The following is a 128,630-nucleotide window of genomic DNA, read 5'->3' as shown; positions in this document are numbered from 1 at the left end:
AACCCTAACCCTAACCCTAACCCTAACCCTAACCCTAACCCTAACCCTAACCCTAACCCTAACCCTAACCCTAACCCTAACCCTAACCCTAACCCTAACCCTAACCCTAACCCTAACCCTAACCCTAACCCTAACCCTAACCCTAACCCTAACCCTAACCCTAACCCTAACCCTAACCCTAACCCTAACCCCTAACCCTAACCCTAACCCTAACCCTAACCCTAACCCTAACCCTAACCCTAACCCTAACCCTAACCCTAACCCTAACCCTAACCCTAACCCTAACCCTAACCCTAACCCTAACCCTAACCCTAACCCTAACCCTAACCCTAACCCTAACCCTAACCCTAACCCTAACCCTAACAACCCTGACCCTGACCCTGACCCTGACCCCTAACCCCGAGCCCGAGCCCGAGCCCGAGCCCGAACCCGAACCCGAACCCCGAACCCGAACCCGAACCCCGAACCCGAACCCGAACCCGAACCCCCCTTCCCCCCTGCTACCATCACTTCCATTTACCTCAGTACCTCCCTACTTGTAATTGCTTTCTTTTCTCTCTCTCTAGTGAGATTTAGTTCCTCATTTGTACCTTCAGCTGTGGAGCTTGCCTATTTTTTATTTGTAAATAAAAAACCCTTTCCAATGTTCTTTTATCAGGAAATAGACATAAAACAGATTCAAACTAAAGTCACTTCAGCTTTTAGTTGATGCTGATCACATGTAATTCACAAATTTATCAGCAGATGGCAGACATGAACACGTGTTGTAGAGTTTAGCTTTAGCCTAATACAGTAATAGGCAAAATTCATGGTAATTTTTCATTTATGGCTTGGTTTTGCATATAATCATTCCTAAAAAGCAATTTAAGATTTGTAGCAATTTAGGACAAGATTATGTGTTACTCAGCAGACTTTTTTCTGAGGGAACAAAGCTTGATTCTCTGGGGCTAGCACTCTCTGGGCCAGAAAGAAACTCTCTGAGGTTTGAGAAGATTAGTGGAAAATCTTATTCTCTCTTCTCTCTCTCTCTGTGAGAGAGAGAGGAGAGAGAGGGAGAGGGAGAGGGAGAGGGAGAGGGAGAGGGAGAGGGAGAGAGAGAGAGAGAGAGAGAGAGAGAGAGAGAGAGAGAGAGAGAGGTGAAACAAGCTCCAATGAACTTTAACAACTTTACACACACACACACACACACACACACACTCACACACACACACACACACACATATACACACACACACACATAAACAAATTTGGTGGATGAAGCAAAACTCAAATACCCTCTCCAAGCTTATATATACATCAGCAAATCTTTCAAGTACTATATAATTTCAATTTGATTAGGTTCTATTTTTCTAATGAATGATTACAAATAAGCAGTATGTTACCCAATACTTTTATGTATTGTAGGTGAAAAAATTATTTCCAAGAACCCATGTACATTCGTAACTAAGAGCCTTGTTATAGATTAACAAAGTGTGAGCAAGCAAGGTACTTTTCTCAGCCAACTTCTTTTACTGGCAGGCTGAAATTTGGGATACAAAGAATGGATCAATTATTTCATTATTTATCTCAAAAAGTAATCTCTTTAAAAATCTTAAAAGAATTACAAATCTAAATTTTATATAAAAACAGTCATTTCTACTTTAAATCCTCAGGGTGCAGATATATTCATTAACAATTTTTTATTAAAACATGTCAGCAAGCTGAGTGTAAAATGAGTTAAAGAAATTAATAACTATCTTGGTCACCAGCCCAGCCTTAACAAGAAAGGCTCCTTAGCTAGTTCCAGTCAGGCTGTCACTGTTCTTTCTAAGTTGTTCCCCAAGATTTTCTTTAGCAGAACCACTAACAAAAATGTCTTGACCTAACTTTACTAACAACCTACAACTCTAAGTTCTTTTCAAGGGTGATGATTGAATTATTAATCTGCTCCAGCAGCAAGGCTTGGAAAGGATCAGTCATTATTGCTGTAAGTGTCAATGACACTGCCTAATGAGGGCTTGGGAAATGGCTTAGAGTTTTCATACACCTCATAGATTAGGAGGGACATGAAGACTGCAAGGGCAACAAGCAGAACAATGCTTCACAACAGCATTAAGTCCTCAGGACACACCTATTGTGATTGTGCTAAAGCCTTTCGCTGTTCCTCTTGCATGGACCCCAACATATGTCTATGTGACCATTTTATCCTAAATGCTACTTTACCCTAAATTTCCTTTTATTATTATCTTTATTGTATGTCTGTGTGTGGATATGTAAACACAAGTGCAGATTTCTGAGGAGGTCAGATATAGAATCCTGCAGGAAACAAATTTACAGGAGGTTATGAACTCCACATGTAGGTGCTGAAGTCAGGTCCTTTGCTTCATAGTACATGATCTTAGCCTCTGAACAATCTACATCATGCTCCACATTTCTGAATGTCTCATCTTTATACTGTGTCCTTGACTATAACAAATAAATGTAATTTAAAGCATTTCTTAAAATGAACTCATGAATCATATTAGGCCCTTAGGAAAGAGAATAATATGTCTAATAAGAACACAAATAGGGACAGAGGGAGAGGAAGAGGGAGGGAGGGAAGGAGAGAAAGAGAGAGAGAGGGGGAGAGAGAGAGAGCGAGAGAGTTTAAAGTGACATTAGATTGAAAAGCCATGACAACATGGAAATTCAAGTACCTGCATGATTTTGTGAGTCATTATGAGGAAGGCTAGTAATATAATAGAGAATAGAAATAGAACAACTTGTGTAAACTAAGTGTGCGTGCAAGTAACTGTGGCCATTTTTCTTTTCTTTTTTTTTCTTTTCTTTTTTTTTTTCTTTCTTTAAGTTTGGGAAGCATTAGAGAAGATGCATCAAAGGGGTGTGGCTACACTGACAGATCGATGTATCTTGTTAGAATTTGCTGTCTTTTAATGAGACTTATGCTCATTTGATATGCCTTCTAAGGCCTTATTTCATTTATAATCTACCCTTACTAGAAGTAAGTTTCAAATCTTTGTTCAGCTTCTTAAAGTCTGAGTGATATGTCTATAAAACTGCCCTTAGCACTTAAACAGGTGCTTGTGGAAGTCTCATTTACTTCCATCTGTCTTCAGCTCCCTGAAGAACAAAAATAGGATATAATTTTTACATTTTTGAAGATAGCTTTGTGGCTGCAGTTTAATGAGCTATTTGCTGACTGCAGATTCTGTGTGGCCTTTGACATTAAATATTCCAAAGAACATGAACTGGAAAGTTTTAAGAGGAAAGTAGATAAAAGTGGAATTAAACAGGATATATTTTATATACAGCTTTCTCTGATATTACCAGAAACGTTCCATACTAACAATTTAAAACATCCTTTATATAGGCACAAGATGCTTTTACTCCAGTTGCTCAGTAGCCAAAAAGGTGGCATGCTGAAATTCAAAAGACAGCAAATAACCTAAAGATCACATTTGTTAATACCAAATCTTGAATGCCATGATTCATGAAAAATGGCCTCTTTTGAGTTAGGTAGACCAATGACTGAATGAAAGTAACCGTGCCCCTTTGTATCACTTTCTTTTCCTATTTCTTGTGATTCCTCACACCTTGGAACATATCGACTCTTGCACTATACTGACACTATTAGTTCCAGTTTGAAGAAAACCTTTCTCCTGATACTCTTTTAGCAGTTAAATAGGCTAAACTAGGACTTTAAAAGGAGCACAGAAATGAATATATCTGTTATGTAAATGAATAATTTTATCATAAAAATGTGTTATCAGTTATTATCAATGAAACCTGGAAAGATGATCATACTTGAGTTTCAAACCCACAGCTCCAACCTGTCTCCAAAATCCTCCTATGTTTCCTGTCTACTCTGCATGTAATAGATAGAACTGTTTCCTTTCAGTTGTTTGAAGACCATCTTTTACATTCTTATTTCTAGTTTAAACAAATGTCTGTTGTCAAGGTAACTGACATTGTTGAAGCTACTTCTGTAGCTAGCTGATGCTGGTTCCCTGACTACACCCAGATTTCACTGCCTGACTCTGGAGTATGGTGTTCTTTTTTTTTTTTTCCGGTATAACAAGTACATTTTTAAAAATATTTTTTATTACATATTTTCCTCAATTACATTTCCAATGCTATCCCAAAAGTCCCCCATACCCTCCCCCCCACTTCCCTACCCACCCATCCCCATTTTTTTGGCCCTGGCGTTCCCCTGTACTGGGGCATATACAGTTTGCGCGTCCAATGGGCCTCTCTTTCCAGTGCTGGCTGACTAGGCCATCTTTTGATACATATGCAGCTAGAGTCAAGAGCTCCAGGGTACTGGTTAGTTCATAATGTTGTTCCACCTATAGGGTTGCAGATCCCTTTAGCTCCTTGGGTACTTTCTCTAGCTCCTCCATTGGGAGCCCTGTGATCCATCTAATAGCTGACTGTGAGCATCCACTTCTGTGTTTGCTAGGCCCCGGCATAGTCTCACAAGAGACAGCTACATCTGGGTCCTTTCGATAAAATCTTGCTAGTGTATGCAATGGTGTCAGCGTTTGGAAGCTGATTATGGGGTGGATCCCTGGATATGGCAGTCTCTAGATGGTCCATCCTTTCGTCTCAGCTCCAAACTTTGTCTCTGTAACTCCTTCCATGGGTGTTTTGTTCCCAATTCTAAGGAGGGGCATAGTGTCCATACTTCAGTCTTCATTATTCTTGAGTTTCATGTGTTTAGCAAATTGTATCTTATATCTTGGGTATCTTAGGTTTTGGGCTAATATCCACTTATCAGTGAGTACATATTGTGTGAGTTCCTTTGTGATTGTGTTACCTCACTCAGGATGATGCCCTCCAGGTCCATCCATTTGGCTAGGAATTTCATAAATTCATTCTTTTTAATAGCTGAGTAGTACTCCATTGTGTAAATGTACCACATTTTCTGTATCCATTCCTCTGTTGAGGGGCATCTGGGTTCTTTCCAGCTTCTGGCTATTATAAATAAGGCTGCTATGAACATAGTGGAACATGTGTCCTTCTTACCGGTTGGGACATTTTCTGGATATATGCCCAGGAGAGGTATTGCTGGATCCTCCGGTAGTACTATGTCCAATTTTCTGAGGAACCGCCAGACTGATTTCCAGAGTGGTGGTACAAGCCTGCAATCCCACCAACAATGGAGGAGTGTTCCTCTTTCTCCACATCCTCGCCAGCATCTGCTGTCACCTGAATTTTTGACCTTAGCCATTCTGATTGGTGTGAGGTGGAATCTCAGTTTTATTTTCTAAGAGATTTATGTAAGAGGACCTATTAATATACTTCACAAACTGAAAAGACTGGTTGATGAAAACTTCCTGAATAGCAATATGGGCTCTGGACATCTAGACATCTTTCTAAACAGGGTTTAAAGGATATGTGTGTGTGTGTGTGTGTGTGTGTGTGTGTGTGTTGTATTGTATTAGTTAGGTTTCTATTGCTGTGATTAAAAACATTATGGCAAAAAAAAAAAAAAAACCATGGGGAAGACAGGGTTAATTTGACTTAAAGCAGGGGAAGTCCAAGAAGGAATTAAAGGCAGGAACCTGGAGGCAGGAACTGAAACAATGACTGCTAAAGAGTGCTTCCTCCTGGTTTGCTCCCTTTGTCTTGCTCAGCTTGCCCTTTAAAATACAGCCTAAGACCACCTGTGAAGGGTGGTACCACCCCCAGTTAGATGGATCATTTCAGATCTATCATATATCAAGAAAATGCCTTGCAGACTTCCCTGAAGGCATTCAGATGGAGGCATTTTTCTCAACTGCAGTTCCTCTTTCCAGAAAGTGTCAAGTTGACAGAATCTAACCAAGACAGGTGTTTTGTCATTCCTGGGCTTATTTATAGTCCAGAGTGAGGGCAAGTGTTTGCCAGTAAAGCTATGCATGATGGCATTGGTAGCGTTCTTTCTTGGACACAATTAAAAAACAAGCTTGAAGCCTTTCATTCAACAATTCCTGGAAGGATATGGAATGATATTTGAAAACCAGTATTCTGGTGTGTTGAAGAAAATCGAGAGCAAGGAGTAGTTGTAAGTGCTGATTTATGGTAGTTATCCAAATACTTTGATGACATTTTAGATTTTTTTGTGAAGTTCTAAAGATGTTTTGGAAATTGTCAGTAGCAAAATGTTGCTGAATTTGGGTAAAGGATGAAATACACTGGGTGAATAGTGAGTCCTTTAGCTACAAATGAAGCACAACTTTAAAAATCAATAATCTTTAATTGATGTAAAAAAAAAGGTGGCCCTTCATCTTTTAAGAATTCCAACTATACAAAGGTTTGAGGCCTAAAACAAGTGTGTCTACCTTTACTATAATAAGCATACTATTAAACTATCATAATCTTGAAGCAATTTTCATCTTTTTAACAACACAATGGAAAATAAATTTCTAGGAGGGACATGTATTCAATGTATAGTTCTGGCAAAGGGAGTGAAAGAGTCCCTCTGTATAACTTTATTAGGCATACAATCTGAGTTGGTTTCTTCTGTGATGAATAACTGACCACTTGTGGTTTATGGACTTGGAGAAATTGAATTTTTTAGAAGTCATATAATTCAAGCAAAAGATATTACATATGTTTTCAGAAAGATGATTACTTAAAGAAAAGAGTGAAGTGATGCCAAGTTCTGAATTTCTATTTGGAAACAGTGTTCTAACAGAATGAAACTCAATATAGTCTTCCCAAGTTTCTGAAATACGTTTGCTGAATAATCTTTGAAAATGTAAGGATATAGGTTTAAAATGTGCCATTTTTGAGTTAAGTTGAGGACTCAAGTGAAAAGCAGAGTAGCATTATTTTCACCTGACCAAGCACAAACATGCAGCATTCAGCATAGGAGAAAGATAGGAAAAGTTCTTCATGAATAGGAGCTCAGCAACAGCTCAGTTTACCTGTCAAGTGTTGAATATTAATGAGTTAGTGTAATCTTTATGCAAGTAGATATTTAAAAGAAAAAACCACACATCATCTAAAGGAAGCTTTACTATGGCAGGCTGACCACTACATTCATCAGCTTTTGCTTTCTTTCTAAGTCTATAAATGAGTTTGTTCCATGTAGAAGTTTTACTGACTGATTGTTGGTTGACCGAGGAAGAACCTGTAAAGAGACAGGAAGACTTTGAAGACCTGAACCATGATACTTTAGAACAGTGAGTGTGTGACCTTAACCTAGTCATCTCTGCACTTGTGGACAGCATTAAAATTGGCTGCACTAGGTTTTCAAGGATTTTCTTCATGGTTCTAAATTGGGTAGTATTACCTGGACTAGAAAAACATAAATATTTGTAAGGACATTGCTTGATTGTTAAAATAATTGATACATTTTATGCCATTTAAAACACATGCAAAGGAAACTATACTTGACTTGAAATATATAGAACAGTCTTGTCATTAGCCACCCTAAATGCTGATAGCAAATGATTTTCAAAATTCAGTTGAATATCAGAATTCTCTTAAATATTGTTTAATTTGTGAAATTTATAATCTTGATCATTGCCTTGATGATATTTACCTTATTTCCTGTGGTATCATAGGGATTTTACTTTATTATTATCATTTTTCTATATCTTTAATGTCTTCAACTTCTCTGCATTAGAATATTTTCTAGTCTTTTCTATGTCAAATAATCACTTTTCTGAGTTTCAAAATTCTCTGCCTCGGACTCTCTTCTTAAACATTAGCAGGAATCTGCTTTTTTGTCAGTGTCTGAATGACAGTTTCTTGAATATTTATTGAAAAAATTTTTTTTGTACCATAAAAAGAACAAGACTCATAGGCTTTGTAGTTTCAAAGCATATGGTTTTATTACATAAACATCAAGAGTCATCATACAATGTTCCACTTCAAAACATATGTGTGTATATAATACATATATATACATACAAATATTTTTTTTAATTTCCTAGAAGTGATAGCGTCTTCTTTTTGCATTTAAAGCATACCCCACACCACTTTCACATATATTTTCCTAATTTAATACCACATCATATTTCATCAAGGGTAGATTTATATTAAAACTATAATGTAGGCACTAATGTTTTTATTCTTTGTCAGTTTGTTGTAAAAATTAAAATTTCAGTTTCTTGAATAATGTCTTCTTAACTTCCCCTACTTATTTCAAGAATCATCTTATACCCTAAGTAAATCACTCCAATTTGAGCTGAGAAAGCACAAGGGTGAAATAATTACATTTAAAGATGTGTCTAAAATTGATTATACACATACACACACCCACACACCCACACACCCACACACACACACATACACACACACACACACACACACACACACACACACACTGTGAACTATTAAGATAAGTGCAGTGATTGAATTTCTTTTTAAAAAATCTGTGTGTCAAAGAAGTGATAGCCTTCTTTGGTTTTTTAATATGTGTTTTTATAAATAAATTCAAAAGTCACTAAACATGTTGATATATTATAATTCTGTATTTTACATGCCAACAGAGAAATGCTACCAAAATTTGAGTCGGTGGGTTTCTTCCTTAAAGATTAAGCCAACTTCAGCATAAATTTAGTATAACCATATATATTTGAGATTTCTAGGTGCTTAGAGTTTGCATTTTTAGTGGCAAATATCATGCCTATATGCAGCATGAAATGAGTAGTGATGATGATGATTCATTATTTTATATCAAATCTATGGACAGTATTTGTAATATACCAGACAAAGAAGTGTCCAAATGAGTGAGGAAGAGTTCAAAACTATACCAAAATAAGAGGCCATTTTTATCCAGAATTTTCTAAGTAGTTCATCTCAACAGGTTTACTGATGACATTGTTAAAGGCTCATGGGGCCTTAGACCAAATTATTGCTGTTTTGTTAGCACAGTGAAAACTCTTGTCTTGCTTGTGACTGTAAGGTGTTCTCATACCAAGCATGAAATATATCAATTTAGCTGTGATTGAGTAACTCAGAAAAATGAGTTGAAATTTGCTTAGTTTTGGAAATTAATAAAAATATATGGTGCAATGCTACTTATTTAAAAATATTGACTTGTATGTTGTCAGAGATTAATTTTCATAAATATCTTTAGAGTCCATGATGTTTGATCTTTTATACATATTGTTGATTATTATTTTAATATTGCATTGTGGAAGAGGAAAATTGGCTTTAACTATGTGAATGTCAGTTTATCTTTCAATTTTCTTATACTGAGAACTCCTTCAGATACTTTGAATATATACTTTCCAACATATGACCTTCATGTTAATCAGCAAAGGAGATAAAACATCTAAAGTATAGCAAAGGTAGTATTAACTTCACTAAGGTTACCATTTCCCAATTACAGAGCTTAATTTGGCTGAAAGTTATATGAAATAAACATATCAGGAATAATCTTAGATAATAATTTTTGTTTAGAAATAAGGATTTATATGATTGAAGTTACACTTATAAATCAATATTAACAATTACTTTTACATAAACATCATAATCACAGTTAAATACCAACAATTAAGTAGTTTATATTCATGCTTCAATATTCAAGTCACTCAGCTCCATATGTATCAGCCACAATGCTTGTCTACCACACAATAGATTTAAGAAAAAGAAGAAAATGCATGGATAGAGTAGAAATTAAATATGTGACATTGTGGGCTTAGAAAGCTTTGAGCAATGGCCTTCTCATAGCTAGTGGAATAACTTCATAACATTACAATTTCTTCCCTATTACCTATTTACATTCATGTAGCTATAAATATATGATGTGTGTATTTTCTGTATTTACAGTATATATACACCTATGTATACACAATACTTTATTCTTAGACTCATTCATGAACATGAAGATCAATTTGCACAGAATAATGAAAACATTTATTTTCCTTACATAGTATTCACTTGTTCAAAAGTGCAAAAATATCATACAGATTAGTATTCTTTCTCTAACTAAAAAAATCACCTTTTAAGCTTTAGTTTTTTGTAATTTATAAATAAATTATGAAATAGAATTCATTCACAAATTGAAATTAATTACAATGTTGTTGCAACAAGGAATTGCTGAGGTCTTGATTTTTAGCATACTTGAAATCATTTGTCTTTCAAAACAAAGACATCAATAAGTTATTGTTGGTTCTGTATGTGTTTACTTTTGAATGATTCATAAAATATGCAATTACAATTCTAAAGCTCATGCTAGTCAAATGGTGTCTGTGTACAGTATTAGTCACTGCTATTTCCATTTAGTTTTTTGGAGGAATCTTCTTCATAAAAATTGGTCAGTATGCTGAGATGACTAAGCTACAACATTTCTGGAAAGTTTATACCCTCTAGAAAGGGATAAAGGGTGAGTGAGGCCAAACTGAGAAGGAATAACTTTAGTCGATGCCCAGGAGAAATAAGAAATCCAAGAGCCATTTTAACTGCTACTCCCAGGTCTTCAGCTTCTCCTGCCTCATGAACAACCTGAAAAATGTTGAGTTCTTTAAAACATTGATTGTACTCTTCCATTAAACATCAGTTGCGGTGCTCCATTACTCATGTTGTCTGTCATTTCCTGTTAGCAAAATTACATGAATTAATTAAAACTCACGTTAGAGTAAAACATTGATATGCTTAATAGAAACACAAAAATTACAGGCCATTGAAAGCCATTTTTTTGGAGGGGGAGGAAGGACAAGAATAGATACTGTTGTGATTTAGGAAATGAAATTTCATGGCATCTTGTAGCACATGAAAATGCTGAAGTGACAGCCTAGGTTTATATACACAAATTAGTTCACTCTATCCACATGCCCAATCCCTGTTCCCCCCGCCCCCTTTCTTCAACCCTTTACTGGAAGGTACTAACCTAGAACAAAGATGCCTAAGTGACCAGGTTTTCCCAATACCCAAACTCTTCTGTCAAGCACAACAACAAAATACCAACACATTCTATAGGTGTTTATAGAAAACCATGGGGCCTTTAGGTTTTCAGTGAGAAGATGCTTGTTGTGTTTAGGCTTTATTTTGTTTTGAATGGGTTCTAGAGAAGTAGCCCGGACTGGAATTAAACTTGAATAGCTCAAAGTTGCTTCAAGCTTGCAAACCTTCTGCTTCAGACTCATGAGTGTTGAAACTCTCAGTGTAAACCATCATGGCTAGCCAGGAAAATTGTTTATAACGACATGGTCACTTTTACAGTAAAAAAGTAACAATGAAAACTTGGGGCATGTTTTTAAAGGACTCAGAGAAATGTGCTTGGGAGGACATGAATATACAGATACAAAAAAATGAAGTAACATAAAAAGTTTCATTTGCAACTATAGAAAATACTAGAATCTTAGATGACTTGAATTCATATAGTTTGTTTGTTTGTTCATTTGGTTGATTTTTGAGAGAAGGCTTTATGCAGCCCAGGCTTGTTAGACACATACTAAGTACCTGGAGCTGGCCTTGAATTTCTGACCCTCTTGTTTCTACCTTCTGAGTTTTAGAAACCCAGGCATGTGCCACTGTGCCTGGTCTACAAGATGCTTGAGATACTAGGCAATAACTCTACAATCTAGGTCACTTTCCCAGGTCCTGAGTTTATGATTAGGGGCCAATTCACATTTACCATAGTACATGTATTATAGATAGTATATTAGCAAATTTGTCTATTATGCAAGATTTACAATTCTGTATTTTAAGAAGCTGACTTTCAAAAGGGTGGCAAAAATATTTCAAGTGAAGCTGTTTTCTTAGTCTTCTGCTTGCTACCCATTTCTATCTTGTTTCTGTCAGGGAGACTTCTAAGGATGAGCACAGTGAAAACGGGACTAAAAATGTGGAATAATTGGGCTGGTATTAAGCTTATAATGATAAAAGGTGATTGACAGAAAAATTAGCCAAACTCAATTCCCAAAATTAATATAAAATTTAATGAAGCACATTTTATTTTATCCTGCTAGAAGAGAAAGAAAACTTCTTAGTAAGTACATAGAAATAAGAATCTCAGTTGCCTTTTCCATTCCCTAAAAAGACTTCAAATAAAAGCCTAAAGCTCACACAACTAAGGTATCAATATTTTCTGTAAGATTTTAAGAAAAATGTTTTCTAAAATCTTATAAATTTAAACAATACTCTTAACAAAATTCATTCAATCACAGACACAGTAAAATTACCATTAGAAAATAATAGCGAAAGTTAGTTTTAAATGGATGAGTCTCATCATTTCATTTGCAAATTGGCATTTACAATTTAATAAGACCATACTCCTAATCTGGGCAAGAACATACTTGGACATTTATAAATAAATATACTTCTTTTAAATGGACTGCAAATGTAACTTTCTGCATTTCCAGTTATTCTCTTTGGCCAAACTAAGAGTCTTGAATATTTATTGTTAACAACTGGAAATATGTGAAATGAATTGGAATATCAGATAATTTTACCAAAAGAAAAATTACACACAGACATTTTACTATATTAATGTTAAACTTTGGCTATTGGTTCATGCAATTTTGGCATGATAGAATTACAGTTTGTCTTTATCCAGACTCATCTATTATTAAAACAAAAGTCTCATCTGTGAATGATGGTACTGAGTCAGAATTGTGATGCAGCAGAGAATAAAGGGAATAGTGAATCATCCAAGCAGTACAGTACTTGGATGCTTAGAGGCAGGCTGAATATTTGAAATACTCAACCAACATTGAAGCTGTAAGATTTTGCCATGTAGGTTTATGTCTGTTCCTCAGAGTAACCCTTCTAAAAGTGATACTTTGAGGAGCACACAGCATCAGTCCAGACTGATCTGTGGATGCCATGGCTTTCTAATAGAGGCAGTGCTTCCTGTAGCAACATTACAACATGGTAACTCCCTAGAAGTCAGCGTACCTTGTAGGTAACTCTGGTGTCGGGGGCACCACCGGGCAGCTGGGCAAGTCGGTTATTTCAATAGCCCTCAATCTCTAATGTAAATATAACAATTATACAATAAATATTGAAGAAACATATGCAAAGAAAAGCTAAATAACACCAGCATAAAAACAGAATATAAAGGAGCTGCTATCATATGCAATAATCTTCTATTTTAATAACCCACTTAAAACTAATAAGTCCTTTTATTTTGAATGACATGTACAAATCTGACCACAATTGCTTCCTTGGGACAATCAATGAGAATCTCTTCTCTGTATGTATAGATATACAAAATAAAGACAGATGAACAACAAAATAAATATTTAACTTGAAAATAACATGATGATATGCATAACTCTTGCTACTATTTCTTTTATGCTATGACTGTATGATTTTATTTTCAAGAAATAAATCAAAATGTAATTTTCCCATTATCTTAGTGAGTTTTACAGATGTTTATCTTTTCCTGAATAGATCAAGTAATAGGAACTGAATTTAAAAATGTGTATCAAACTAAATGTGTTAATAGGAACACATTCAGATCTTTCTATAATGTTTGCTCCTTAATGCAACTAATGTAAGTTTCTGTTTGAATAGGTTTCATGAAACAATTATGCAATCAGCATTTTGTAAAATACAGGCAAAGCTATACAAATATGCATGAAGTTTAGACGAGAATTCAATGAAGCTTTATATGGATTGTAATATCTTCACTGATAGACAAGGCTTTTTGTTGCCTCACTAAAGAGCCTCTTTTATGCTTGAGGACCTAATTTACATAATCAAATGCATCTACTTATAAGCACAAAGGATGTACTGGAAAAGAGAATTCATGTGATTTCTAAAGCTGGCATTATTGAGTGGAGGCTGTATTTAGTTTATGTTTTTCCTCACTATAATACATAAAAATCCATATTTATAAGGTGCTTAATATTTTATAAAATGCCATTTTAGGAGCTATGGTTTCAAATAGACAGAGGCTACAAAATTCTGCTGAAAATGGCTGTACTTATGAATTGCAGAGAAAACTAATTAAAAACCCCTGCTCTTAATATAATAGGGTCAGAATTACAAAATGTGATTCCACAAATTGCCATGTAAGCTTGCAAATTGATCCACCTAGATTGTAGTGTTCATTGCATGGTAGCAGTGTGAGGCAAAATGAAAAAGAAAAACTCACTTTCTCAGCCATTTCATGAGAGTGATGCAGGGAATGTTCCCTTTCTGAGAACATCCTCCTTTGCTCATAGCTGGCTAGACGACAAGTGAGCCAAGAGGAGACAGTGCAGCCCCCAATGCCGATACATGCCAAAGACATGGAAGCGAGATGCAGTGGGTACAGGGAGGAGGTCTTTTTTGTGACTGCCCGAAGAAACTGAAAATTCAGGATGCCTCCAATGAGTCCACAGATACAGCACGCTGAAAAGAGGATCATCTAAGAAAAAGAAGAAAAGGGAAGTTAAAGTTGATAAGGCTGTGATGTCCAGAACATAGAGCCTGATGTTGCTGCAGGCTAAGAATGGTGAACCTTCAATGAAAAGAATACTCTTTCTTTGTTTATAAGGAGGTAGAACAGGTGTGCCTGTCAGTAACGACTTCATTCAGTCTGACATAATGTTGATAAAGTACATCATAGAACTTCCAAAATGGAACCAATAGTATATCTTATGATACTCTGAAGGAAACCAAATTTAGCTTTTGGCTAGTTTCAGATGAAAATAATAACCATGTCCTATATGCATGCTTATTGTGTGAAGAACAGATATCAGCTGCATGATTCCTAATACAATATAACTGTATTATGCACGTATGAGATATTTGTACAATATGTTGTATAATACAATAGTAATAGTATTAGTGCATTTGGAAGAATGAATAGTGATCAGGTCAGATTCTTTGACTTAAATTCAGCTTTATTTTGTTATCTTTTCTAAGCATCCAAGTATCTATAATTTTCAACCTCGGTGAACTTTGGGAATTTATCTCAATCTTCTTTTTTTCTTCATTACTTTCTTGTATATATCTTCTAATAGGTATCTTAGGGACTTTCTATAACCTGGCCCAGCACCATTCAATTATTTTTGTTGTTCTCTGGCACCACCGTGAACTGTTACAGTGTTGTTTGATTGAGTGTGGTTTTTACTGTTGATCTTACATTTGGCTTAACACGAGTATCTATTTATAAAGATAAGATGTTAACTCAACCTAAAGAGGATCCTTGGCGGCATGTGCTTTCTGTGTAGTAAATATCCTTTGAATACTTAATAAATTTAGTTGACTATTTATAGAGCTTCATAATAACTTTATGTGCTTTAAGCAACTGGTTTAAATTACCTTATAGGATTTAATAGATCTTCTATAAGGCTGTACTAACTTATTACCCAGTCATATTTTTATTTTATGGAACACGGTAGCCAATTACACTCCTCTCCCTGGTCCTTGGGACAAAACATTAGGCCTCTTACATGCTAGGCATGGACTACTTTGTACCTGTACAACTGTACTATCCCCACCCAAGCCTTTCTTGCCCATTGATACACATTTTATCTCAAGGACACTTATATTTTCCTGGAAGTAATTTTGCTTTTTCTTTGGACCGACCCCTAGCAGGAAAAATAAGTCGTAACTTTTTCAGAAGGCCTTACTGGACATTATTGATATTATCTGTTGTGTTAATTCTTTAGGGAAAACAGTTTTATAACTTACTTTAGTGTTTATTTTTACATTATAAGATATTGTTTGTTATCAGTAGTTAGTTGAGTTCAACAATTATTTTTTGAGTATCTAGTACCTACTGACCCTAAGTGAGAGCTTCTATATCATGAGTAATCTTGTGTTAATACTCTTGAGTGTAATGAAGTTTAACATATAAGCATGACATGGTCAATGGGGGTGGAGGGAGTGGAAGGGAGAATAGGCTGATTTAGGAATAGAGAGAGGAAAAAATTATTCAAATAGTATTGTAAGCAATTTCCTTGAATGAAGTTCCAGGCGAGGCAATGAATGTATGAAGCACCACTAAATAAAGTTTGACAGGCAAAGCTTTCTATTAGTACAGTTATTTGTTTCATTTTTCCAACTTAATTCTGCTTTACTTATTGTGATTATGTCAGGGTACTTATTATCAGGACTGAAGATCTTATGATGGAGGAATACAATCTTTGTATATTTGATTTAATATAGCATTGAAAATTGATTACCAAATCACCAAATCATCCCATCTAGTGGCAATATGCATTTCAAAATTTAAGTGGAATCAACCAGTTACAGCCTATTTTAAATAATACTCATTTGCCTTGCAGTTTCTTGAGTATATATTTTGGTGTTTACTAATTCACAGATAATACTAAATGGTTATACACTGTAGCATTCAACTAAGGAATGACTGTTATGATAAAAGTAGATGAAATATTTATTTTAAAATAAACATGTCTCTTGTTAATGTTATTCTTGGTATCTGCAATAGTTGATTACACTGCATTCATATGCATTGGTAGAAAAGTGTCACCTTTGAATTAAAATATTAGAATTAATATCCAGGTTCTTAATCATATACTATTTCAAATCATATTAGGTAAGAGATTATAGACTGAAGAGATATAGTAAAGAATACATGTTATAAAACATTCACTGTTCAGCATAAAATCCTTGGGGTTACCTACTATTATTGAACTTCATAAAATACAGGAAGATTATGGATTGTCTAATAGTACCATTTACATGGTAGTTTCTGATTAGAAAGACAGTGAAGACACACAGTGCCTTAAAAATTAAATCATACCCCTCCTCCTCTCATCACTTCCATTAATTTTTGTTCCCTTTTAATTTCTTCTTCAAATAAGCTGTTTCAATACAATCCTAACAAGTATTGAGAATGAAAGGTATAGAAAGAATAAAGGACATTCCTAAAGAGTTGGGGAAGAATTATAAATGCCAACTACAATTACAAGTATATTTCCTCAAGGATTCCCATTTCATTCAAAAGTTTAACAATTATATTAAACACGACTGACACAGTGGATGCTTTATCTGTCTTTCCTCAATAGATATGTTCAAAATGAAAGAAATTCGGGAAAGATGGAAGATGAGGATGTCTGGAAGATGCCCATTCACTCCAGTACCTGACTTGTCATTGCAAAACTATTTTTTTGAGATCAAAGAATGTTCTCCAGGGTCCTTGTGTTTTCCAATTTTGTAAAGATTTATGATACTTTCTATAGTACTCAGTAAAACAAACCATGTCTTTTCTATTTTTTTAATGCTCACAAAATGTCAAGAAGTCTACTTTTCAGCATGTAGTTAACAGGGAGCATGCTGCCTACCCCAGAGTCCTGTGGTGATACAATAAACATCTGAAAACGTTTAAATGTGTACTCACAGTAACAGACATGAATTAAATAAAATAAATAAAGAATTAACTGTATCCATAGGATCACATCTGTCTTGGTGCTTTACAAAATTAGCTTCTCAGTTAAAAAGTAAAAACAATCCTTAGGCCAAGATCTATATTTATCCAGCTTAATTTCTTAGAGAGTAAACTTTACCTTTATTGGCTCCTGGAAGGACCCAGGTGATTGCCTGCAAATCTCTAAGTGGAAAACTGCACACAATCCCCTATATAGCAAATATTAAAGTTTAAATATTCATATGCTAAAAGAGTATACCAGAACTTTTCAGAAACTTTGGTGTTTTTTTTCAGATCTCTTATACTATTGATAGTTTTCTTTAAAACAATAAATCTAGATTTTGTTTCCTAGCTTCCATCTAATTCCAAATTAGCAGCATTAAGTAGATAAAAGTCCTCTAAGTCATCATTTCTGTTTTGAATGCCTGAATTTCAACCCTTCAATGTACTATACAAACAATGCAAAAACTTACGACAAGTCCTGACTTTTTTTTGGCGCACAGTATTCCACATATGCCACATAGAAGAAACTGCAAAAGAAAGGAAGAATTATTGCATTATCACACAGAGGAGAAGCCTGGATTTTTAGCTTATTATAATCCATTCATGGCATTTGCTCCCAGGAACTTTACATGTTTCCGATTCCCCTCAAAACCAAAAAAAATTCTTTGTTGTAGAATATTAAAGACTAAAAAAAGGCTAAAATTTATTTATTGTTTTTAAAAAGGTAATCGCGAGACTTAAGCAAAATCATCTTCTCAACAGGAAAACATGTGAAGTAGAGAAACTAGAATTTTGCTCCTCTTGTTTAATTTTACTGTCATTTTCTTTTCTACTTTCTGAGACAAACATGCTATATAACATTCATAGTAAGCACCTAGGACCCAATAAGTTATTTTATGGATAGGGAAGATAACCAAGATAAAGTGATCAAACATCAAACAAAGAGATCATCCTCCATATAGACATTATTTGTACCTCTCATTTTGAGACAACAACTATATTATTTTGACAAAAAGATGCTTTGTGGACATTCCAAAAAGCCCAAACAGATGAAGGTGTTGATAACATATAAATAGAAAATAGGTCACAGAGCTGCTTTGCAGAGCCATCATCCACCCATGATAAAAATACTTTGTCATAAAACAGTCAAGACTTTAATCTGGAAAGAAATATTTAAAGATATTTGAGTGCAAATTTGTTGATACTTGAATTGGCCTAACCATGTAGCTAAAATAATTAATTCATCAATAAATAATAAGAAAAGTAATGGCTTTTAATTTTACTAAGACATCTGCTTCCATTTGATTTTAAATTTTTGTTGTTGTTATCTTAGGCCAGTAAGATGAAACAGTGAGTAAGGTACTTGCCACCATACTTGACAACCTGAGTTCAATTCCTGTGACTCACATAGTGGCAGGAAAGAAACAACTACTGCAGGATGTTATCTGATATTCATGTGCGCGCACACACACACACTCACACACACATACCCCTATATGAATAAATGTAATATAATTTCAAAAAATCTTAAGTTATAGCTAATAATAACTAGTTTCAATTAAGTATTTTTATCTGGATATATATTTTTAAAAATGCATACCAAAACGTCCTAAGACTTCTCTGAAATAACATGTATGTGAGGAATATATTGCAGAACAATGGGTAAGGGAAGTTGCTGTGAAGGAACTTGCCCCTAAGAAAGCAAGACAGTTATAAAACATGTAGTATATAGCATGAGAGCTTAGTGGGTTAGTTAGGATACATAAGAATTTGGTAAATATCTTAGACAACTTTTCAAATTACTGAGGAAATGATAATGATTGTTTATCTAATCAAAGAAGTTATATAATCTTTCCAAACATCAAATAGAAAAAAATAACATGGAGTACTTTGAGTGTTTGTATGTACGAATTTCTGTAAATGCCATAGAAGAAAACAACTTAGTATATTTGCATAAATTCAGAGGAGTAAGCAGTATTTTCTAAATACAGAATCAGCGTCATGGACCAAAATATACTTTAGCTTTTTGTGAAATCATTGGTACTGTTTCTACCCCCACAGGCTTCAAGGCTGAGCTCAAGCAATTCAAGTTTGGACAACTGATGTTCCTTTTACCTCCTCAAGCTTCAGATGAAAGCCTAGGTATGTCTTTCTCTTTAAGTTTTGCTAACTAATCTGTTATTCAATCTGGAAGTCAATTTACCTCAAATTTATTCTTGAAATAATTTGGTAGTAGCACAGTTTTGTGTTCCTTGGTTTGTTTAAAACAAAGATCAAAGGACCAGAATAATGTAAGCAGCATTCTCCATTCCAGCCATTTGGTTGGAACATCTAGATGTGAGGAAATTGCTTGTTCCCATTGAATCACTTCACCTAGATGGAGCAAAGGACTTTGGAGGGAGATTGTATAGTAGGAGAGATGTTAGGTAACATTTTCCTATTGACTTTTAGTCAAGCATTTAAAAATTTTTCTGTACAAGTTTCTTCTGTAAAAGAGAACCTTTTACTCATGACCAGTTGTTTATACAAGGCAGATCTTGGCTGTCACAAGAAGGAGGATACAGAATCTTGAAAAATTATCGACCCTGAGGCCATATGAATGTGCACTGTCTAAACTGAGACTGGCCTGTAACAACAAAGAACCCTTAACATTACTCACCTGCCTTACACTGTAAGCCTGGACAGTGGGAATAATGAGTAATAAAATTCTAACTTGAAGAACAATGAAATAGAAAAAGAAGCTGTATGTGGAGGAGAATAAGTTCTAAAGCTGAGGATGGCCACTGATGTTGGAGGATATTCATAGTACTGGGTTACTGTCTGAAGCACAAGTCGAGCACAGGTCATGAGGAACAGAATTTAAAGACGAGCATCTCAAAGATAATCATAAGAAGAGCAAAAAGTTATTCCTCACTAGAATGGTTCTTATCATATTGACAATTTAAATTAATATAGTAAATAAAATACAGAATTCTTAATATAAAAGTCTTGAATTTTGAGCCAAAGCATCTAGCCAAATTCATATTCAAATGTGAGATTTTGTGAATATCACATTTGGCCAGGGAATTGTAGTAGATCAAAGTATAGAGGTGATGAACAACTCTCGTCTTAAGACAGCCCATTGCAATTATTTCTCATATTACATTAACTGCATCAGACGAAATAATGTGCACCAAAGTTGAAAAGAAGATTTCCTGGCTAGAAAGCAGAAGAAGCCCTACTTTCCTCCCCAAAATTTGCTGAAATGAAAACTGAACTAAATATTTTAATAACTCACAGGATCACACAATTTTATAAGAACTGGTTAATTTAAAGAAGCATAGAAACATCACGAAAATCACAAAGGTTAAAAGTAGAAACATAGCATCTGAGTAGCACTGGACTGTTTCTTCTGTAGTTGGGTTTAAAACTGTAAATCAATCACTATTGGCTCTTCAATTTTTTTTTTACTACAGTCCAATCACTTCTTAGTTAAAAATGATCACTATGAACTTTCTTAAAACTATTACGTTGGAGGTTTACACATAAAATGCACATAAACCCTGGCTAGACCACAGAACAATGATCCTCTGCCCTAGAGCTTCCTTCTTTTGGGATTGCATTTCCTTTATGATCCCTGTAAAAACTGTGTAAAATATATATCAGTTTTAAAAACCTTTCTAAGGTCAGCAGTTCTCAAGGTGGGCTGCAGATCAATTAAAATGTTCTGGGAATTTACTATTGGAATGCTGAGTGGAATCAAGAGTCAGCACTTTTTAATCTTTTTAGGTGATTCCTGAGTACAGTATGGATCAAAGAATCACATGAACTGAAGTTCACATGCATGACTGACTGTACCTTACCAACAAATCACTCACTTCAGCTTCTACAGTAGCATTGACTCCATGATTACTCTCAGGGAGAGGTGGAGAAGCAAGAAGGCCAAATTAAGGCTGTTCACTGGAGAAATATTTTCTAAGTTCATAACAGAAGGTCAAGAAGTCAGGATTGTTTGGTCTCTAATGGCTCTTAGAAACAGGTAGTTATTTCATCCTCCTGTAATTTTAGTCCACCCTGTGCCTTTTATTATTGGTAATAGATTTTTTTCCTTTAAACCATTGATACTTCATAAACATTCTTCAAATATTTTTATGCTTAAAGTTAGCTTGATATATAATCAACCATGACATGGGATGATCTGGAAAAATCAGAGAAATTTTATAGTAAAAATTGAGAAAATGGGCACTGGGATGATACATATGCAAATAATAATTACACAAAAATATTAAAAACGAAGGAAACAATTAAGTGACTTCAATCATAAAAAAGCAACTGAATTAAAATATGGTCCAAAAGCCTGACTTTCCTTTTTAAGTTGTAGAGTACAACACCTCAGAAAGAGTCCCAAACCTAAACTCCAAAGGACAAATGGGAAAGCTGTCAGAATTGGTATAAAGTCATAACCCACTCAAGCACAGACCTCATCTTTTTGTTTGTGGGCCTTTTGTTTCATTTTGGTCATTTTCTGTTATCTTTTTGTTCATTTCTTTTGATTTTCTTCTTTATCTTCTTTCCTTTTTATTTTTGGAGAAAGAGAAAGAGAAGGAGAGGACATGAAGTTGAGTTGGTAGGGAGGTGGGGAGGATCTGGGAGGAGTTTGGAGAGGGGAAAACATGATCAACATATGTGAAAATATGTTTTTAAATAAAACAACAATAACTGCTTTAACTTTAACCAGTGCAGATGTTAGTCTGCTGATAATTTGGAGTTTCAATATTTAGAGAAAAAAATGTTGTCCTCTTCAATCTTGTGATGAGGAAGAGGAAGCCCTAAGCCAGGACTAGCTAGATGAGAGAAGAAATTTACAACATGAGAGAAAATGATGGGTCAGTGATGGTTGGGAATTATACCTTGATATGCAGATCTCTGATCCAGTATTTAAACCTTAACCACATACCATGACCCTAAAGATGGAATTGGGGTATTACTGGAACTCTTGTTCCTCTTTCAGGTATGTAATGTGGCCTACTGAACAACCCATCATGTTTCACACACACACACACACACACACACACACACACACACACACACACACACATAAATAACAGAAAGGAAAAGCAAAATATCCATGAAGATATCTCAGGGAAGAATATATGTTTGGTGAAGAAGAAGAAGAAGAAGAAGAAGAAGAAGAAGAAGAAGAAGAAGAAGAAGAAGAAGAAGAAGAAGAAGAAGAAGAAAAAGAAGAAGAAGAAGAAGAAAAGGAGGAGGAGGAGGAGGAGGAGGAGGCAGCACAGGAAAAGGTAGTCAACATGTTTTTATGCTAGAAAAATGAAACAGCAGTTAAACAGCAATTCAGGGTTATGAGATGGCTAATGTGAAACAAGAGTCAGCGACACCAAATATCAAAGCTTTTGGTGAGAGCAATTATTAGTGATCTGGAGAAACAATAATAATCTTGGGTGGCTTTTGAAAATGAAAATAGTACAGCTGTCTAGGAGAATGTTATAGTAATTTCTAACAAAGCTAAGAGCATAGTCTTCCATATGCCTTGATTGGGCTTTGGAATATTTACCTAACTAATTTGAAACCTTCTGTAGGCTTCACTAATCATTAAAAATCAAAACAAAACTGAAAACAATGACTAGGTAGGTAAACTGTGATTTGAAAAAATGAGACAGCTAATCATTCAGACACAGGCAAAATTTAAATGCACATTTCTTAATATTCATACTAATATGTTTATTACTCTAGTGCCATAAATTTCCTTTCCCTGTCAGCTTACAAAGAATCATATTTCAGCAACATGGAAATCACCGAAATTCTTTCTTTTTGATTGCTTGTTTTATGAGTCAAGATCTCACTAATCCTACTGGCCATAAAGTTGTTATATAGCCAAATCTTGATTTCTACTACAATTCTTCAATGAAAAGAATTGTGTCTTTGCATACTTCACAAAGCTATGTTTTTGTGTTTATAATATCCTTTGATCTACTCAAGAGCACTAGAGTAGGTATGCCCACACAAACACATAACCCACACACATACTCAACTAAGAAAATTAGAAAGAAAGAAAATTTATAAAACAGAAAACAGGAAAAAGAACAATAATCCCAATGTAAAACGACACATTGGGGAAATATTTGTAGTTATACATTTCTCTAAAATAGATTGAGTTAGAAATATATCAATAAAGAAGAAATGGTCCAATAGAAATAAAGGCAAAGGACATGAAGAGATAATTCCCTAAAATGCTATTGGCTTTTCAATATAGCTATGCTTAAGTTAATATAAAATGACAAATATCTCAAACTAATTCAGACATGTTTTCTACCTCTCTTATTGGTAGAAGGTATAACATTTAATAATAAGTTTTTTATCTTGTACAGTGTCTAGATAATCAGTAATATGGTTTGTAGATGATAGTTTGAGAGGCATTTGGAAACAGTAATCAACATTTCTTACATAAAGCACATGTATTCACACACATATATACATCTCTTTTGCTGCAGGATTCCTGCATTTGAGAGTTTATTCAAATCTACAAGTAAGCAAGATGTATGTGCTGATTTGTCTTACAATTACTACTAACACCATAAGAGAGACAATCCTAAATGTCATTCAGTACAGAACTAGTTAATTCAGTTAAAGTCTCTGAATCTATGATGGAATATTAGAAACAGGACCATATTGTGATTCAGAAAGATCAGGTATACTTATGTGGAAAGAAAGTGTAGGAACATATAAAATACTTTTTACACAAGAAGGAAAGAACTGTATAATACAAGTTAAAGACAACTTTGTTCACACATATGGAAACTAATCTTGGAAAACTACAAAAGAAACAAATAGTCATTGCTTGAGCTATGAGCGTGATGGCGAAATGATGAAGGGAAAGATTTTTCTTCTTTTGAGTTGATATGTCTTTGCATCATATGCAGATATTGAGTATTGTGAAGGGTTAAAAAGTGCCTCTTATCTCCACAAGGTACAAATGTAATGGAGGTAGTCCACTGAGATATTCATCTGTACTAATGAATTACTCAGTTTCATGGTCACTGTATTTTTAAAAGTCCATAAATAAGCATATTATAATTTCAATTCTCTTGCTTTGATAAAACATATTGACTAAAGGCATACTAGGGGGAGCAAATGATTTATTAGGCTTATATTTCCAGGTAACAATCTGTCATTGCAGGGAGTGAGGCTAGGAACTTGAAACAGAAACTGCTTACTGGCTCACTGATTTCCAGACTCATGCTTAACTAGCTTTCTTGTATAGATTAGAACCATATGTCCAAAGAATGGTACTACTCACAGTGGGCAGGGCCATTCTACATCAGTTAATTAATACAGTCTCCCACTGTATTACTGTAATACATGCCCCATCTGATCTAGGCTATCTCTTAATTAAGATACCCTTTTCAGCTGATGTTTAGACTGTGATAATTTAATAATTAGAGCTAACTGGGATATCTCTCAGAGAAGTCAACCCATATTCAGAGGTTTAAGGACTCTGCTAGAATGTCCTTAATTACTATCACAAGTAATTTTTTATAATAAATTGAATTGAATTCAGATAATACTAGGATTAGACTTTCCAGATCAAAAGTACCAAAGAATAACTTTTAAAAATTGAGATCAATCCTTGAAGTAAATGAAACATACCATGGAGATTCATGAAGCTCAACATGAGGTTTGTTTTCTTCTCAGTCAAATATACTAAAACTTAAACTACTTCAGATTAAAGTGAAAACAGTTACACCTTCAGAGACTGTCATAACTCATTTTGAGATAAAAAGAATTATGTAGCCTTAAAATTCATAGTAATAGCTGAAATAACATTTCTCAGAGTATTTTGATAGCTTTTGAACACTCTGAAAAATTGTGTTGGAAAAGAAATTTTGTTTCACGGGTTAGTTATAGTATCTATATTGAATTTGATATGCACACCATATAATAAATGGAATTCAATGTACTGTTCTATATTCCATTACTGCCATTGTTCAGGTGACACATCATTTGTTTGCTACCTTCCACTCTACCACAGCAGACCTTATCCTATGATTTAGGAATATAATTTCAACATGATATACTGTAACTTCAAAGTGAATGAATAAGAATATGCCAAAGTGAATCAATTTCAAACACATAGCTGGGGTACAATTTATTCTTTTACAGAATCAAATTTAGTTAACTACTACTTTTTGCCAACAATATAATTGGTCAGATGATTAATTATCTCCTTGGTGAAACAACTTGTATGATGTTGCCAGTATAAGTGCCACAGTCATATCTCTGTTGGTTTTAGCTAGCTTCTTCTGAATCTTCAGATACTTCTGAGGTAGGGCAAGCTAGATCGAAGTTGGCACAAAGGATTTTACCTCAGCCCTGAGTTATGATTGGAACAAGATCCTTATTTTGGAGGTAAAAATGGAATTTTTCAGTTTGAAAAAAGGTATGTTCTTATGTGAGACAGAAAATGGGTCAGGAAAGTTATCTATGAGTATACATTCCAGACTATAATTTATTAAACATATTTCAGAAAATGAATTACACCTTAAGAATAGACACAGAATAGCTTACCCTGCCTCGGTGAAAGTAAAAAGGCTAGGTGGTGTCCCAATATTCTTCTTTGAATGCTAATGCTACCATACTGTTAGAAATGACTGCTGTTCTTTTTATTTTAATAGTTTGCATTATTTTTATTAGTAATGTTATATAAATAAAACATTTAATGCTATGCATTATAACTTTATCCTCTCTCAGTTCTATGACATGTGGGCTTTTTATTTTATTTTATTTTAAAATTTTATTAGATATTTTCTTTATTTACATTACAAATGTTATCCCCTTTCCTGGTTTCACCTCAGAAACCCCCCTCCCCCATCCCTTTCCCTCTTCCCCTGCTCACCGACCCACCTGCTCCTGCTTCGTGGCACTGGCATTCCCCTACACTGGGGCATATCGTCTTCACAGGACTAAGGGCCCTCTTCCATTGATGACTGACTAGGCCATCCTCTGCTACATATGCAGCTGGAGCCATGAGTCCCACCATGTGTTTTCTTTGGTTGGTGGTATAGTCCTTGGGAGCTCTGAGGGTACTGGTTAGTTCATATTGTTGTTCCTGCTATGGGTCTACTGCTGTTCTACATCATTTTTATTTCATGTTCTAGCCTTGAAACCAAAACTGGGATGGCTGATCTTGTTTGTAAACTTGACACATATGAGAACTGCCTCTATCAGACTGATCTATGGGTATGTCTGTGGAACATTTTCTTCATTGATAATTGAAATAGGAGAGTCCAGATCTTTTGGGGGTGCCATCCCTGGGCAGGCAGGCCTGGAGTGTATACTCAAGGTATGTGAGTTTAAGCCTGGAAGCAACCTGATAAATATTTTTTGTGCATGGCCTCTGCTTCAGTTCCTGTCTTGAGTTCCTGCCCTGGCTCCCTGAGTGATGAACTGTCACCTGCAAGCTGAAGTAAACCCTTTTCTTTGAAAATTGCTTTTGATCACAGTGTTTTCCACAGCAACAGAAAGCAAACTAAAACACACTGTCTCAAAGTCATATTGCGATGTTTATTTTTGGAGAAAATATACTTTTCCTTCCACTTAGATGAAATAATTTTGAAACTACCAAAAGATAAGAGTAAAAATGAGGTATTAAGACATCAGAATATTTTAAAAATGGATTCACTTGCTTTGTTACTTTGTAGGTTTGTTGTTGTTGTAAGCCATCAGGTATCATTCCTGTTAAGTCTTGTCAGTTTACAAAGGAAGGTCTAGTATAGCACATTTTCTGATTAAGATCAATGACCTTTCGCTGGGCTCTTGTAATCTTTGCTGAGTTTTTATACTAGGAAAAAATTAGTTGTTACAGAGAATAAAGGGCTACTAAGGATAAGGTCACAAAACTTTAGAGATCTGTTATATTAATTATAATCTTGATATAATGTGCTCTAATTTGAAATATTGATCAACCTGATATTGATATCAACCTAACAAGATCTCTCAATTTCAGAACTAGTCTTTACACAATAATTCTGTGTATTATAGCTATCTAGTACAGGGTATATAACAGCAATTCCAAGATTTAAGTGGTGTAAAAAAAATTCTGTGCACATCCATGTCTGTTCATTCGATGCAGTGTCTGAGGATCTTCTGGCCTTCTTGACAAATCTTTCTTTTGCCCAAATGGCATGAATTATAAAGCACTAGAGCAATGCTTTCCAAGATTATCTTCTTTAGGTTATTTTAATCTTCCTCAGAATAACATAGAGAGATTCAGTAGACATACAATCTAGTTGTCCCCTCTTAATTCAAAATTTGGGAAGTAAAATCGAAAAAATTGCACCTTGGATCAACACCAAGGTAATTCTATGCTCCCTGTGGTTGAAGAACCTTGGCTGTGGACTCAAAACACTGATTTATCTGTTTTGGCTTAGATAGGCCATCTTAGTATGAATTATCCAGGTTTGGAAACTGAGTCATCCTGTAGGATAGCTAGGGAATATCCCTAAAGAACAGTGATTGGTATCAAACATCAGATCATGAAGATGACCTAGTGAATAAATGTCCTGTTTTCTGAAAGTTCGCTCTCTTTGTAAAGAATGTTTATCCCTTCTTTCCAAGGTATTAGGCTACTTTTCAAATTACTCCATCAAGAGTTATGTTTTCTCATTCTGACTTTAACCACAGTTAAAGAAAGCAGATGCTACTCTCTCTAGATGCTATTTTAGATATTTTTTGCTTTTGTGTAACAAGTGTTTAATATTTTTATTGTCTTAAATTGGGTATGTATTTTACAAACATTCCTTATGTTAGTAGTAATCATGGGGTCAAAGAGAATTGTTTTTCTCTTCAGATAGACAGGCAGAACCACTAATAGTGTGGTGGAAATTATGGTCTTTTTCAAGGTCATAGGTCTTGGGACCTGCAGATACCAGACAGTGAATCTCTCATGTTTATACACTGGTTTGCTTTGGAGTGGATTAATGAGAATAACCTCTAAGAATTTATACTTGGGGTTTTCAACAACACAGTAATAATCCACGACCCACAGAACCTTACAGTGGCATCTAGTTCTCTCTTCTGCTTTGGGCAATCTTTAGCTAGTTAGCAACATCAAAGACAGGCTTGCCATAAGTTGCACCCTTTGGAGCTGTAAGTTTGTGGCCACTAGGACACATGTGAATTCTGTATATGACATAACCTACTTCACCTTGTATTGTAGTCAGAGCACTTTATCTAAACAGGTCACATAGGAGCCTGGTAGAGTGCAGAAAGCAGGCAGTACAGCTACTAATGAAGCCTCAGAAGAAAGCACAGCATGTGGTATGGCTGCTTCTTTTTCCATAGCTGCATTTTCTTTGTGGTTTGTCTTTTACAGGATGATTTCTTACATCAAGGAACTGATGGCATTGTTGGTCTCTGAAGTTATTTTATGCTTCGTTTGCTACTAATTTCCCATGATGTTGAATCATTTTTTGAGGTTTAGGGCATTGATACTGAGGGAAAATTGAATCCTAGTGTTCAACTCAGAGCCTCAAAACAGTGAGAGGATTGCTTGAAAAGGATCATCAACAGAGGATAAAAATTTGTACACAAGTTTTTCTGTCTCTATAGTTTTCTACCCTCCTAACTTCTATGTGCCATTAGAACTTAAGAGAGGGAGGAATGGATGGAACTGAAAAGTATTATCCTGAGTGAGGTAACCCAGACCTGAAAGGACATGCATAGTATGTATTCAATGATAAGTGGATATTAGCCAAAGTACAGATTACCTACAATACATCCCACAGACCCTAAGAAGTTAAACAAGAAGGAAGGCCCAAGTGAAGATGCTTAAATCTCACTTAGAAGGGGAAGAAAATAACTATGGGAGGCAGAGGGAAGGAGGGAGGGACCTGGGTGGGAGAAGGGAGGGGGAGTGAAGGGGGCAGGGTCAGGCATGAGAGGAGATAGGATAGAGGCCCATAGGGCAGGAAAATGAATGGAAATATGCTGCTGCCAGGGGTGGAATTGGGGGAAACCTCTAGAAAGTCCCAGTGACTTGGGATGGAGGAGGCTCCCTGGACCCAATGTGGGTGACATTAGCTGAAATGTCCAACATTAGGGATATGGAACCTGAAGAGACGACCTCCAGTAGTCAGACCGGACACCCCAGAGGAGGAATGGGGATATCAATCCACCTACAAAACTTTCGACTCAAATTTGCTCCTCTCTAAAAGAAATGTAGGGACAAAAATGAAGCAGGACTGAAGGGATGGTTGACTAGTAACCGGCCCAATTTGGGATCCATCCCATGGGCAGGCCTCAATCTCTGGTACTGTTACTGATGATATGTTATGTTTGAAGAAAGGAGCCTAGAATGGCTGTCCTCTGAGAGGCTCTCCCAGAAGATACTGAGACAGATGTAGATACTCATAGCCAAGCATTGGACAGAGGTCGGGGACACTTATGAAAGAGTTAGGGGAAGGACTGAAGGAAGTGAAGGGGATGACAACCCCATAGGAAGACCAACAATGTCAACTAAACTGGACCCCTGGAAGCTCCTAGAGACTGAGCCACCAACCAAAGAGCATACACAGGCTGGTCTGAGGGCCCCAGAACATATGTAGCAGAGAACTGTCTTGTTTGGCCTCAGTGGGAGAGGATGCACCTAATCCTGTAGAGATGTGATGCCCCATCAGGATACCTGGGGGAAGCACCCTCTCAGAGACAAAGGGGAGGGGGGATGGAGGAAGAACTCTGAGAGAGAGGACTGGGAGGAAGCAATATTTGGAATGTAAATAAATAAAATAATTAATTAAAAAAGAAATAATCACATGGAAGTTTTAAGTTCTGATTCTTCAGCTTGCTTCAAGTTTTTGAGTGGAACATAAAATTGTAATCTTCTTCCTGTATATATTTATGCAGAATTCATCACCATAAGAAATAGACTAGGAAAAATTGAACATTGGACTGGAAAAATAAACATTATTGGAAAGCTACATTTCCAAATTCCGTGGAAATTCAAAGAATTGCAGAGTTAATGAAACTTGCTTGGAGATTCCTGAATAGAAAGCTCTTTTCTTTCTATATATTTATCATCTTCATAATAAATTGTTTCAAAAGACAACAAAGATAGGGAAAGATGAGCATTTCAAAGTGGGGAGGGAGCAATCCAAATGGTGTAATAGGGAATTACAAAATTGAAAAGAGATTAAAATTTTCTTCAAGAAATTTCAAGTTTCTCATTGCTATAAAAATTCTAAAATAGGAACTTACAAGAGCAGGATTCAAGCTGTTCAAGTTAGCAGATTTTAGGAAATGAATCTGGGGAGTGAGAGTTTAAGAACACGATTCTAGAAGGAATTAGTTTAACTGAGGTACAGTAAATGCAGATGATTTTTGAAGTTAAGGACTCAGCAAGGATGCTGAATTTCTGAGCTATTTCAGAATAGCTCTGAATGGTGGCTTCTGAGACTTATTGATTTATGTCATTAACATGATTGTTTTTAGATTCCTCTGGATGAAGGACAATGCAAAATCATTCTGAACCTTTCTTCTAGCCTTTCACCAGGGCCTTTCTTCATGACTCAGCAATGTTGTTGTCCAGAGAAGTTGTAGAGGACTATGCATTTGTCACTCTGCTGTTTTATAAGAGGATACTACAGTCAGTCAAAAATAGCTCACAACTGCAACAAGCCAGATAATAGGTACTGGCTCACAACCCCCAAAAAGATTTAACCTGACAGGTTTCCTATTTCCTGGAGTTGAGTTGTGCACTTACTGAAAAACCCACAAAGGTTGCAGGAAGAAATAATAATGCAGCAATCTATTTACATGAGGTTATAATAAAGCACATGATTTATGCCTTTGGAAAGAAAACCAAGCACTGCCTTCTCCATCTCTATCCTTTGCACAAAGAAAATTTACAAGATGTCTCAGAAGATGTTCTTTTACTTTCATAATCCAGTCCATAAGTCCTATGGATTTATGAATCCATAATTCATAGCAAGTCCTAATAATTCTTGTTAAAACACACTAAAAGGAAATAGTTTTTATACTCAAAATTTTGAAATAAATTCTCTAGTTTCCATAGTTTTGGATTTTCAAAAGTTTGCTACACTGAATATCCGAGTTCTCTTCCCACCAACTATAACAAAACTAAAAAGAGCATATTTTAATATTTTTATGTTGTGAGTAGAGAAATGAAAATGCCAAAAATCACATAGCAATCCAGGGTTAGAAATTTAATGGGAGCTGAAGTTTGGGATTCTAATATTATCACACACTGTGTACTTATCTCCATTTTATGCTACCTCTGAACAGAGACATGTTGCTAGAAGATTTTCTTGGTGAAGTACTTAATGTGCACTTGATTGAAAACTTGAAGGGAAGTGTGGCAAGGGGTGCCATATAAGTATGCCTATCACCTCAGTGTTAACTGGAGAATGCTTCTCCTTCCTCTTCACATTCAAAATTACATTTAGGGCCCTTCTGGTCGGTGCCAGCTCCTGGTCACCTTGGGCGTGAACTCGGCGGACAGTCCCACGGTCCCCAGAGGACTCTCCACGCGATCTTGGGATCACTGGTGAAACCAATCGTGCCAGGCCTGTGCAGCAGCAGGGAAGCAGAAAACCCGCCTGGCCAGGGGCTGAAGTCCCCTTCCTGTCACCGAGCCAGCTCTGACTCACCTTGGGCACTAACTCAGCGGAAGGCCCCAAGGTCCCCAGAGGACTCTCCTCTCCATCTTAGGATCACTGGTGAGTGGAACACAACATGGATTTCAAACCAATTGTGACAGGCCTGTGACAGCAAGAGCAAAGACACGGGAGCCCTGCCTGACCAGCGTCTCAGGTTCCTCCTGATTGGTGCTGGTATACCTTGGTTTCGAACACACCAGACAGCCCCGTGGTTCCCAGAGGATACACCACTCCCAGGCACTGTAACACGCCCAGGAATTTAGGATTCCCGGATCCCAGGATAACAGAAGCTTGGTCACACCAGGATCTCAGGGTCTCAGAGGAAGCTTGACTGCCAAGAATTCTGACACACCCAGAATCTCAGGTTCACAGGAGTCCGGAATCACAGGATCACAGAGAAAGCTGGACTCTGAGGAGTCCCGAATCAACCAGGATTATAGGAAGGACCGACTCCAATCAGTTATATTGAGGGCAGCAAGCACTTGAGATAATCAGATGGCAGGAGGCAAGTGTAAGAACAGAAGCAACAGAAACTAAAGTTACTTGGCATCATCAGAACCAAACTCTCCCACCATAGCAAGTCCTGGATACACCATCACACAAGAAAAGCAAGATATGGATCTAAAGTCACTTCTCATGATGATGATGGAGAACTTTAAGAAGAAATAAATAACCCCCTTAAAGAAATGCAGGAAAACACAGGTAAATAGTTAGAAGCCCTTAAAGAGGGAACATAAAAATCCCTTAAAAAGTTACAGGAAAACACTACCAAACAGGTGAAAGAATTGAACAAAACCATCCAGGATCTAAAAATGGAAGTAGAAACAATAAAGAAAACCCAAAGAGAGACAACTCTGGAGATAGAAACCCTAGGAAAGAAATCAGGAACCATAGATGTGAGCATCAGCAAGAGAATACAAGAAATGGAAGGGAGAATCTCAGGTGCAGAAGATTCCATAGAAAACATGGACACGACAATCAAAGAAAATTTTGCAAAATGCAAAAGGATCCTAACTCAAAACATCCAGGAAATCCAGGACACAATGAGAAGACCAAACCTAAGGATAATATGTATAGATGAGAATGAAGACTTTTCAAATTAAAGGGCCAGTAAATATTTTCAACAAATTATAGAAGAAAACTTCCCTAACCTAAAGAAAGAGATGCCCATGAACATAAAAAAAAGCCTACAGAACTCCAAATAGACTGCACCAGAAAAGAAATTCCTCCTGACACATAATAATCAGAACAACAAATGCACTAAATAAGGATAGATTATTAAAAGCAATAAGGGAAAAAGGTCAAGTAACATATAAAGGCAGACCTATCAGAATTACACCAGACTTCTCACCAGAGACTATGAAAGCCAGAAGATCCTGGACAGATGTTATAAAGACCCTAAGAAAACACAAATGCCAGCCCAGGCTACTATACCCAGCAAAACTCTCAATTACCATAGATGGAGAAACCAAAGTATTTCATGATAAAACCAAATTCACACAATATTTTTCCACGAAACCAGCCCTTCAAAGGATAATAAAGGGAAAATGCTAACACAAGGAGGAATATGACATCCTAGAAAAATCAAGAAAGTAATCCTTCAACAAACCTAGAAGAAGATAGGCGCAATAACAGAATCCCAATTCTAACAACAAAAATAACAGGAAGTAACAATTACTTTTCCTTAATATCTCTTAATATCAATGGACTCAATTCCCCAATAAAAAGACATAGGCTAACAGACTGGCTACATAAACAAAACCCATTATTTTGCTGCATACACGAAACCCACCTCAGGGACAAACCCTAACCCTAACCCTAACCCTGAGTAAAAGGCTGGAAAACAATTTACAAAGCAAATGGTCTGAAGAAACAAGTGGAGTAGCCATTCTAATATCAAATAAAATCGACTTCCAACCCAAAGTTATCAAAAAAGACAAGGAGGGGCACTTTATACTCATCAAAGGTGAAATCTTCCAAGATGAACTCTCAACTCTGAATATCTATGCTCCAAATGCAAGGGCATCGACATTCATTAAAGAAACTTTAGTAAAGCTCAAAGCACACCCTGGACTGCACACAATAATAGTGGGAGACTTCAACACCCGACTCTCATCAATGGACACAGAAACTCAACAAAACATAGTGAAACTAACAGAAGTTATGAAACAAATGGATTTAACAGATATCTACAGAACATTTTACCCTAAAACAAAAGGATATACCTTCTTCTCAGCACCTCATGGTACCTTCTCTAAAATTAACCATATAATCGATCACAAAACAGGCCTCAACAGACACAAAAATATTGAAATTATCCTATGCATCCTATCAGACCATCATGGACTAAGGCTGATCTTCAATAACAACAGAAATAATAGAAAGCCAACATTGACATGGAAGCTGAACAACACTATACTCCATGATAACTTGGTCAAGGAAGAAATAAAGAAAGAAATTAAAGACTTTAGAGTTTAATAAAAATGAAGCCACAACATACCCAAACTTATGGAACACAATGAAGGCAGTCCTAAGAGGAAAACTCTTAGCTCTGAGTGCCTCCAAAAAGAAACTAGAGAGAGCACACACTAGCAGCTTGACAGCACATCTGAAAGGTATAGAACAAAAGGAAGCAAGAGGAGTAGATGGCAAGAAATAAACTCAGGGCTGAAATCAACCAAGTGAAAACAAAAAGAAGTATATGAAGAATCAACCAAACCAGGAGCTGGCTCTTTGACAAAATCAACAAAATAGATAAACCTGTAGCCAGACTAACTAGAGGGCACAGGGACAGTATCCTAATCAATAAAATCAGAAATGAAAAGGGAGACATAACAACAGAATCTGAGGAAATCCAAAAAATCAGCAGAACCTACTATAAAAGGCTATACCCAACAAAGCTGGAAAACCTGGATGAACTGGACAATTTTCTAAACAGATACTAGGTACCAAAGTTAAATCAATATCAGATGAACGATCTAAACAGTCCCATATTCCCCAAGAAAGAGAAGCAGTCACTAATTGTCTCCCAACCTAAAAATGCCCAGGACCAAATGGGTTTAGTGCAGAGTTCTATAAGAGCTTCCAAGAAGACCTAATTCCAATTCTCCTCAAATTGTTTCACAAAATAGAAACAGATGTTACTCTACCCAATTAATTCTATGAAGCCACAATTACTCTGATACCTAAACCACACAAAGACCCAACAAAGAAAGAGAACTTCAGACCAATTTCCCTTATGAATATCGATGCAAAAATACTCAAGAAAATTCTCGCAAATCAAATCCAAGAACACATCAAAATGATCATCCATCATGACCAAGTAGGCTTCATCCCAGGGATGCAGGGATGGTTCAACATAAGGAAAACCATGAATATAATCTACTATATAAACAAATTCAAAGACAAAAACCACATGATCATCTCATTAGATGCTGAGAAAGCATTTGACAAAATCCAACATCCTTTCATGATAAAAGTCTTGGAAAGATCAAGAATTCAAGGCCCATACCTAAACATGATAAAAGCAATCTACAGCAAACCAGTAGCCAACATCAAAGTAAATGGAGAGAAGCTGGAAGCAATCCCACTAAAATCAGGGACTAGACAAGGCTGCCCACTTTCTCCCTACCTTTTCAACATAGTACTTGAAGTATTAGCCAGAGCAATTCGACAACAAAAGGAGATCAAGGGAATACAAATTGGAAAAGAGGAAGTCAAAATATCACTATTTGCAGATGATATGATAGTATATATAAGTGACCCTAAAAATTCCACCAGAGGTGGGCGGCGCCATCTTCAGCTCCAGACAGCCGGCCACCTTCCTGGTGAGAGCACGGGGGTCTGCCAGGCCTGAGAGGTTTGTGGCACAGGCGCTGGCGGGAGCCTTCTTGGCTCCGGGACTCCGCGGAGGGCAGGCTGCATGGGTGACCGTGTGGAATACAGAGTGCCAGCCGTTTCTGGGTCGGGCGAGAGTCGCAGAGCTTCTGGGCGGCGCCATCTTCAGCTCCAGACAGCCGGCCACCTTCCTGGTGAGAGCACGGGGGGTCTGCCCGGCCTGAGAGGTTTGTGGCACAGGCGCCGGCGGGAGCCTTCTTGGCTCCGGGACTCCGCGGAGGGCAGGCTGCACGGGTGACCGTGTGGAATACAGAGTGCCAGCCGTTTCTGGGACGGGCGAGAGTCGCAGAGCTTCTGGGTGGCGCCATCTTCAGCTCCAGACAACCAGCCACCTTCCCGGCAAGAGCCACAGAGCTTCTGAGGCAGCGCCATCCTCAGCTCCAGACGGCCGGCCTCCTTCCGGACAAGAGCCACAGAGCTTCTCAGGCGGCGACATCTTCGACTCCAGACAACTGGCCACCTTCCTGGCCAAAGCAACACAGCTTCTGGGAAAGATCCTGTTTTGGGCCTTCACCTTCAGCCAGGAGGAGGTCCAAACACCAGATAACTGTACACCTTCCCTGAAAGAGGAGAGCTTGCCTACAGAGACTGCTCTGACCACTGAAACTCAGAGAAGAGAGCTTGTCTCCCACGCCTGCTGATAGAGGGTAACAAAATCAACAGAGGAACAATCTCTTAACAAAGACAACTATAACAACTAACTCCAGAGATTGCCAGATGGCGAAAGGTAAACGTAAGAATCCTACTAACAGAAGCCAGGACCACTCACCATCATCAGAACCCAGAACGCCCACTTCGCCCAATCCAGGACACCCTAACACACCTGAAAAGGTAGACCTGGATTTAAAAGCATATCTCATGATGATGGTAGAGGACATAAAGAAGGAATTCAATAACTCACTTAAAGAAATACAGGAGAACACTGCTAAAGAGTTACAAGTCCTTAAAGAAAAACAGGAAAACACTGCTAAAGAGTTACAAGTCCTTAAAGAAAAACAGGAAAACACAACCAAACAGGTAGAAGTCCTTATAGAAAAACAGGAAAACACATCCAAACAGGTGATGGAAATGAACAAAACCATACTAGACCTAAAAAGGGAAGTAGACACAATAAAGAAAACCCAAAGTGAGGCGACGCTGGAGATAGAAACCCTAGGAAAGAAATCTGGAACCATAGATGCCAGCATCAGCAACAGAATACAAGAGATGGAAGAGAGAATCTAAGGTGCAGAAGACTCCATAGAGAACATCGGCACAACAATCAAAGAAAATGGAAAATGCAAAAAGATCCTAACTCAAAACATCCAGGAAATCCAGGACACAATGAGAAGACCAAACCTACGGATAATAGGAGTGGATGAGAATGAAGATTTTCAACTCAAAGGACCAGCAAACATCTTCAACAAAATTATTGAAGAAAACTTCCCAAATCTAAAGAAAGAGATGCCCATGAACATACAAGAAGCCTACAGAACTCCAAATAGACTGGATCAGAAAAGAAATTCCTCCCGACACATAATAATCAGAACACCAAATGCACTAAATAAAGATAGAATACTAAAAGCAGTAAGGGAAAAAGGTCAAGTAACATATAAAGGCAAGCCTATCAGAATTACACCAGATTTTTCACCAGAGACTATGAAAGCCAGAAGAGCCTGGACAGATGTTATACAGACACTAAGAGAACACAAATGCCAGCCCAGGCTACTATACCCAGCCAAACTCTCAATTACCATAGATGGAGAAACCAAAGTATTCCACGACAAAACTAAATTCACCCATTATCTCTCCACGAATCCAGCCCTTCAAAGGATAATAACAGAAAAAAACCAATACAAGGACGGGAACCACGCCCTAGAAAAAACAAGAAGATAATCCCTCAACAAACCTAAAAGAAGACAGCCACAAGAACAGAATGCCAACTTTAACAACAAAAATAACAGGAAGCAACAATTACCTTTCCTTAATATCTCTTAATATCAATGGACTCAATTCCCCAATAAAAAGACATAGACTAACAGACTGGCTACACAAACAGGACCCAACATTCTGCTGCTTACAGGAAACCCATCTCAGGGAAAAAGACAGACACTACCTCAGAGTGAAAGGCTGGAAAACAATTTTCCAAGCAAATGGTCTGAAGAAACAGGCTGGAGTAGCCATTCTAATATCGGATAAAATCGACTTCCAACCCAAAGTTATCAAAAAAGACAAGGAGGGACACTTCATACTCATCAAAGGTAAAATCCTCCAAGAGGAACTCTCAATTCTGAATATCTACGCTCCAAATGCAAGGGCAGCCACATTCATTAAAGACACTTTAGTAAAGCTCAAAGCACACATTGCACCTCACACAATAATAGTGGGAGACCTCAACACACCACTTTCATCAATGGACAGATCGTGGAAACAGAAACTAAACAGGGACACAGTGAAACTAACAAAAGTTATGAAACAAATGGACCTGACAGATATCTACAGAATATTTAATCCTAAAACAAAAGGATATACCTTCTTCTCAGCACCTCACGGGACCTTCTCCAAAATTGACCATATAATTGGTCACAAAATAGGCCTCAACAGATACAAAAATATTGAAATTGTCCCATGTATCCTATCAGACCACCATGGCCTAAGACTGATCTTCAATAACAACATTAAGAATGGAAAGCCAACATTCACGTGGAAACTGAACAACACTCTTCTCAATGATACCTTGGTCAAGGAAGGAATAAAGAAAGAAATTAAAGACTTTTTAGAGTTTAATGAAAATGAAGCCACAACGTACCCAAACCTTTGGGACACAATGAAAGCATTTCTAAGAGGGAAACTCATAGCTCTGAGTACCTCCAAGAAGAAACGGGAGAGAGCACATACTAGCAGCTTGACAACACATCTAAAAGCTCTAGAAAAAAAGGAAGCAAATTCACCCAAGAGGAGTAGACGGCAGGAAATAATCAAACTCAGGGGTGAAATTAACCAAGTGGAAACAAGAAGAACTATTCAAAGAATTAACCAAACGTGGAGTTGGTTCTTTGAGAAAATCAACAAGATAGATAAGCCCTTAGCTAGACTCACTAGAGGGCAAAGGGACAAAATCCTAATCAACAAAATCAGAAATGAAAAGGGAGACATAACAACAGATCCTGAAGAAATCCAAAACACCATCAGATCCTTCTACAAAAGCTTATACTCAACAAAACTGGAAAACCTGGACGAAATGGACAAATTTCTGGACAGATACCAGGTACCAAAGTTGAATCAGGATCAAGTTGACCTTCTAAACAGTCCCATATCCCCTAAAGAAATAGAAGCAGTTATTAATAGTCTCCCAGCCAAAAAAAGCCCAGGACCAGATGGGTTTAGTGCAGAGTTCTATCAGACCTTCAAAGAAGATCTAATTCCAGTTCTGCACAAACTATTTCACAAGATAGAAGTAGAAGGTACTCTACCCAACTCATTTTATGAAGCCACTATTACTCTGATACCTAAACCACAGAAAGATCCAACAAAGATAGAGAACTTCAGACCAATTTCTCTTATGAATATCGATGCAAAAATCCTTAATAAAATTCTCGCTAACCGAATCCAAGAACACATTAAAGAAATCATCCATCCTGACCAAGTAGGTTTTATTCCAGGGATGCAGGGATGGTTTAATATACGAAAATCCATCAATGTAATCCATTATATAAACAAACTCAAAGACAAAAACCACATGATCATCTCGTTAGATGCAGAAAAAGCATTTGACAAGATCCAACACCCATTCATGATAAAAGTTTTGGAAAGATCAGGAATTCAAGGCCCATACCTAAACATAATAAAAGCAATCTACAGCAAACCAGTAGCCAACATCAAAGTAAATGGAGAGAAGCTGGAAGCAATCCCACTAAAATCAGGGACTAGACAAGGTTGCCCACTTTCTCCCTACCTTTTCAACATAGTACTTGAAGTATTAGCCAGAGCAATTCGACAACAAAAGGAGATCAAGGGGATACAAATTGGAAAAGAGGAAGTCAAAATATCACTATTTGCAGATGATATGATAGTATATATAAGTGACCCTAAAAATTCCACCAGAGAACTCCTAAACCTGATAAACAGCTTTGGTGAAGTAGCTGGATATAAAATTAACTCAAACAAGTCAATGGCCTTTCTCTACACAAAGAATAAACAGGCTGAGAAAGAAATTAGGGAAACAACACCCTTCTCAATAGTCACAAATAATATAAAATATCTCGGCGTGACTCTAACTAAGGAAGTAAAAGATCTGTATGATAAAAACTTCAAGTCTCTGAAGAAAGAAATTAAAGAAGATCTCAGAAGATGGAAAGATCTCCCATGCTCATGGATTGGCAGGATCAACATTGTAAAAATGGCTATCTTGCCAAAAGCAATCTACAGATTCAATGCAATCCCCATCAAAATTCCAACTCAATTCTTCAACGAATTAGAAGGAGCAATTTGCAAATTCATCTGGAATAACAAAAAACCTAGGATAGCAAAAACTCTTCTCAAGGATAAAAGAACCTCTGGCGGAATCACCATGCCTGACCTAAAGCTTTACTACAGGGCAATTGTGATAAAAACTGCATGGTACTGATATAGAGACAGACAAGTAGACCAATGGAATAGAATTGAAGACCCAGAAATGAACCCACACACCTATGGTCACTTGATCTTCGACAAGGGAGCTAAAACCATCCAGTGGAAGAAAGACAGCATTTTCAACAATTGGTGCTGGCACAACTGGTTGTTATCATGTAGAAGAATGCGAATCGATCCATACTTATCTCCTTGTACTAAGGTCAAATCTAAGTGGATCAAGGAACTTCACATAAAACCAGAGACACTGAAACTTATAGAGGAGAAAGTGGGGAAAAGCCTTGAAGATATGGGTACAGGGGAAAAATTCCTGAACAGAACAGCAATGGCTTGCTCTGTAAGATCGAGAATTGACAAATGGGACCTAATGAAACTCCAAAGTTTCTGCAAGGCAAAAGACACCGTCAATAAGACAAAAAGACCACCAACAGATTGGGAAAGGATCTTTACCTATCCTAAATCAGATAGGGGACTAATATCCAACATATATAAAGAACTCAAGAAGGTGGACTTCAGAAAATCAAATAACCCCATTAAAAAATGGGGCTCAGAACTGAACAAAGAATTCTCACCTGAGGAATACCGAATGGCAGAGAAGCACCTGAAAAAATGTTCAACATCCTTAATCATCAGGGAAATGCAAATCAAAACAACCCTGAGATTCCACCTCACACCAGTCAGAATGGCTAAGATCAAAAATTCAGGTGACAGCAGATGCTGGCGTGGATGTGGAGAAAGAGGAACACTCCTCCATTGTTGGTGGGATTGCAGGCTTGTACAACCACTATGGAAATCAGTCTGGCGGTTCCTCAGAAAACTGGATATAGTACTACCGGAGGATCCAGCAATACCTCTCCTGGGCATATATCCAGAAGATGCCCCAACTGGTAAGAAGGACACATGCTCCACTATGTTCATAGCAGCCTTATTTATAATAGCCAGAAGCTGGAAAGAACCCAGATGCCCCTCAACAGAGGAATGGATACAGAAAATGTGGTACATCTACACAATGGAGTACTACTCAGCTATTAAAAAGAATGAATTTATGAAATTCCTAGCCAAATGGATGGACCTGGAGGGCATCATCCTGAGTGAGGTAACACATTCACAAAGGAACTCACACAATATGTACTCACTGATAAGTGGATATTAGCCCAAAACCTAAGATACCCAAGATATAAGATACAATTTCCTAAACACATGAAACTCAAGAAAAATGAAGACTGAAGTGTGAACACTATGCCCCTCCTTAGAAGTGGGAACAAAACACCCTTGGAAGGAGTTACAGAGACAAAGTTTGGAGCTGAGATAAAAGGATGGACCATGTAGACACTAGCATATCCGGGGATCCATCCCATAATCAGCTTCCAAATGCTGACACCATTGCATACACTAGCAAGATTATGCTGAAAGGACCCTGATATAGCTGTCTCTTGTCAGAGTATGCCTGGGCCTAGCAAACATAGAAGTGGATGCTCACAGTCGGCTATTGGATGGATCACATGGCCCCCAATGAAGGAGCTAGAGAAAGTACCAAAGAAGCTAAAGGGATCTGCAACCCTATAGGTGGAACAACATTATGAACTAACCAGTACCCCGGAGCTCTTGACTCTAGCTGCATATGCATCAAAAGATGGCCTAGTCGGCCATCACTCGAAAGAGAGGCCCATTGGACACGCAAACTTTATATGCCCCAGTACAGGGGAACGCCAGGGCCATAAAAGGGGAGTGGGTGGGTAGGGGAGAGGGGGTGGGTGGCTATGGGGGACTTTTGGTATAGCATTGCAAATGTAAATGAGCTAAATACCTAATAAAAAATGGAAAAAAAATTCCACCAGAGAACTCCTAAACCTGATAAACAGCTTCAGTGAAGTAGCGGGATATGAAATTAACTCAAACAAACCAGTGGCTTTTCTCTACACAAAGGATAAACATGCTGAGAAAGAAATTAGGGAAACAACTCCCTTCACAATAGTCACAAATAATATAAATTACCTTAGTGTGACTCTAACTAAGGAAGTGAAAGATCTGTATGATAAGAACTTCAAGTCTCTGAAGAAAGAAATTAAAGAAGATCTCAGAAGATGGAAAGACCTCCCATGCTCATGGATTGGCAGGGTTAATATAGTAAAAATGGCTATCTTGCTTAAAGCAACCTACAGATTAAATGCATTCCACATCAAAATTCCAATTCAATTCTTCACCAACTTAGAAAAGGCAATTTTCAAATTCATCTGGAATAACAAAAAACCTAGGATAGCAAAAATTATTCTTAAGAATAAAAGAACCTCTGGTGGAATCACAATGCCTGACCTCAAGCTGTACTACAGAGCAATTGTGATAAAAACTGCATGGTATTGGTACAGCGACAGACAGGTAGACCAATGGAATAGAAGTGAAGACCCAGAAATGAATCCACACAACTATGGCCACTTGATCTTTGACAAGGGAGCTAAAACCATCCAGTGGAAAAAAGACAGCATTTTCAACAAATGGTGCTGGCACAACTGGCGGTTATCATGTAGAAGAATGTGAATTGATCCATTCTTATCTCCTTGTACAAAGCTCAAGTCCAAGTGGATTAAAGAACCAGAGACACTGAAACTTATAGAGGAGAAAGTGGGGAAAACCCTCGAAGATATGGGCACAGGGGAAAAACTCCTGAACAGAACAGCAATAGCTTGTGCTGTAAGATCAATATTCGACAAACGGGACCTCATAAAATTGCAAAGCTTCTGTAAGGCAAAAGACACTGTCAATAAGACAAAAAGGCCACCAACAGACTGGGAAAGGATCTTTACTAATCCTAAATATGATAGGGAACGAATATCCAATATATATATATAAAACTCAAGAAGCTGGACTCCAGAAAATCAAATAACCCTATTAAAAATGGGGTACAGTGCTAAACAAAGAATTCTCAACTGAGGAATGGCTGAGAAGCATCTGAAAAAATGTTCAACATCCTTAACCATCAGGGAAGTGCAAATAAAAACAACTCTGAGATTCCACCGCACACCAGTCAGAATGGCTAAGATCAAAAATTCAGATGACAGCAGATGCTGGGGAGGAAGTGGAGATTGCTGGTGGGATTGCAAGCTGGTACAACCACTCTGGAAATCAGTTTGTTGGTTCCTTAGAAAATTGGACATAGTACTACTGGAAGATCTAGCAATACCTCGCCAGGGCATATACCCAGAAGATGTTCCAACTTGTAATAAGGACACATGTTCTACTATGTTCATAGCAGCCTTATTTGTTTTTTAAGATTTATTTATTTATTATATGTAAGTACACTGTAGCTGTCTTCAGACACTCCAGAAGAGGGAGTCAGATCTCATTATGGATGGTTGTGAGCCACCAGGTGGTTGCTGGGATTTGAACTCCAGACCTTCAGAAGAGCAGTCGGGTGCTCTTACCCATTGAGCCATCTCACCAGCCCCATAGCAGCCTTATTTATAATAGCCAGAAGCTGGAAAGAACGCAGATGTTCCTCAACTGAGGAATGGATACAGAAAAAGTGGTACATTTACACAATGGAGTACTACTACTCAGCTATTAAAAACAATGAATTTATGAAACTCTGAGGCAAATGGGTGTATCTGGAGGATATCATCCTGAGTGAGGCAACCCACTCACAAAAGAACACACATGATATGCACTCACTGATAAGTGGATATTAGCCCAGAAACTTAGAATACCCAAGATACAATTTGCAAAACACATGAAACTCAAGAAGAAGGAAGACCAAAGTGTAGATACTTTGTTCCTTCTTAGAATGGGAAACAAAATACCCATGGAAGGAGTTGCAGAGACAAAGTTCAGAGCAGAGCCTGAAGGAATGACCATTCAGAGACTGCCCCACTTGGGGATCCACCCCATAAACAACCACCAAACCCAGTCACTAGGCAGATGCCAACAAGAGCCTGCTGATAGGAACCTGATATAGCTGTCTCCTGCGAGGCTCTGCCAGTGCCTGGCAAATACAGAATTGGATGCTCACAGTCATCCACTGGACAGAGCACAAGGTCCCCAATGAAGGAGCAAGAGAAATACCCAGGGAGCTGAAGGGGACTGAAGCCCCATAGGAAGAACATCAATATGAACTAACCAGTACCTCCAGAGCTCCTTGGAACTATACTATATATTCCTTGGAATCAAAGAAAACACATGGTGGAAGTTGTGGCTCTAGGTATATATGTAGCAGAGGATGGCCTAGTTGGTCATCAATGGGAGGAGAGGCTCTTGGTCCTGTGAAGGCTTAGGCCCCAGTATAAGGGAATGCTAGGACCAGGAATGAGAGTGGGTGGGTTGGGGAACAGGGGGGAGGTAGGAGGGGTAGAGGGTAGGGGATTTTCGGAAGGGAAACTAGGAAAGGGGATAACATTTGAAATGTAAATAAAGAAAATATCTAATAAAAAACCAAAAATTACATTTAGCTTGTAGTTTCTTATTATAGCTCTTTGCTATTTATGAATTAAATAAACAAACATCTTTCCATCACTCCCTTAATAAACTACTTTAAAAGGAATGAGTAGGAAAAAAAGAAGATACAAAAGAAAAATTAAGAAAGAGGTTGAAAGATCTATTTCCTTTCTGATACACATTTATCTAAGATCCAATTCCCATTCTACATCCTGTCAGAGGGATTTAATATGGAGAATCCAAGATGTTATCAAATCTAAGGAGGCAAAGGGCTAGAAGCTGCTACTGTGCTGTATTCCATGGTTTATTTTTAACACAATGATGATTCTTTTGCAGTCTATTCTGATTTTTATACATATTTGTCTTTTGAGCAAATGAATCAGAATATCTATATTAAAACCCCCAAGTTCTGGGGAAATTAAATACTTATAAGTGGTAGTTTATGTCAAAACATACATTTTTGTGTTGTTAGGTGAAGCTAGTCCTACCCCAAATTCTATTGTTTGACCTATGTAGGAAATAGATGGAGTCTAGAATGTCACCAGTTGTTTCTGTATCTAGATGCTGAATCTGACAACAATGGAGAAGAAATGCACATAGGAAGATTTCAACTAATTTTTAATGAATTCTAAAGACTAGATTTGACCTCACAGTAGCTTGTGTTCTCTTACAGTAAATAATCTTCCTTTTATTGGAAATGTTTAAGGGAAGTACAAATGGTCACTTGTTAGGGTATAGAAGAGTATGACGGGATAATTCTGACATGAAGTTGGAATAGAATCCTATAAGATATACTGAGCTGGAGGCTCAATTTTCGAAGAATTAGAGTTCAGAGATCTACATGTGGTATTGTGCAATTTATTTTAGATGAAACAGAAGATATTTTATATTCCTGTAATAGAAAAAGTTCCTGTTCTAGGACCTTATTGTTATGATCTTAAATTAGTCAAGAATTTATCAGTGTATAGATGTATTGATGAATTGAAACTTGTTTAATGCCAGATTTAGCACAACTGAAGACTGTAACATTATTTGTACCTAAACTTATTCAGTAAGAATAATTCTTCTAGTTCATATTGCATATACTTGTATAATTTACACCTACATATAGATTTTGTACTTAGACTATATTCTATAAATATTAATTGATATCCTATATAATAATACAGTTACAGAAACGAAAAGTAGGCTTAATTGCTTTGATTGAGAACTGCTCAGGAAGAAATTTTAGTGACCTAACATAGACGTAAAACTTTTAGTTCTGTCTGTACACTGTGCATTTCTTCTTGGGACTAGAAAAACAATCAAGTATCCTTGTTGTTATGGTTTATATGAGAAATAGCACTTACAATATCAATGATTTAAATATTTTCACCCATGTTGGAGGTGCTTGTTAGAAGAGATAATAGAGCCCAATGCTAGGGTAGAGTTTCATAATTTGTATAGTCTAACTTCCATGCTTCCTGTGTATGGTTGAGATGTAAGTTTTCAGATTCTTCCTCCAGTTGCTTGCTGCCATTATGGACATTTAGCCCTTGGAACTATAAGCCAAACTAGACCATTCCTTAAGTTGCCATTGGTCACAGCATTTTATCAAAACAAAGGAAAAGTAACTAATATTTGTCATGGCTGACAGAGTTTGTGTTATCTAAATTTGCTTGAGCCTCTTTATTATTATGTTAGATTGATATATCAGCAACAATTTTAATGACAATAAGTTATTATTTGAATGCAAGAAAGAAAAATGCAGTGAAATAGGCATAAAAATAATAAAAGAGCAGGCTTTCTACTCCTGAGTACCTCCAAACAGGCTAACCCTTATACACTTATTACCTATTTTCTTCTTCAAATTTTAGCTAAGCAGTGTAATTCTCAGATGATTTTTTTATTGACATTATCAAACAAATAAGTGGCAGGGTGACATTCACACACCAGCCATTTGAAGTCTATGGCTTTGAAGTAGTTTAGAATTCAAGTAGTTTAGAACTTTATGTTTTTGTACCTTTTTCTTTTGTATTAGAGGTCCCTCCTGGGACAGACAATGACAGTCTTAAGTTTCATTTGTAGCATGATATGAAGGTGGTGTTCGTGTAGAAATTAAAGAAATGTTGGCATTTTATGAAGATCAGATCTTGGTTGTTTATGACTTAATGGGGTAGGAAGAAACACAGCTCCTTCCATTTTCCTCCAAAGCCTGTTGGGTTCCTCTCTGAAGAAGCATTTTGCTACCACTTGGTGGCAGTAGCTACCAACGAATTTACAACACTGAGTCTCAATTTATAACCAAAATACTGGCCTTTCTAACTGGGAATGTCTTTTCAAAAAGAGATTTGTTTTTATCAATGATAGACTTTTTTTTTTTTGAAAATTCAGGTTTTCCATAGACATATCTTATAATTACTACAATCTGTTATTGTCTGGAGCATCAATGTCCTCCTAGAAATCATCAGTGTTCTACCTTACTTAAAATACTTATTTTCCACTATAATAAAAACTTCACATGAAATTTCCTTTATTAGCCATTCTATATTTAGAGATGTACATCATGTGGTAGTGACCAAAGTACAATAATGATGTAGATTGTAAAGAATGAGGGCTTCTGAAGTTAGACTTGGATGGCAACTTTTAATCATCAAACATGAAACTATTACTGTGGGTTTACACTGACCAAGTAATACCAGGCAATGTTTCAGTTCATGCAGCTTATACACCGTGTAGAGGAAGAAAATTGTACAGAAAGGCTTAAGAAATTTTTGTCTGAAATAAGTTGGACAATTTGTTTAGCAACTGCATGTCAGAATAAGGATTTGAATCATGAAATATATGGCTTAGAGCATTTGTACTCTGTATCATCTCATGATACCTGTATGAAAATGATTATTACTGTACCAGAAAATGATACATCCAGAAAATAATTCTAATCTTCATGTTTAAGAGGGCTAAAATGCTAAGTATTTACTGTATGATGTAGAAATAGGTAGAATGAGTGAATTGGTGTAGAATGTGTTCATTTTAGCTTTTAAGACAGATGGATAATTGAATTTGTTAAAAGCAACTAAGAAAAATCTTTTAAAATGGAGTATAAATAATATTTATCTTAATTAGAATGATCTGATAGGAGACTAAATTACTAACAAGTACATTTTCTAATGATATTTTCAGCTACAGTGAAATGTTTATGAGACTATTTTAAAAGGCAGAATAACTTGACATATGAGTGAGATTCTATAGTGATAGTGTCTTCATATGTTTACAAACTGAAACAGCCGTTCATGTGTGCTACCTTTACAACAGAAAATGACTGAGATGAGAGTCCACAGTGTTAGTATACAAAGTTTTAGTATAATAGTGAGAAAAGATGCATTGACAAAGGCAGAAAGAAAAAGGTGCCCCATCATCCCTTCCTTATTAGACCAACCAATCTGAGTAAAAATAATTGCCATCTACTTGGCAGAGATGAAATTTAACTCATAGTTTTAGAGCCTGGTGCCAGGCTCTTCACAGCAAAATCCAGTATTAAGCAGAGCCCCAAATATCCTGCCATAGGTATGTAAAGCACCAAAACACTATAAATGCACTAGTTTGGCAGCTAAGTGAATCTATCAGGTCTTCCAGCTTCTGGGAGCAGAAGAGGGAGTGAGATTTTACTGTTTGGGAAAAGGTCACCAAAGCTAGCACAGAATTTTGGCCTAAAGTTCAGTGTCAGGCCCACTGCACTAACACTCAGCAACAGGACAAAAGTAATAAAGAAACAAAGTATTCCTATGTACAGGCCTAGTCTCATACATGGAGTCTTAGGACCATCTGCAGATCTAGGCAAACAATTGTCCTGGTAGAGTAGATTTATGGTTTTGCATCTATCATTTCTAGTTCCACCATGTGCAGTCCCTGAATGCACTGTGAGACTGCACTGGTTGTTATAACAGTTACCCTCAGATAATGCCCAACTTAGTTCAGTCTCAGTAGATAAGGAGCTTCCTTCTCCACTAAACCATCCTTAGATAACAAAAGATATAGCAAGAATCCATTTGTTGGGATTGGGCAGGGTGAAGATACAAGTGTTGATGTGGAACTCAAGAATCAGTATGCTGTTTTTAATTTTTGAACTTAGTTACTTGTCCAGCCTGTTAAAGCACTTGTTTTAAGGAGACTCAACGACCTCCATGAAAACAGAGAATATGTGTTTGAGAATGATAGGAAAACTTAGCAAAGAGGCAGAAGCTTTTAAAAGATAAAACGAAATTTTGGGTTCCATTTAGTACTTGACAGATCTAAGTAACTCCTCTTTTCAGATCAGTGTCCATGAACAATTCCTCAAGGCCTGGAGGTATGTACACCCAAGTAATTGTGCTTCTATCTTGTCGATATCATGTTTCTGGCGGTTCCAACTGTGGGCCCCAAGGCACAAGGCCCTCAATAGAGGAAGCCCATGGCAGTGTGGGCCTGCAAGCCCAAGATATGACAAAGTACTTTTTAACATTGGTTTGACTGAGTATAGTATGGAATCTGAGGATTCTCCTCGTTGGGTGACTTATCCCTGAGGAAATTTCTGGACTGTTTAAACAGAGAATGGTGTTTTGGGAGCAATCTTTGGGCTGTCCCTGCTTACAAGGACAGAATTATGAGTACAACCTGACTATTTTAAATACTCCTCCAGATCATGTTGAACAGCACAGCAATGGTACATATAGGACAGACCTGAATTTGATTTGCCTTCTAGAATTGGAATAGTAGTAGTACACCAACAAGGACCTAGTGGGAACCATGAACTGATAGTGTCATCTTGTGCTGACATATAAGTCACTTTAGGCTGAGGAAAAATCAGGAAGCTGTTTATAATTTTTGAAAAGCCAAAGTAAAAGTGGATCAAGGTAACTGGAATATTGATCTAGATATTTAATGAAGCATCAAATTGTTTATCAGCACTGTGAAGAACTTTTAGAAACATGACCTTACTTATCAGTCAAACTAACTTACCAGACACTGAAAATTAAGTAACTAATATGGGTAAATCTTAGATAAAGAATTTAAAAGTTTTAAATTAATTTTTTAGATTTATTTATTTTGTTATGTGTATTAATGTTCTGCCTGCATATATGTATGGCACCGTGTGTGTGACTCTAGCGCCCATGGAGGTTGGAAGAGAGCATCAGTTCCTCTGGGACTGGAGTTACTGTTGGTTGTGAACCAACACATTTGTACTGGGAACCCAATTTAGGTCTTTTGCAAGAGCAACATATGCTCTCAACAACTTAGCCATTTTTCCAGCCCCTTAAAGCACTTGTTTTAAGGAAACACAGTGACCTTTACGAAAAGAGAACACGAGAAAGAAAAAAAAAACCCGAATTATTCAATATGATAGGAAAATTTAGCAAAGAGACAGAAGCTATTTAAATGATAAAACAAAAATTTGAATTAAGAAAGACAGTAACTGAACTTGAAACATGATAGATGACATCCATGGATCAAATAGATGGGCTAATTAGAGAGCAAGAAGACAGGATTTGGAAAATACTCATTCAGTGGATGCATTATTACTTTGCTTGTTGACATGAAAGAAAAATCCTACAAAACCATTTGTTAGGAAGCAAAGATTTATTTTGACTAACAGTTTAAGAAGAGATACAATTCATGGTGGTGGTCAGAAGTGTGAGATAGCTGAGGTCAGGAAATAGAGGTGACTGCTGGTGTTCATTTTTGCCCCTTCCCATTTTACCCAACACGAGACCCTTGGACAGTCCCTTTCAACCAGGGTATGCTTTCCTAGATATTAAAACACTCTGATAATAAACTCACAAACACACTGAGTTTTATCTAAGAGATGATTCTAAAATCCACACATTGACAATACTAATAACCACAAAGAAGTAAACAACAAAATTGAATAGAAATAAAGCAAGCTATGAATTCTTTGAGATAGCATTAAAAACAAAAGGAAATTTTATGTTTTTAAGGTTCATGGGAAATGTGAGTTTGCTAAATGGATAGAAATGTTATTCAAATAGAACATAATAGAGCACTTTCCAAGCCTAGAGAAGGGTACAAATATGTAGGTACAGGATGGTCAAAGGCCACCATTCAGAATTAATTCAATCAAATGTAGGAACCAGAGGAAGTCCCAAACAAGTATGTATTGTGATGTAGGAAAGACAAGTTAAGGACGCCAAGACTTTGGATCCATGGAAAATTGGCAGAGCTGTTACCCATATGGGTGAGGCTCAAGTGAAATAACAAAAAATTCTGTGGGAATCAAGGTGTAAGTGTTTATTAACTATTGATCAGTGTATAAAACCCTAAAAACTGCAGCTTCCTTCTTCTGGATGGTTATAGCTTCAGACTGTTCACCTACAGAAACTTGCTACCAAGGCTAGCAGCGTCAACCCCAGCTGTACCTAATGAATACACAGATGGGGCGGGGGTGGATATAGCAAATTTCATCTTATCCTAGCTTTGATGTATGTGGTATGTGGTTTTGTCTTTTCTTTATTTTCTTGCTGCCACCCCTAGATAGGGTTCCAGGACCAAAGCTGTTCAGTTCTAGGTAACCAAACTTATCTCAAGCCATCTTCTAATCTACTTCTCCAAGGAATAAGAGACAAAAGATTATTAATGTTGAAAGCAAAAGGAAACAAATAACATGTAAAGGTGTCTGAATTTATAATACAGAAGACATCTCAGCAGAAACTTTAAATTGCAGTAGAAAATGTAACACAATTTTCATAAGAACCATAGGAGACAAGGTAAATAAATATCAACAAAAATTTATTTCAACCAAGAATATACTCAGCAAAGCTATCCTTGCAAAATGAAAAAAAAAAAGATAAAGACACAAATAGAGGCTAAGAGAATGCCTTTTTCATGTGTGTTTTATAAGAAATGATCCAGGGAGTCATTCAGCCATAGAGAAGGAGGCATGAATAAGTACAAAGAAATTATGACAAAGTGTATAACATACTGATAAGACTAATTATACAGAGAAAAATCAGAATACTCTAGTATTGCAAGTAGTGTATGTAAGCCACTAATATTGCTAAGATGAAGAAAGAATAATTATAATAATGATTAATAATAATTAATTAAGTAATGAGAGGGAGACAACATGAAATATGTAAATGGAGCATCTGAGATTCAAATTGTGAGGAGCAATAAATTCCAAGTATTAATTTTATAATTATTTATTGTTATATATTTTCTGCTCCTCCTACCTCCTTTTTTCCTTTTTCTTTTTTCCTTTTTTCTTTCTTTCTTTTTCTCTTTCTTTCTTTCTTTCTTTCTTTCTTTCTTTCTTTCTTTCTTTCTTTCTTCTCTCTCTCTCTCTCTCTCTCTCTCTCTCTCTCTCTCTCTCTCTCTCCCTCCCTCCCTCCCTCCCTCCCTCCCTCCCTTCCTTTCTTCTTTTATTCGTTTTATCTTTATTAGATATTTCCTTCATTTATATTTCAAATGCTACCCCGAAAGTCCACTATACCGTCCCTCTGCCTTGCTCCCCAACCCACACATTCCTGCTTCCTGGCCCTGGCATTTCCCTGTACTAGGGAATATTTTCTTCGCAAGACCAAGGGCCTCTCCTCCCAGTGATGGCTGACTAGGCCATCTTCTGCTACATATGCAGCTAGAGACACAAGCTCTGGGGGTGCTGGTTAGTTCATATTGTTGTTCCTTCTATAGGGCTGTAGACCCCTTCAGCTCCTTGGGTACTTTCTCTAGCTCCTCCATTGGGGGCTCTGTGTTCCATCCAATAGATGACTAAGAGCATCAACTTCTGTATTTGCCAGGCACTGGCATAGCCTCACAAGAGACAGCTATATCAGGGTCCTGTCAGCAAAATCTTGCTGGCATATGCAATAGTGTCTGGGTTTAGTGGTTGTTTATGGGATGGCTCCCCGGATGGGGTAGTCTCTGGATGGTCCTACCTTCTGTCTCAGCTCCAAACTTTGTCTCTGTAACTTCTTCCATGGGTGTTTTGTTCCCCATTCTAAGGAGGCACAAAGTATCCACATTTTGGTCTTCCTTCTTGAGTTTCATGTGTTTTGAAAATTGTATCTTGGGTATTCTAAGTTTCTGGGCTAATATCCACTTATCAGTGAGTGCATATCATGTGTGTTCTTTTGTGATTGGTTTACCTCACTCAGGAAGATATCCTCCAGATCCATCCATTTGCCTAAGAATTTTATAAATTCATTTTTTTAATAGCTGAGTAGTACTCCATTGTGTAAATGTACCACATTTTCTTTATCCATTCCTCTGTTGAGGGACATCTGGATTCTTTCCAGTTTCTGGCTATTATAAATAAGGCTGCTATGAACATAGTGGAGCATGTGTCCTTATTACATGTTGGAGCATCTTCTGGGTATATGCCCAGGAGTGGTATTGCTGGATCTTCCGGTAGTACTATGTCCTTCCTTCCTTCCTTTCTTTTCTTTTTTTTAACAACAGATTTATTTATTTTATATCTGTGAGTACAGTCTCGCTGTTTTCAGACACACCAGAAGAGGTCATTGTATCCCATTACAGATGCTTGTGAGCTACCATGTGGTTGTTGGGAATTGAACTCAGGACCTCTGGAAGAGCAGCAGTCAATGCTCTTAATAGCTGAGACATCTTTCCATCTCATTGTTTTTGTTTTTTGTTTTTGTTTTTGTTTTTGTTTTTGTTTTTGGAGACACTGTTTCATGTAGCTCAGGCTAGCCTTGAACTCACAATGCAGCTAAAGATGACCTTGAATCCCTGGATCACAGTGTTTATATTTCCTAGATCCCAGGAATGTACCATGCTATTCTGTTTTGGATTTTTGGTTGGTTTGTTTCTTACTATTATGACCATGATATGTTTTTATTATTTAAAAATTATTTCTCCTTCTTCTTCTTCTTCTTCTTCTTCTTCTTCTTCTTCTTCTTCTTCTTCTTCTTCTTCTTCTTCTTCTTCTTCTTCTTCTTCTTCTTTCTTCTTCTGGTTTTTCGAGGCAGGGTTTATCTGTATAGCCCTGGCTGTCCTGGAACTCACTCTGTAGGCTAGGCGGGCCTTGAACTCAGAAATCCACCTGACTCTGACTCCCAAGTGTAGGGATTAAAGGCATGTGCCACCACTGCCCGGATTACAAATTATTTCTTATATGAAAAGAACTTAAATCTTTATTGCAATCACACAGAAATCTTCTATGACAGAGAAACCAAAATTAATAACAAAGGAATTAAAAATATGCTAATAAATCAAACCATTTAGCAGTCTCTGACTGGTTCATCAGTCTCTATTTGATTGACATAAAGCTACAGAAAATGAAATGAGCAGATTAAAGAAACATCTGAGTCCCACTCTTTATTGCAGTATTATTCACAAAAGCAAGAGATAGAACAATCTAAGAATCAGCTGATGAATAGTAAAGGAAGTGTAGTATATACACATATGGGATGTATGTGATTTAGCCATTGTAAGAGCATGAAATCTAATCATTTGCAAAGGGATAGGTTGACCTGGAGATCATTCTGTTAAGTAAAATAGGCAGGCACAGGAAGACAAACATCATACTACCTCACCTTTATGTGTAATATAAAATAGTCTCATAGAAGTTGAAAGGTGCTAGCTATAGAACATGATCATGGATACTAAGTCATTTAAGAAATGTTTTTTAAATGTAAGAAATTATGTTACTGTACAGCAAGAGAATCTACACACGAATTGTGTACTATATATCAAACAGCTAGAGGAAATATTTTAAAATGTTTCTACATTAAGAAATGACAAATGTTTGAGGGAATAGCTATATTTGATCTAAGTTAAATATTATACAACATATATATGTGTCTATATGTCACCTGGTAACTAATTATGCTTATTTTTTTTACAGTTTTATGTATCAGCTAAAATATATTTCAAAAGACTAATTTTAATTTAACAAAATATCAGAATGTAAGAATTTATTTAGTTTTAGTCTTGCATTGCAAAAGGTTATTTTCATATTTATCAAGCTAAAATAAGCCAACGCTGTAGAAGACAATAAATTAAAACCTGACCTACAACTTGTATGCGATTTAAACACATCTATGAGGAGAAGACTTCAATATCTTACTTTATTGAGCATATCAGCAACTCTCGATGAAGGTCCAAATCTGTGCTCAACATCTAGGGGCATTCTATCTTATTATTCATTTTTATAAAGTATGTTTAATTTTTCATATTCTTATATACAAATGAAACTATAAAATACATACTATATTAGTTACTTTTTTGTTGCTGGGATAAAATACCATGACCAAAGCAACTTATGAAATAAAATGTTTAATTTGAGCCTTATGGTTTCATAGGTTTATATATAGTACATGACCATCATGGGTGGTAGTATGGCAGCAGACAGGCAGTCATGGAGCTAGAACAATAGCAGAAAAGTTTTATCAAGACATAACCAGGAGATATCTAAAGAGTCTCAGAGCTCTTTGAAAAATCAAAGTCTGCTATCAGTGATAAGCCTCTTCCAACAAGGCCATTCAAGCCCTTCCCAAACAGGGGATGACGTATTCAAATACATGCACAGTTCCCAATTGGAGATGAAGTATTCAAATATATGCCTCCATAGGAACCATATTCATTTAAACCTCTACTTCTGTGGACAATAAAATAATTACTGAAATAAAACAAATTAAGATATTCCTCTCTTCTTCCCATAGAAAGGAGGGTTAAAATTGGTTCTGTGTCAATATTCATTAACAGCTTCTCTAAATTTTGTTATTCTATCTTACCTATCTTTTCTACTGTGCTCACATGTTGTTCCGAACAAGCAACACTGACAACGAACTGTATCTATTTGAGCTAAACTTAATATGCCAGAGTGGGGCCCAGGATGTTAGTGAATGACAAAAGCATTATTAACTAAATGTCACTACCTTATTTGCATATCTTGCTTAACAAAACTTTTTCCCAGTGTAGGTTAAATCTTTTCCATGAACAAAAATTGACATTTTAATCTTTTAGTAAGTCTGATTGTCAAAGTCCTTTTTTGTGTGTGTCCTTGAAGCATTTATCTTTGTTGTATTTATTCATTTTCTACAAGTTAAGACAAACATGTGGTTAACCCTACCTATTCTTGGTGAAATCTGGCCTAGTTTCCCAGCCAGTCTCATGAGTATGTCCTCTTGGTATCCTTTATTTTTCTCCTTCTCTAATTTCAAGAATTTTGTCTTATTGATAGTATCCTTTGCTTACAGAATCTTTTCAGTTTCATGAGGTCGCATTTGTCAATTGCTGATCTTAGAGCCTGGGCCATTGGTTGATCTGTTCAGGAAGTTTTCCCCTTTGCCAATGTGTTCTTTCCCACTTTCTCTTCTGTTAGATTCAGTGTATCTGATTTTACGTGGAGGTCTTTGATCCACTTGGACATGAACTTTGTACAAAGTGATAAATATGGATCAATTTGCATTCTTCTGCATGTAGACTGCCAGTTAGACCAGCACCATTTGTTGAAGATGCTTTCTTTTTTCAACTGTATGGTTTTGGCTTCTTTGTCAAAGATGAAGTGTTCATAGTTGTGCAATTTTATTTCTGGGTCTTCAATTCTATTCCATTGATTGATCTGTCTGTCTCTGTACAAATACCATGCAGTTTTATCATGATTGCTCTGTAGTACAGCTTGAGGTAAGGGATGGATATTTCCCCAGAAGTTCTTTTATTGTTGAGAATTGTTTTCTCTATCCTTGTTTTTTTTTTTTTTTTTTTTTTGGTAATTCCATATAAAGTTGAGAATTGCTTTTTCTATTTCTGTGAAGTATTGAGTTGGAATTTTTTAAAAATTTATTTATTATATGTAAGTACACTGTAGCTGTCTTCAGACACTCCAGAAGAGGGAGTCAGATCTCATTACGGATGGTTGTGAGCCACCACGTGGTTGCTGGGGTTTGAACTCCGGACTTTCGAAAGAGCAGTTGGGTGCTCTTACCCACTGAGCCATCTCACCAGACTGAGTTGGAATTTTTATGGGTATTGCATTGATCCTGTAGAGTGCTTTTGGTAAGATGGTCATTTTACTATATAAATTCTACCATTCCATAAGCATGGAAGATAGTTTCATTTTCTGAGGTCTTCAATTTCTTTCTTCAGAGACTTAAAGTTCTTGTCATATAGATCTTTCACTTGCTTGGTTAGAGTTACACCAAGATAGTTTATATTATTTGTGGCTATTGTGAATAGTGTTGTTTTCCTAATTTTCTCAGCTTGTTTATCCTTTGATAGAGGAAGGCAACTGATTTGTATGAGTTAATTTTATATCCAGCCACATTGCTGAAGTTGTTTATCACCTGTAGGAGTTCTCTGGTACAACATTTGGGGTCGCTTGTGTATCTTATCATATCATCCACAAACTGTGATACCTTGCAAAATGGCAACCTACAGATTGGGAAAAGATCTTCATTAACCCTACGTCTGACAGAAGGTTAATATCCAAAATAAACAAGGAAATAAAGAAATCAGACTCCAGAAAACCAAATAACCCAATTAAAAAATGGACTACAGAGTTAAACAGAGAATTCTCAACTGAGGAATCTTGAATGGCTGAGAAGTAACTAAAGAAATGTTCAACATCCTTAGTCATCAGGGAAATGAAAATCAGAACAACTGAGAGATTCTACCTCACACCAGTCAGAATGGTTAAGATAAAAAACTCAGGTGACAGCAGATGCTGGTGAGGGTACGGAGAAAGAGGAACACTCTTCTATTGGTGGAACTGCAAACTGGTACAACCACTCTGGAAATCAATCTGGCATTTCCTCAGAAAACTGAAAATAGTTCTATCTGAAGAGGTAACAATACCACTCCTGGGCATATAACCAAAAGATGCTCCACCGAATTACAAGGACATGTACTCCACTATGTTTATAGCAGCCTTATTTATAATAGCCAGAGGCTGGAAACAACCCAACTGAAGAAAGGATGCAGAAAATGTGGTTCATTTACACAATGGAATGCTGCTCATCTATTGAAAGTGAGGACATCACCAATTTTCCAGGCAAATGGATGGAACTAGGAAATTAATCCTGAGTAAGGTTACCCAGACCCAAAAGGACATACATGGCATGTACTCACTGATAAGTAGATATTAAGCAAAAAGTTCAGAATATCCATGATACAAATCACAGACCATATTATGCTTAACAAGAAGGAAGTTCAATGGTTCAATCCTACTTAGAAGAGGGAACAAAATAATCTCAGGAGGCAGAGGAAGGGAGGGATCTTGGTGGGAGAGGGAAGGAGGAGGGAAAAGGGGGCAGGATCAGGTATAGGGGGGGGCAGGAGAGAAGCCCAGAGGGGCAGGAGATTGAATAGATATATGCAGCAGTGTGGGGTGGGGGTGGGGGCAAGGGGAGCCACTAGAAAGTCCCAGACACCAGAGACATGAGAGGTTCCTAGGACCCAATGGGGATGATAGTAGCTGAAATGCCCAATAGTGGAGAGACAGAACCTGAAGAGAGCACCTCCAATAGATAGTTATGGTCCCTAGATGAGGGATGGGACCACTCACCCATCTCAAAGATTTTGACCCAGAATTGCTCCTATATAAAGAAAAATGCAGGGACAAAAATTGCAGCACAGACTGAAGGAAAGGCAATTCAGAGACCACCCCAACTTGGGTTCCATTCCATGCGCAGGCACAAAACCTTGACGCTATTGCTGATGCCATGTTGTGCTTGCAGACAAGAGCCTGGCATGGCTCTCCTCTGAGAGTCTCTACCAGCAGCTGACTGAGAAAGATAGAGATACTTAACAGTCAACCATTGGACTGAGACTGGGGATCCCTATGGAAGAGTGAAGGGGATTGCAACCCCATAGGAAGAACCACAGTATCAATTAACTGGACTGCTCAGAGCTCCCAGGGAATGAGCCACCAACCAAGAAGCTTACATGGACTGGTCCATGATCTCTGATATATATGTAGCAGAGGCTTACCCTATCTGGCTTCAGTGGGAAGGGATGTGCTTGGTCCTGTGTAGACTTGATGCCCTAGAGAAGGGAGGTGCTAGAGGGGTGAGGTGAGAGTGAGTAGGTGGGTGGGAAAGCACCCCTTAGAGGCAAAGGGGAGGAAGAGAAGGTGTGGGGCTTGTGGAGGGGGACCTGGAAGGAGCACATTTGAAATGTAAATAGATAAAACAGTTACTACTACTACTACTACTACAAGTTTGACAATCTCTCTCCTTCCTCTGTAAGTGAGGATTTCAAATACTTTAATCACAAAACAAATGCTAGACAATACATTTATTTAGATTGATTTAATCATTTCTCAAATTTGAGTTTATATGAAAACATTGTATTGTATCCTATAAATATATGCAATACTGTTTGTTAGTGAAACATAATCAAATGATCAAGACTCTCAGTAATGGAATTGCCTAGAAATTACAGACTTTCTTATGTTAGTCAAGAGAGGCCTAATTTTTAGAAAATTTCTAGATAGTTGGGGTCTCCAATAATCATTTTTATGATACCCATACCTCTGTTATATATTTGTATTTTAGAACAACTTCTTAATATATGTCAGTTTTCATGTAGTAAAACATTGCTTTTCAGCTGTGGGTAGCTCAAATAGCCAGTTTCTGTGTTCTCTGCTTATTCCATACCATTTCCCACCATCAAAAAGGAAGCAGATCACAATAAATGATGTCTACAGTGCTCATAAGTCTATAAGCAGACATTGTCATATATTAAATTCTACAGTAAAATGACATCATTCTCCCAGAAACAGAGTGAGTCTTACACAATTTATGGAAAAATATAGATATTCAGAATTTCAAAAGGCAAGACAATAATTTAATGCCTTTAATTTTTTTCCTAAAACTTTCACTTTATCAGCACTCATTTGCTTCAGCTATATTAATTAAATTAAAAGAAATAGTTAAAAATAGAATACAGTTAAGCTCCTAATTTTCAGAAAAATGATACAGTATGAAGGACATCAATATCAGGAAAAATATATTAGGCTTATTTTTTTAAAGGGTTAGTATCAAACTAGAAAGAAGTAGATTGGGAGGGTTTTTTCCCTTTTTGTTCAATCATATGAAGTATGAAGAGGAAACTCAATGGCTAGAAGATGAAAGTAATCAATTTTTCAGGCATGTTAGAAGGTTTGATAGTGAGCTAGTAGCCTATTGTGCGTCAGCTAGTATTTATGATAGCCTTTCCTATTGTGATGATGTCTTGTGAACACAGAGGAGCCAAACAGATGCATGAGAACACTTGCCACTCTGAGAAAGTATAAGTTGAGGTGTGCTTTATGCCAAGGTCTGGAATAGAACCAACAGCACTCTTTATAACCAAGGGTTAGAAGAAATGGACAGGGGCTGGTGAGATGGCTCAGCGGTTAGGAGCGCCGACTGCTCTTCCAAAGGTCCTGAGTTCACATCCCAGCAACCACATGGTGGCTCACAACCATCTGTAATGAAATCTGATGCCCTCTTCTGGAGTGTCTGAAGACAGCTACAGTGTACTTACATATAATAAACAAATAAATAAATAAATATATTTTTTTAAAAAGAAGAGATGGACAGAGTATAGCACAACAAATACATTCTTCAACCCAGGCAGGCATGGACATTAACTTTGTTTCACATGTGAGTGGGACTAATAACAGCTACTTCAGCTCTATGAATCTCACCTTTCACATCTTTAATAAATAAACGACTATGATGTTAATATTATCAAACAATTCTGCTAAAAGATGAAATAACATGTTTTGGTTAAATTTCTAATATCTAATAAGGCACAAATAAATGGAGATGTTCAATAATAACTATTAAAATTATATGACATTTTGAATATTATGGGTCCAGAACAGTATCTGAATTCTTGATAAAATTATAGAAAATATTTGGTCCATTTTTGGCTTCCCTTTCTCATTTATAAAATTTGCCTATGCCAAAACTAAGTGTATCTTTTCTTCTCTACTGTTCCTTCATGGAGTTCGTTTTTCTGAGCTGAACCAGTATCTATCTGGGATTTGGACACCATTATGATCTTCAGCCTATGACTCCAGTATTCTGTGTTATAGTGAGCAAGATTGTGAGTGGACTACCTTTGGAGGAGGACAGATTTGGGATAGGTGGTTGTGGAGGGGTAAGCACGAAGTGGGATATAATTTGAGATGTCAATAACTCTTACCTCTGAACGTATTTTTCAATTCAAATATTACATGTAAAATATCTTAAAGCTTCAAGAGACAAGGGAATAACACAGTATGCTGGTCACTGTATTAGCTTCATCTATTTTTAGTTCATTCTGCAATCATTTTGTTGTTCATTGTGTGCACAGCCAGATGTAAAGCAATCATTGAAAGAGATCCAACAGGAATATTTTCAACTTTAAAATCTCTCAAAATGAGTCTCATTTCAGTTTTTATGCAATCCTTTCTTATATTCATCACTCTAATGTCCTTTCTTAAAAGGAGAGACTTTTGACTTTTCCTCTTCTCACAAAATTTCCATCAAATTAGGCACTGTGATCCATTCATTCCATATATACAACAGTCTTCATTTCATTCAGGGCCTTACAAGCCCTTATCTAGATTATCTAAGAACCCACAAAAGAATTTTATTTCTTGTGTTTCTAAATTGCATTCTAACATCTTAAGTATGAGTTTCAGCATTTGCCCCTTTTGCTCTGCCTGTTTCAGTAGCTTTCTTGACATCCTGGATTGCCAGCGGGACTTAGACATATTTCTTTTCAGTTTGCCAACAAGTCTGCTGATCATTATCTATTGTCAGACTGAATTCAAGTTATCTCATTTATCTTGAGTGTATCATCTATGCTCATTTGTCTTCTTTAGTTGGAACTTTTATTCACATTCTTAACCTACTGATTGATTTTGTTAACTTGACATAAACCTAGACATATTTTAGAAGAGGAAGTCTTATGTGAGAAAATTCCTCTATAAGTGTTTGAAATACTTTCTTGATTAATGATAAATATGGAAGATCCCAGACCAGTGTGAGCATTGCTACTTTGAACAGGTGGTCCTGAGTTTTAAAGAAAGCAGGCAAAGCAAGTTTAAGAAGCCAACAGGTGAGTAGTATATACTGATCAGTAATACATTCTGATTCAGCTTGGAAAAATGAACTCCACAGAGGATGAAACAATAGAGAAGCAAAGATACTAAGAAGCAATCCATGGTCTCTGCTCCAGTTCCTGCCTCCAGGTTCTTACACTGAGTTCCTGCCAAGACTTCTTTCAGTGATGGAGTGTAACCTGAAGGTTGTGAGAATGAAATAAACCTTTTCTTCCCCCAAGTTGCTTTTGGTCATGAGCTTTTAGCACAGCAATAGAAATCCTAAGACATACCTTTTCTTCAGAGTTCACTTGAAATTCTTTCATCAGACTTAATACCATCTATTTTTTTTCTATTCTCAGAGTAACCTTTTGAGGGTGGTATTACATTTGACTCATTTATTTAGTATCTATGTCAATATATTTGGAGCTCTGTAAGGAAGAAAACGTGTTTTATTCATCTTAAAACTACCACCATCTCATTTCTTCCATCTGGAGTATTCTGTGTGTTCATTGGATTAGAGCAGGCATTTGCTAAAATGTTGGAATGGAAAGATAAGTGCGTGGTTTTATATTCATGAGCTATTCTTAGCTCCGCAATACTTATTTGTAAGATAAAGTGATAGTTTTAATTACCATATTTTACTAAAGTTGCACGTTTAAAGATAATCAGTGACCTCTTACTTTTTGTCCCTACTCTCCTTGGACTCTGTTACTGGATTTTTCCCTTTGTTCATCCTTTTGAATTTTGTAAAGTCTGAGAATTCTTCTTACTATATGTTTTTGTTAGGGTTTCTTTTGGTATGAACCAAGACAATTCTTATTAAAAACAACATTTAATTGGGCTGGCTTACAGTTTCAGAGGTTCATTCAGTTCATTGTCATCAAGGCTGAAAGCATGGCAGTGTTCAGACAGGCATGAAGCTGGAGGAGCTGAGAGTTCTACTCTAGTTCCAAAGGCAAACAGGAAAACACTGGCATCCTCAGGCAGCCAGGAGGAAGCTCTCAAAGACCCCCTCTACAGTGACACACTTCCTCCAACAAAGCCACACCTCCTATTAATGCCACTTCATCGGTTAAGCATATTTAAACAACCACACTACATGTAGTTGCATCTTCAGCTATTACTCCTCTCTCAACAACTTTTCACATCTATGCATCGAGCACTGTCTTCCTTTGAACCCAGTCAGAGTTCCAACTGTCTCTTCCAACACAAAGCTTACACTTTAATTACACTTTAAAAATCTTTAATATATACTTTTATCGCATCAGCTAGTGTTTAGAGCAGCAGAAGGCTGCTATTTTGATTTTTCACAATTTATTTATCACTATCTTGGTAATTATGCTTATTTTTATGTTGAAGAAATCATGTATATCTTATCCTTGGTTGTAAGTTTCTCATTCCCCACAGCTCTGTGAACTAGGGCTGAATTTATTAGGATAGTTTAGTACTTGCTTTAGAATTATACAACAAAGTAAGGTAAGAGAAAAAGAGGACAAATATTAGAAATTTTGTTTCTTTAGTTAGTATCTGCTGGCCCTAGAAATGAGAGTCATATCAGACCTACTTGTGGTCATGGCATGGAAAGTGAAAGTAAGCCCAAGGCACTAAGCTGCCTCACAAACCTCCTTTATTGCCTGGGTGTCCCAACAGCTATTATCTTACTACTGGAAACCTTTTCCCCTCTAGAGTTTCTCATTTCTGGAAATAGCACAGTGATCCACTCTTTTCTCATTTCAATATGTAGAAGTCCTTATCAATACTTCCTTCATACTCCCATATGCTATATTTAGTGAAACTCATGACATTGTTCCTATGATTTCCAGGAAATTTCCAAAACCTTTGTTCCAGTATCCATTCCATTGCTTCAGCATGATTCCCAGGCACTAGCATTTCTTATCAGTGCTACAAAAACGGTTTCAAGTTAGTCTTTCCTTGACTTATCAAATCAATTGATATTTGAAATTTTTACCTTCATGTTTAAAAATATTTCAAAGATATCCAAAACATTTATATGGACCACAATCTATAGAATGAGCTATCATTTTCTTGAGTTTTAACCTTTACTGAATTTTACTGGAGCTTTTCAAACGTACAAAATTCTTCCTCCTACAAGGACCTGACATGTGATGCTTCATTTTCTTGTAGTCTCCTTATTCCCTATTTGAATGGTGCCCATTCATGACTCAGTTTGCTGCTTCAGTATTCATTGTTGCTTCATGGAAGTGTCCATCAACTTTCTTAAGTGAGTCATGCTATCCTCACTTTTCTTATTGCATTGTGACTAAACAGATAATATTAATCTACTTCAATAATATAAACAATGGAAAAGGTAAAGCCTTTGCATTATCGTGGGACTTTTTTTTTCTGATTCTCTAGTACAATAAAGCATAGCACAACATTTGATACATAATACAAGGGTGGATACTTCATGAAAAGGTGTACCACTGAAAACATTCATTATCCTGCCTATCACAAATGGATTTTCAGTTTGGTGTTCCTGATTCAGAACGCTCACCAATCTCTATAACCCAGGCAGAGTGTGAGTCTCTATCTCCACACCCTATCTTCAGCATTTTCCACAGTCCATAGCCTGCTACATTTTGAAGATTCTGCTTCCTTGAGGTTTATCACAGCAGCAATTTTTACTGCCATTCTCAGTGGTGTTTCCTCTACTCTGATCATTAATTTTAGCAAGAAAGGTAGGAATAACCTCTTTGTTTCTAATTCTTTACACTTATTTACATGGTTATTAAAAGAATAGATTAGACATGTGGATTTTATTCTCAGAAACTTTAAAATAATTTAATGGTCATTCCTTACTAACACAAATGCAATTCTAATATCATCATATAGGGCCATAGTTATCAATGCTTAGACTAAGACTACTCTTGATTTTTTGTGCATTTTGTGCTCTGGCACCAACATTCTCTTTGCTATTCTCTGACTTTCATGGGCTATACTTTCACCAACTTGACATGACATACTTTTCTCATTTTTCTTGTATCCTCTGTATTTGTATTTGTGTTTACTAGGAGGTAGTCTAATGTGTGGTTAAAGTGACTTCTCTGTGGGTGGATTAGGAGGTTTAAAGCATGGGTTTGTAGCTTTTAGAAAGCTACTTAAATTGTTTCTCACTGTTTCTTTCTTAACTAGATTCATGAGTGTATAACTCAAATCATTATTTAAAATATTAAATAAAAGAGTAGACATCAATCACTTAGATGAACCCCAGAGCCAAATGCTCATAGTTTCTTGCATTTATTTTTGGACCATCAGTTGGGTGTAGAACCCAGTGTGCTACCAGTTGTCAAAATGATTTTCTAGGGAAATTACACTTCCCTTCATGTATTAAAGCTTTGTTTTTATGAAAAGCTACTTTTATAATACCAGTTATATTAAAAAACAAACAGAAAAAAGACAATGGATGATAAGTGATCTGAATTTTAAAATAGGAAAAACTATGTGGTAAACATGATCAACTGCACTTTCCAACTCTACAGGAATTTTGTACAAGCAATGTGAAAATGTACCATAAAACATGAATAGGTATTGAAGGGCTTTGTTACCAAAATACAGTTAATTGTGCACTAAGGGGAAACAATTATACTATGCAGACAGGAACTCCTGGATTTCCTTAGTTTTTCTTATGTACATATTTACGCTAGGCAAGTCAATGGGATTTTCTAAGCCTCATCTTTAGAAAAAGGAATGTGGATTAAATGAAAATGAGACCTTATTATAGTTTTGATAGTCTCTTATCACCAAATTACATGGTTTTATTTTTTCTCATTCATTTTAGTAGATATTTCTCCACTATCTATCATGATATAAGCTACAGCTTTTTTGATACTAAGGAAGTGATGTATAATTGTTACAATTTCTATTATCTTTATAAAAATGAGACTAGTATTAATATCACTCGGTTATGGGTTAAAGGGTGAACTCATGTGAAAAGTCTATAAATATTTATTCTCTTCCTCTTTTTGGAAAAATTCCTTAAACACTCACTTGGTATTTGGAATCATTTTAACTAGACATTATTTTGAGCACTAATGTAAGATCTCTCTCTCTCTCTCTCTCTCTCTCACACACACACACACACACACACACATGCACAGGAATTTCAGTGATTCTTGAAAGATGAGAACATGAATACATTTCTGGTTAGAAGAAGTCAGCAGAAACCTTGCCTCATCACTTTGGTACTTCACAGATGCCACTTGGAATAATTCTGATAAAAATGTCACATAACGACTGATTTTACCATAATTTTCTCAAACCACTAAATGTAGAAAGGACTGTGTCAGGAAAGCAGGGCATGTAGGTATCCATTTGGTAAAATATGCTGTAACATTCAACTGTCTCTGGTCTTATTCACTAAGTCTGTCTTTCCCTTTGCTAGACATCAAAATGTCTTAAAGTCACTTTTAACTCAAATTGTCTTTGATTACTTATTGCTCATCTCTTACTGAAACAAAATGGGAAAAGATTGTTGGCAAGCTACATACTTGTTTTGGTAAAAACAGTGTCTATAAAAGCTACATATAGTAGAAATTTAATGTAAACCCTAACATATGTTATCTGGCAACTGGCTTAAGAGAAAGGTGGAATTAGTTTTAATAGTAGATTTTCTTTGGTCTAATGTCTAATGGTTTGTTCATATAATAAGGAATTATATTTATCACTTTTCATACTCAGTCTTTGGAACTTAATGTGTATGATACACTTTCAGCACACCTCAATTCAGGTTATCCACATTTAAAGAGCTTAATGTCACATGGGGCAGGTGGCTACTATATTTAAGTATATACATCTCTATGTCATCCACTTATAGTAATGGCCAAAATTCAGGATAAAATGAGTAAGTTTCCTTCCAAATGCCTTATCATCCCAGCAGTATATTCCTAAATTCACTAATTTTAGGTGAGAAAGAAAGAGGGAGAGGGATGGATGGAGGGAGGGAGGGTTGGAAAAGATATATATGAGAGAGAGAGAGAGATATGCAGTTTGCTATCCAACTGTTAAATTTCCTAATGACCTACTGTATAATATCTTCTCTTGTAATAGTTTCTCTTTCTTTCCCACCTTCTTTCTCTGTATCTGTCTCTCGTGTGTGTGTGTGTGTGTGTGTGTGTGTGTGTGTGCACATATGTGCATGTAGAAGTTAGAGGTTGGTGTTGATTGTTTTTATTTATTGCTCTTTACCTTATTGTTTTGAGATAGGATCTCTCCCTGAACTTGAAGTTTGTCACTTACACTAGACTGACATCAGCCAGCTCCAAAAATCTACCTGTCTCTTCCTCTGCAGAACTAGTTACAGACACACACAGTCATGTTCCTCTTTTATGTGGGTATTGAGGGGTCTGAAATCAAGTCCTCTCTAGATCATCTTTCTTGCATTTTTATCAACCCTACATGTCATCTTTGTGCTTTAAAGACTATTGTAGAAATCTATCAGCCTAAAATGATTGATGATACCCAGTAGCAAAATCAATATTATGTCCCTTTCTCCAAAATAACTGTTACTTTGAAAAAAACTTTAAATTATAATTGGCATAAAAGGAAATGAGTACTGTTTTTCTCTCATAATGATATTTTAATGTTTTACCTCTACAGTAGAAAATGAAGTCTACCCTATCATTAGAAAGTCCACAACTATTATCAACCATGATAAAAAACGAATGAATGGAAACGTACATATATTTTAATGTGGCATTACTAAAAAGCATTTACTTTATAAAATATATTTTTAATTTTTAAGACTGCATGAGTGAAGGCATGGTATATTTTTTCTAATCATTTAGGGAAAATCTTGTAGTGAACTTGTTAATTTTTGTTGTTGCATATTTGAATTTAAAAGAGAGTATACAGTAAAATTATTAATCTCAATAGAACTTTGACATCCCCAGTGCAGTGTCTTTGAAAGTTCTTAGCTTGAGAATAATCTCTGGAATTTGTTTTTAAAGACTTTCTAAAAGCAGTTCATTTACTAGCTAAATTGATCAGTAGTTCTAGTGGATTTTAAAATAGTAGTTAACCAATAAAAATTAGCTTCTGTTTTATACTTGGTCTAGAATGACACCCTTGAGGGCATGCCAAAATTTCTGTAGCTAGTAGTCTCTGTGGAGCTTCTAGACTTTGAGAGAGCTGGAAACTCCTAAAATCTGTTGAAATACGTATTATATTACATCATACTTTAGCTGTGCCAGCAATTTGGGATTATTCCCATTTGGTTTTGGGCAGGAGCCAGCATCTCTCTGTGACTGAGAGCTATTTAAGGATAACTCTATATTGAGACAACTGTGAAAGCAGTGTGAGAGAGACTAAGAGTTGCATGATTTGGACTTCTTCCTTAGGTCAATAGCTAGTTGGTCCAGCTAATTCTTTAAGCTTCAGGTTATTTATCTGTAAAATGCTGAACTTAGAAAAAATTTATGATTGATTTAGAATAAATTATTTTAAGTTTCTAACCAGGTAATAATGTGTGACTTAATTATAGTTATTTTCCATTAGGAAAATGAAACAATTAATGACAGTAACTAAGAAGCTAGTGTCAGGGACTAGAGTATTACTGTGATGACTTGACCTTGCTGTCTGTTGGATAAATATGAAAGATTTTGAGACTTTGGACCAGAAAGGTGGCTAAAAGCTTGAAAGTTGGACTTAATGGGCCATGCTAGAATAATGTAGACTGTGAAGATTCAGCTAAAGAGATTTCAGAGAGGAACAATATTAGTTGGGCTAGAGAAAATTTCTGTGATATTTTGGAAAAGAATTGTCTAATTTTTGCCCCTGTATAAAAATCTGCTGGAGGCAAAATTGAAGAGTTTTGGACAAATGTCATGGGTGTAGGAGATTTTCTGTATAGCCTAGTATTGACTGTGTCCAATTATTATTAGCAATCAGTTTTATGGAGATCTATTGTTAAAAGGAGCAAACCAGCAAGCAACCAATCCTCCAAGGCCTCTGTATCAGCTCTGCCTCTAAGCTTCTGCTCAGTTTGAGTTCCTTCCTTGGCTTATCTAAATAGACTGTGATTTAGGATATGTAAGAAAAATAGACCCCTTCTCCCCAAGTTGCTTTTTATCATGGTGTTTCATAACAGCCATCCTTATAATCCTTGAACTACAAAGGCAGATGCGGTAGGATCCTGAGTTTGAGACTGGCCTGAATTATATAGGAAGGCCCTATTTAAAAACAAAATAAATCATCATCAACAACAAACAGGCCAAAATTTCATTGAGATCAAATTGTTATGATGTACATATATAGATTTAAGTGAATTTTAGTTCTTTTTGCCTCTCTGATTCACTTCTTCCTGCCTTTTTGTCTTCTTCTCTGATCATTGTTTCCAAGGTATAGCAAATGTAGTTCACCTTAAGATATTCACCCTGATCGATTTCCAGTGTGGAACAGTATCATCTCTCCTTGCTATAGGAACACTTGTATTATTCTTCAAAAAACTGTTTCTTTACAGATGTGTTTCCTCATTCCTTGCCGATAAAAAGGCTTCTTTTCTTTTCTTTTCTTTTCTTTTCTTTTCTTTTCTCTTCTTTTCTTTCTTTCCTTTTTTTTTTTTTTTTTTTTTTTGAAACAGGGTTTCTCTGTGTAGCCCTGGCTGTCCTGGAACTTGCTTTGTAGACCAGGCTGAACTAGAACTCAGAAATCTGCCTGCCTTTGCCTCCCAAGTGCTGGGATTAAAGGTGTGCGCCACCATCGCCCAACAAGGCTTTTTTTAATATTATCCATATATCTATATCTTTTGCTGATCAATAAGGCATAAAATGTCTCTTAAATGTATGCATCATTCATTATCTACATTAGTTTTTAAATTAAGCTTCAGAAGATCAGACACTACTATTCTTGTCATATTAAGACTAGATCTAACTCAGAATACAAAATATGTTAGCTCTGAACTTAAAACTGATCAATCTGATAGGAGAGGAAACTGAAGACAGTGAGTAGCTAGCTCAAAGGAATGGACACAGGACTCACCCCTCTGGCTTCCCACACAGCTTTTGTCCAAATCCCCATTATCTTTTGCTCTCCTCTCACCTCTGCTCAGCCTAGGTCACAGTGCCCAGGCTATCAAGTATTATTGCTACCTGCTGTAGCAGTGACTTTCTTCATTCCTGTGAGCCTGTGTTAATGGACCCATCCCTGTGCTGTCCCCTTTACAACCATTACTGAATCCACTGATCTCCAAAGTGTCCTTTATTTTATACATTCCCAACTTTTCTGCATACTTGTCAGTGTTCATCTTTAAGAGGAGCCACTTTTCTGCTTTCCTATTTATATTCCCTACTTTTCTTAGTCCATGGAAAAACCTTGCTAATTATGCAGTGTTCTTTTCCCCCAAAGCTTAAACTAATTTCTTATTTTCCACCACAGAACGATTCACTGACAGCTCAGTATAGCATGTACTTCTACTCCAAAAATTTCACAATCTGTAGAACTGGAAAAAGAGTCAATATATGTCTTTATTAATGGAGCAAATATTTTCATACATATATTAATTGTGCTAAAAACCTCCAGAAGCACTAAGATGACATGTGCATCAGACACAAGCTGTCCTCCATTAGCATCAGGCCATGGTTTGGTCTAGCTGACTGGGCAAAATAATAGCTATCCAAGCAAATATGGAAATATGCAAATGTAGAAAACACAACAAATATGTTCAGAGAGAGAGAGAGAGAGAGAGAGAGAGAGAGAGCGAGAGCGCTGTTAAATTAGAATGCACAGCAGATACTTAAAAAACGCTTTTCAGAGATGGTGTGGCAAATGAATGAAAGAGGCAAAAACCTCTGAATAAAGCCACATTTAAACCATTGCTGAAATGTCTCATTGCACCAGGAACCAGATCTTTTGGTGCAGAGTACAAATGATTCTTGGTTCTCAAAATTACATTTCTTCACTTCTCCTACTTCAGTATCCATGTAATGTAACATTTCTTGTATTCATATAATGTGATATTCCTCGTTTTTAACATACTCTGCATCCCATTCTGTTTCAATTTTGTTTTGTGTTCATTCTTCTTAAAAAAAAGTCTATTGAATATTTTGAGCATGTTAAGTAAACAAGGCATTTTGTTTTCAGGGCTGTTGCTGTTCCAAAAGTGACTAGGGAAATTATAACTAAACATGAATTTTTCATGAGAAGAACTTTGAATTTGTAATATATTTACATATCAATGATTCAAATAAAGCTCACAGTAACTTTCATATTAGTGTTTGAAAAATAAAACCCGTTTCATATATAGCAGACACAATATCAGGAGAGTTCTTGTGGTTCTGAATTTTTATCATTTCAGCCAAATACTAAAGGTATGCTATTTTAAAAATTAAATAATGTGAACATTTAAGATAATGATGACTTATGGGGAAAGTGAGAGGGCATGTGATCAATACTGGTTATTAGATATAGATGTTGTTATCTGTAACATTCAATTTATTAAGGCAGATTAGACTTTATATGTATTATATATAACTTCCATATTATCTAAATCATAACAGCAATTTAAGAAGCGTATTTATAAGTTACTCAAGTATTAATGTACTATACTTAATTGATTTTCTTAATTTTTGTTTATATTTAATGTTTAAGAGGCCTTTGTCAGAAGTCAGTAACATTAACTTAGATACTGGAATATTTTAGAAAGATAGTCAAATACAAGACTCAAATCTTTTTTTGTGGGGAACTCTAAAATATTTTAAACTGTGGATGATGGACTTATTTATGGGAAAAGAAAATTATTTCTTTTGGTGCATGTTGGTTTGGACTTTGACTTGTGACTTATTCTGTTGGAGTTGAAAACAGTGACCCAAGGGAAGTAGGGTGTGAAAATTATGCTCTTTCTATGGATAGCCAACACAACAGATGGATGACCATTCAGAATTTGTGGCCGTTCCTGGAAGCTAGCCAGTTATGGAAATAGAGTGCAGCTGCACAGAGGGTCACGCTATAAACATGCCCCGGGTCAAGGTATGAGCAATCCAAATGTAGCATATATTCCATATAAGTGACAATTATCATCTCCCTCAAAGGTTTACTTATCTGCCACTTTTCCTATTCCAATGTGCAATACCACACTCACACATATTTCTTTCTTTATGTGATTTTGACTTTTATTTCCTCTCATTAGTCATTTAATTATCTGGTCTTAAATTACTGAATTCTAAATATCTTTGATGATCCCATTGCCAACCTCTATGTGAAGAATTTTATTTGGTGAGATAAAGAGTAGAATAAAAGTAGCAGTTCTTAGGCAATGTAGATTATTATAAATATAAATTGCCAATTATCTTAACATTAATGTTATCATCTTTTAATTCACCAGAAAAGGCCATGTAGGAAAATGATTAGCATGAGACAAGTAGAGAAAAGATCAAATATTTCTAACAAAGTAAAGTGATGAGAAAAATCAAACACATATCTCTAGCTGGTAGATCAAACTAAAAGCATACTTCTTTATCTCAATATCTACTTAAAATAATTGTTCTTATATCTTAAACATGCACATTAAGTCACAACCATTGCTGCTGTCACAAATTGGCCATCAAAGTAACAAACTTCTAAAATGGGAATTACAACTTAAATGGTTGAAAATCTAGAGTCTATGTTCAATATTGTCAATGGGATTATAATAAAATCTCTAGAAATATCTATAACATACAAAAATAAAATGCAGAATATGGATTTTTGTGGACAAAAGGTAAGAGTATTCAGTCATTCTTATGGGTCAGACATGGTTGTTGAATACTTAATAAGTATATTGAATAGTTTTATATGAATATCAATTTAATTCTAAGAGAAGATTAATATAATAGGTTTGCTACTTTGTAGATGAATTAATAATTTTTAAATGAGATTATGTAACTTGTTTACATTTAAGAAATAAAAAAGATACTAACATCACAATTTGAAACCATAATAATGGTTTTGAGGTATTCTTGAATTTGGTTTGTAAGAATTTTATTGAGTATTTTTGTATTGATATAGCAAGATTGACCTGGAGTTCTCTTTTTTGGTTGGAACTGTGTTGTTTAGGTATCAGACTAATTGTGGCTTTGTAGAACGAGTTAGGTAGTGTTCCTTCTCTTTCTATTTTATAGCATAGTTTGAGGAATATTGGTATCAGGTTTTCTTTGAAGGTCTGGTAGAATTCTGCACTAAATCCATCTGGCCCTGGGCTTTTTTTGTTTGGGAGGTTTTTTAATAGCTCCCTAAGCTCCCCAGCCTGTAATCCTTTTCTTCCTTCCTTCCTTTTCTCTTTCTTTCTTTCTTTCTTTCTTTCTTTCTTTCTTTCTTTCTTTCTTTCTTTCTTTCTAATAGGTTAGGAAGTAACCTATTTAATTAATTAAAAAATTAATTCTATTTATTTATTTATTTGTTTATTTATTACTTATTCACTTTACATCCCACTCATTGTCCCTGTCCTGGTCACCCCTCCCACATCCTTCCCCCATCCCTCTCCACTTTTCCTTTGAGCAGGTGGAGGTGCCCTGGTATGTAATCATTTCCTGATTATATACTGAGAACTCTAATAAAATATACAAGTTCTGATTTTTTACATACCAGGAGGATGTGAGAATAATTTAATACAAGAAATTTATGAGCTTATAAATCCACGATTCACAGGAAGGGCAATCATAGATATGGTTAGATTTGTGGCATACATCCATAGTTTCGTAATTCTCATGACTTCAAAGTTTTCTTCTGATCCATGATGTACATCTTGAGGTCAGTGACTGTGACTGTACTGAAGTTGAACAGTAATTCTTGTGTTTACTGTCATAGCCTCATCTCCATCCAATTCTATTTTAATAGAGCTCTCCAAGCCTAGCTCAGAATTAGAGTACAGACTGGTTTTGCCATTATTATAGGACTCTCTCAAAGCTATTCCATTTAACCTAGTGTGATGGGTTGAAAGATAAGCTTCTATGTTTAAATGCTTGTTTCATAGTTGGTAGAATTGTTTGGAGAAGAATTAGGAGATATGTCCCTGGGGGTGAGCTTGGAGGTGTCAAAAGCCTACAACAGGCCCAGTTTCTTGCCATTGCTTTTGTTTTGGATCAGATGTGAGTTTGTTGTGGATCAAATGATCCAGTGTCATGCCTGATTGGGTGCTATCACACTCCTTACTTTGATGATTGTGGACTCACATTTGGAAACTATAATCAGCCCCCTGATTAAATGTTCTCTTTTATGAATTGCCTTGGTCATGGTGCATGTTCACAACAATAGAATAGTAACTAAGATACCTAGATAGATTATCACTTACCAATTTCTACATATGCATGTGTCTGTATTAATAAGGCCCCACAAACACTCCTTTATTATTATTCCCACACTCCATGACTTTACACATGCCTTTGCTTGTACTCAATTCTCTTTTCTCTAGTTACTTGAAGCTCATCTGATCTCTGAGCCCAGATAAATCTTCATGAAGAAGTTATCTTAGGCCCATCCCCTGTACTTCTTATTCTAAGTACTGTTTAAATTTATGACTTATCATAATATTTAACAATCATGTTGCTTGAATAGTTTATTTTTTATTTTTAGAGCTGAGGTTTAATCTTTAAAGGTAGAAAAAATTATGTAGAAGATCGTAAGTCTATATATTCTGTTAACATGTGGACTATGCTTAATTGATTGGTTACATCAGTATCTTTGGAAAAATATATAAATATATAATTGAGACCTGGCATTATGGCATCCTATTTGACTTATATATATTCAGTGGTAATGAACAAATGATGAGGTCAAACCTCAATAAATGATTTTTTCACAGAAATTTCCAAAATTCTACACAATGTCATAAAAACTATAGACTTTGAAATAAAACTGGTGGGCTTTAGTATTGATTCAGCTGATTAATAACAGAAGCAAGTTCTAGGTGGGCTCTTTTCCTGTATAAACTTTATAAAATAATAAATCATAAATAACAATCATAAATGTCAGTGTCTATGGTAATATTTCAATATGAGTAATTCCTAAGAATAAATCATGTCATATATTTCTACAAAACAAAAAGAACACAGCACTCTGCCTTTCAATGTAATGTATTTGGCTATTAATACTTTGTACTTTGATCACACTGTTTTGTTCAATATTTAACAATAGACTGTAAGCCAATAGAATATGGTTGTTTGCAATAGTCCTAATACTGACTAAAAAGTCATAACATTAATTAAGGTTGCAGTGGTCCTTGTAAAGATCTTGACAGACAGACAACACACCTGTGAGCTCTCAATTACGTTAAGAGGTGCTTGGAGACTTAAGTAAAACCATACAAATTTCTAGAACATGAAGTGTCTTTAACAGAGAGAGACATTAGCATGTGGTTTTGTTTTGATCTTCTGAGAAGAATTTGTCTTTTAAAATGTTTCCTGAAGATTTTGTTTTATAATATAAATAGCACTCACCATATCCCTGCTGTTTGGCTTGCTTAGTTTATGTAATTGCCTAATATATTTGATAACTGAATATATTTATGCTAGTTTTGACTACTTTAGTCTATTCAAAGCAAAAAACAAAGTAAGAGACATATTATTTCAAGACTATTTTTCTCATTTACCTTTAGGCTGAACACCTGTATAATTGTTTTCTTACAGGTATTTTGGCGTATTCTTGTAGTTGCTAATGTAAATATCCCAATTAAATAAAAACCTAACATCACACAAAGAACACAAAGAATAGTCAAGTTATGACTGACTAAGGATGTTGGGTACATGTTGTGAGCCAAGGCACTGCTTGTGAACTTAAAGACCCCCAACTGTTTCCATGCACAAGGGCAACAGAGTGGTAGTAGCAACCGACATGCATGGGCACCTGCTCTGTGCAAGGCTCTGGATAAACATTTGGTAAGCTTTGTCTTCCTAGCATCACAGAGACTAGGATTTCCCTCTCTGTGTAAATAAGATCTAGAGAGGAAACACAGTTTATCTAGTATTACCATTATATTATATGTCTCAATCTAGTCTATAACTCAGTTTGAATGAAGTATACACAGACTAGATATGCACTCATGAGAAGGAATACATGGCTTTGATTCTTGCAAAGGAAAGTAGCCACGAAGCTCATTTCCTATCATCTTTATAAAAATATGTTTATTGAGGTGCTCCACTTATAGTCTTGTACTTATCTGAGGACTGTCATCTTTGAATGCTAAAATATCAGATGATTTTATTAAATTACCCAAGCAGTAAAACAAATACTTTGATCAACTTAGATATAGTTATCTTGGTATAGACACACTATCTATAAACACACCCTCTAGCTCTCTCTGTCTGTCTCTGTCTCTCTGTCTCTGTCTCTGTATATCTCTCTCTGTGTTATGTATAGAGTACACAAGATGTGTACTCTAACACTAAGCTATATCACAAGCTCCCTGTTTTTAAATCTGAACTTCTCTAAATATAAAATTATTGGAGTGCTAACATGACACTCTAAGTAAAAAATTACAGAGCTGACCTCATAAAATGCCTCAGAGCCAAAAGGCAGATTCACCAAAATATTGTGTAAAATTCCCTGTAGTTTATGTACATAAAGTATATGTGAAGCATAAATGACTTTCATTTAAAAAATAGAGTCCCATGCTCCAAATAATTCACAACATATACACAACTATTTCAAAATATGAAATAATATAAAATCTGAAACATTTCTAGTCCTATGTGTGTGTGAGTAGACTTCATAATTGGAAAGACATTTCTGATATAATATTAATTAGATATTAAAGTTCCAAGGGTCTCCTCCTTTGGTTGTGTTTATGAATGTTGTATGTGCATATGTATATATACATACTAAAAATACATGATAGCTCTTATGGAGGAGGAAGACAAACACTTATGATTAAATGGTTGAGGCATGCCTCCTATCTGTGAATAAAATTTTCTTATAAAGATCATACCAATTTTTTAAATTTCCTGGTTGTAGTTGAAGTGCTTATTGGATAGACTGACGTAATTGAGTCCCTATATAAATCAACTCAACTATGTTAGTCAAAAGCATGCAAATTAATACATGTGATTATGTTTAGGTCATGTTTATATCAAGCAAATTAACAATAAATATTTAATTACTTAATGTTCCTAAACAAAGACTTTAAGGCACATTACATCCTTGAATCAGTCATGGATAGAAACACTAACAAATACCAATACTCATAAAAAGTATTTAGATTTAAGAACATCCCATAAGATAATGGCCAAACACCATTTCATTTCATCATTCCACTATCACTTAGGATTTGTAATTGGACTTTGGCTATTTTGTGGATTCCTTTTATCTTCCACCCGTCTTCATCCCTTTTCCATTATTTCAATCCAATAACACTATATAGGAGAGAAAAGAGGATGAAGGGCAAAGAGGGAAATATTATCCTTAGACTACTTCCTGCTGGTTAGAGGCATTGAGATCTTTAGGGCAAGTTTGATCATTGCTGTCAGGATATTTAATTTCTTCTTGTTGTTGTTTCTTCTTTGCCCATGACTACTTAATAAACCACGATCAACACCAAATGATGGCAACCAACAAACTACCAACAACCACCATGTCTCATGGAGCCCTAGTATTTATATATCCTCTAAAAAGTTCCCAGAGTTCCAAATATCACACAATTTCAGAAACTATCTACAGCTGGACAAATCACATCCTAACCAGAGCATGAAGCAAATCATAATCAGCTGCTGTGGACAATCTGAAGCAGCCCTATTTCCCACACCTGGGGTTAAAACAAAAATATACTCATAATATTTTTGTATTTTTGAAGAAACCAAAATGTCAAAATTGTCTCTACAATACATGCTTATGTTTCTTTTGATGTTTGATGTGGTTCCTTGAATAATACATCCACTAGAAGTTTAATAATTCAACGTTCGTGTTTCATAATATCAGTAAATACTTAGTCATATTTGAAAATGAGAATTTAATTCATATAAGAGTCTCTTATATAATTATGTTATGGGCTTTAACATAATTCAGGAATAGTAATGATCACACCTAGAAACTCACAACTGGGTCCTATTTTCAAAATACAGCTATTTATTCAAAGAGAAATGTCTCTGAGGTTTTAATTAGATAGTGATGACTAATGAGATGTATGAAGAATTTTGGTATTCTTCAAATTAGCATCTTAAAGAGATCTTTTCATTATAATTTATGTAATTAAAATTAATTTAAAAGAACATAGATAAACATTTTAAATTTTGTCTGAGGATAGGGAAGGGATTTAAATTGCCTGACAAAAGAATTTTGTCATTGTAGAAAAATAATTGGATAGACTCAGCTTTAAGATGTGTACCTTTAAAGTAACTAAGGATTTTAAAATGTTGCTTTGTTTTTCATTAATCCTGACATTTAAATATTGAAAATAATATATTGAAACAATTATCACTTGCATACTGCATCTTCTCTCTGAAATAAAGTGTAAAAAGTCTTATACTTGACTGAGTTGTTGAAATGGTGAACTAAAAGTCTAAAGAACAGGTATGTTTGTTGATTATTCTATACATCATATTTCAGGGAAAAAATCAAAGGTATTAAGTAGATAAAGTCATAATATAACCCTGAGTATGCTTCAGAAGAATAAGAGATAAGCTTACTCAAACTTTAAATGATTTGCATAAGGAAAATATTAAAAATTTAAAAAGATTATCTTGTAGTTTACATGTGGGAGAACCAGGCATAGAAAATTTAAGGAGTCAAGTATCACAAAATGAATGTCAGATAAAGATGATTAGAATTATAGCGTGAGGTCAATCAAATACAATTCCAATAGTATTCTGAATGTCACCATCTGAATCTCTAGACTTCTAAACATCAAGCTAGACCAACAACATAGGGTTAATGGTTCAGTGACCTCCATGCTACTGAATCCCATCCTTATTGCCAAGGATGCTCTGTAGGTTGAGGTTAGTGATTAGCACAGCCACTTGGAAACACAACTGTGTTAACATCATTCAATAAATATTTCAAATTGATTCTGCCTCACATGTCTGACTTTTCTCAAGGTTCATTCACAGTCACCTGTAGTTTTGCATTCATGTTTTTGGTTTAATTATAAATTTCTTAGCAAAAAAAAATAAAAATAAAAAAATAAATTTCTTAGCTATAATGAAGTGCCAACGAAGAACAAAATAGCTGTGGAAATCTATATCCTTTCCCTGTGAAATGAAATTAAAAGATATTTTCCTCCTAATTGTCCTTATTTTTAGGATTGACTATAAAATATTCTTTTTCTAGTTTTGAAATAGTGCCTAAAAATCATTTCTGTAAGCATGTATGTTACATACACAAAGCTCTTTACTCAAGTATTATATCATTTTAAGTCATCAAAAAATTAGCAAGCTTGAGGCCAAATAACTATATAACTTCCTAAAATTTCCATGTACATGTCCTAGATAAAACACTTATGATCTTAGTCCCTCTCAATAAAAAATAATCCTCTACAGTGCAACCTTTATTTCTACTGACTGTAAACTTAATTCAGAAAGCTGTCATAATGATATTAATGTTTTGAAGTAAAGAACCATATACTAATCAAAACACAGTCCTATTTAGACTCTGTACAGTCTGACAGGTTAATTTTTGTATGCCTCATTTGTATTCATAAAATACAGACATTAATTGATAAATTGCCAGAGAAATTAAAGATTTTTCTACTGAGCTTCTCTGTTTATCTTCTTGGAGTCTCTTTGGGATGTAAGAATTAAGATGATTTTTGGAAACATGACAAAAATCTATTGCTTAAGCTTGACACACAGCATGTCATAGTCTTGCCACCATCACTCTTTCTGTCTTTCTGTTCATACACTTAAACCTAACAAAAACAGAGAAATTTTTATATTTCATTCCATCCTAGTCCATTGCCTTCACCCACAGTAATCCAGAGTTCTTACTTCTCATACTCATCTCTGCAATCTTGGGTCAGGACTAGCTGCTCACATTTACTTCATGCTTATGATACACAATGCACTTTTCTAAGAGATTGTTCATTTTTCATTAATTGATAAATGTCTCAATCCTCTTTTTTACATGGGGGGATTGTTAGTCCCCCAACTAGTAATGGTAGATCTGAGATTTACATTCAGTTAATTTGTCTTGAGACCTTACCTCATGAGATAATAACACTGTGATATATTGATTTTAACTCCAGGAAACCTTCAAGGTCATCAGTATTGCCCATTTCAACTTTTCTCTTCCCTATTTACTCCTAACCTCTCTGAGGTCATACTCTTACCTCCATCAATTCTAAATTCTAGTATTCTTTGGGGTGGGTAATACCTCTCTGAAGACAGTATTTTGACTCATATTTTGTAGTTTCTGTAGTCACTAGTAAAATGCAATTCACATGTTGAACTCTCTATAAATATTAGTTATATGGATTTACCAGAGAAGAAATGAAAAGATCATCCAAAAATATATCACAAAAGAATTTGAAACCATTTCAATAATATGCTTAGCCACTTTACATTTTGAAAATCATGATTATTCCAACTGGGGATTTATTTCTTTACAAATGTATTTTTTTCTTATGACATGGAATTTAAAAAGTGAGTAATTATTTGAACATTTCAGTGTCAAAATAATTCATTCAGTTGAGTGAATGAATTTTTATTTTTCTTTTTACAAAACCATATTACAGTATTCAAAACTATTCTTCCAAGAATCTTGGTGAATTGTGCTTACTATAAAAAGCTAATTAAAGTAGAAAACATTATTTATAGTAATGACTAGATCAATATGGCTGATCTTTCTTTGAGATGATCCAAAAGTTTTTGCATTTGTGCATTAGCTCATTTATATAATATCCCGTTTGGAAGGAAAATATTCATTATGTTTAATAACATAGTTATTTAAAATATCTTAAGATAAAATGGTTTTAATATATTATTTAGAGGCAGTTTACTTTAATTCACTCAATTTCTTGTGTTTAATGAATGGGAGACATGAGGCATTTTTTTTGAGCCATCAGAACATATTTCACCTCTTTTTAAAAATATGCTTGCATTGTATTTTATTTTGATAGTTGGGCATTAGAAATTTTATTAATAATAATAACCACAATTCTCAAAATACTTATAACCACGTAATAGATGTGGAATTTAAGATGGACCCCTTATTCTTTCAAACTCAAAGTTATACTTACATTGGCAACATTTCCATATTAAAGAACAAGATAGTTAATGTGGGTTGATATAAACTTATAGAATTCAAAAAAAAGATTCTAGGGGTAATTTAATGCTAGAATTGTTCTTTTCCTTTTTGTCTTTTAAGTTGTTTAATCTATAAACATGTATCATACCTGAAAAAAAGTATAAAAGCCAATTATTCAAGGTACAATTTCACAGTACTCAGAGGGCTGGAACACCTTTTATGAATGACTTTGGAATGGATTTTCTTAAATTCATAAATGATCTTTCTCTTAGTAATTTAGTGATGAAATCGTGATTGTTAAATGGAGTATGGATTGTCAACAGCAGAATAGCTCCTTAATAAATTATGCAGGAAATACAATCAAGTTAGAGACTCAGGTTGGCATGGCAGCTATGAGGAGCTAGGAGAGAGAGGGGAAAAGGAAGGAGGATCAACACACACACACACACACACACACACACACACACACACACTACACACACACACACACACACACACACACACACACACACACACACACACGAGAGAGAGAGAGAGAGAGAGAGAGAGAGAGAGAGAGCGCCTTTTCATTATCAGGTAGTTATTTTATTGATTTTGGTGGCTTCCTTGCAATTCTTCCTACATGAGCAAACAAAATGTTTGTTAGGTCTGCCCCTGACCTGAAACAAAACAAAACAAAACAACCCCCCCCCCAAAAAAAACCCAATATTGTTTTCTGAGTAGATAAGCACACTTTAAAGTGAGTTACTCTACCATTAGGATGGCATTACATTTCTTACTGCTGTTTGTTTAACTGGTGGCCTTGAACTTACAACAGAATATTCAGAAGTGAGTATGAGAAAGGTAGCAAGGCAAATTGAAAGCAGTGCTTTCTGAGACAATGCTCATCTTTCCTCAGACCTTTCAGAGGCTCAGCTCACTTTCCATTTTGGTCATATCACTGTTGCATCGGTGCACCTTGAGCATACTGCCCACATATAAACAGATAACTACCCCTTGCTTGCTCTTTGTACAATAAAATGATGTAACATTTTCAGTAAAAGACATAAACAAGTGAGTTTGCCCTTGTCAGGTGTAACCCTGTAAAGACTAACACTGGTCAGTCTTGCAGAATCCTCAAACTGACCCTCCTCCCCTCAAGTTTAAATAAAGCCATTCATTTTAGTTTTAAATCCAGTGAAGAGGAAAAAAGCTTCCCTAATACACAAAAAGACAATATAAACCAGCAGAGCTTGTCAATTGGAACCTACAGGCAGAGGAGTATTATAATATTGTTTTCCCAGGAGACAGTGACTAAGGCACGCACACACTGACCATCCCCGAAAAGAGGTAAAGAGAGAGTGAAATGGCTCAACGTACACACACCCCGCTCCATACCGGGGACGAGTCTCCGAGCTGCGGCGTGTGCTCTCGGAGAGCCAGGCTGAAGCTGACCGCCCCCACGGCCACGCTGGACACCCCCAGCCCTATCTCCAGCACAGAGAGCACCAAAAGGCTCCCAATGATCTGGCCGCTGGTGCACATTCTCCTTGGGTCATCATTCCTTCCAGCTCAGAGATGAAAGCTGATCATCTACCTTCTTTCTTCCAAAGTCCTCCTCAGCCCCTTCCGCCCCCTACCACAGTCCAGCTCCTCAAACTTTTCTTTCTTCACCAGCAAAACATTATCCACAAGGTCTGGATTTTCAGAACCAGAGAACCATTTCCGTGGGCCTGGCCAGAGAAGACAGCTAATCCAGCCCGTGGCGGGTTCACACAGGGACTGTTGAGCGATGGGTGGGAGTCCAGAAGCTTTTATTGAGGAGCCAGGCTCTGGAGAACGGACTCTGGATCGGAAGCCTTGCCAGTGTCGGAGGCGCAGTCCAGAGTTCTGCCGTGTCTCTGCTCTGCGCCCCCAGGAGCCTTCCGCACCTCTCTGGCTCCCTTCTTCCTGGCGGAGGAACCAAGCTTGATTTCCTAGTAATAAAGGGGAGCTGCTTACAACTCCTCTCCGCCTGTCCTCTCGCCTTCCCTCCTTTGTTTTCCTGTCTGCGCAAAGTGCTTCTGTGAGTCTCTAGGTCTCTAGGCAGAGCGGGTGGATGGTATTCAGCACCACGTTCCTAGCACTTGCTGTGTCGCCAGAAAAAGCGACCTTGTCTGATGGCCTCTTTCCGTCTGGATTTTTTTCCCCCGTTGTTGTCCTCTTCCTCCCCCCTCTCTTGAATCTGATTCTCTCTCATTGCTATGACCTCATTGGGGTTTAGGAGGCTAACGGAGGAGGGAGAATCCTGATGTATTTGTGGGTCTAGGACCAATACTCTTGGCTGACCTCTGATTCGCCCCGCCCCTGCACCCAACCTAAGTATCCTAAACTCGTTACTCCTCTACTCAATTCCTCTTGGGTTTCTGCCTCAGACAGGAGGGGTGGCTATGCCTGGTCCTTATATCAATATAGGCTCATTCTATGCAAAACTTTCCTCTACATGTACTTTTCTCTGGTTCAGGAGCAAAGGAAAACCAAGTGCACGGAAATAGAAAGAAGCCAGACCCCTGATTATACAAAGATTTGAGCGGACCCTCATTGGAGGACTCATTTATATCAGTGAGCCCAGACTGGAGCCTGCTCTTTAAGAGAGAGGGTCCATTCTGCTATCACTACTTTGTACCTTCTTATCCTAGAGGGAAGAAGCTGTCTGCTGGAGGCATATTTTCCTTGATAGCTACATACCTGAGAGGCATAGTCAGAAGCAGCTTACAGAGACCCTGTGTTGTTATCTCATTTCAGTTGAGATACATACACTTAAGTACTACACCAGAACAAGCATTACTTATAAACAGAGAAAAAGTCTGACCTAGTACAAAACTGATTTTGACCATCTTCAATTCTGAATCATTATGGCAGGGACTCAAGCGTGGGCTGTGTGATTTTGTTGCTCTTTCTGGTGAATTTTGGGAGCCTAGATATAGTGGAATTGCTTATATTTTACTGATCCCCCCCCCCCCCCCAGGAAACATCTCAAGGTGTTCTACTGAAAATTTTCTGGATGAGTTCTGAGTTATGGATTCATCAACCATCTTTCTCAAGAACTTATTCTTCAGTTAGAGATGCGTTGAAGGGAAATATAGACAAAGGGGACCACAATATGAGGGCATCTTTGCCTCTGCCCACATGCAGACAAATACACAGTAAGCTCCTTTGGGATTACATGACGCATTTTTTATTTTCAAGAACCAATGTGAGGAAACAGAAGCCCTAATTCTGCCCCAGGAGTGTCAGTTTTACCTTTATATATTTGATTCAGAACATGCTTCATAGCTTAACTTCTACACTCTCATTTCTTTTTTTATGATATGCTTATTTTACAAGTTTTAGAACTTGAGAAAAAGAAAATCAAAGAAGGATTGCGAGTTATTAAATGTTAAGGAATTTTCAGCTATTGTGATATTCAGAGCACAACTTATATAAGTGATGTTGACTGATAATTAGTGATGTTCCTTTCCACTTCTCAAAACATTTCCCTCCAGATAACCAGTTTCCAGAATTTCTCAAGCAGTTTGTGGATTTAAAAAAGCAATACTTATGATATTTAAATATTGTATAAGTCAAACGTAAACAGAAATGAGACATCTATGCTACTTCACTTCTGGTTTGAATTTAGCTACTTTGTTTTGTCTTTCTATTTTTTATTCTTTTGGAGGAAGAAAACAAGTTATGATCATCAAAAGGTATTAGTGTAGTTTTCTGTGGAAAAGAATTACCCTGGGAGAGAATTATAGTGAACACTCATTTGATGTTAACCATATAGGAGTTTTAAAGGAACAAAGAAACATGTCACCTCTTGAGTTTGATTGTTCATTACTGACAGACATGATCATTTGAAGCCAGTTACTTCAGTATCTAAAACTCTAGTCATATACCCAAATATAACCACCCTTGATTGATTCTGGATCACTTGTATAAAACACAAAACTTCTGAAAATCACAATTAAACCAGAACAGATTAAATCTATGAGTAGCTACAGTTGAGTTAAGAGCAAACAAATATTTTAGGAGTGATATATTAAAAAATTATTATCTACAGAAGAAATTAATTGTCCCATTCCGACTACCAACATTAGAACTGCAAGACATTTACAATACCTTTTCTTTGACACAAAGTATATTTTACATTTTCAAACAATGTAAAGAGTTTCCTAAAGTGATTCCAAATACTTTTTTTTTTTTTGCTGATTAAGACATAGTTATTTTCTTTTTTTTCACTTTTTATTTTTTAATTGGGTATTTATTTCATTTACATTTCCAATGCTATCCTAAAAGTCCCCCACACGCTTCCCCACCCACTCCCCTACCCACCAACTCCCACTTCTTGGCCCTGGCGTTCCCCTGTACTGAGGCATATAAAGTTTGCATGACCAACGGGCCTCTCGTTCCACTGATGGCCGACTAGGTCATTTTCTGATTCATATGCAGCTAGAGACACGAGCTCCGGGAGGGGGGTATTGGTTAGTTCATATTGTTGTTCCACCTATAGGATTGCAGGTTCCTTCAGCTCCTTGGGCCAAATACTTTTAACATTTCTTCATACTCACAAAAATCAAGAACAAAAACAGAGTTCAAGCTGAAAAATTATTATTCTTATCATTATCTCTCAAAATCATGTCAAAATAATTATAATAGGCCAGCCTGGTCTACAGAATGAGTTCCAGAAAAACTCTGTCTCAAAAAAACCACCCCCCCCAAAATTAAACTATAAACCAAGATAATTCATATAAAATCCATTCTATCTAAATTCCAGTGCATTCACAATCCAGGATTTAATTTTTCTTACATCACAGCAAGTATTTCTCATGAGATCCATTGAGAAGGTTCAACACTTCTTCATATTTAATAAGAGCAAAACACAAGCTTGCTACCTGCTGTCTTGTGTATGATATAAATGAATGTACAGGTAATCTCAAAGTAATTCTAAAGCTTTTTAACTGATAACTCTTTATGGTCTTTCTATTTAAGGATCTTATAGTTGCAAATAAGCATTCAAAGGTTATTATATACTTATTTTTTTTACAAATTATAGACATTTTAATATTTTGTTAAAGAGACACCCAGGAATTAGTAAACAAACCACTTCATCTATGCTATGAATGACCCCAAAACCTTGTTGAGTAAAAGTTTGCTCCTCAGCCTGTGGCTGGATGTGAAGGAACTTAGGTCTTCAGGGGTATGATTTTGAATGGGATATTGGGGTCTCTTTATTATTTATTTATTTTTTGGATTTTGGGGGTCTCAACCGTTCTTTTTCTTTTCCTCCCCTTGTCCTGGTTATCACAAGGTGAGCATATCACTCTCCATATGCTAGCTATTAAGATGTTCCAACTCACCACAGCCTAAAAAGCTGTATGGCTGACTAACCATGGAACCATGAGATAAAATAAACCCCTTCTTTTTAAAGTTGGATTCACTTAGATAACTTGTTATTATAACAGAAAATTGGCCAATATTCACTCCCACTTAATGTAATGATACATAATGGCAAAATGATAATGGTAGTGACTAATGCAGGGTGTTATTGCAAAGTCCTTAATTAATACAAACCCTGTGTCAACCTAACAGACTAGAAACACTAGAGAATTACTAAAAAGAAGCGTTCCCTTCATCAGGCTGGCCTGTAGGCATAGATTGTGAGAGCATTTTCTTGATTAGTGATTTATGTGGAAGGTCCTAGCACACTATGGGCAATGCTACTCCTGGGAAGGTAGTTCCGGGCTCTAGAAAGCATGCTGAACAAAACATGGGGAGCAAGCCAGTAAGTAATATTTTTCCATGTTCTCTGATTCAGATTCTGCCCCTAGGTTCCTTTCTTGAGTTCCTGCATTGGCTTACCTTTGTGATAGACTGTAACCTATAAGCCAACCAAACCATTTTATTCCAAGTTGCTTTTGGTCAGTGTCTTTATCACAGTGACAGTGAAGAAAACTAGAATAATTCCTGAATTGTTTTCTTTTTTCTTGTATTAGCTATTTTCTTCATTTATATTTCAAATGCTATCCCCTTTCCTAGTTTTCTCTCCGAAAGTCCCCTGTATGCCCCCCTCCCCCGCCCTGCTCCCCAACCCACCGACTCCCATTTCCTGGCCCTGGCATTCCCCAGTACTGGATTCCTGAATTTTTAAAGAATCACTTTTGATAATGATTATATTTATGATGTTACAAGCACTGAACAGAATGGTCAATGTAGCCTAAACAATTAAGGAAAGAAACATCATAAAATTACTTTAAGTCATTTGCTGGTTGTAAAGTAATAAAAGTTTACTTAATATTTTGATACCTATGTTAATGAAGTTAGAAAATAATGAATTTGCTAAATAGACAGAAAAAGTTTGAATTTTCTTCTGATTTGACACTAATAAGCAGATACAGTAAAACCAGAACTTATTTTTGCCTTTTATTGTCCTTTAGTGGCAATATTACTGAGAAGTGTCTTCAGTATTTGTCTTTATTACTTGGAGAAAATACATGTTGCTATTATACTTTCATTTATAGGTAAACTATCACCTGTTTATTATTGACCCTTAAACACGTGAATATATTATATAAACTGATTTCTACTTTAATAAAGTATATGGATTCTCTCACACCTAGTTATTATGAAGAATGGAACTACATTAACTCATTCACTATGTCAAAGACACACCCACTGTTTTGAAAATTTCCACTCATAGTACATTGGTTAGCCAAGGACTATCAGCCATGTAGAAAAGAAACAAGGTTTTTCATCTTAGTTTTATGCCATAGGCATTTAACAATCTTATGAGCAGAGGGGTACCAGACAGAAAATGGTGGCCTTGCATAATTTAGCAACTAAATAGCAGAGTTCTTGGGAACAAAGCGTTGCTCCAAGATTCATGTGCCACAACCTTAACCCCCAGAGGGATAGTATTGGTAGTCATGGCTTTTGGTGAACAATTAGGTTTAGAATGCTTATATGGGTAGATCCTCTCTGAAGGAATTAATACATTTTCAAAGGAGAAAAAAAGACTATAGCTCACTTTCAGAATCTGAAGCAGAAAACATGGAGAAATATTACATACTGGCTTGCTCCTTAGGTCTTGTTCAGCCTGCTTTCTTATACAGCCAAGGATTACCTTGTAGGGATACAAGAAGACAACTATTTTCAAACTAGCAAGAGGAATTCACCACACATTGAGCTTAGACTCCTTAGCTTGAAGAATTTTAAGGAGGTGTTTAAGCCATGCTGCATTGTCAGATGACTAATTGGTGATTATAAGATGACTAATCCATTGAGCTGGCCAACATTTTAAGGGCTGAGTCTTGGTGATCAGAAGTGTGATGGAGAAGATCTATCAGTCTCCACAAGTAATCCTTGAATTTCTTCCTAAATTCATGGAGTATAATTGGAGGATATGAATCTATAATGTTACATAAAAATTATGAAATGGTAATAGCCAATCTCCCCTCCCCCAAATTTGGTGAGGGTTATAAGCTTTAGGTCTAAAGACCTTAATCAAGTACAAGTAGGATAGGCAAAGTAGGATAAACACACCACGAGACAAGTCAATCAAATTTCTAGAAGCCAGCAATAAATATTAAAACTTTAAAAGAAACAAAGAAAGGGGGAAGACTATATGGGAATAAAGGCAAAGTTCTAATACTAAAACTATATCCTCTAATACTAAAACTATTACAGGAAAAGGAAAAATTGAATATACTACATTGATAACATTTAAAAACCAGCCAAAACTAAGTGTAGAATTCTTTACCCAGAAATATGTAATAAAAAAAAGGGGAAACAGATTTTCTAAAGGAATTGTGTGTTGAGCATTGTAAAAGTGGTTATATATGTGGAAACAATACCCCCTTTCACTTACAATGTTTTAAAAGAAAAAAACCCAATATATTTTGGTGTTTATGGTATGTGTTCAAATAAAAATATGAGAAAGCCAAAGTACACTATAGCTATTGTAAGACTAGAATGAACCCAGATTTCTGTGAGTCCTGATATTTTATATATATCGGGGTTAGTATACATACACCCTAGTGGAAGTAGTTTCAATAATTTAGAAGTGTTATTATAAGCTTTAACCTAGATAAACTACTAAACAACAAATGATAAAAAGCAGCATAAAAAAGAAGCCAAAGGGCAGTTAATATTAAGCTTTATTATATTGACCTAAAAGAAGAAAATAAAAGGTAAACAGAAGGAACAACATGGAACCATTGATTTCTACCCATATATATAATAATTACTTAGGTGTTCTGATTACTCTAATTAGAAGTCACTGCTGCATATTTATCAAAAGATGGCCTAGTCGGCCATCACTGGAAAGAGAGGCCCATTGGACACGCAAACTTTGTATGCCCCAGTACAGGGGAACACCAGGGCCAAAAAGGGGGAGTGGGTGGGTAGGGGAGTGGGGGTGGGTGGGTATGGGGGACTTTTGGTATAGCATTGGAAATGTAAATGAGCTAAATACCTAATAAAAATGGAAAAAAAAAAGAAGTCACTGAAAGAAAAAGTCTTAGTAATAATGAAATGACTTATGTTGCATGTCATTGGTGGGAAGGAATGTTTAAATGTAAATTCAGATAAATAAATAGGATGTGAATTCATTTTCAAGAGATTAATGTCCTTTTAGTTGCGCCTACTCTAATAAACAAACAAACAAACAAACAAACCATAAAATATGGACACACTTAAAAATGTCTGCATTAGTAAGGGTTGGGTGCCACTAAGATGGCAATGGCTCTCAACTGGTCTGTTATCTAACATCTAGTGTATTCATCAAAGATATATGGGCAGAGAACTCATGAAGGTCCCAGTGACATAAGTTTGCCACAGTCCTTGTGTTGGGTAACCTTTTCAGCTGTCCTCTACCCATCCTACCTTTCACCAATCTGGAACTTGTCCATCTATTAGAATTTTCCAAATCTGAGTCAGGTACTGCCCTTTCATTTCACATCTGGACTATGCTCTATATGTTTGGTCTTAACCACATGTCCACAGAAGTCTGACTGGACAGCAGCAGCTTCTTCTTTGAGTTCCTTATTTTGTCAATACAGACTTCATTCAGATCTGATCCATGTCTGGAACCTCTAAGACCTGCTTTAGCCTCTTTAACATTTTGTATATAGTACATAAATTATACATTTTTAAATAGATATATTTACTTTCTGATTTGGGCCTTATCATCTGAGATTAATATTAGTAATTAAGATAGGAATGAAAGCATTGTTGATCTAGGACACATTATCAAAGAAAGTGGATCATCTAGCAAATTGTTGTCTTTGAAATTGGCATACCTGTGAATGTATACTTGCCTAATAAATTCTGATGTTGTAGAAAGACAAAAAAAAATAAGTCTTGGGTATACAGAAGTAGGCTAGCTATAGTAATTAGCACATGCTTACTTAGAGAAAGGGAGGGAAGGGCCAATAATAAGTTTTGATTTCTGTAGCTTTTACCTTAGGCCAAGGTGAAGGCTGTGTAGCACATGTGGCCATGGCATAGGACACCATTCAGAAATTTGTGGTCTGAATTACAAGAGAAAATTGTTATACCACTTGGAGTAAGGAATGCCTGGAGGTTGAAAACAGAACTAAACAGAGTGTGAAATAGCTTTAAGGATATGAATTGGACCCAGAGCATTCCTGTAGCAGTATTTAGAGTTCTAACACAATCAGAAATATTAATAGTTAAAAGAGAAAATATGTGTTTGCTAGGCCCCGGCGTAGTCTCACTAGAGACAGCTATATCAGGGTCCTATCAGCACAATCTTGCTAGTGTATGCAATGGTGTCAGCGTTTGGAGGCTGATTATGGGATGGATCCCTGGATATGACAGTCTCTAGATGGTCCATCCTTCTTACACGCGTTCTCACGACCGGCCAGGAAAGACACCACAAACCAGAATCTTCTGCGGCAAAACTTTATTGCTTACATCTTCAGGAGCAAGAGTGCAAAACTCAAACCCAAAAACGAAAGCGAAACCCTGTCCCTATTTAGGAGAGTTATCCTTCGCCTAGGACGTATCACTCCCTGATTGGCTGCAGCCCATGACCGAGTTGTTGCCACGGGGAAGGCAGAGTACATGGGGTGGAGAAATACCCTTGGCACATGCGCAGATTATTTGTTTACCACTTAGAACACAGCTGTCAGCGCCATCTTGTGACGGCGAATGTGGGGGGGCTTCCCACACATCCTTTTGTCTCAGCTCCAAACTTTGTCTGTGTAACTCCTTCCATGGGTGTTTTGTGGGAGTGGGTGGGTAGGGGAGTGGGGGAGAGGGCATGGGGGACTTTTGGGATAGCATTGGAAATGTAAATGAGGAAAATACCTAATTAAAAAAAACCCAGGAAAAAAAAGAGAAAATATGGCTATTAGAGAAAACAGAATCAAAGATTATCACAACTATGTATGATGTTGTAGACATTGAAGAAATGTGTATAGAACCAGCATAATTTAAACCGTATACTCAAAAGAGAAAAACATATCAAGACTCTAACTATAAAATAAATCAGCTTTTGGAATCAGTAGTTACGGCTATCTTTGATGAAGTAAACCATTTTTCCCAGTCAAAACAACTATTTCAGTAGAGAAATAAGAAATAAAAATTCTCCAAGAAAATCAAATAAATAAATAAAAATTGCAAAGTTAAAAATATGATATTGAAAATTAAAAAGAATACACCACAATGACTTCAGAGGTAGGCTCATAAAAAAAAAAAAAAAGAGAGTCAACCTGTGTGGTGGTGCTGGTGTACAGTTGCTGTGTGGTGAACAGTACCTTGGTGGTGGTGCTGATGTACAGTGTCTGTTTGGTGCTGATGAATAGTACCTTTGTGGTGATGGCGCTGTTGTATAGTTTGTTCCTATGTGGTGGTGGTGTTGCATAGTACCTATGTGGTGGTGTTGCATCGTGCTTGTGTGTTGGTGCTGCTGTTATATAGTTCCTATGAGGTGGTGGTATTGCTTAGTGCCTATGTGGTGGTGGTGATATCTCTGTGTGTCTGGTCGTATGGTAGTGGTTGGGGGAGCATTTAAGTGCATGTGAATGTCAGAAGTCAACATTCAGTGTCTTTCTCTAAAGCTCTACATTTTGTTTTTTTGTAACAGGGTTTCTCACTGAACCTGGAGCTTGTCATTTCAGCTAGACAGGGTGCCAGTGAGTCCACCTGATCTGTCTATTTCCACCTGTCATGCTAATCCCTGTGCTTGACTTGCAGACATGTACTGACATGCCCAGCCTTGATATGTATGCTAGAGATCTGAACTAAAGTCTTTATTCTTGCACAGCATACTTTGTCTTGCCAAACCACCTCTGGATTGCAGACCTGAGTATGCAGTGATATTAATAACTCTATTAAATTTATTAAAATGATGAAATAAACACTACACATAATCAAGAGAAACTACTAAAAAGAATAATTAGAGGGAAAGGCCCAACTATATGTTGTGCAAAATAAACACTTTGAATAAAAAAGTAAATGTTAAAGTGAAACAATGATTTGGTTATCAATAGGTAAAACATAATCCCAAACCAATTGTTATTATAGAGAGACATTGGTAAAATAAAAGGCAAACAACTAGCTCATCAGGTGGATGGCAGTTTCTTTCTCTTGACCCTTCCTTGCAATGATTTCTGCCTCTCAGAATTAAAACCCTGTGTAGTAGCCACTCAGTCAGCATGGACTAGATATATTGATGGACTTTAACTAATAGAACAGGGCAAAGTGATGGGATTTCCTCTCATGACTATGCTGCTGCTTCTCTACTCTTCATTGCATGCTTTTAAAAGTAAGCTTTTGTGTTGCGGAGGTTCACAAAACCAGGAAATGAGGGTGGGTTTAAACCATCAGTCCCTGAAGAATTAGCACCCTTAGCCCAATAATGAATGAAGGACCAATCTTGCTAATAACCACTTGATTAGCATAAGAACACATTTTGACAAGTGAAGGGTTGCCATGTTCACCCATCTAATAGATACACTGATTCTAAAAGAAGACCCACCTGTGCTGCTCCCGTGATTCTGATCTTCATATTTCCAGATAATAAATTTTGTTTAACAAGTCTCTCTTTTTTTGCCATAGTAGTTTATGGACATGAACTATAATTATAAGACATGAATTCTCACAGGTAAACCTCAATAGCTAGATGTTTGCTGTGTACATTCCTAATAACAGAACTTCAGGCATGTGAGGGGAATTATAGAATTAAAAACAGAAACATAAAACTATATAGTTGTATTTGGTAATTTTTGATAGTCAGTAGATGAACAAATGGGAAAAACAATCAACAAAGACATAAAAGATCTGTACGTACAATTAAGCAACCTTTAGAAGTCTGTTTAACAAGCACTGTATTTCTGTATTTTCCATCCTTTTTTCTTTTCTTTTTCTCTTTAGTTTTATTCGAGACAGGGTCTCTCTATCCATCCTGGAACTTTCTCTGTAGTCCAGGCTGGCCACAAAATCATAGAGCTTCTCTTTCCTCTGCCTCCCAAATGTTAGGATTAAAGGCATGCTCCACCACTGCCAAACTATGCATTTTCTATCTTAATGAGAATAAAAATCTGGCTATAAAGGATCATTGAAATGATGAGCTTTGTACAAATCTTATAGCCAAAAGAAGATAATTTTTCCATCCTTAAAAGATTTCTGATACTCCCGTGACCACGTTAAAATTAGTGAAATATTTAACAATTATTTCCATTATGTACTTTAGATAACTGAACAATCTTTTACATAATTATCTAAAAGAGAAAGAAATCGATGAGAATAAGCTGTTAAGTTACATTAACCAAAGGGAAAAGTAGGTTAACTTAAAACACTAGAGCTAAAGGGGCTGGGCATAATTTTCTTCTTAGATCCTCCCCAAGTTTAAATCCTTTCTGCCATGTATCTGAAATCTTCAACTTTTTGAAAGGCAGGGAATACCTTGAATTGATAAAATGTCTAAACATTAAGTTAACATCTTGTATTTATGAATTTAATCCAGTTTTCTAAGTTTTATGTATAACAAAGAACAAGTGTACCAAACTATTTTATTTATAATAACTATTCAATAATTTAAAATCATATATGTGTCTAGCATTCATAGATGAACATTTCAAGTCTGAGGAGATGTATAAAATGGTCCCAAGTTTTAGTGTGTCTTTAGTGCTATTTGCCTCTAAAGTAAATATCTCATAAATAAATACAGAATAACTGAATAAAGTTTAAGGGGTCTGTTTAGAACCATCTATTAGAAGATATCTGTATTACCTTACATTTCTCTAAATGTTACTTACTGGAATTACTTTCATTTTGGGACACACTCTGAGCCATCGTTTCATTCTGAGTTTTTACTCAATGGACATCCTGGAGTGGGTTTTTTCCCTCTCTGTGGACTGTCTTGTTCCTTAGTCTTGTATTTGTACAGTTAGTTTCCTTGTAATTCAAGGACAGGTTTATTCATTTATCATTATCCTAGACATTATTCATATGGACTTTATTTACTGAATCTAATTACAAAACAACAACGTAATTACTTAAAGACATTGCCATTTAAAGACAAAAAAGAAAAAGGAGGATTATAATTTTAAAAAGTTATTCATTTATGAGTTAGTAAATACATTAGTAGCTGGAAATAAGAAAGAACATAATACCTCAGAAAAATTCACAGTGTAATAAACAGGTAATTTCCATGCCTTAAATATAATAACAATTGGAATTACAATATTTAAAAACTCTAAACTAGTAGTAAACAAACACTACAATTAATTAGTACTTCATTGCACCAGAAATATTTATTCTCAGATGACAATTAACACCATCAGAAAAAAATGAAATGGCAATTCTTATAAATACAATAAGGATAAATGGGAATACCATAAAAATATTTAGCAATAATATTTCCTAAGCTATTAAAATGATCATTTTTGAGTCAGTAATTCAACTTTTGAATTTTCTCACAGGTTGATGATACAGATCATTTTGCACAGAGGAATATTCATTATAGTATTATTCCTAGAAAAAATTAAAATCAGAATAACTTCTCAATTAAGGGGCAATGATAAAAGTAAGAGTAATTAATCTATCAGATACATAATCAATAGGCATTAAAATAATCAATTTTCAAAGGCTTATTTAGCTATGGATACTTTAAATTCAAATAAGTAAACCAAAATGCCACAATTTTGTTTGAAAACGTATATAAAGGATTCTGCAACAAACTATACGATAATTTTATCAGTGCTTTTAGAGCTACTTTGGAGTTCTTTATCTTTATACTTTGTGTATACTTCAATGTTTATGTAATAATAGTTAATATTGTAAGTAATGCTTGCTACAGCTGCACACACACAAAATTCAGAATGATTTGGGGATTAGCATGGACCATAAAAAAGGATGAAACACAAATTCATGAGCATTCCATAGTTTTAAGTTTTCTGTTAGTGAATTCCCTCAGGATTAATTTCTTTTGTAGGGAATGAAAAGCAGTGGTAAGAATGAACCCAGGTCCTTTTTATCTTAGGCAAGTACTGTACCACTGAACTACATCCTGCAGGCATATTTGATGTCATGGCAGTCTCTAGTTTTCCACATTGTCACAGAGATACAATGATATGGTGTAATGTTTTAAACGTCCAGTGATGATTATTTCTGAATCAATTGTTTGACTGAGAGTAGCAAAATAAAGACTGTTTCAATTGTAAAAATATATTTGTATGGATCTTTAATTAGAACAAAAAAAAACCATATGATAGAAACAGAAACCCATACAGCCCAGTAGACTGAGGTTATGTGATGTTGATGGGGAAATCTCAATAGCTCCAGAGAGCATTATGTTTAAATTTAACTCAAGATATATTAATTTTGGGGAATTAAAATTATGTTATATTGTTGTTCTCCCTATGGGGTTGAAAACCCCTTCAGCTTCTTTAGTTTTTTCCCTAACTCCTCCATTAGGGTCCCTGTGCTCAGTCCAATGGTTGTCTACAAGCATCCACATCTGTATCAGTAAGGCTCTGGCAGAGCCTCTCAGGAGACAGATCAGGCTCCCGTCAGCAAGCACTTCTTGGCATTACCAATAGTGATTGGGTTTGATGGCTGCATATGGGATGAATTCCCAGGTAGGGCAACCTCTGGATGGCCTTTTCTTCAGTCTCTACTCCACCTTTTTGTCCCTGTACTTCCTTAAGACAGGAACAATTCTGGGTTAAATTTTTCGAGAAGGGTGGGTGGCCCCATCCCTCAAGCAGGGGCCATGCCCAACCTCTCCATATGGTTTCTACAGGTTCTCTCTCCCCTTTGTTGGATATTTCAGCTAATGTCATCCCTGTTAACAACAATATCAGACCCTCCAGAGCTCCTAGGGACTAAGCCATCAACCAAAGAAAACACATGGAGGGATCCATGACTCCAGCTGCATATGAGCAGAAGATGGCCTTATCTGGCATCATTGAGAGGGGAGGCCCTTGGTCCTGTGAAGGTTTGATGTCCCAGCATAGGGGAATCTAGGGCAGTGAGGTGGGAGTGGTGGTTGGGTGGGGGAGCACCCTCATAGAAGCAGGGGGAAGATTGGTGGGATAGAGGCTTGTGGAGGGGAAACTGGGAAGGAGATAACACTTGAAATGCAAATGAATAAAGTAACCAATAAAAAATTTAAAATAAAATAATCCACAGTAATTTGTAAAAATTAATTAAACATTTCTATCTCAGGAAGAAAACTAACAATGTTTAGAATATCATTATTATTATTATTATTAAATTTATTTTTATAGTCTAGTCATTATCCTCATCTGGGTTTGCCCTCTGACTGTTCCTCATTCCATTCATTCCCCCTCATTTCCATAATTTTTAATGAGAAAAAAATTTTTTTTCGCATTTTTATTAGGTATTTAGCTCATTTACATTTCCAATGCTATACCAAAAGTCCCCCATACCCACCCACCCCCACTCCCCTACCCACCCACTACCCCTTTTTGGCCCTGGCGTTCCCCTGTACTGGGGCATATAAAGTTTGCGTGTCCAATGGGCCTCTCTTTCCAGTGATGGCCGACTAGGCCATCTTTTGATACATATGCAGCTAGAGTCAAGAGCTCTGGGGTACTGGTTAGTTCATAATGTTGTTCCACCTATAGGGTTGCAGATCCCTTTAGCTCCTTGGCTACTTTCTCTAGCTCCTCCATTGGGAGCCCTGTGATCCATCCATTAGCGGACTGTGAGCATCCACTTCTGTGTTTGCTAGGCCCCGGCATAGTCTCACAAGAGACAGCTACATCAGGGTCCTTTCAGCAGAATCTTGCTAGTGTATGCAATGGCGTCAGCGTTTGGAAGCTGATTATGGGGTGGATCCCTGGATATGGCAGTCTCTAGATGGTCCATCCTTTCGTCTCAGCCAAACTTTGTCTCTGTAACTCCTTCCATGGGTGTTTTGTTCCCACTTCTAAGGAGGAGCATAGTGTCCATACTTCAGTCTTCATTCTTCTTGAGTTTCATGTGTTTAGCAAATTGTAGCTTATATCTTGGGTATCCTAGGTTTTGGGCTAATATCCACTTATCAGTGAGTACATATTGTGTGAGTTCCTTTGTGAATGTGTTACCTCACTCAGGATGATGCCCTCCAGGTCCATCCATTTGGCTAGGAATTTCATAAATTCATTCTTTTTAATAGCTGAGTAGTACTCCATTGTGTAGATGTACCACATTTTCTGTATCCATTCCTCTGTTGAGGGGCATCTGGGTTCCTTCCAGCTTCTGGCTATTATAAATAAGGCTGCTATGAACATAGTGGAGCATGTGTCCTTCTTACCAGTTGGGGCATCTTCTGGATATATGCCCAGGAGAGGTATTGCTGGATCCTACTGTAGTACTATGTCCAATTTTCTGAGGAACCGCCAGACTGATTTCCAGAGTGGTTGTACAAGCCTGCAATCCCACCAACAATGGAGGAGTGTTCCTCTTTCAATGAGAAAATTTTAAGGATTTAAACAATATGAATTGCTTTCTCTTAAAGAGAATTAGAAAATGTAATAAGATTCAGTGTCTACTCCTCCACTAATAGGCTCCAACTGTATTAGCTCAGATACCTGGGGATGAATTTACAAAATTTTACAGATTTCAAAGAAAGCCCATTCTGCCCAGCCAATATACATATTGTAGTTCTTGAGAATAAAAAGAAACAGCATATATTCTGTTCATGTATTTTACACTGAGAAATAAATAAAATTAGTATTTCATCAACTTTTTACAGCACAGTAACATAAGACACAATTCTGATTAAAACAAATCTAGTCTGAACAGTTCTAATTAGCATTCCCACCTACATACATCACATCTTAGTGAGAAGGTACATCTGAGTTCAGACTCTGAAAACATGTTCTTAGAATGCAAAAATGATTCATGATTCAAGCCAGGCAAGCAGGCAAGCTAACTGCAACTCTCCCTCAGCTCAAATCCCCACGCTCTTACCTCAGCTCTAAAGAAGACCCTTTTCTGAGGCCTCCCTTTCCTTCCTGCTCCCATATCTAGTAGATCACATTGATCTTTCCCTCCTATCTTCCTTTCTCCCACTCCTTGTTTTATCCCAGCTCTAAACTCCAGCAGATACTTCCTGAGAATTCAAAGGCCACTCCTGTCAGTGAAAAAAGCAAAGTGTCACCTATTTCTCTGTGTCACCAAGCCCAATCCCTCAGACCCATCCCCAGCTCTGTAGCAGACCTTCTGCCATTTTTCTACCTCTATTTCTACCTCTATTTCTAGGGAACTAAGAAGAATCTGGTGCAATACCCTGCTTTCCACTGTACTATCAACCATTTCAGCCCTCCTCTCAAGCCCATACCCATTCCTAAGTGTCAATTCCTAATACCTAGAAACACATTTTACCAAGAACCCTCAGGGGTTACACCTATCAGAATCCCAGATGAATTTCCTGCCAGGCAAAACACAGCTACTGCACTCAGAATTAGAGAGGGCAAGAGAATCCAAGGAGCAAAGCTCATACACAATAACCACAATACCAGATATTAGTACCTAGAATTACAATCTTTCTAATCCCAGATGCCTAGATACCAGAGTAAAACCACAACCAATTAAAACCAAAACAATACATCTCCACTAGAACATAGGAACCCTACCACAGCAGGCCCTAGTATTCCAACATATATGAAACACCAGAAAAAGACCTCACAATAGACTTTATAATTATGATAGAGATCCTCAAAGAAGAAATGACCAAACCTTATAAAGAAATATGTGAAAAGACAAGCAAATAATGGAAGGAAATGTATAAATCAGTTTAAGATCTGAAAATGAAAATAGAATCAATAAAGAAAAATCTAAATTGATGAAAATATGAAGATGAAAAATTTAGAAACTTGAACAGGAATCTCAGAGGAAAGCTTTACCCACAGAATACAAGATTGAAATGAGAAACAAGGCATTGAAAACACAATAAAAGAAATGATACATCAGTCAAAGAAAATGTTAACTCTAAAAGACTTGTGGTAGAAAACAATAAGGAAATCTAGCACACTATGAAAAGAACAAATATAAGAATAATGGAAATAGAGGAAGGAGAAGTAATCTAGGTCAAATGTACAGAAAATACTCTCAAAAAATCGTAGAAGAAAATTTTTTAACCTCAAAAAGATGTCTATCAAGGTACAAGTAACACAAGAACACGAAAATAAACTTTACTAGGAAAAATCTGAGCCAGCAGAGGTGAGTTGCCCATAGCCCCTTGACTTCCATTGCCAGGCCCACAGCTCTTTCTGCCATTCCAAGAGCCTTGTAGGGACCCCAGGAGCATCCTGCTTTCCTGAGGAGGCCTTCAGACATCCCAGAAACATTCCCTTCCCCACCCCCCAATTCCCTGACAGTGAAGATCATCTGGGCCACAGACAGCAGAGGTGAGCAAAGAGGTGAGCTGTTCCATCAGATCCATTGTCAGGCTATGCCTGCCTTCCCCTAGGAGTCCTGCTGTTATAAGGAACATCAAGTCAACACCAAGCACAACTAGAGAGTTAAAGGACACATCAAGAGCCAAGGCATATGACACCACCAGAACCCAGCTACCCTACTACAGCAAGTCCTGGATATCTTAAATTCAGCAATAGCACAAGAAAATAACTTTGAACACAATCTTATAAATATAACAGAGACCTGTAAAAAGGAATGAATAAATCTCTAAAAGAAACACAGGAAAGTAAAATCAAATAGGAGAAGGAAATGAGTAAAAGAGAAAATGGAAAATGAAGCAATAAAGAAAACACAAACCAAGGGAACCTAGGGAAGAGAACAGGAACAACAGAGGTAAACATTATGAACAAAATACAAGAAATGGAAGAGAGAACCTCAGATATAGAAGATACGATTGAAGAAATTGATATACCAGTCAAAGAAAATACTAAATCTAAAAAGTTCACGACATAAATCAGCTAAGAAATCTGGGACAATATGAAAAAAGCAAACCTAAGAATAATAGGAATAGGAGAAGATTTCTAGCTATAAGGCTCAGAAAACATTTTCAACAAAATCATAGAAGAAAAACTCCAACTTAAGGAGGCTAACTACACCCAATAAAACATAAGAAATAACCCCACACCAGAAAAAAACAAAGAAAGGGAAGAAAACACACACACACACACACACACACACACACACACAGACACACAGACACACACACACACACACACACACACACACACACACAGCACCAATGTCACAATAATGCAAATTAACATTTACTGGTCATTAATATCTGTCAACACTGATGGACTCAATTTACCAATAAAATGACACAGGCTTACAGAACAGATGTGAAAACAGGACCCTTCATTCTGCTACACACAATAAAATAAAGGGATGGAAAAAAGGTTTTCCAAGGAAATGAACCCAAGAAGGAAGCCTGGAGTAGCCAGCCTAATATCTAATTAAATAGACTTTCAACCAAAAGAAATCAAAAGAGATGGGGAAGAACATTTTATACCTATCAAAGGAAAAATCCACCAAGATGATGTCTCAATTCTGAACACATATGCCCCAAATGTAAAGATAACCACATTTGTAAAAGAAACATTATTAAAGCTTAAATCACACATCTAAACACACACAATAGTGGGAAATGTTAACACCCTACTTTCACTAATGGACATGTCATTGAGACAGAAACTAAACAGAGAAATAATAAAGCTAACAATGACTATGAATCAAATAGACTTAAAAGATATCTATAGAACATTTCACCCAGAAACAAAAAGAATATATACCTTCTTCTCAGCACTTCATGGAACCTTCTCTAAAACTGACCATACAGTCAGTCACAAGGCAAGCCTCAACGAATACAATAGCATTGAAATAACCTCCAGTAGCTTATTAGACCTCCATTGAGTAAAGCTGAACAACAGAAACAACAGAGAGCCTACAAACTCATGAAAACTGACAACCCTTTACTCAATGACCACTGGGTCAAAAAAGAAATAAATACATAATACTTAAGAATTTAATGAAAATGAAAGCACAACATAGCTAAATGTATGGAACAAATTAAAGCAGTATTAGAGGAAAGTTTGGAGAGATCTCATACTAGCAACTTAAAAGCACACCTGAAAGCTCTTGAGGAAAAAGAGCAGTCATATCCAAGAGAAATAAAGGGCAGGAAATGATCAAACTCAGGGCTGAAATCAATAAATTAGAAACAAAGAGAATAATTCAAAGAATTAACAAAGCCAGGAGCTGGTTCTTTGAGAAAATCAACAATATAGAAAAAAATCTTAGGCAAACTAACTAAAAGGCATAGAGAGTGTCAAAATCAACAAAATCAGAAATGAAAAGGGATATATAGCAACAGACAGTGAGGAAATTCAAAGAATCATTAGGTCTTACTTCAAAAGCCTGCACTCCACAAAATTGGAAAATCTTAATGAAATGGAAGATTTTCGTGATAGATATATATCACTAAAATCAAGTATACACTTTAAATACTTCTGTAAACCCTAAAGATATAGAAGCAGTCATTAAAAGTCTCCCCTCTCCACAAAAAAAGCCCAGGGCCAAATGGTTTTTTTGCAGAATTCTCAGACTTTCAAAGAGCTAAAACCAACAATCCTCAAATTATTCCATAAAATAAAATAAAACCACCAAACACATTCTATGAAGACACAGTTACCCTGATACCTAAACCATACAGACTCAACAAAGAAATGGAATTGAAAACTAATGTCCTTATGAACTTTGATGCAAAAACACTCAATAAAATACTTGCAAACGTAATCCAAGGACACATAACAATCATCAACCACCATGAAATAGGCTTCTTTCTAGGGGTGCAGGGACAGCTCAATATATGAAAATCCATCAATGTAATCCACCATATAAACAAACCTAAAGACAAAAACCAAAACCAAAACCAAAACCAAAAACACATGATTATCTTATTAGATGCTGAAAAAGCCTTTGACAAAATTCAATACCCTTTATCTCAAAAGTCTTTGAGAGATCAGGTATACAAGTTTCAAACCTAAACATATTAAAGGCCAAATACAGCAAATTATATGGAGAGAAGCTTAAAGCAATTCTACTAAAATCAGGGAGAAGACAAGACTGCCCACTCTTTCCATTTGTCTTCAACATAGTACTTGAAGTTCTAGCTAGAGCAATATTCAAACTAAAGGAAATCAATGAGATACAAATTAGACAGTATGAAGTCAAAGTATCACTATTTGCAGGTGGTATAATAGTATCATGTAATAATCTTCACATAAGTGACTCCTAAAATTCTACCAGAGAATTCCTACAGTTGATAAACACCTTCAGCAAAGTGAATGGATACAAAAATCAACCACATGGTGGCTCACAACCACCCGTAATGATATCTAATGCCCTCTTCTGGTGTGTCAGAAGATAGCTACAGTGTACTTATGTATAATAATAAATAAATCTTTGGGCCGGAGTGAGCAGGGACTGAGAGAGCAGAGTTGAACAGATTGAGCCGGCAGACCTGAATGAGCAGGGTTGACCGGAGCGAGAAGAGGTCCTAAAATTCAATTCCCAGCAACCACATAAAGGCTCAAAACCATCTGTATAGCTACAGTGTACTCACTGTAAATAAATCTTTAAAAAGAAAAACAGGTTGATCAATGGAATAGAATCAAAGCTCCAGAAGTAAACCCACATACATACAGACATTTGATTTTTGAAGAAGCCAAAACATGCAATGGAAAAAAGAAAGCATCTTTCAACAAGGTAAGGGTTTTCTGAGTAGGACTCCAGGCAATAAAGCCAACTAACCATCCACAGATTCAGCTTCATGAGATGGAAAAATGGAGAAACAACAAACAGAATGGGAAAAAAGTCTTCCCAGAAATTCATATAAATACATATAAGACCAGCAAATAAACAGACTTAACAGACTAACACACACACACACACACACACACACACACACACACACACACACATCTTGATTATCTCATTAGACAAGGAAAAAAAAGGCCTTTGAGAAAACCCACATTCAGAATAAAAATTCTGTAGAGACTAGGGATACAAGAGATTTAATAAAGGTAACTTGCAACAAGTCTATAACCAGCATCATCCTAAATAGAGAAAAACTCAAAGCATTTCCACTAAAAGCAGGAACAAAATAAGACATTCACCTTTTCCATACCTGATCAATATAGTACTTGAAGACTAGAGCACTTAGACAACTGAATGAGGTCAATAAGATGTCAATAAGGAAACAAAAATGTCAAAATATAGTTATCTGATTTTACACATAAAAGACCATGAGGACCACATCAATAAACTACTACACTTGATTAACACCTTCAGCAATGTAGAAAGACACAAAATTAACATACAAAATAAATAGCCTTCCTATATTCAGATGGCAAACATACTGAGAATGGAAATAGTACCTTTAACAATAGCCTCATAATTATCTTGAGATCATTCTAATCAAGTAATTAAATATTTTCACAGCAAAAACTTTAAGTCAGTGAAGAAAGAAATTGAAGAAGTCACCATGAGATTAAACTATCTCCTATACTTGTGAATTAGTAGGATAAATATATTAAAAATAGCCATCCTACCAAAAGCAACCTACAGATTCAATGCAGTCCCCATCTTAATTCCAGTGCAACTATTCACAGAAACAACTGATACAAATGAATCTTAAATTCTATTTGGATATATATATATATATATATATATATCCAAATATAACAAAATATATATAACAAAATAAAAAATAAAAACAAAAACAGGATAGTTAAAACAATCCTGTATAATAAAAAAACTACTGGCAGCATCACAACTCCAGATTTCAAATTTTATTACATATCTACCATAGTAAAAACAGCATGGTATTGGCTTAAAAACAGACCCATACAATTCCACACATCTATAAACATCTGAAATAGACCTATGTCAAGATCCAGTTATACAACTCTTGGGCATATACCCAAACGACTCTACAGCTTACTAAAGAGATAATTGTTCCTTTATATCCATCGTTGCTCTATTTAGTTAGAAATGCAAAATATCCTAGAGTCCCATAAACATGAATATATAATGAAAATATGGCAAATTTGCATGTAATGTAATATTATTCAGCTATTAAGAGACATGAAATATAATTCCTAGGTAAATTCATGGAGCTAGAAACAATCATCTTAAGTGAGAGAACCCAGATTCAAAATGACAAATGTATGTTTTCTTCTTTTTTTAATATTTTTATTACATATTTTCCTCAATTACATTTCCAATGCTATCCCAAAAGTCCCCCATACCCTTCCCCCCACTTCCCTACCCACCCATTCCCATTTTTTTTTTTTTTTTTTTTTTGGCCCTGGCGTTCCCCTGTACTGGGGCATATAACGTTTGCGTGTCCAATGGGCCTCTCTTTCCAGTGTTATGTTTTCTTCTAAATTTACATGTTAGCTTTTAAGTTTTAAATATGTGGTTTATAATCCAAATAACCACAGAGGGTAGATAATTAGTAATGGATGAGGAGAAGATGAGATTGTCTAAGGAATGAGAAGTAGCATATAGTGTTATAAAGAGATAAAAGGGAAACTAGAAGAGGAAGATTAAACGAGGAAGGGGAGGAAATTGTAGAGTAAAGAAAGGAATATGAAAAGGGTTAACTAACATTAAAGCCATTTTGGAAAGTCAAATGGAAATCTATTACTGTAGGTACTTCTGAAAATATATACACATATAAAAGGAAGTTAAATAGAGTCACAGTGTAATAGGAAGAGAATATTCAAACTGGACATCTTATTCCACCAAGTAAAACCTCCAGTGGTATACTTGTTGAGTCATTGGCCAAATGGGTCTAATAGACCTCCCTAAACACTACCGACAGTTGCCAAAGATACTGGATTTTCTGTTGTACCTAATGATGGCAAGACCCTATAGCTGAAGACACAACTTCTTATGCTATTAAACTTGGAGAAATCAAGCTGGTGTCTAACCAGAAGTTTCATCCTTACTGACAGTTTTCATGGTGCTGAAAAGTACTCTGCACACTACTAGATGAGAAAGGTATTCATCCCAGCTACAAACTCAATGACCTATAATTGAGATCTGTAGTTTATACTATATGATGCACAGGTGAAATAGTGGTACAAATGTTATGGCAGCCACCAAACGTTCTTGTTTGGACTTAAAGATGGAACCCATACCTGATACTGCTAAAGTAGTAAAGAACATATGACTAGAAGTATGTGGTCCTAGGGAAACAACCCTTATATTATTATTCCGTTAAAGGAACATGGCAATAAAATGACTCATATGACATACTGATATACCCATATATCAGTGCTTTGCTCAGGCCTCTTCAGAGAAGTTTTATCTTGCAGTAGATTAGAATGGTTACAGAGACCTACAACTGGATCATGTGCCAAAAGTGAGAGACTTTGGACCAGTCATCCCTAATTGGGATGTTTTTATAAAACTCCTATTTTCATTAATCAGATATCTATGCAGAAGGGGAGGAGTAAAGATTGTAGGAGCCAAACGTGTGGATCTTCCACACAGCATCTTCCAGACACAAGAGGACCAATACATAAATGAACTGATAGAGACCTGTGATAGTATGAACATGAACTACACAGGTTCAAACTAGACAAAAATCTCAGCACTGAGAAGGTAAAAAGTCCCACACTTCACCAAGAAGGTAGAGGATACCTGCTGGGCAAGATAAGAATCAGTTTTCTCCAGCGAAACAACCCTGGTTGTATCAACCACACTCTAGGACAAGCCACACTCTCAGGAATCATTGCTGAACACAAACTGGACAGCATGTTCTTTTTTTCCGTGTGTGTGTGTGTGTGTGTGTGTGTGTGTGTGTGTGTGTGTGTGTGTAGTTTTTCTTTTGTTTTGGGATTTTCTTTGTCCTATTAATTTTCTTTCCTTTATTTTTTTGTGGGTTTTTTGTTGTCTTTTTTTTAAAAAATAGAAATTACATGAGGTTAGATGAGTAGGAAGGTTTGGAGCATATGGGAAGAGTTGGAGAGTGTAAAAAATGACCAAAATATAGTATATTAAGGAATTAATTAAAAGGGCAATGAAAATATAAAAATAATGATTATCATTATAAATAGATAAGACTCACTGGTCAAGAGACATGGAGATGTATGTGAATGCTTTAAAAATAGGACAAAACAATATCCTATGATATACCACCTACAAGGGCTTAACTTTAGTTTTTTAAACAAGTAGAAATTGAAAGAGAAGTGACAGAAAAACACTCCATGAAAATAGTGAATAATTAGAGCAGCACGGTTATAATTATATCAAATGAAATAGTCAAGGTCAAATTGTAAGGAGAGACACAAATAACTTTATATAATGGCATAATGATAAAGCATCAATTTGACAGAAAACAACTAAAAATATAAATGTATATGTATGTAGTCAGCATTAAAGCATCTAAGTATATAAAGCAAACATTTCCAGAACTGAAATGAGAAATAAACATCAATATAATAAGATTTGGGCATTTCAATAACACATACTTAATAATAGATAGATAATCCATACAGAAAATTAGAAAGTAAATAGAAGACTGAAAATCGATAAGGAAACCAATAGACCAAAAGACAGGTACAGAACATTCTACTCATCAGCAAATAAGTGCACACAGAATGTTCTCCAGGACAGATCACATTTCAGGGTTAAAAGGAGCCTTTGTTCTGTAAGATCAAGATTATTCCATTTATTTTATTTATCATAATAATTTACACACACACACATATAAGTATGTGTATATGTGTGTGTGTTCCAAATAACTACAATTATTTTTTTAATTTTAGATTTTATACCATTTTTATATTTGTGCTTAGTCTTGCTTGACAAAACAAAATTCTACACATTTTTAGCCCATAATTCTTCTTGTTTATGCTCACAGGCATGGAACTTCACAAATTATCTTTGTAATGCATCCTTCCTCCTACCACTTAATTCACTGCAGGAGTCTTCTGAGCTTCTTCTTCTATCCAAAAATTCTACCCCCACAAAACCCCCTTCTCCACGTACAGTATTAGCAGACAGGTTGACAATGGTAATAATTCTCTCACCAGGGCACACAGACAAAAATAGCATTGGCATTCTTTGTCACCACATGGAGGCAAATTTTATTTTATCTTATTTCATTTCATATTTACTTGGTAGTCATGGCATGAGGTGCTTGTACATAAACACATGAACTCTTGGTTGACTGCACTTACGATGATTATTCGCTGTATAAATAATACAAAGAGTAATTAGAAAGAGGTAATATATCATTCATTTTTCTATTCTGACAAACAAGTCTGAGTCTCATCACATAGGTGTCAAAATTAATACTTATAAACTTGTCATGTTCCATGTCTTTTGACCTTACTTTCTCCTCACAATAGCCTTTGGTATATTAAAATAAATTTGAAAGTTCAGTTTTAAACTTAGGTAGTGTGCGTTCTTATAGCTAGTTACTAACATCTTCAATACTTGCAGTACAGTATCTCAGTATTTTATCTTTGAGGGGATTTATAAAATGTATTAAAAATTCACTAAGGTGTACAGAATTATGGCTTTTTGCAAAGTGAGCACATTAATGTAGCCACCACCCAAAGTAAGAGTCTAAGTTCCTAAGTATATGTTTCCATTCATGTTCTATCCCATTAACCATCAAGACTGATCAGAGTCCTAAACTATAGTAGCTGTTGTATTTTATACCAAGGCAACAATAGAGAATGTTTGTCTTCTTTAATTTGACATTGTGATTTTCATCCATATTGCTGCATGTATTTATAGATCACTATTCTCATTGTTGTGTAATATCTTATAAAATGCCTCTATACCACAGTTATATACTCAGATGTTGGTGGATTGAATATTAAGTACTTATATTTTGGGAATATTAAAATATTGTGAGAATTCTAATATATGCACACTAGTTAAATATGTATATCTTGGTAATAATTTTATATTTGCTAGTGTTTCACTGTGTTTTTAAATCCATGTTCATAAGAGAATATAATTTTTAGTTTCTGTACTTTTATCATCCATTTCTGGTTTGGGCACAAGGTTAACATTGATGTAATTATATGACTCAGTCTTCTGCCTCTATTTGCTGAAATATTGTGAAGAATAAGTATCTTTTTAAAAGTTCTTGATAGATTTCAGTGAAGATATCTGGGCTTCCTGGCTTTTTTGTTGAAAGCTGAAAATTATTATTAAATTAATTTAGTAGATATAAGTATACTTAATCCTTTGTGAGTTTGTAATAATTTGGCTTCCAAGGGGGTGTTTAATTTCAGCTCAGATGGGAAATTTTTTAGCAGAGTTTCTTGCAAAACTGGTCTATGAGATTTTTAAAATATTTTGTTATAGTTTGAAAATTCTCTCTTCTTGACTTGTCTGTCACTAAGTTTATTGATCTTTCCAAATTAACAGGCTTTATTATTTCTTTGCCATTCCTCATAGTTTTTTTTTTTTTAAATGTTTGCTGATATTTCTTCCAATGACAATCACTTTAAAATGCTGCTTTCCTTCTTTCATTTCTCACTCATGGCATTTTAAAAAGCTGGAATCAGGGAGGCCAAAGTAATGTAGAAAACCCAAACACATTTTGAGAAGTTTTATGGTATAAAAAGCTCAAACAAGAAATTTAAGTTTACAAATCAGCAACAGTTTTACATTTCAAAATCTCTGAGAAAGGATAGATACAGAGAAATCACTCTCATACTCAAAATTTGCTTAGCCCTGATATGTCTGTGTGCTGACTGATTTCTACAGGCTAAGTGGCTATGAGCCTTTCTGAGAACGTTTGGACAGTTGAGACAAAGTTTTGGGTGTTTTACGCTGTTTGAGATATGTCACAATTTATTTTGTTAGGGATTAATTTATATATTAGTGTTTTATCTTCATGCATGCAAGAGCAATACATGAATGTGGTAACCATAGAGACCAGAAGACTGGATCCTTTGGAACTGGAGCCACAGATCGTTGTCTGTCACCATGTGAATGCGTCCTTAGGAAGATAAGCCTGTGCTCTTAAACATTTAATGTCTAAACAGTACTTAAATATACATATTTTGGTCTATGGCCGTACCACCCTGAACTTGCCCGACCTCGTCTGATCTCAGAAGCTAAGCAGGGCCGGGCCTGGTTAGTACTTGGATGGGAGGCTACCTGGGAACCTGATAGGCATGGCCGCCAGCTGAGGGGGCCTCAAAATATTAATCCAGAGTTCCTCCTGCCAAAAGAAAATGCAAGGACAAAGAGTGTAGCAGAAACTGAAGGGAAGGCCATCCAGTGACTGCCCCACTTAGGGATCCATCCCATTTGAAGACACCAAACCCAGACACTATTGCTGATGCCAAGAAGTGCTTACTGACAGGAGCCCAGTTTAGCTGTCCCCTGAGAGCTGGACCAATACAGATGCAGATGTACACAGCCAAGCATTGGACTGAGTGCGGGGACACCAACGGAGAAGTTAGGGCAAGGACTGTAGGAACTGAAGTGGTTTGCAACCCCATAATAAGAACAGCAGTATCAACCAACCAGACCCTCCACCCCCCACCGAGCTTCCAGGGACTAAACCACCAACCAAAGAGTACACGGGAGTTGGGGCAACCCATGGCTCCAGCTGGATATGTAGCAGAGGATTGCCTTATCTGACATCGCTGGGAGGGGAGCCCCTTGGTCCTGTGGAGACTTGATGCCCAGGATAGGGGAATTCTAGGGCGCTGAGGCAGGAGTGGGTGGGCGGGTGAGGGAGCAACCTCATAGAGGCAGTGGGAGGGAGGAGGGGATAGGGGGCGTGTGGAGGGAAAACTGGGGAAGGGGATAACATTTGAAATGTAAAGAATAAAATAACAATAAAAAATGGAAAAAACCTCACAAGTCTTCAATTAAGCTATTTTTTCTTTTAGAGAATGAATAAGAACAAATCTGTCCTTCATTAGCAATCACAAATAATACCACAAATGTAGTCAAGGTAGCCAACAAATATCAAAGTAGTATTACTTTGTATTCAGGGAGTAGATAAAGATAAATCAGACATATTCTGCTAAATAAATTAGTAAGTTTACTGAGATAAATAAGTACAAATGTTTTCTGAGTGTTTTAGATTCTCTTAAGTATAATCAAAGTCAACAGAGAAGAAAGAACACATTTAAATATAGTTCTCATAAAATATGAATTAGTGAAAAGAAGTAATATTGCATTATTTGTTGAGCTGAGATTTGCACAGTAAACATCCCATCAGTTATTTTATTCCCTTCACTCTCATTGAACTTTTCCAATATCCTTGGCAGTGAGAATACAGTGATCATGCTATTTTTATAAAAATCTAGAAAGCAATAACCAGGTTACAGAATGCTTTAGAAATAAGTATTGCTTCAAAGTGTAGTTCATACAGTTCATTTTCTCTTGGCATTATTTCAGATTTTTATTGCAAGTTGATATTTAACACTTAGAAAGATAATAACATCCTCTCAGGTACAAAGATGAATAAATAATTTATTCCAATACATATTCCTTAGTGTCAACTATAGGAATTCTGCTTGGGTACATCATCAGTCTGTCTTGTTATGTGCATTGACAAGTGACTTCTTTCTATTGTCTGGGAAGCCTTGCTTCTAGAAGATTGATCTAGTATTATGTTGTTTGCAAAAGCCAAGTATGCTCTCAGTTACCTGATGCTCATGCTGCTATTTAAGAACAAATCAGACACTTCATAAGGTAGAGGGTTCATTAAAAATAACAAACAAAAGAGACACATATTCTTTTTCAAATTAACCAAACTGCTGGTGACTCAAGGTTTACTTCAGCTCAAAGATACTGATTCGTTCTCAGCGAAATATTGAGTCATTGGTGTGTTCTATTCATGGATTCTTGACAATGGAATGGGAAAATGATTAATAACTTCTAATTACTTTTACAAACCTGAAGTGGGAACTTGATAACATACATGCTGAATTAATCAGTCAGGGTTCTCTAGAGTCACAGAACTTATAGAATGAATCTATCTCTATCTTTATCATATCTCTCTCTCTCTCTCTCTCTCTCTCTCTCATCTATCTAATCTATCTATTTACATCTATACATATGGAGTTTATTGGAATGATAAGGCTGGTGTTTCAGCTGGTCTTCTGTATAAAAGTTGGAATCCTGAGGAAGTGGGTTTCCAATGGATGTGCTGGCAAAGTGAGTGCAAACAGGTGAAGAACAACCGACCTCTTCCTTCTTTCATTGTCCTTATATAGGTTGCCAGCAGAAGGAATGGCCCAGGTGAAGGCTATGTCTCAAGACCTGGACTAAAGGCATGTTGTCATCCACTTCAAAATCTGGAACAAAACCTGTGTTCTTCTGCCAGATAACAGGTTTGTCCTCCATTTCTGGACTGTAGTTCATTGCAGACATAGTCAAGTTGACAACTGAGAATAGCCACCACAATTCATCCCTTGTCAACTTGACACACAATCATATCTCCTTATTTCCAAATGACATAACTATTCCTTGTACAACTTCAAACACACGAACAATAACCAGGTCTTAATAGTATGCATAATATGATATAACCATATCTCTCTCTCTCTCTCTCTCTCTCTCTCTCACACACACACACACACACACACACACACACACATATATATCCCTCATATAACCATAAATGCATTGTAAATTTAGAATAGGTGGCAATGTCCTTTGGAGAACATCCTTTTAGTATCTCAAACTTAAATATGATAAAGAAGTAGATAGAAAAGACAAATATCTGTACAAATGTTTTTAAATAAAATACAACAGAAGCATTCATGTCAATTATAATCCTTGTTTCTGAAACTGTTCACATGGCCTCAGATATATTTATAATTACCTTCTTCTTCTACCCATTCTCTATTTCCCCCACCATCTGCAAGCATCTCAGCAGGTCTTGGGTTTTTTCTGGAGGAGTGACCCATACCTTCATTCTTGATTGGTCTGTGCCATTTGTCATTCCTCTTGGATTAGGCTGTTGTAGTTTCCTTTTGATTTTAATCACAGGACATGGTAGCACTAAGAAATGTCCTAAATAATATTCTACCCTCCAGACATAGTCCTTCTTAACTTTATTATGGAGAGGCATTTCCACAATTACCAATTTCCTCATGGTAATCTGGATCTATCACCCCTCCTCACTGTTATTATTTTCTTAGCTTGTTGGTTTAAGGGTATTAGAAGGCCAAAATGGCCAGGGGTAATTCTGAGCTTCCAATTCAAAAGAATGTCTGTTGTGGCTCCTGGAATGAGCAACTCTGGAACAAAAACTTCTAGGTCGACAGAACTTAGGGTTGCAGAGACATGAAGCAAAAACTTCCCTAGTGGGTCACTAGGAGTGATAGCAAATGGGACTATTACCTTTTTTGTCCTGGACACATGGATCCTAGCTCTGGGAGAAACTGTATCATATATCAGATGCTATTTCAAAGAGTATGATGAGCCCTGCCCCAGCCATCTATGCTGCTACCACCTCACTGGCACTGTAGCTGTAACTTAAGAAGGCCATTCCATCTTTCTTTTTTTTTTTTAATATATTTTTTATTATTACGTATTTTCCTCAATTACATTTAGAATGCCATTCCATCTTTCTATCAGGCCAGCTGCTTAAGAATGGTAGGAAACATGGTAAGACCAGAGGATTCCATGATAGTAGGTATACTATCACATTTTTATGGCTGTAAAATTTTTATGGCTTGGTCAGAAGCGTACTGTGTGGAATACCATGGCAGTGAATTAAGGCATTCTATAAGCCTATGGATGCTGGTTTTGGTAGAGGCATTATATGTAGGAAAGGCAAATCCATAACTAGAATAAGTATCTATTCCAGTAAGGACAAAATATTGTCCTTTCCACAGAGTAAGTAGCCCAGTACAGTCAACCAGCAACCAGATTACTGGGTGATCACCCTAGGGAAGGTGCTACAACTGGATCTCAGTCTTGGTTGCTGATGTAAAAGTAACTTTTATCTACAAAATATAACTGTTTCTTGGAGGCTTACTGCTAAATAAAGCTCACTTTTAAAAAGTTCTTTCTGAATTCTGGCTGGCTGGTTCAGCTCAGCTGTTCTGGCTCAAAACTCCTCTCCAAGCTGACTGATTCAAACTTTTTCCTTTCAGCTTCTCACTGAATTGCCCTGCTTGAGGCAACTGCCTCTGAATTCCATGAACTGAACTTGACTGGACTACAGACATGCCCTTAGTATACATATTTAATCCCAAACAATTAAAGTGAAGTTAATTTGTAAAAGGATGTAGCCATATTTGAAAGTGAAGTCTAATTGAGGGGCAAAGTGGCAAATCAGAGAATGATCTGACAGAATGAGTCAGAGATAGAATACACTCAACTCTCACAAGGACATGAAAGAAAGGCTACTTAAGAGCAGCAAACAGTGTGTCAGGGGAAGGTAGTTCAGCATGTACAGTTCATTTGAGTTCAGGGAGTACAGTTCATTTGAGATCAGGGAATGTATTAGAGTTCAGTTCCATTCAGTTTGTGCTGTCAGTATAGTTGTCTTTTGCCATGATCCAATGTAGCCTTTCATTTGTTTGAAAAATTTTCTGTTTATACAAATAAAACAGAAATGCAGTAGGCTCCTTATCTATTACATGCCTGGAAACATCATAATAGATTAGCTAGTACCAAATGTTCATACAAGCCATGTTATTATAAAATTGCCTTGCCTGTGCTGAACACTGATGAATGCTGTTTTGTCTGTGTTGCCCATTATCATAACTATGATCACCTTGCCTCTGGAAATTCAGTGCTGCCATGTGGCCCCTGATACCTTGGGGTCCAATTAAACCCACTGCATTTTATTCATCCAATTGAGCAGCAGAGACTCCAACCTGTAGGGTCTGGTATAAGGAAAAGAATGACAACAAAGCTCTTCAAATGTGCTGGTACACCTCTTACCATTTTGCGTTGTCTTAGAAGATTTCTGAAAGGCATGTTTTCTGGGCCTTCCCAATGTGGAAGATTAGATTTTACACAGCATACCCATCCACTCTTACAATTTGTAACTCTCAGCATTACAGTTTCCCTGAGCCTTAAAATTCATTCAATAGCACCAAGCCAAGGAATACCAGGCATTTCTAACTCCATTTTAGTAGGCTATTTTTGGATAAATGCTTCAGTCAATCATTCAAACAAAGTTTTGAGATCGCCTTTATAACTGTGCAAGCTTCCATATTAAATCTAGAATCTCCACTGAGAGGGCCCATATCAATAAACTAAGCCCAATCTAGTATTATGTTCCTTTTTACATTATCCCATACCCTTAAAATTCATTCCTACACATAGTCCCCAGATGTCTGCTTGAATGAATTAGCAAAATAATTAAGCTTCTTAGTAGTGTAGCACACCTCCTCATTGACTACATTTTCTACTTTCCCTCTAGGGGCCTGCTTTGCATTGTGTTTGGTTATAGGTCTAGAGGCAACTCTTGGTGGTTTTTGAGGGGCATCAGTATTGTATTATCTGACATTTCCTTCAGAGAAAGCCACTGCTGGATTAGCAGACAATGAAAGATTAATTTCCTCAGGTGAAAAGAGCAATATTTCAAGGGATTGAGCTGAGGGTGTTACTTCTTTAGGTAAGATGAACCCTTGAAAATCTAGGGGCTCAAAGTTTTCAGCTTCAATAGTGTCCTCCCATACATCCCTATCCCAAATTATAGGATCTCATTCTTTGCCAATTAACGCCTTTACTTTAGCTGCTGACACCCTGAATAGCTGAGACTTGAATTTTTGATGTAACTCAGCCAATCTTATAAGGGCTCCAGTTTGATTTTTGGCAACTTGAGCTCTATGGCTGCAGGAGAGAAGATTCTTTTCAAGGGCACACTAAGAAACCTTTAGATTGTTTATTTGTATCTATAGCTAGCTAATTTTATCATGGAGCTCATTCCTATCCTTTACTAATTTATCCAGATGCTAAGAGCAACTAACCAGCAAAACCATTTTCCATATTTCCCTCAACTTGTCAAAAGTTTCACATACCAGCTCATGTTGTGACTCACAATTGCTAGATCAAGATAATCAAAGGCATTTACTTCTTTTGTCTGAAATATAGTTTCCACTATGGACTTTCTCTCCAAACTCTGCAGGTGGGGGGGGGTGGAGAGAGAGAGAGGAGAGGAGAGGAGATATTTCAGTTATAAAACCAATTCCAGATATTTAAAAGATTCATTTTCATACTTTTGTTCCTCTAGAACCACTTCTGGTACCAAATTATCTATCTATCTATCTATCTATCTATCTATCTATCTATCTATCTATCTATCTATCTATCAATCATCTATCAAAGGAGCTTATTGAATGGTGTAAAGGTTGCAGTCCAACTAATCCAGCAATGGCCAGCTTTGAATGGAAATTCCAAGAATATAGTAGTTGCTCAGTCCCCTGAGGCTGGGTGTTTCAGCTGGTTGTCTGTATAAGCTGGAATCCTGAAGAAGTAGTCTCCAATGGATATTCTAGCAAAGTGAGTGCAAACAAGCAAAGAACAAACAACCTCTTCCTTCTTCCATTGTCCTAATATAGGTCTCCAGTAGAAGGTATGGCTTTGATTAAAGGTGTGCCTCAAGATCTGGATTTAAAGCATGTTATCATCTACCTCAAGATCTGGATCAAAACCTGTGTCTTCCTGTCTCAAGATCCAGATCACAGGTATGTTCTCCATTTCTGTACTGTAATTCATTCCAGATATAGTCAAATTGACAACTGAGAATAGCCATTACACATACACATAACTACATACATTCATACATGTATCAATATAAACATATTTCTCAAAGGGGATAATTTATCATATTTAGGTATTTTTCACTTCAGCATTCATTAATTCTCTTTTTACTAATGAACATCTCTCAATCCTAGACAAGCTGGAAGACATTTTGTATAGATGGATGACATATGGTCTTTTCATCTATCATATAAAGAAAGGAGATGATAAACATGTATACTATTATAAAATGGTATGCCACACAGTTTACAAAATGGCATCACCTATGTTTCCAGTTGAAACTTCACAAATTTTCATGTAAGATGAAAATTCAAAAAAATCTAGACATCATCCTTAATCTTTTTCTTCATGAGGGTAGAAACCAAGCTGTTCTTATTTTCCTTGCCATCAGTTAGCAGCTCAGTGGTAGTGCTCACTGAAGATTAAATGAATGAATGTACGTAAAGTAATTAACTGATTGAAGGTTGCAAAACCAGGACTGGATGTGAGATGGTGAGAGATGGAGAAAATTCTACACTGTTGTGGAATTTCAATGGCAGGATTTGGTTTTGATATCCACCTGTGAAAATATGAAACAGGAGAAAAACCAACTTTGTTGGTATATTTTGGATGAGGTCACTAGTAGAGAAAAAAATAGATCTTAGAAGTACATACATAGTACAGATGAAAAGTAGAGAGAAGTCACAGAAATATATGAGTATGATGAGAAATCCGTTGATACTGACCCCATAGAGAGAGACAACTTCAAGAGGAAAGGGATTTTCAATGGAATTCAATGTAGATTCGTTTTAGCCTGTAACTGTGATAGCTTCTGTGGTCAACTTGACACAAACTAAGGGATATCTGGAAAGAGAAACTTCAACTAAAGCAGTCCCTTGATCAGATTGGTCTATTGTCATGTCTGAGAGACATTTTCTTGATTGCTATTTGATATAGGAGGGCCCAGACCACTGTGAGTGGTGCTATCCCTAGGCATGTGGGCCCAGACTCTGCAAGAAAGAAAGCTGAGCAAATCAGAGGTAGTAATCCAGTAAGCAAAGCTCCTCTATGATTCCTCACTCTGCTTCTGCTTGAATTCTGCTTTGACTTGCCTCAATGATGGTCTGTGGTCAGAAAGTATAAGCTAGATAAATAGTTTTCACACTAAGTTGGTTCTGGTCATGTTGTTTATCATAGCAACAGAAATAAAGTTATCTAAAGATATTTCACCTATTTTTTCTAGAGGTTCTGTCATAAGATCAGGTGTTTTTAAAGATATGAAGCCATAAGTAAGAAGCATACCACTAAAGATCCAGTTTTCTATGCTGAAGACCTGTTGTGATAATTTTTACATCAAAACTAAAAGATGAGTCAGATGAAACTTTTCTTAGATGACAGTGATTCCTAGTAGCTTCGGTAGGATATATGCCAAATATTGAATTTAGCAGATATGTGCAAGGCAGCTATTGTTTGTGACCAAGTCTGAATGCTCAATGGCATGTTCTGATTTGTTTGTTGCCATAATACAATGGTTAAGTATTTTGAATATGTCCACTATGATCCATTAGTACTGAAGGAATTATGGAGTTTGGAACAATGCATCTTGATAAATGTATAAGAAACCATGTTTCATGTAGAGCATAAAGTGAAATTTTGTCTATATCTCTATTAAGAAAACAAATATAATTATTGGCTAGAAAGACCAATTTTTACTAATAGAATTGACAGGATTTTGATGCAAGAAAGATCACGGATTGAATTTATTGTACTTCCAATCAATTTTATGCTAGATTAATTATTCTTATTTGGAATAAAAGTATTCTCAGTTTGAACTTTGTCTCTGTTAATATGCTAATATTAGAAAGTAAAAACACAATATCCTAGTTTTCATTTTTATGTGCAAACTTTCTAGAAAAATACTATGCTTGTAGGAAGTTGTATAAATTAAAATTAAAATAAAATTCTTACTTTAATCAATTCATCACAGTGTCCTACATAATTCATATAATATATTATCATGAAAGTTGAACTTTTTGAGAGAGAAATTTTGGTTACCAGCATATAAACATGTTTCTCTAGGAGAATATCCAATAATTGTAAATGATATATTCCTATTTTAGGAAATTAAGAGAAGTGAAAAAATAGAATTAAGAGCCATGAAAATATTTCAGAAGTTTTTGAGTGGATCTGAGACGCATTGGTCTTTGAACATTATCTGAAGAGGAAACCTTTCTCACTAAAGACTTTATTTAATTAAGTTGTCTGATTATTGAGGTTGTAATCTTCCATCATTTTGAGGGAAGGATTCATCATTAATCTTAATGATGATGAAGGATTTATCATCAGCTGAATTCATCACTAATTTCAATGTTCAGCTATTAATCAGTTTCCCATAGAACTACATGAACTGTGCTATATCAGGTATTCTGAATATGGGTCCTCATTTAGTTTTCTCAGATTTTCTTTGGTGTTGTTTCATTTATTCTGTGCTCTTAATCAACTGAGAATCTGTATTCCATCACTAACTATTTTCTTTGCATTTCCCATTATCAACAGGTTACTACTTGCTAAGTTTTAGAACTTTCCAAAAACCTCTAACAGTTTCTATTTACTCATAGCTATGGGTTGTGCCCACTCATCTTGATTCACAGAAACATCCTAGAAGCAGAAGTAATTCTCTCTGTATTGCTCTGTATCACCTGTTCCACTATTTGTCATATTCTGCTTTAGATTGTTAGGTCCAAGAGGAGAAAACTCTAACTGTCCCAGACGGACCTCTTTTTTGGGTCTCATATCTGCGCAGAACGGGTCTCTGGTTGCAGATGGGTGAAGGAGTCGGCAAATAACAAACAGATAAGACACGAGAGAAGGTACTGGATCTGAGTGTAATTTGTCAAATCAAGCATCAAACTTTTTATACAGAAGAAAATAGGAAAGTTAGGTGACACATCGGCAAGGTACAAATGAGGTTAACGGATGCTTAATGGCTCTTACACAAAACAGAGGAATGTAAACACAAAGACTGACAGGAACTGGGCAATAAAACAACTGAGACAAAGTCAGCTCTATCTAAGGTCAGCTATAGTCTTAGAAGGCAGGTGTGAGGTCTTTACAAGGACTTTCACACCCAAGTCATGGTTCTAATTAGGGAGTTCTGGTCTAGCTAACCTCATGAATAATGCAATACTCTAAAACCACAGCCAGATCTACTTCCTAAACCATTGTAAATTCCTGTATATGGGAGCGACTTGGTACGGGGGTGAGGGTGGGGGACTTTTCTACTAATAAGTAATGTAGCCTGTCATACATAACTATAATAAGAATTCTAAACTTATTTTGCTAAGCTTGCCCTGAGATTTCTAACTCTATGTAGTAGATAGAAAAGCCTGATTTCTTTCACTATCTCTCTTACAACACTAAAGGCAATTCTGAATGTCACTGAGTAGGCAACACTCTTGCTGAATTCCAAGCCCAGGGTTGGCTCAAGGACTACCTAGGGCATTGGTGAAGGCCAGGAAGCAAAGTTTGATTTTGCTTAGGTATTTGGCAAGTCCTTGCTTGGAGGCACCTATAACAAAACAATGAAAGGAAGCACATAGATCCATTCGCAAGGACAAAATTGGAGCATATGTGCTATGGAATGCCACAGTTCCAGGAGACTAAATTTCCATGAAACTCTTCGCCTCAGGATTGCATCCAGGCTTTTGGCCTGTCATGCATGTCACTACTGGAGTGGATGTAGCATCTAACCTTCATTTCATTTTGTTCCACAATGACTAGAAAACTGCATGGGTGCACTATAGTAAATAGATTTAAAATGGAAAATGAACCAGCACGTTCCCACGCTTGTGCCAGCAACCCTCGGCTCCACTGCAGTCCTGCTAGCTCTGTCTCTACTTGTCAACTTTCTGGCAGAACCAGAGCTCCCAAGTTACTTTTGCTGCTATGCCAGCCCCACGCTATGACCATCCTCCCCACAGTCAACCACCATAACACCCATTTACCTGGTAGAAGCAAAACTCTTAAAAGCTTATAATTAATCAATCAGACTTATGTATAAATTCTGAATTTACAATATGCCAATACAATAATTTCAGAACCAATTGATAATGATAAAAGCGTTATTCCAATTATTCTAATCTATGACATCATAACTACCTGTGGCTGGTTAAAGCCATGCTGGTTCACATCCACCTCCATCTTAACCTTCCTTCCTCTCCCCAGAGATGTTCCCTTTCTCTGAAGCTCTTCACTCCACCTCCCTTTTCCCTGTCCAGTCACAGGTCTCCTGCTGTACTAATGTAATTGGACAGGGAAAATCCTGCAACAGAAATATATTCATATATATATATATATATATATATTCTTTTTTCCTATTAGCTTTTTAAAATTACTTTTTTTTTTTACAGTCAAGTCATTAACCCCCTCCCCGTCCACTCTTCCAGTTCCTCATTCCATACGTCCTGCCCCTTGCCTCTGAAAGGGTGCTCTCCCACATCACGCCTCCCCTTCCCTGGAGCCTCAAGTTTCTCTAGGCACATCTTTTTCTACTGTGGCAAGACCAGGCAGTCCTCTGTTACATAAAGGCTGGGGAGGGGGGAATGGGGCTTGGAAGAGCCTGTGGATGCTGCCTGGTTGAGGGCTCAGTCTCTGAGTGCTATCTGGAATCTTGATTAGCTGAGACTGCTGATCTTCCTATGGGATCTCCCTCTTTTTAAACTTCCTTAATCCTTCCCCTAATTCAACTAACTTCACATCAATGATTGGGTGGAAATGTCTGCATCTGATTCAGTCAGCTGCAGGTAGGGTGTCATAAAAGACAGCCATGCTAGACTCCTGCCTGCAAGCACATCATAGCACATCAGTAATAGTGTCAGGCCTTGGTGCCTAGATTGCATTGATGGATTTTCATATATTGAACTATCCCTGCATCCCTGGGATGAAGTCTATTTGATCATGATGGATGATTGTTTTGATGTATTCTTGGATTCAGATTGCGAGAATTTTATTGATTATTTTTATTGAGTTTTTTTTTTTCTTTGTTGGGTATTTGTGTGTTTTAGCATTATTGTGGCTTCATAGAATGAATTGGGCAGTGTTACTTCTGTTTCTATTTTGTGGAATAATTTGAAGAGTATTGGTATTAGGTTTTCCTTAAAGGTCTGATAGAATTCTGCACTAAAACCATCTGGTCCTGGGCTTTTTTTTTTTTGGTTGGGAGATTTTTAATGACTACTGTTATTTCTTTAGGTGTTATGGAGATGCTTAAATGGTTTATCTGATCCTAATTTAACTTTGGCACCTGGTATCTGTCTAGAAAATTGTCCATTTCATCCAGATTTTCCAGTTGTGTTAAGTATAGGCTTTTGTAGTAGGACCTGATGATTTTTTGAATTTACTCAGTTTCTGTTGTTATATCTCCCTTTTCATTTCTGATTTTGATAATTTGGATACTGTCTCTGTGCCCTCTGGTTAGTCTGGCTAAGGGTTTATCTATTTTCTTGATTATTTTAAAGAATCAGCTTCTGGTTTTGTTGATTCTTTGAATAATGCAATACTCTAAAACCATAGTTCTTTTGGCTTGTACTTGGTTGATTTCAGCCCTGAACTTTATTATTTCCTGCCCTCTACTTCTCTTGGGTGTTGCAGGGTGGGTGGGGAGCCAGAGCTCTGGGTTTGCTCTGGCACAGGTGCAAGCTGGAAGGAGCTGGTGCCTCTTGCTAGTCTGGGGTTTGTGTTTCCTGTGGGGGTCCCAGTTATGCTGGGTGTTGGGAAAGATGTGGCCTCAGCTTTGATCTTGAGTGTGTCAGAGCTCCAGTGCTCCTGGGTGTCTGATCTCCTGGGAGTTGAGCTTCCTCTTTGATCATGTGATCCTGTGCATTTCAGAGCATCTGGGAGTCAGGCTCCTTCTAGATATTTTAAGAGTAGGTGCAGAGCCAGAACCCCAGGTCTGCTCAGGTGCAGGTTCAGACCAGAAGGAAGCCATGCTACTGGCCAGGTGCGGGTTCCTGTGTCCCTGAATCCTGGGGGGGGGTCCCAGTTACTACCAGTGGCAGAAGTTGTGACCTTCTCGCCTGTGATCCTGGGCATGTTAGAACACCTGGGAGTTGAGTTTCGTCTGGGTTTTGTGGGATTGGATTTGAAGCCAGCACCCAAGGTTCCTGGGTCAGAAAATTTGACTGTGGATTAGGAACCATGTCCCTTCACTTGAGGCCCTGTCTATCTATTGGAGTCCCTTCTCCACATTGTTGGGCATTTTGGCTAATGTCATCCCCATTGAATCCTGAGATTCTCTCACATCCCAGATCTCTGGTACTTTCTTGAGGGTCCCCCACCCTGAAGGCTATTCTCCTGGCCCTCTGGGCTTCTCTCTTGTTCCTCCCCTAATACCTGATCCTGTTCCCCTTTTCCCTTCCTCCTCATCTCTCCTACCTAGGTCCTTCTCTCCCTCTACATCTCATGATTACTTTCTTCCCCCTTCTAAGTGGGACTGAAGCATCTTCATTTGGGCCTTTCTGCTTGTTACATTTTTTATGAACTGTGGGTTGTATCCTAGGTATTCTGTACTTTTTGAGTAATATCCACTTATCAGTGAGTATATTCCATGCACATCCTTTTACGTCTGGGTTACCTCACTCAGAATGGTATCTTCTTTTTCCATCCATTTGCCTGAAAAATTCATTTTTTAATAGCTGAGTAGTATTCCACTGTTAAATGAACCACATTTTCTGTATCCATTCTTTGGTTGGGGAACATCTAGGTTTTTTCGAGGTTTTGGCTATTACAAATAAGGCTGCTATGAACATAGTGGAACACGTGTCCTTGTGATATGGTGAGCAACTTTTGGGTATATGATCTGGAGTGCTATTGCTGTCTCTTCATGTAGAACTATTTCCAATTTTCTGAGAAACTGCCAGATTGCTTTCCAGAGTGGTTGTACCAATTTGCAATCCTACCAGCAATGGAGAAGTGTTCCTCTTTCTCCACATTCTCACCAGCATTAATTAGCTGATTTTTCATGAATATGTACCATTATCTGTGTAATGATATATTCTGAAATGCTTTAGAATACACAGTAAGAGACTTCCGTATGACTTACTTTCTGAATCCAGCAAGAGTTGACTTAGCATCTGAATTACACTAATTAGGCATCAATGCTCTGGAAGTGGCTGACAAACATTATAAATATCATTATCAAAACTGGCATCAGAAACTTGTGAGTCAAAAACAAGATTGAACAAAAAGAATATTCAAGACATGCAATTAGATGAAAAAAATTACTATGTAATATAAAAGATTTACTTCCTAATTCAAGAACAGTATTAGTTTATAAAACTTTTATTTATACAAATTGACAGAGTAAAGACATATAGAAACAAGAAAAGAAAGCATGGTCATGTGTAAAACAAAGTACACAAATGTTCTCAGTATCTACTAACATTGCTGATGGCAATATTTTTACCACACACACATGTAAAATGGCAAATGTTGAAGGAGATGCATATGCTTGTCTTGAGTTGAGAGTTTGATAATGAATATATATTTCAAAACATCACATGAAATTCGCAAATATAGTGAAATTTTTATGTCCTTCAGATGAAATATCAAGAATTAGAAAGTAAAAAAACAAGTCTAATCTTTTTTTTCTAATTTGAATACACCATATTTTACTTTAAAGATGTGTAATATGATGTCTCTCATCCTAAAAATCAGTATAAATGTTTGATAAAAGTTTGAAATTAAGAAACTATGAATTTTTATACTCTGATTCTCTTTTAAACTTGTTGTCAGGCTGAGAAATCCAAAGCTATTCATCCCTTTCTTAAAAAATTAAATTATTTTATTTATTTACATTCTAAATATTGTCCCCTTCCTGATCTGCCCTTCAAGAGTTCTTCACCCCATCTTCCCTCCTCTTTGCCTTTGAGGGGGCACTCACCCACAACCCATCCCAATCACCCACCCACCCATCCCCACCATAACGGCTCCCAGCATCCCCCTCCCCTGGGGCATCCATTCTCTACAGGATTAGACATAGCCTCTGACACTGAGGCCATACATGGCAGTCCTCTGGTACATATGTGCCAGTGGCTATGAACTAGCCCATGTATGCTCTTTGGTTGGTGACTTAGTCTCTGGGAGCTCTGAAGGGTCCAGGTTAGTTGATACTGTTCTTATAGGGTTGCCATCCCTTTCAGCTCCTTAAATCCTTCCCCTAAGTCTTCCATACATGTCCCTGACCTCAGTCCATTGGTTGAGTATAAGTATCTGCATTTGTCTCAGTCAGGTGCTGGTAGAGCCTCTCAGAGGACAGCCATGCTAGGCTCCTGTCTGCAAGTACAACATGGCATCAGTAAGTGTCAGGGTTTGGTGCCTGCATAAGGGATAGATCCCAAATTGTGATGGTCACTAGATGGCCTTTCCTTCAGTCTCTGCTCCAGTTTTATCCCTGCATTTCCTTTAGACAGGAAGAATTTTCAAGATGGGTGGGTGGCCCTATCCTTTCACTGGGGAGCCTGTCTAACTACTGGAGTTGGTCTCTTCATGTTCCACCTCCCCACTGTTGGGCATTTTGGCTAATGTCATCTCTATTGAGTCCTGAGAGCTTCTAGGATCTCAGATCTCTGGGACTTTCTATATGTTCCCTTTGCCCCCCATTCCCTGCAGCTGCATATTTCCATTCATTTTCCTGGCCCTCTGGGCTTCTCTCTAGTCTACCCCATACCTGCCCATGCCCCCTTTCCTCCTCCCCCCACCCATCTCCCTCCCAGGTCTCTCCTTCCCTCTGTCTCCCATGATTATTTTGTTCCCCTTTCTAAGTGGGATTAATCCTCATTTGGGCCTTTCTTCATGGTAAACTTCATACTGGCTGTGAGTTGTATCCTAGGTATTCTGTACTTTTTGGCTAATATCCACTTTACAGTGAGTACATACCATGTATGTCCTTTCATGTCTGGGATATATTGCTCAGGATATTCTCTAGTTCCATCTTTTTGCCTTAAGTCAAGGAAATGCAAATAAAGATAACCTTGAGATTCCTTCTTACACCAATCAGAATGACTAAGATAAAAAAACTCTGGTGACAGCACATATAAGCAAGGATGTGGAGAAAGGAACATTCCTCTATTGCTGGAGGATTGCAAACTGGTACAACCATTCTGGAAATTTGGAAGTTCCTTAGACAACTGAAAATAGTTCTACCTGAAGACTCATCTATACCACTCCTGGGCATATACCCCCAAAATTCCCCACCATACCACAATGGCATGTGCTCCAAGAATATTTATAGCAGCCTTATTTGTAATAGCCAGAAGCTGAAAAAAACACAAATGTCCCTCAACCAAAGAATTGATACAGAAAATGTCGTTCATTTGACAATGGAACACTATTCAGCTATTAAAAGTGAGGACATCATGAATTTTGCATGCAAATGAATAGAACTAGAAAATTTCATACTTTCTTGAGAAATCCAAGTAGAATGAAACATTAAAGAGAAAAAGCCAAGAAAATGTAATTTGAAAACTAATTTTTCTTTTGGACAGCCAGGAAAATTTTATGCTAACTATTCTCAAGTATTCTAGAAAGAATATGGAATGTTCATTTTTTTAAAAAGTCACTCATTTTTTTTATTAGATATTTTCTTCATTTAAATTTCAAATGCTATCCCTAAAGCCCCCTATAAACCTCCCCTGCCCTGCTCCCCAACCCACCCACTCCTGCTTCCTGGCCCTGGCATTCCCCTGTACTGGGGCATATGATCTTCACAATACCAGGGACCTCTCCTCCCATTGATGGCTGACTAGGCCATCCTCTGCTACATATACAACTAGAGACAGCTCTGGGGGCTACTGGTTAGTTCATATCGTTGTTCCTCCTATAGGGTTGCAGACCCCTTTAGCTCCTTGGGTACTTTCTCTAGCTCCTCATTAGGGGACCTGTGTTCCATCCAATAGATGACCGTGAGCATCCACTTCTGTATTTGCTAGGCATTGGCATAGACTTACAAGAGAGAGCTATGTAAGGGTCCTGTAAGCAAATTCTTTCTGGCATATGAAATAGTGACTGAGTTTGGTGGTTGTTTATGGGATGGATCCCCGGGTGGGGCAATCTCTGGATGGTCTTTCCTTCCATCTCAGATCTGAACTTTGTTTCTGTAACTCCTTCCATGGGTATTTTGTTCCCCCATTTAAGAAGGAATGAAGTATCCACACTTTGGTCTTCCTTATTCTTGAGTTTCATGTGTTTCGCAAATTGTATATTGGATATTCTAAGTTTCTGGGCTAATATAGCTTATCAGTGAGTGCATACCAAGTGTGTTCTTTAGTGATTGGCTTACCTCACTCAGGATGATATCTTCCAGATGCATCCATTTGCCTGAGAATTTCATGAATTCATTGTTTTTAATTGCTGGGTAGTACTCCATTGTGTAAATGTACCACATTTTCTGTATCCATTATTCTGCTGAGGGACATCTGGGTTCTTTCCAGCTTCTGGCTATCATAAATAAGGCTGCTATGAGCATAGTGGAACATGTGTCCTTATTACCAGTTGTAACATCTTCTGGGTATATGTCCAGGAGAGGTATTGCTGGATCTTCCGATAGTACTATGTCCAATTTTTTGAGGAACCACCAGACTGATTACCAGAGTGGTTGTACAAGCTTGCAATCCCACCAGCAATGGAGCAGTGTTCCTCTTTCTCCACATCCTCACCAGCATCTGCTGTCACCTGAATTTTTGATCTTAGCCATTCTGACTGGTGTGAGGTGGAATCTCAGGATTGTTTTGATTTATATTTCCCTGATGATTAAGGATGTTGAACACTTTTTCAGGTGCTTCTCAGCCATTTGGTATTTCTCAGTTGAGAATTCTTTAGTTCTGTACTCCATTTCTTAATCGGGTTATTTGATTTTCTGGAGTTCATCTTCTTGAGTTCTTTATATATATATTGGATATTAGTCCCCTTTATGATTTAGGGTTGGTAAAGAGCCTTTCCCAATCTGTTGGTGGCCTTTTTGTCTTATTGACAGTGTCTTTTGCCTTACAGAAGCTTTGCAATTTTATGAGTTCCCATTTGTCGATTCTTGATCTTACAGCAAAAGCCATTGATGTTTTGTTCAGGAATGTTCCCCCTGTGCATACATTTTTGAGGATTTTCCCCACTTTCTCCTCTATAAGTTTCACTGTCTGGTTTTATGTGGAGTTCATTGATCCACTTAGACTTGAGCTTTGTACAAGGAAATAAGAACGGATCAATTCGCATTCTTCTGCATGATAACCTCCAGTTGTGCCAGCAGCATTTGTTAAAAATGCTGTCTTTTTTCTACCGGATGGTTTTAGCTCCCTTGTCAAAGATCAAGTGACCATAGGTGTGTGGATTAATTTCTGGGTCTTCAATTCTATTCCATTGATCTACCAGTCTGTCGCTGTACCAGTACCATGCAGTTTTAAATCACAGTTGCTCTGTAGTACAGCTTGAGGTTAGGCATGGTGGTTCTACCAGAGGTTCTTTTATCATTGAGAAGAGTTTTTGATATCCTAGGTTTTTGTTATTCCAGTAGAATTTGCAAATTGCCCTTTCTAATTCTTTGAAGAATTGAGTTGGAATTTTGATGGGGATTGCATTGAATCTGTACATTGCTTTCAGCAAGATAGCTATTTTTACTATATGGATCCTGCCAATCCATGAGCATGGGAGGTCTTTCCAACTTCTGAGATCTTCTTTGATTTCTTTCTTCAGAGACTTGAAGTTCTTATCATACAGATCTTTCACTTCCTTAGTTAGAGTCACACCAAGGTATTTTATATTATTTGTGACTATTGTCATGGGTGTTGTTTCTGTAATTTCTTTCTCAGCTTGTTTATCCTTTGTATAGAGAAAGGTCACTGATTTGTTTGAGTTAATTTTATATCCAGCTACTTCACTGAAGCTGTTTTTCAGGTTTAGGAGTTCTCTGGTTGAATTTTTAGGATCATATCATCTGCAAATAGTGATATTTTGACTTCTTCCTTTCCAATTTCCATCCCCTTGACCTCCTTTTGTTGTCTAATTGCTTTGACTAGGACTTTGAGTACTATAGTGACTAGGTAGGGAGAAAGTGGGCAGCCTTGTGTAGTCCCTGATTTTAGTGGGATTACTTCCAGCTTCTTTCCATTTACTTTGATGTTGGCTACTGGTTTGCTGTACATTGCTTTTATTATGTTTAGGTATGGGCCTTGAATTCCTGATCTTTCCATGACTTTTATCATGAATGGGTGTTGAATTTTGTCAAATGTTTTCTCCGCATCTAATGAGATGATCATGTGGTTTTTGTCTTTGTGTTTGTTTATATAGTGGATTATGTTGATGGATTTCCATATATTAAACCATCCCTGCATCCCTGGAA

The 128,630-nt window shown here is 36.6% G+C and overlaps 1 protein-coding gene across 4 annotated transcripts; it reads right to left on the bottom strand.

The window, feature by feature from the left end:
* Positions 1–7,780: 7,780 nt before the first annotated feature.
* On the bottom strand, positions 7,781–82,896 carry Tmem196 (transmembrane protein 196). 4 transcript variants are annotated; one of them, NM_001379146.1, is made up of 5 exons: positions 82,385–82,896; positions 17,719–17,775; positions 14,021–14,275; positions 12,817–12,890; positions 7,781–10,513 (listed from the first exon to the last, which is right to left on the bottom strand). In NM_001379146.1, the coding sequence occupies exons 1-5, from the start codon at positions 82,547–82,549 to the stop codon at positions 10,507–10,509; spliced, it is 558 nt and encodes a 185-aa protein (NP_001366075.1). In that variant the 5' UTR covers positions 82,550–82,896; the 3' UTR covers positions 7,781–10,506. The 4 variants fall into 4 exon arrangements, with proteins under 4 accessions (NP_001366075.1, NP_001281083.1, NP_001281075.1 ...); NM_001294154.2 differs by having other exon boundaries at positions 82,403–82,896; NM_001294146.2 differs by lacking the exon at positions 12,817–12,890.
* Positions 82,897–128,630: the final 45,734 nt, after the last annotated feature.

The sequence above is a fragment of the Mus musculus genome, chromosome 12 (genome assembly GCF_000001635.26).
Source record: "Mus musculus strain C57BL/6J chromosome 12, GRCm38.p6 C57BL/6J".
In the NCBI taxonomy this organism is placed as follows: domain Eukaryota; kingdom Metazoa; phylum Chordata; class Mammalia; order Rodentia; family Muridae; genus Mus; species Mus musculus.
This window is presented reverse-complemented; position numbering and strand designations above follow the sequence as displayed.

Excerpts from the sequence above, each read along its gene's own strand:
- Tmem196 (NM_001379146.1), bottom strand. The coding sequence starts at position 82,549 with ATGTGCACCAGCGGCCAGATCATTGGGAGCCTTTTGGTGCTCTCTGTG. Across the intron at positions 14,276-17,718 it reads AAAAAAAGTCAGGACTTGTC|ATGATCCTCTTTTCAGCGTG; the intron begins GTAAGTTTTTGC and ends TCTTTTTCTTAG. Across the intron at positions 12,891-14,020 it reads CTCATGAAATGGCTGAGAAA|AGATTGAGGGCTATTGAAAT; the intron begins GTGAGTTTTTCT and ends TATTTACATTAG.